Source organism: Acomys minous (genome assembly GCF_964271855.1).
Source record: "Acomys minous genome assembly, chromosome: 4".
NCBI classification, from domain to species: domain Eukaryota; kingdom Metazoa; phylum Chordata; class Mammalia; order Rodentia; family Muridae; genus Acomys; species Acomys minous.
Genome location: NC_140486.1, coordinates 17,617,312 through 17,728,745, shown reverse-complemented (window position 1 = coordinate 17,728,745; position 111,434 = coordinate 17,617,312). Strand labels below are relative to the sequence as shown.

Sequence of the window (111,434 nt, the reverse complement as noted above, 5' to 3'; positions counted from 1 at the left end):
TCTCCTCCTGTTAATCTCCAGAGTTTATCTGTGAGCCCTGAGGTGTCAAAAGAGAATTGGGTAGAACCTGTCTTACAGCATCAAAGAGAAGTTCAGTTCCTGCCCACATTAAGATGCCCAGTGCAAGTTGGCACATGACAAATGAAGATTGCATTTTCAACTCTGCGGGTGTATTTAGTGAACAGTGGAAAAGGCTTGCTATGACAATTAATGTTCTAGCTACAATGCCTTTATTAAAATAGCAAACAAATCTAGTTTTATGTTTTTAAACAAGTAAATAGGCTAATTCCTAGATTTATTCATATGCTGGCTTTCAAAGGAGAGAATTCTACCATGCTGTGTTTCTTCATGCTCCCAGCATCACACGTGGAGACTCAGAATGTATATGCCTTTTATCACAGATGTATTCCTTACAGAAATAGTCTCCAGGGTCTGGGGTAGTAGCTCACTTGGTAAAGTGCTTGCAGTGTGAACGCAGAAATCTGAAGGGGACCTCCAGAACCCATAGTTTAAAAGCTCTATGAGGTGACACCTGCATGTAATCCCAATTTTGGAGAATGCAAACCTGGCAGATCTTTGAGTCATTCTGGCTAGGCAGCATGGTGAGTTTATGGAGCATCAGCCCAATGAAAGAACTCCTCTCAGAAAACCAATGTGAATAGCCTCCGAGGCATACCACCCAATTAGACCCCTATCTATGACCTTGCATAAAGACTAACCCCAAAATGGACCAAAGATCTAAACGTAACACCTGAAACACTGACATTGCTGGAAGAATACATGGCAAAACCTGGCACATCTTGGAGGTCTGAGGTCAGCTTTCAGGAGTCAGCTCTCTCCTTTTACCACATGGGTCTCTGAGATAGAATCCAGGCTGTCAGGATTGCTGGCTCCTTTCCTCACTGAGACATTTTCCCTGGATCCTCTTTTTATATTTGAGACAAAGTCTTGATAAATTTCCCATCCTGATCCCAGGAGTGATGGCACCTGCCTTTATTTTTTTAAATATGTTTTTATTAAAAAATAAAATCATTCATATTACATCTCAACTGCTATCCCATCCCATGCATCTTCCCATTCCTCCCTCCCTCCCGCTTTCACCTCATTCCCCTTCTCTACGACTATGACTGATGGGGACCTTCTCCCCTTGAATATGATGCTAGGGTATCACGTTTCTTCTTGATAATCTGCTATCCTTCCTCTGAGTGCCATTGGGCCTCCCCATCAAGGGGACATGGCCACTTAACTGTGGAAAATATTCTGTCCCCTGGCTAGGTCTGGGTAGGGGTTTGATGATGACTGCACATATTGTCCTTGGTTGATGCCATAGATCGAACAGAACCCCTGGGCCCAGATCTGCCCATCATAGTGTTCTTCTTGTAGGTTTCTAGGACCCTCTGGATCCATCTATTTCCCTATCGCCTATATTTCTCCCACTTTAGGATGTCCTCACCACTATCCCATTTTCCTGGTAAGTGAAGAGGCGCCTGCCTTAAATCCCAGCATTTGGGTGGCAGAGGCAGGTGGATCTCTGTGAGTTCAAAGTCAGCCTGGTCTACCGCGTGGGTACAGGACAGCCAGTGCTACACACAGAGAAATCCTGTCCTGAAAAACTAAACTAACAAACAAACAAGCTTTCCAGGCTGGTTTTGGACTTTCAACTCCACTTCCATGGCCTCTTAATTAGGTTAGTCTGGAGTTTGGGCACATGTCACTTGACTACACTTCAGTAATGTAGATTTATTAGTAGAATAAGACCTGCTTGGGATTAAGAAAATAAACTTTCTTCCCCCCTCTTTCCCTCCCACTCCTATCTGTGTTGAGGATAAAACCCAGTGCCTAACTAAGTACTTTACCACTGAGCTATATATACTCCCAAGAAGTTTCTTTACTAAAATCAGTGGGGATTTTTGTTGTGGTGGTTTTAATTAAGACTTTTTTTAAATGGGCCTTGTACAAAGGCCTAGGTTCTATCCCCAGCACTCCAGGGAAATGGGCCAGGATTTTTAAATTAAATTCTCTATATTATGGGTTTAATTGTTTCTCCATCCAAAATTTCTATGATGACAGAATAGCCTTCAGGAACTCAGAAAGTGTCTGAAGTATGCTATGAAGTTGTCCTTGGCTCTGTTAAAGATCAGTGGCACTGTCTACCTAGTCAATGGCTGTGCTCCCAACCCAACATTCTTTTCAACTTTACAATTAATTTTTAGATAATTCAGAGCTCCAGGCAAGTTGTAAGACTGGCAGAAGAAGCTACCAAATATCCTTTACACACACAGACACACACACACACACACACACACACACACACACACACACACACACACACTCATGCCTCAAAAATTTATTCTAGAGCTGGGCATGGTGGCACATGCCTTTAATTCCAGCACTATCGAGGCAGAGGCAGGCGGATTGCTGTGAGTGAGAGGCCAGCCTGGTCTACAAAGCAAAACCAGGACAGCCAAGGCTAACACAGAGAGACCCTATCTTGAAAAAAATTTTTTTATTCTAGACTACTTAGGAATTGAGTTCATTCATATATTTTACCTGTCAGTCTTTCCTATATTATGTTACTGTTTGGGGCATGCACTTCTTTTTACTGTACTCTAAATATCAAGGGGCTGTCTTTTCCTAGTCTTATGTTTTATAACATAATTTATAGTCAGGGGCTTTCTTTGTGCAGTTATTTCTCAAATGTTTTCAGTCTGTGAATTTTTTCTTTCAATCTTTCCCAAGGCCTCTTTTCCTCCTGGGAAGAGAGAACCTATGATGGTTTAAATGAGACTGGCACCTATTGGTTCATATGTTTCAATGTTTTGTCCCTGGGTGGGATTGTTTGGGAAGGATTAGAGGGTGTGGCCTTGTTTCAAGATGCTTGTCACAGGGGTGGGGGTGGGGAGACTTTGAAGTTCAAAAGCCCATGCCACTTCCAGTTAGAAGCCCAGGACATCCCCTGTTACCACCCACCCCCACCCCAAGCCTTATGCTGTTGTCTCAACATGTAAGTGCTCAGCTACTGTTCCAGGACCACACCTGCCTGCCTGCAGCCATGCTCCCTGCCATGATGGTCACGGACTCACCCTCTGAAACTGCAATCCCAATAAACTCTTTCTTCTATAAGTTGCCTTGGTTGTAGTGTCTCTTCACCGCAATTTTAAAAAAGAAAGTAAATAAAAATAAATAAAGGAGACAGGGCCTATACCTGAATGACAGCTTTTTGGCAGTGTTTCTTCAAACCTACCCACAAAGGCTCAGCTTTTATTTTCAATCCTGCCTAGTTATTCCCTTACTCACAACGGAGTACATAAGCCATTTCCTTACTCTTGTTTCTGCTATTTACTTTTAGTTTTGTGTTCCATGTGCTTTGAGCCACTAAAGGAAATACCCTTGAATATAACCAGCTGTTCCAAACAGTGTGTGCCTCTCTGTAGGGGACCTAGAGTTCAGCAGAAGGCCTGAGGTTACACCCCACTTCTGCTGTAATCTTTCCGAACCCCTGGCCTGCGCTTGGTAACTCCATCTAAAATGCTATACCCCTTTTGTCTCTCAGGCACTAACGCCCTGCCTTGTCTCCATTAGGGATTCTGGTGAGGGGAAAATTATAAGATGCTTATGATAGGGCTTTGGAAGAGATGCCAAAGTATTTTGAAACAGTAGATACCCAGTATCCATGGGGAGGAAAGGATCATGGGGATTATCCAGTGTAACTGGGCGATTTCACTGACAGGGTAACTAAAAACGGGGAACATTAAGTGACCTGTTTATGGTCACTGAAGGGTTTGGCAGAGCAAGGTTTCCTGGTTCTTAGACCAGAGCTTTCTTAACCTCAGCAAACTGCCTTCCTCGCCGGAATGCATAGCTCAGGTTGCTCAAGGTTTCCTTCCCATATCAGAGTTTGATATTATGAAAACACAACCACAAGAGCCAACGGTGAAGACTTTAAGCAAATATGCACCTCTAGGAAGAGTAGGCCTTTTAAAGAAAATGCACATGGATGCTAGACAGCTGAAAACCATACCTGATGTTACTTGAAAGGTTAAAAAAAAAAAAAAAAAAGAAAGAAAGAAAGAAAGAAAAAAAAAAGAAAAAAAGAAAGAAAGAAAGACACCCCCCCAAAAAAACAAAACAAAACCTCACTTATCTACTGAGATGCTAAGTTTTCAAATGTCTCACCATCCAGGGTCTAAGACTCTAAAGGTGAGCTTCTATTTTAAGGTCAATTAATGCCCCCCCCCCAAAAAAACTGCCAATAAGTGTATCATTTTTCAGCTGATGTAATCCTAAGATTTTAGAAGTGTAACAAGCTGCCATCACTGAAGGTGATACTTTTCACATAAAATACCACAAATTAACCGATGTGTGTAGTCAGAAGAGTGTCCTTTTGGACAATGGGGTAAACCGACTGTTCAAACATATCTTAGGAACAGGCTGCAAGAGGCCAAAGGGTTGGTAAGGCTCGCAACTGACAAGTTCAAAAAGGATGTGGAACTCTTCAATATGCAGATCCTCACCGGGCGCCTGTTGCATTAAAAGCTGTTGTCCAAGTGAATTATCCGAGGATGAATCGCTGAGCTTCCAGAAGAAAAAGCCTGGGGTCAACAAAGATACGGGCAGTCATCTTAGACACGGGGACAGAGCAGGCCTTCAGGGTCCCACACCCCCAGAGCTACCCTGCTGTCTTTCATGAACACTGACAGGGAAGTACCTTGATTATTTCACACGGAATGGATTTATAGATAAACTAAAAGTCACTGGGTTCCCAGTTGGTCTCCTCTGAAATGTTCGCCTCTGACTGACTGACTGACTACAGATATTAAACTATGAAGAGAAAGTCCATGCTAGGTTGTAATGGATCTTTTGATAAACATCTGAGGGAAATGTAGAGTAATGAACATAATTTGAAAGCATAGAATTTTGAATGAGAATATCTCAATATTTTCATTTTGGTTAATGACATTTTTTCCAATTATAAAAAATAAGCCTTCTTTGATGATGACTGTTGCATTCCTGGTCAGTACTGTGTGTGGTTAGCAGATTTACACAGCTAATATTATGATCGCAGAAAATATCCAGACTCAGGAAGAAAACTCTACGCCACTGAACTACTCTGTATTTTTAAACATTTCTTGGGGGGAATGTGTGTGTGTGAATACCATGTATGCAGACACCCTTGGAGGCCAGATGAAGGAGTCAGATCCCCTTTGTAACTGCAGTTACAGGTGGTGCTAGCAACTGAACTGGGGTCCTCTGCAAGAGCAATAATCCCTGTTAGCCACCGAGCCATCACTCCGCCTATGCTCTATTTCTTTTTAATTTAATAAATCAAACTAGATGGCATCTGCTCTTGAAGCAAATCAGAGTTGTTGGTTTTAAATCCATGCTGTGGCAAGCCATCCTATTCCTGAGCCACTTTCATGAATTATTCAGAAAATACTTCCGAGGAGGTTCCCACTTGAGTGCCGGTGTTATTGGAGGGTAACTCTACTCAAAGCCTTCGAATTGACCCTTTTTTATCTTGAAATGTACTGTTCCATTTACTTAACGTTCTCCTGCCTCTTACAGGTCTCAGCGAGGGTTTGTATAACTCCCAGCCTTTTACAAGGCAACACAATACTCTAGCACTGAAGGGAAAGGAGAGGGCGGAGTCCAGTCCTGAAGGTGTAGCTGGAACCGGAAACAGAAGGGCAAAGCCCAGCCTCTTTCTGAATTGCGTTTTCTCTGAGCTTCTGCGAAGGGAGCAGAATCCAGCTATGTAGTTTTTTGGCGCTTTTTTTTCCCCCAAAAATATGTATTTATTTATTATTTATACAGTATTCTGCCTGTATGTGAACCAGCAGGCCAGAAGGGGCACCAGATCTCATTATAGATGGTTAATGAGCCACCATGTGGTTGCTGGGAATTGAACTCACGACCTTCGGAAGAGCAAACAATGTCCTTAGACTCAGAGCCATCTCTCCAGCACCCCTCCCTCACAAGCTGTGTAGTTAACGTGAATCGGCCCCATTTCCCCCCTTTCAAAGCTCAAAGATCAAATCCTCCTCGTTCAGAAATAGATCCAAAGAAGTATAAGAGGTTTTATTCTCAACCAAAGCCATTTTGGAGGAAAAGGGGAGCGTTCTAAGAAGCCGTTCCTTACGTCTGCCACAGCCCTAGCCCTAGTCTCTGTAAAGTGAGTATAAATCGACCAGACTCTTCCACCCAGGAGCAAGCAAGACGCTGTTTCAGAGAGAGCACAGGCCTGTTGGGGCCTGCGGGAGACAGCACACTGATGAGAACCTGGAAGCGTAGTTGCCCACACCAACCCCAGAGGCAGCTCAGCAAGCCTCCTAAAGGCTGCGCCCCAGAGCCATTAACCCCACATAGCCTTTGCCAGGTTCTCCTCTTCTCGCTATTTCCCCCCAGAAGGAGATGGAGAGTCACAAAAGGGAAATGCTTTGCCTTTGGAGAGTAAAGCAGAATTCAAGATTCCTTTTAATTATTAAAATGTTAAAGAGCACATCTTAAAAACGCCCCCTTTCGTCTCTCACAATAGCTCGAAACGGAAATACATGGGATGTATTTGTTTATTTTTTCAAAGAACACAGATTTTGATAATCAAGTATCCTTATTCTTCACCTTAGAAATAGCTATTGAAGACTTAGAGTGAGGGGCCATGCATCACAGAGGCCAAAATCACATCCAGGAGATGGCTGAGCCAAGTGTTCAGTTGCTTTTAAACTACTCTTTACTGTTTTTTAAATCGATAATATTCTAGGTAGGTTTCCATTGGATTTCCACTAGATCTATGTGGTGGATGTAAACATGTTTTTGTTTTGATCCTGAGTGTGGGAATTGAAACAGACTTGTGGGCGGGATGATGTTTGTTTGCTGGAAGAGGGACTACCTTGGGGCGGGGGGCAGGGTCTTTTCCAGCTGATAAACATCCTGGTATGGACATATGAGCCCCAAACAAGAGGCTTGGTGTGTTTGGCTTTTGCATCGCTTCACATCACTTGGCTGTTCATTGCTCCCCTTTGAGACCCTTCTAGAAAGAAGTGCTCCAGAGAACATTTCGAGGTTCTGGTTCTGGCTGTTGCTCCGGGTTCCAGCTGCTGTGCTTGAGGTCAGTTTTGCTGAATTTCGGGTTTGCTGTGGTCTTCTGGAATCCTGAACATGAAAAGTAGAATTGGCCCAAGGAACTGAGTCTAAAAAGTGTCTACTTCTCCTGTTTCTATTAACCTTCTTTCTGTCCTGTCTAGAGTAGGTGGTTTGGAAGGGAGAGAGAATAATTAAAGAACCCCAAATAAAGTAGGTTTTTAAAAGATCAGAGGCTGCAGATACACCTTTACTTGTTGATCCATTTAGAGAGAAGTATTCCCTTTATATTGATTCCCTGGCAGACTAAACCATAAAAGTGAAATAAAAAACACAATATTTTATTGTCTGATTGCAACAAGGCTTTCAGTAGCTGCTTGGCCAGGCTGAGGGCTCACAGTATCCTCCTCAGATAGCAAATATAGAACTAGCTAACAGTAAACAGGGCATCAAATTCCAACTGACCCTTTTAACAGCGAACACATGTCCTGGGAGAAAAGGTACAAATGCGGAGGTGAAGGTCGTCTGTCCTTTGGATCTGAAGTGACCCTAAAAGACTCATGTGCTGAGTGAAGGCACTTATGTTTTCAGTAGCCTGTGGCACCACAGGGAGGTAGTGGTATTTTTAGGAGGTGGCGCCCTGCCGGATGAAGTTGGTTCATTAGAAGCATGGCCTTTAAGGGGACAATGATGCTTAGGATGTCTTCTTCATTCTGTCTGTTTCCCAGTGGCTGAAACTAGGTAAATAATCTACTCTGGGGCCCTGCCATCGGGCATTGTATTGTCATCAGTCAGGTGACAACAGATTAAAATCACAAATCACCATAAATATCTCCCCTCTTTTAAATTGTTTGTCTCAAGCACTTTGCCACAGCCACAGAAGGCGACTGGCATAAGAGCATTTATCAAAAGGGGCAATGCTATCAAGCAACAAGGACTGATTCCGGTATGGCCGCCTTGATTTGGTAGAAACCAAAGTGGTGGGCTTGTTCCTTAGCCGAACTTTTAACAGGAGGAAACGGACTTTCTGAAGACCAAGTCTTTCCAGATATTTTATTGACTTGGAGTAAATTCTTCAAATTGGCAGAAAAATGGTTAAATTTTTAACAAATATTTGAAAAATGATCTACAAATTACTAGTAAGCACATGGAAAAGGTGTTTAGCAATATTAGTCACCAGAGAAATATTTGAAACCACAATGAGATACTGCCACATACGTAAGAAAGGCTAAACTTGGAAAATAACTATGTGGAGCAACTGGGATCTTTGCATATTTCTGGTGGAAATGAAAAATGGCTTTGGAATGCCATTCACCATTTTTTAAACAGTTGAACATAGATGCACCTGAAGAGAAGTGAGAGGCTGGGAGGGGGGTATGGTGCAATGGAAGAATGCGTTATAGAGCCATGGGTTCAATTCCCGGAACTACCCAAAGGTATATACCCTAAGATATATGAAAACATTTTGCCTGTATTAAGACTTGCACAGAGGGTAGGTGATGTGTCTCAGTGGCTAATGAAACCTGCTGTCAGTCCTGAAAACCAATCCTGGCAACCAGAGTTTGATTCCTAGAGCCAATGGAATAGAAGGAGAGAATCGTGCCTCCCACGGTCTGTTCTCTGACTTCCACATGCATGCCATGGTACAAGCACACCCAAATGAATGAATGAATGAGCGAATATATAGATGATAGATAGATAGATAGATAGATAGATAGATAGATAACTTTAATACATTATCCACTTCAGGCTTTTAAATTATTATTAGTATTTTTATTATTATTATTATTATTATTATTATTATTATTATTATTATTATTATTATAATAACTGTGTGTGGTTGTTTTACCTGCATGTATGTCTATGCACCACTTGCTTGCCTGGTGCCTGTGGAGGCCAAAAAGGAATGCCGGATCCTTTGGAATTAGAATTACAGAAGGTTGTGAGCCATCGGGTGGGTGCTGGGAGCTGAGTGTTGAGCCTCTGGAGAGGCAACCAGTGTTGTTAACCTCTGAGCCATCCCAAGACTTCAGACTTATTTGCAAGAGCCAATGTTGCACAACTTTTCCTGGACCGATGCAAAGATAAGGCACCAATGATGGAGCACTGACCCCGCCCCCACAAAATGATTCCACCCACACATAGCTTTGTGAAATAGCATGTTGCCTGAGGTTACTTAACGGGGTATGGGTGAGAGACAGGGTTTCTCTGTGTAGCCTTGGCTGTCCTGGACTCACTTTATAGACCAGGCTGGCCCCGAACTGACAGCAATTCACCTGCCTCTGCCTCCCGAGTGCTGGGATTAAAGGTGTGCGCCACCACGCCCAGCTGGTCCATGGGTCTTAGTCAGCCTACAGTTAACTACCTCTGAAACTGATGATTGAAACTGTCAGGAAATAGACAGATAGTCAGGTCCAGCAGGTACACGATTTAACCTGGCAGAAGTCAAGTTTGTTAAGTCCTCTGGGGAGACGTGAATAAATAGCTATAGCTCAGCTAGGGCTCTGACTACAGGCCAAAGAAAGAGTTCCCTTGAAGTGTAGCTTGATGAACCAGTCAGTTTACTGGGGTCACTTACTGGAACATGGATGAGGGGTTACTTATTGGAGCATGGGGGGACTCAAATGCAGCTTTGTCACCTGACTCCCTGCCCAGTTTGCAGGCAGCTCCTGCTAGACTTCTCTCCTCCGTAAATAGCTTACTAATATCATAATTTGGGGAGTTAGGGTTTGTGAACCTTAGAATGTTTCTGAGCCTCCAATTAGAAGTTTCATTCAGCTTCCCAAGTTACAGAGACTCCTCCCTCCAAGGAGTGTTTACACCGAGAGGAAGCAACTGCAGGGCACTGGGTCATCACATGTGACTGGAAGTGAGCATCAGTGTAGCTTTAGGAGGGTGCAATGAATCTTAGCTCGAAGACATGATGTCACCAGTCTTGTCAGATTTGATAGACATGACTAAGTATAAAAGTGGTTTCCAGGCAAAGGGATACCAGGATGAGGGGTGCAGAGCAGACATATTAGCAGAACGAGGGGTGTGTATCCTGGCACTCAGTGGCTCCCCAAGTTCATCCCCAGGGACACAGTTTGTTTGTTGATATTATTTTTTATAAAACGGAGTTTGTTTCTTCTAGCTTTTTTCTTAACCCGGCTATCACACAAATAATTGAGACTCTTTCGTAATACAAGGCTTCACAAGACAATCTTTGCAGCTTAAGTCTGTTTTTAACCGCCTATGCTGTTTTGTCTTACTCCCAGCAAACATCCCAGCAATACTCGAGCTTTGTAGCTTTCCTCAGCTCCAGCTCCTTCCTACGGATCTTCCTTGGAGCTCTGGCTTCTCCCCCTGACCCCTCCTCCCCTGGCTGGCAGGAAGTCCAGCCCTATTCTCTCCCCTGCTCATTGATTGGCTGTAAGCTGCTTTATTGACATAACAGCAGGATAATTGAGGAGCAGAGTTTACACAGCATTTAGGCAGAAAATCAGAATTTAAACTACACAATAACCTTATGCCTACATGTGTTGCTGCAGTTTGCAGACCAAACAGGGTTCAGCTGGTGCATGAGCTCACTCTGGTACAGACTGTGGTGCTCAAGTGATAACAGGCTGGAGCCAGAGAAAACATCAGATATGAGTCACAGCAGACAAGAGTCTTTCCTTTTATCACAAGGTCATTGTGCAGAAGTGCAGGCAAGCTTTGCAAATACTGTGTGATAATTCGGGAGAGAAACACTCAGCCACATAACAACCTGGCTTGAGGAAGGCCACTATTGCCCGGTCCCAACATGCTTCTTATGCTCGTTGGAAATCAAAGGGATTTAGAATCTACAAGAGAAGTAATAAAGACGTTGAAGCTTTTTCAAGAGAAATGAAGTTAGCTTCGCGGAAACTTCCGCCAAGACTGTTTCTAACTTAGGGTGCACAGTAATGCAGCAAAAAAGATTTAGGGGGGAAGAGTAAAAGGATTCTTTGATATTAATAAAGCAAATGCCTTTGAAATTGCCTCACAGCTTGCTGCTATTGTAACCCAACACAGCGGAAATCTCATCTTCGTGAGTGCAAAACCAGAACCAGTACAGCCAAGAAACGAAAGATGGAGAAAGATGTGTTGCCTCCATCAGGTGAAAAGAGCATGGGAGTCATTTCCAAGGTGGTGAGGCACGTCGGGGTCTTCCTTGGACAGCCGATATATGTTCACACAGGAAAGCATTTATCGTTAGGCACACTTCTGAGCATCTGGGCATGATCAAATAGGCAGTGCGTCCTGGGCATATTTAGTTTAAGGTTATAGTTCAAGAAGTTAAGACAGCGAACAGTTTTGGATACGCTCAGCTCGAGGTTAAAGTGGCTTGGTGGGTAAAGCGCTCGCTAACACCAGCATGAGAGCCTGAGTTCAGATGCCTATCACCCATAATGCATCTGTGAAATCAGGTGCTGGGGACAGAGACAAGTGGATCTTAGAAATCCACTGGCTGGCCAGGCTACACAAAATGGAAGGCTCCAGGTTCAATGAGAGACCAAATTTCAAAAATAAGTAAGTAGTAAGTAAGAAAACATAAATACATAAATAAGATAGAGGACTATGGAAGAAGGCAGTGTATGCTGCCGGCTCCCACACGCACAGGCATGGATGATCACACCTGGAAACCACGCCCACATCTCCCGACAGTTCTGGTGGTGGATGGGAACATTTTGGAGCATGCTCAGTGGGTTTCACAAAGATAATGGACAGAAATAACCTCTGGAAATGCTCAGCTTTCCACAAAAAGTTTTGGCTGACAAAAAGGAAAGGACGCTTTAAAGATGTGTTAATGGAAGACTTTGCTTCTCAAGGAGCCCAGCTCACTTAGCTGCTGACACTACAGTGCACCACAGGCAGACAATCAACGCTGCTAATCTGTTTTTCTGCTGAGCTGCTCATATGGAGCTGTTTGTTGCTTCTTGCACCCTCTGGCTACAGGCTCAGCTGAGAAGTGATGAGATGTGAGCTTTATCCTTTGAGTTCTTCTAGAGGTTTGGATACATGGTAACTGCTCCCCCTAACAAGATAGATTTTTGTACTTTGTATTTATGTCTGATTTCTAGGTCAATTCAAAGAATTATTATTACTAAATGTTGTCTTGTTTGGTTAACTACAGATTGAATGGTATCGAACACTCCTTTGTTGTTGTGAGTGTTGAATCAGTTGTATAGCTAGAATTCTGAACAATGATTATCCAGTGTTTAAAATCATGAACATTATGTTTTAAGTTTTAAGTCATTGCTAATATGGATGCTCAATGTTCTTTTTATTATCTTAAGAAAAATGTGCTTAATGTGTTTTATTGATGCCTGTATATATTAATTTGTTTCAAAGCCAACAGTTTGCTATTTGTTCACAATTTCTTTAGACTATTTCAGAAAAGGACTTGTTTGTCTCAATGAGTTATGTTGCATTAAAAATGCAATATAATGGATAGAAATAAGAGAAACAAGACATCTTTAACCTTTCTTTAAATACAGTAATTTTTTTTCCTATTCCCATCCTGTCTAAAGGCATTTCCACATAGGGCAGCATGTCAACTTTGGTGTACAATGACTGGATACAATTTGTCTTTCAGTGACAGCCTGTAATTGTTGTTTTTTGTTTCTTGTTGTTTCCCTTTTTTTGAAAAGGGGTCTAGACCTACAGTTCAGGCTTTCCTTCAACTCATGGAAACACTCACCACACCCAACAACCTATAATCTTCAAGTTCTGGGTAGGCAATTGTCTGTTTTGAAAGTGATATAACCAGATGGGTAAATCCTGTTAAAAGTTAAACAGAAAAATTATAACATGGGTCTGTAAGTCCCAGCAAAGGAAGTTAATTACTAGTTACACTAGAATTTTCTAGACATAGTGGCATGCCACAGAGGTGGATTTCTTAACATTTTTTTTGTGTGCGTGGATGTGTGTGTGTGTGTGTGTGTGTGTGTGTGTGTGTGTGTGTGTTTCAAGCAGCATTTAAAACAATCTATTTCTTTTTTACCGGGCAAAATCTTACTTGAAACACCTATCTGAATCACCACTGTTGCTATAGATTGAAGCAGAATCTTTTGGCCAGTTTGTGAGTTTACTTTTGTTTTTTGTTTTGTTTTGTTGTTCAAGACAGGATCTCTCTGTGTTAGTCTTGGCTGTCCTGGATTCACTTTGTAGATCAGGCTGGCCTCGAACTCATAGCGATCTGCCTCCTGAGTGCTGGGATTAAAGGCATGTGCCACCACCGCCCGGTGTGAGTTTACCTTTTAGTCCTTGCTAACAGGAAGACATAATGTAATTAGAGAGCAGTGGCGATGACAGACTGCAGGGCTTGTCTAATGGGAGCTGCCCATGATGGCCAGTGCTATCTCAGCTTTAACGCCCTTTCCTATTTTCATTATTAGTTGTTGTTGTTATTGTCCTTATGAGACCGGGTCTCACCATGTTGCTCTGGCTGTCTTGGAACTCACTATGCAGACCAAGCTGGCATCAAACTCACAGAAATCTGCCTGCCCCTGCCTCCCGAGTGCTGGGATCAAAGCCATTGCCACTATGCTCCTCTCGTTATTGTTTTACTGAAGTTAAAGCCTAAATTCATACAAAGAGGCTGTTTTAAATGTTTTGTTTATGGTGCTCAGGACATCAGGTATGCTAGGCGAGTGCTCCACCACCAAGCTAAGCCTTCAGACCTCAAGTGGTGTGTGTGTGTGTGTACAAAAATGCTGTGGAGGTCAGAAGAGAGTGTTGGATCCTCTGGAACTAGCTATAGGCGCTTGTCAGGTGCTGGGAACTGGGTCCTATATGAGAGAAGCAGGCACTCTTAACTACTGAGCCATTTCTCCAGCCTCCTCAAATGGTAATTTTTAAAACATGACTAACCATTAAAAAGTGAGTATACTCTTTTATTAAACTAATGCAGAAGCTTGAGAGGATAGAAACACTTATTTGCCTAGAGAGAATCATTAATTTCCAACTAACTTTACTCCACGTTGAAATTCCCATGTGTTAAAGATACAGCTGTTAAGTGTCCCACTCAATATGCTCTTAAGTCTTTGTTCTTGCACAGCTTTTGCTTGAACACACACACACACACACACACACACACACACAGCAGATATGACATTTCACAATTGAGCATACATGTTGTAACAACATTTTATTGCCACCCCATTTTATGTGTTCAGACATGCAAAAAAACAGGCTGGCATTGAGAGGAGAAAAACACTGAGTCAAAAGAATCAATAATCAGCAACACAGTATGAGAAATCCTAACCTATCTGTTGAGATGGTAGAAAAGTCAGAATCTATAAGGTGATCCTATAAAGATCCGTGACCACAAGTAGATAGATCTCTGCGCATTTCATTGGGGACAACATGGTCCACATAACAAGTGGCAGGACGGCCGGGGCTATAAAAGACCATGTCTCAAAAAAGTAATTAATTAATGATGGGCGTGGTGGCACACACCTTTAATCCCAGCACCCGGGAGGCAGAGGCAGGAGGATCGCTGTGAGTTCGAGGCCAGCCTGGTCTACAAAGCAAGTCTAGGATAGCCAAGGCTACACAGAGAAACCTTGTCTCTAAAAAAACCATTAATTAATTAAATTAAACATATGAGCCTGCATACTCCTCTCTTTTCAGTGTGGACAGAGCCTCGGTGCAGGCTAGGCAAATACTGCTCTATATGCCAGACCCCTTTCAGGTTATAGGTATTTATTTATTTGGGTGTTATTTATATTTGTATGTATTATTTATTCATTTTTCAATATTACCTTTAAACAAGGTCTCACCATGCCTAATTGGTAGGGAGCTAGCCTTAACTTGTGATCTTCCTGCCTCCTGAGTGCTGAGAGTATAGGCATGAACGACCAAGTCCAGGTTCCTCTGTGTGTGTGTGTGTGTGTGTGTGTGTGTGTGTGCCAGAAGTGTATTCCTCAAGTACTTTCCATATAAATTTTTGGGGCAGAGCCTTATCTCACTTGGACTTCACAGATTTGCCGCATAGGCTTATGGGTTTGAACACTTGGTAGCTAGGAGTAGTGCAGTTAGGAGGTGTGGCCTTGTAGGAGGAAGTGTATCACTGGGGGTAGGCTTTGAGCTTTCGGATATAGAACCCTCAGCACCCACTCCAGCACCATGTCTGCACACAGTGCTTCCCCACCACAGCAACAGTGGACTGAACCTCCGGGTGTGAGCCAGCCCCAATTATATAAGAGCTGCTGTGGTCATGACGTCTCTTCACTACAAGAGAACTTTGATTAAATGTAGCACTCTTTTTTTTAAACTCTATTTGGGGTGTTTAGGCCTCAACTTCCCTTCCAACCTCCCAACCCTACATAGAAGAGAGCAGGTTAGTGGGGAGATAGGGCCCCTTTGCTTTTCCCAGCTGTTTAGGGTCGGAGGGTCTTTGGGGCTATACCAATCTTCATCATCAGCAGTCTCCTCCAAGCTGCTGCACCCCAAAGCGTATCTCTCCATCTGCTCCCAACTGGCACAGCGTCAATCTCTGGGCTCTTCAAACTGCTACACACCACACGCCAATACCACAAGCCCCTCTCCGTGCCCACAGGAGAAAGGCCTTACCAGTGGGAAAAGCCACACCCTGCATTGAGACAGCTCTCAGCTGTGGACAAACTGAGGCTGAAACTGAAATCCCACACCTGGGATTAAAACAAAAGCGTATTTACATAACACACCTGAGTTTACAAAGAAACCAAAACTTCCTTTATAACTAAGACAGCTGGCCATCCAATGAAGCCCAAGGTTCTCCCGTCTCTGCCTTCTTGGTTACTGGGATTACAGACAATAAGTCATCACACTGGCTTTTTATGTGGGTTCTGGGAATCTGAACTATCTTTAGGTCTTCATATTTGCCTGACATTTTACTGACTGAGTCATCTTTCCAGTCCCCTACTCCCTTTTAAGTTACTTCTAACTAGTGACAAAGTTGATAGGCTGTCACTCCTGTGATTATTCAAAATAAGACAGTTATATATATTTTCACATACATAATTAAAGTCCCTGAATAGTTGGATTTAAGGTAACAAAAGGTAGATTATTCTTAGTGTGCCTGGCTTTATCATAAATAGTTTTAAAAGTGTTTACGTTTATATGCTTTAAAATGTGATTTATTTTCCTTGTAATGGGGATTGAAAGTAGGGTCTTCCCAGGCGTGGTGGTGCATGCCTTTAATCCCAGCACTCGGGAGGCAGAGGCAGGCAGATTGCTGTGAGTTCGAGGCCAGCCTGATCTACAAAGTGAGTCTAGGACATGCTAGGCTACACAGAGAAACTCTGTCTCAAAAAACCAAAAATAAAATAAATAATAAAAATAAAGAAAGAAAAAAGAAAAAAAAAGAAAGAAAGTAGGGTCTTGTGCACTTTAGGGAAGCGTTCTGTCCCTGGTTTATCTTCTAACCTTCTTTCTACTTCTCTGTTTATGAGAAGCTCTCACTACATGGCCCAGGCTGGCCTTGGACTTGCAGTCTCCTTCTTCAGCCTTCCAAGTAGTTAAGTTCACAGACCTGTAATGCCAGTCCATCTTTTTAAAAATATGTTTAACTAGGCAGTGGTTGCGAATGTCTTTAATCCCAGCACTTGGGGGGAGGGGAAGGAGGTAGAGGGAGGCAGATCTCTGAGTTCAAGGCCAGCCTGGTCTACAGGGCAGGTTCTAGGACTATACAGAGAAATTCCGTCTAGAAAAACAAAACAAAACAAAACAAAATGAAAAAACCTAAAACACTTTTTTTTTAAACCATGACTTCTTTTTTTATTGTTATCAGATACACAAAATTATTTCTTCATACATATACTTGCTATAGAAAAATTTCATGCTTAGATATATTTTAGAAACACTTCTGCTGATATCTTTAAAAACATTTCCCCAAAAATGTGTGAACTTTTCGCCCGCTGTTATCCTCCTGACTCTCCTGAGTTGGCATGGCTCCTTCCTGATGGGCTAAGGAAGGATGAGGGTCTGAAAGAGCAAGCTTTGCCCACTCCAGGGGCAGCAGTTTCACTACTGGCTCATCAAACGTTGCTTTTCCTTCCCCCACACTGAGGTATCAAACGTCAACAGACAGGAGCCAGCAGTCAGTGCTAAGCAAACAAATGAAATGGAAACAACCAAAAAGCATCCACAATTCAGAGTTATGGCTAGGCACTGTTTTTGCAACTAGAGTCCTTTGAAATTACCTGCTAGCAACCTAAAGGATGTTGTAAGTGATGAACCGAAAATAAGGCCCTGACAAGTTCCTAGAGCCCACACAGGGAATACTCCGTTAGCATGTGCAAGGCATAAAAAGACTTATAAACACAGAAGGGCTGCTTTTCCCGAGGATGTGTAACCCAAAGGGCTCAGGTTTCAAAACCAGCTGGACTTATATGGCTTCGCTCTAGCTTTCTTATCACCAGTTGTGGAGTCTCTAAGCAGGTGATTTAACATCTGGTTACCTACAGTCTTTACCTGTAACCTGAGGACAACAATGCCTTCTATATGGCTCAGTGAGAATTAAACACAATGCATGAAAAACACCCAGTCCAATGGCTGGCATATAATAAACATTGGGGGAAAAGGGTGATTATCTTTCATTTCATGAAATCGTGAATTAGAATACAAGATAAGTCATATTTTGACCTCTCTACCTCCCTCCTTCTCTCCCTCCCTCTCTCCCTCCCTCCCTTCCTCCCTCACTCCCTCCATTTCTGTTTTATTTTTAGGAAGTCTCATACAACCTAGGCTTAGACTCCTTAGACAACCTTAGACTCACTGTGTATCCGAGGCCGACTGTGACTCCTTGTCCTCTTGATCCTCTCCTGCCGTGCTCTCCCACATTCTGGGATTGTCAGCGTTTTTCTGTACACATACACCAATTATGGTATTTTGAGTAAGCTATTAGAAGCATGTGCTCTTCTTAACAAGTTAAATAAGTAAGTCTAAAGAAAACATACGGTTCCTGGCCCAGCCCTCTGCTCCACTCTCTAGGGGCAGCACTGTCTGCTTCTTTAGCTGTGCTCTTTGCCCTAGGTTCACCTTCCTAATTTTTAGTTAAAACATTCAAATATTACCATGCATTGTAGACTACTCTAAAATTATGACCACGATTATAGTTATTTTCCTTCACCCTGAAGTTAATGAAGGTCTTTATTTTTTTTCCCTAGTGTTCTTTGTAATTATCACTGATGTCCCTTCAAAACCTCTAAGAGCCTTGGGATGTGATTTCCTGTAGCATCATTGAAATAGGCAGCCAACTTCCTTATGTATCAAAGTCTTCCTAAAAGTAAATGGGCCACTTTCCCTCTTTCTTCTTCCTCCAAATGTGGTCCATGACTCTCTAGTTTAGCTTCCCACCTAAAAGCTGGTCAGACTTGAAGGATTTAAAAGCATATAATCTAAAATGCAATGTCTTCTCTTCATTATGTTTTATTTGGTGTGTGTGTATGTGTGTGTGTGTGTGTGTGTGTGTGTGTGTGTGTGTGTGTGTGTGTTTGTCCTGTGTGTGGTAGATCTTTCTACCATGTGGGAGCTGAGGATTGGACTCAGGTCATCAGACTTGTCAGCAAGCTCCTTTACCCAGTGACCTATCTCACCATACCTAAATTTTATTTATTTATTTATTTTGGACCAAGAACAATTTCACATTGTCATGGTAATCTTAAGAGGTTCTTGTTTTCAAATTGTGTTCAGAGATTTTTTTACATCAGCAATGATTTCATGTTAGAGCAAAATTAGGCAAAAACTAGACTCAAATGAAATCATATATTTTTAAAATATTTAAAAATATTTTTTAAAATGCATTAACAACTTTCCCCAAACAGGCTTTACTTTACTGAATTATTGAGTGTGGTGGCACACACCTTTAATCCTAAAACATAGGAGGTAGAGGCAGGTGGATCTCTGTGAGTTCAAGGGCCAGCTTGTTCTATGTAATGTAATGAGTTCCAGGACAGCCAGGGTGATGTAGAGAGACCCCCAACTCAAATGAAAAAGTTATTGAGATATCATGGCAGCATCTTATCTTTATTTTATGAGGTCAAATATTTTATCTGTTTATTATCAGTCTTAATTCATCTGAATACTTCCCAAACTTCTCACCCAAACATTCTTATATAAGATTTTGAGATGTAACATTCAAAGGGGCATTTTCCAGCTCTCACAAGTGACACTACTGTTGGTGGAAATGACTTTCCACTCTTTTCCTGAGCTCTTTCTTGACTACATGGTCCCAGTGACTTGTAGCCATGAAGACACAGGGAATGATGAATTTGGGAAAGAAAAGAAAGTATCTTTTGTAGTTCAGCCCCTTCTTTCTTATCATCCTTTCTGACATTTTGATCCACTCGCCCAGTTCATTTGTTCTTTCATTAGTCTGGACAATATAACAACAGTTAAAAGAGACAAAGAGACTATAGACAGTATAGTCCTAATAAAGTAAATTAATCCACTAAGCTTTGCAATTCAATGACCATCCCATGCAGCTCTCATAGTGTGTTACATCTAACCTTCTGACATAACTTAAAAAAAAAAAAAGAAACATATTTTGGATGTCTTATTTTTAATTTCCTTAATGCTTAATTATATTTATGATTCAGGAGGGATAGATGTATGCCCGCAGTCCTAGCATTTGTTGGAGACTTCAGGCAGCAGTACTCACTGAGTGTGTATGGGACATTGCTATAGGGAACTCCCAGTAGTGTCATCTTTCCACAGCTGTTTAATCCATGAGCTTGTTAGAAGGCAAGAGCCAGCTCCTGCCAGATTTAGTGAGAAGGTGTGCAGTAGTCACTTTTCTATTGTTCTACTAAAACACCACAACCAGAGCAACTTATAAAAGAAAGAGTTTCTTTAGGGCTTATGGTTTTAAGGATTAGAGTCCATGATGGTGTGGACTTAGAAAGCAATTGGTGGCTGGAACAGGAGCTAAGAGCTCACATCTCAAACTGCAAGCGGGAGGCAGAGAGGGCACACTGGGAACAGGACAGTATTTTGAAGTCTCAAAGCCCATCCCCAATGGCATATCTCCAACAAGGCCACACCTCCTAGTCCTTTCCAAGCAGTTCTTCCAACTGGGGACCAAGTATTCCCAGAAATATGGTATCAAAAGACAACTGGAAAGCAATTGTCTGAAAAGCAGTTGAAAAGGGGTGCCAAAATATGTCTTAGAAACCAAATTTTTAAAAAATACTCACATAAATTGGTGAAAAGACAAACATCACATTACGATCTCAATAGGTGATGAAGAACTCTCTGACAAAATTCAATATGACGTCATGGTGAAAGTTCTAGAGAAAGTAGCACAACAGGGAGCCTAACTCAACCTAATATGGTTATATGTAAGAAAGTCACAGTGCACATCATCCTAAATGGAAAAAGAACATGAAACAGTCCCACTGAAATCAAGAATGAGACAGTGCACTGTCCCCATTCCATTTCAACACCCTGCTGATAGCGCTAGCTGGAGAACAAGGAAGAGAAGGATAGTAAAAGACACAAGTAGTAAAAACAGAAGTCAAACTACCCCTGTTTGCAGATGATGTGATATTATGACCAAGAGATCCCAAAAATTGTCAGAAAACTTCCGGAAATGACAAACAAATACAGTAGTGGCAGGATACAGAAGTCACTTTCACAAATCAGTGCTACAGGGAATTTGATCATAGACACACTTTCATTCAGGACAGCTTTGAGGAAATTAAAATATCCAGGAATAAACATAACTATAAAGAAGCATGAAATCGTAAAAATCTCAGGCAAATGAATGGAGCACATTGAGTGAAGTAACCCAGACCCAGAAAGACAACCTTTGTATGTCCTTTTTCTTATTTATGGTTCTTAGCTCCAAATCTTCAGATCTGAGTACATAACCTGGGGCAATTGCAGAGTAACATCATAGTAGGATGTGTGAAAAACTCATAAGAGGCCTTACTACTTAACTAAAGCTAAAAACGACTTACCCTAAAAATACCTATAATACATGTATGTTAGTGTACAAATTCACATGTGTCTTTTGAGGGGAGGGGGGCGGCATCTGGTTTTCAAGACAGAGTTTCTCTGTGTGGTGTTGGCTGACTTAGTCTCACTCTGTAGACCAGGCTGGTCTTGAACTCACAGAGATCTGCTTGCCTCTGCCTCCAGAGTGCTGGGATTAAAGTTGTGTGCTACCACCACCTGGCAGCACATACTTACTTTAAATGAAAATTTCCTGTCTGGGCTGACAATGCTCTCTGCCCAAAGCCATAGACCATGTAACAAAGACGGCAGTACCAGGTATGAGAAGTGTTCTTTTGATTTGTTGTTTGAAATTGCCCAGGAAACTGCCGTCCCCCAAACATTATAGCCTATTGCTCTTGGCATTGGTCACTCTCAAGAGATGGAAAGTAAGTCACTATTGCTGAAGATACCATGTATTTCAGACACAGGGTGCAGATGCTCCTGAGATGGTACTGACCCAAGAGTCTGCTTCCTGAGGACTAGCTTTCATGGTATCAGAAGGAGCCACGCAAGCTTCCAAAGGAGGGAAGGAAGAAATAGTTCTACCCAGCTATGACGTCTAAGAATTATAACAACACTACGACTTTAAGTGTGTAGTAGTGGTATACATACCTTGGCAATAACAAACAGTTCCCTAATTGGACGTAAGACCAGCTCAACAAGAGAGAAAGAATGTCTGGTATTGGAAAACTTGCCAACTACCAGGAATTAGTGAAGTCATGGGTCTTGGAGAAGAACCTACAACTGCCATTTTACTAAACCAGCACAATCCAAAACCACATTCCAGATATGTGTCCTTTCACTCACAGATAAGTGTAGTCCTCACTCCTCATCAAGAAAACCTTTCTGCAGCAGATGCAGACCATTACAGAAAACTACAACCAGTCATAAAGCTAGAACTCCAAAAGTTCTGGGGCCCAGTCCCAGCTATAGCTACAACACTTACACCTAAGATTCAGGAGTCACTGCAGAAGGCAGGGAGTGAGGATTGTAAGAGCCAGAGGAATCAGGGAGTTGGCTGTGAACTTGTGTCTCCTAGAAATGTCAGAACCCAGGAAGTCTCACCAATATGGCAGCCTAAACACAGTCTGAACAAGGACAACACCAACAGGCAGAGTAACTTGGGTGGGGAAAACCTTATGGCGCCTTTGTCCTACACAAAGAGCTATAGGCAACTAAGAAACACTGAGAATGGGAGAGACTGTCTTCCCCACAGAAGAGCACACCAATTGGATACGCATTACCAAATGGTCAGCCCTGAGAAAACGTGCACACAAGTAATGCCGTATAGACTGGGCAGGTTGTATTTATGTGTTTAGGAACATATTTAGGAATATGTGCATGTATATACACACTTATAGATATACATATCGACAATTAAAGACTAAGAAGTCATAAATTTTAAAAAGAGCAAGAGGGCCAAATGGTAGAGTTTGGAGGGAGGAAAGGGAAAGGGGAAATAATTTAATTATATTTTCAAAAGAGAAAAAAATTAAAACATAAGGATCACAAGAGAAAAATATTAACTTCTTTTTTTGTTTTTGTTTTTGTTTTGTTTTGTTTTCTTGAGACAGGGTCTCTGTGTAGCCTTGGCTGTCTTGGACTTGCTTTGTAGACCAGGCTGGCCTTGGACTTAGCAATCTGCCTGCCTCTGCTTTTCAAGTGCTGGGATTAAAGCCATGAGCCACCACACCCAGCTGATATATATTACTTTTATAAGAAAAATGATAAATTATTGAAGACTCCTTTCCTTAATTTTGTTAAATGATTATTCTCATGTTGTTTAAGTATGTGCATTATTTTTATGACTCTTATTACTTATAAAACCTGAATACATTTATATAAAGTTTAAAAAATTATTACATAAATAGTAATCAAGTTAAGCCAGTTTTTGGTTTTAGATTATAGTAGCTTTTCTCTTCCTGGGAACCAAATCACTGGTGTCAGACTTCACATGCCATCAGCAGTCTACCACCAGTGTAGGTTCTGGCCTGCTACCCGTGCCCAGTGGAATAATAGTGAAGTTTATGTTCAGTGTACTCTGGAGTTCCTTGATCTACTCATGGAAAAACTTTAACACTCATGTGTTATGTTGACATATGTCCCTTCTGACATCATGACTTAAAGCATCACAGCTTTTTTTGCTAATTAGATAAAACTTGTGTGGTGAAACAATGTGGTTGTATTCTATTGTAAATGTATGTTATAACTTTAAAAGGGGACAATTTATCATTGGAAAGAAAAAGCCCATTGTGTAACTCACTTGTAAAGGTATCAGTCAGGGGGGTCTTCTGTGAGGTCAATTGCTGTGACAAAATCAAATTCAAAGGTCATTTTTATTACCACAGTCTCTGAAGTTTGAGTTTTCTGTAAGCACTACTTTTTAATCTATTTTATTTTGGTTTCTTATGTCTTTACCTCCCTTCTAACTCCCCCTGCCCCCACCCCCTCACACCTAGGTAGGAAGGAAAGAAGGTTAGAAGGGACAGGGATGTAGACCTCTTTAGACTTAGTTCTCTGGGGGCAATTCCTATCTTAGTCCAGCTAACCAGAAAACCAGCAAACAGCAAACAGCCAACACAGCAGCATAATGAACCAGAAGCCTTCTTTCTCCTCTGACTGTCTCCTTGAAGTGCTCTCTCTTCTCTCTCTTCTCTCTGTCTCTCTGCCTCTGTCTCTGTCTCTGTCTCTGTCTCTCTGTCTCTCTGGGCTCTGATATTTAAGACCACGCCCCTCTCTGTGCTGCAAGAGGCCGTTATCAGTTGTGGACAAACTAAAAGCAGCCCCATATCTCACACTTGGGATTAAACAAACACATAATATCACTGGGTTTTGAAGAAACCAAAACTTTCACTACAGTTTTCAATGTGCCAAACTAAGAGGTAAGAGATGAAACATAGAAGGTTTATTGGGGAGTGGGGTTGGAGAGATGGCTCAGTGGTTAAGTACCAACTGCCCTTCCAGAGGACCCACGTTCAATTCCCAGCACCTACGTGGCAGCTCACAACTGTCTGTAACTCCAAGATCTGACACCCATAGACATACGTGCAGGCAAAACATCATTGCACACAAAATAATAATAAATAAATTATATTTAAAAAAAAAGTTTATTGAAACATTTTTGCTCCTACTAGGGAGGTGAAGGAAAACTTTTCCTGTTCTGCTAACAACTCTTTTTTTGGCTTTTTGAGACTGGGTTTCTCTATGTAGACTTGGCTGTCCTAGACTCACTTTGTAGAGCAGGCTGGCCTCGAACTCACAGCAATTCGCCTGCCTCTGCCTTCCAAGTGCTGAGATTAAAGGCGTGTGCCACTGCACCCAGCCTATCTGCTAACAACTCCTAACCACATTCTTTTTTTTTTTTCTAGCCCCACTTCTCCCTGACTGCTTCCTTTAATCTTGCAGTCTCCCACACAAGGGCTCACACTATAGAACTGCCTGAACCATAGCATGGCTTTCACAGTCAACGAGGGTGCAAATTACATGTTAATCACACATGAAACACATATCAGAAATCATGTCTATGTTACTTCAGCAAGACAAGAAAGAGGCGATGCCATCATGCCATGTCTTATTTTAAGCAAAGAGGTAAACACTTTCCTACAGGTATGTCTACTTCTCTTCTAAGGTGCTGATGTAAGCTATGGAGAGAAATTTTCATATTTTCTATTTCTTGCAATAGAGGTGGGCTAGGGAGATAGAGTTTGGTAGTGACTATTGCCAGCCAACGTGTCTGCATTAGATAGGGACAAATAAAATTGCTGAATCACAGCAGTTCCCATCTCTACATGGAGCACAGACTTTCAGGCTCTGCAGAAGATGAAACAATAGTTAATGCCTAGAGGCAGGCAACTGTTATCACGTCTCCGCTGGAGAGTGCCTGATCTTCCAGTTAAGACAATAACTTCTTCGGTGGCTAGAGAAATAGCCTAAACTTATTAAAAGTAAAGTTGCTCAAGACCTGACTTACATGCTCTTTGTTTTACTTACACATTGGGTGGTAATGCACTTTCCACAATCCTAGGGAGACGCCATTTTTATCACTCATCGAGGAGGCACACAACCACTGTAAAGTTGGGACCAAATTTTGAGATGTAGCTTTTCTTTCAGTGTCAATGATCTCGCTGGTCTATTTTAGGAGGGGAAAAAAATCCAAAGATAAATCTAAGATTGGGTATGAAATCTGGCCCAGTCTTTAAACAATAGAGTTTTAATGACTCTGTGTTCCATTTCCCAGGTGTACAGGCAAGAACTAAAAACACCAGCTGTCGCCCTGAAAAACTATCTGTTCCGTTCAACGTTTCCTTTTTGTTTACCAAGTAAAGAGAAGGTTAAGCTAATAGAAAAAAGGTAATTTAAAACAAAACAAAACAAAACACACTGTTATATTTTGTTTTGGAAAAAAACAAACAAAAAGAACAAATTCAGGGACTGAAACCTAACTTCTGGGTGATGAGACTTGATTGTGAAATCTATGCACTTTGTGGACTAGCATATTCCCTCCAATTGTATCTTCGGATGTAACAAACAACAAAAGAAGAATGATAATATTGAAAACAATGCTACTTTTGCCAAAGAGTGGATCTATGCAAAGTGAGGACAAAAAAATCAACACTTTCCCTCCCTCCTTGAGCTCAGAGGGTAAGAACATTACATAAGAGTGGGAGGGTAACCAAAAAGACAGCCTCCAGCGCTAATTAGCAGGCCTTATGATTCACTGAGCTGGCACAACTACTGTTCACCTAATTTCCAACGAAAACAAAATGCTGTTGGCAAGGCATGTCAAAGGCCTAATGACACTTTCAAGTGCACACGGTATAAATAAAGATTTTTTTTTTAAATAACCATCTACTTGGAATGACTACAGAGCAATCTCGTACTGAACAGTTCCAACTAAGAAGAATTAATTATCTGAAAAGCAAGTGAAAACACGAAAAGGTGAGTTCTGAGTCACAGAAAATCATTTAGGAAATGACTGATATTTCTAAAATTTCTGCTGCTTGTAACATTATCCAAAAGTGAATGCTGAGGGGTAACATCAAAAGTATAAAGAACATGCTGCCAGAAAAAGGAAAGGCATCCTTAGGTTTCAGGAGACAACACTTGATATATCAAACAGTGGTTTTGAACCATAATCCTGCCTGCAAAACACCAGAATGTTCTGACATTCGATCTCCACGCCTGGCAGGGACAAATGCTGAACACCTGTACTCAATCCACAGCGCTCTGAGGGGAGAAAGGCTTGATCCCAGGAGCCCCAGACTAGCCTAGACTTCGGTAAAATTCTAAGGCAGACGTCTCAACAAGGAAATAAGGGCTGGGCAAGGATGCTTGTAAATGCTGGGAAGAGAGGTGACACTTAATCAGAAACTACACCTCAGTAAAACAGAGCTCCTGCCTGTGGCAGAGGGAAAAGTGGAGAACTTGTTCCCTGCCCCCACCCCCCAGCCCAAAGCCTGGTTTGCTGTTTGTGCAAACCCCTCTCTGTGCTCCCTGGTTTCTCCATCTGCTCACTCCTGTTGCACACCCAGAGCTGGAAAGATCGCTCGCGCTTCCTTCACCACCACCTGTTCCGCGGCACCTTTCGTTTTCCTTTTTCTTTTCTCTTTCCATTTAAAGCGTTTTATTTTTCTTTTAAACCAGATTGTGAAATGCCACTGAATAGGCAATGTTGGCAAAACAGTGTTTGTTACAATAAAAATACGTTAGACAATTAAATAAATAACCTTAAAAAACTAAGCAAAGGGTCAGAAACCCGGTGGATTGAATCTGGAACCATGTTTTTCTGCACAAGCGAGAACAGGCAAACCTCTAGTGAAGAGATGTCAACTGAAACATCAGACCTACAGAAGAAGCGGTGGGGATGGGGGTTGGTTGGATTTCACCACGGCACTTTTCATTTAGCAAAACCTGTGCATGACCTCCCCGCACCCCCTCCGCTGTCTCTCTGTAGAGCCCACTTTGTTCACAGAAGCTCTCCTTAGGAGCCCAGGGCTCCACTCCCCACAGACTTCCCAGTGTTTGTACTTGGTGCTCCTCTGCCGGCAGGAATTTCCACCCACCCTCCTGCTGCGCTTTATTGTGATTAAGTAACTTTGTCTCTTTCCAGCTCACAACTTTCCACCCCCCTCCCCCCCATCCCCGGTCTTTAATTTCACTAGTGTATCCCTAGTGCCTGTTGCCGGGCCTGCCTGGCAGCTGAGAAGGGTTCCTCAGATACCTGGCGAGGACGCGGAACCAATACAACACCTTTTAAACTGTGTGCTCTCAAAAACCGAGTAGCACGTGGATTAGGTAGACTAAGAATAGACAATATTTTGGTGCCCTGAGAAACATGTAACTGTTTTTTTTTTATTTCATTAAAAACAGACCTCAAATCTAACTCTGGAACATTTGATTATATGACCCCTATGATGTTTCTGCAACAGCTTTAACCCAGAGTGTCCATTATCCCCTATAAGCTGTATAGGATAAATGGCATAACATAGGCCCACGAAACTACACTCTACTTTTAAACAACTATCCCAAATTTGAATATCTGTACTTGTGTTTCTGCTCACTTGATTTAAACTTATTTGCTTCCTCCTGCTCAAACTATGGCACCAGCCAAGAACAATACGTGCTGTAAACCTCAGACCCCTACCCAGATCTAGCCAATGGACAGGACATTCTTCACAGTTGAGTGAAGAGTGGGGTCTTACTTTCACACGAACTCTGGTGCCCTATTTTTGACCACTTCCCCTGGAGGGGGAGACCTGGTGGCACTCAGAGGAAGGATAGCAGGTTATCAAAAAGAGACTTGATACCCTATGAGCATATACAGGGGGAGGAGGTCCCCCTCAGTCATAGCCATAGGGGAGGGGAGTTGGGGTAAAATGGGAGGGAGGGAGGGAGAAATGGGAGTATACAAGGGATGGGCTAACAATTGAGATGTAATATGAATAAATTAATAAAAAATATGAAAAATTATATGCATACACATTTGTTTTTCTTTCTTTCTTTCTTTCTTTCTTCTTTTTTTTTTTTTTTGATTATTTTTTAAATCAGGCACGAAATCCTTTGTTTTCTGTTTGGCTAGTTTATACTTTACCCTGAACCTGTAGCATTTTTAGCATATCTTTAAAAAGCAATAGCTTCTGGTTTGGACTAAGGAGCCTAATGAAGAGGCTTTCTCTCTGAATCAGGTACCATGTGATAGAAGTAAATGATTAAGTGATAAGGTCCCTTGGGAAAACTGCAAGTTGCTCCCATTTGACATAGTGAGAGCAGAGGCTATGGTTAGCAGGAAGGTTAAAGATTAACATGACAAGGTCCGAAACACCGAGAAAGATTAGTAACAGGTCTCAGAGTTGGATGTGGAATAACCAGACAGAAGATACGAGGGACAAGGGGTTCTGGACCAGTGAAAGTAGACCAGCTGCCCCATCCCCCTTCGCCCTGCCCTGGCTTAGTTTCTTGTCAACTTGATACAAGTTCAAGTCATTTGAGAAGAAGAAACCACAACTGAGAACATGCCTCCATCAGACTGGCCTGTATGCAAGCCTGTGGGTCATTTTATTGATTAATAATTGATTCAGGAGGGCACTGCCCACTGGGGGGGGGGTGTAGTGTCCTCTGGACTGATGGGCCTGTGTAGCTTAAGAAAGCAGGCTTTGAGCAAAACCCTGGGGAGGGAGCCAGACAGCAGCTCATTCCGTGGCTTTTGTTTCACCTACCTCAAGGTTCATACCTTGGGTTCCTGTCTTGGCTTCCCTTAATAGACTGTGACTCATGATATCTAAGCCCAAATAAGCCCTTTCAACCCCAACTTGCTTTTGGGCATGGTCTTTATCACAGCAATAGAAACCAAACTAAGACATTCCCCAAGCCCTTGAGAGACATACATAAGCCACTACTGGTTTCTCTTATACTCTTCCTTGGAATACAGTTATCTGTAAAAGACTAAAAATTTAAAGATTGCTTACAACAACAACAACAACAACAACAACAACAACAACAACAACAAAACCCTCAGCTACGAGACCTCAGACTACACCATGGACGAGGAACTAAACGTCAGGGAACCGAGAAAGACTGCAGCTACCTTGGTGGTGGTGATATAAAGTTACCGCTGCCACAGTAAAACTACAAGCTGCTCATTTCCCTGTGAGCACAAAGGAAGCTTAGTTTAATTAACAGTACTGGAGGTATCTGCAAGGTCAGATGGTATAAACGCTCGCCAAGTGACTAATAGTTACCAGTCAATAACTAACACAGTTGGAGCCAGAGATGAAAAAGAAGGTTTCAACCACCTCTACCTGGGTGAGCACCACTTTGAACTGCTCCTCACGGCCCACCTCTCCCTGGTTGGCTGGGTGGGCAGGGCGTGTGCACGGCATCTAGTTCCTGTATTTGCTCAGCCTATGACAGCACAGAGAATGTACCCATTTCTTTAGTTACTATTTGAGCTTTTCTCCAGATTCTGCTGTGGCCCTAAGAGAATCCTTAGACAAAGAGTTCCCTGCCACCGCCCCCCATCTTTGGAAGCCCCTCCTACTCTCAGAGATTTCTCTCACTTTCCCTTAGTTTATTCCTTTTTTTTTTTTAATCTCTTAGTAAAAGTTGAATCTGCCTTGCACAGTGCCATGAGAGGCCACATTTTTGAGTTTCATTGCCCTGAGATGAAGAACCATAGTCAGTGTCCCAGAGTCATCTACCTTTGGTGACTATGGGGTGCCCATCTCTGCTTCATGATAACCGGATTATGAAAGGTTCTGTGGCTCCCAGACCCCACATCAATGCAATTCTGAAACACTTTTCGAATTCCTTTCACCCAGCTCAACCCCCACCCCCATGTCTTAACCTAAGTGCCTTTAAAAAACCTGATGGGATTATAGTAGAGAAAGTTAAGTATGACAATAAAGGTTTTGAAGTTTCTAAATAAAGGTTTTTTTCTTAATAAAGGAACATTGAACTATATTTACTGGAATTTAGCAAACTGAATCTGGTAGAAGTTAAAATAATGACCTTAAATTCATATGACTTAGTCTACTAAAATGCATTTATGGCTAGGATAAAGACACAAAATGGAAATGTAAAAAATTCCAAAACTATATTCTTGCCCATTTCGACTCTCCCTACTGTTGCCAAAGATTTTGCTCCTGCTTCTTCGTGGTGCTGGGAAGGAAACCCGGGGCCTCGTGTACACTAGTTTAATACAATACTACTGAGCTGGACGCCTAGCTTAGCTGTAGTCTCTTTCAGTTTTCATGTTCACTTACCACTCCTAAAAGCATACAGTTCCAGTTCTGATTTCTCCATGATATTCAAACTCTTTGCTGGCCACATTTCTAGTTAGGTTCTCTGCAGGAAGTTATTATTTACTATATCCCTAATCAAGTACATTAAAAGACGTTTATAAGGCTGGGCGTGGTCCCAGCACTTGGGAGGCAGAGGCAGAGGCGGGTAGCTGTGAGTTCGAGGCCAGCCTAGTCTACAAAGTGAGTCTAGGGTAGCCAAGGCTACACACAGAAATGCTGTCTTAAAAAAAAAGAAAGAAAGAAAGAAAGAAAAAAAGCCATTTATTATGGGCATTAATGGCAACTTTATGTGTATGAGTTAATGTCTTCATACTAGACAAATCACTTTTAATTTTTTATTTCATTACATTAAATACTTTTTCCTGTATGTTATAATTGGCCCCCAAACTTTGGGTCCTCTATGTTTAGAAATCCAACTTTATCACCAATCTGCCGCAGTGTAGTCTCATCTTTCAAACATTTTATAGCTTATCATTGTGGGTTTCAGTACCACGTGTCTGTAAAGGGACTTTATAATAATTTAAAATTCCATTAAGCCAGGTGGAGCGATGTATGACACCGCAGTTCCAACTCCATGAGAGGCTGCGGCTGGACAGCACTTGATTCCGTGAGTTTAAGGCCATGCTGGACAACACAGCAAACTCCACCTCTCAAGTAAGAGTAAAGCCTAACTTGCTAAAATTTAAATCCATTTCTTTAAATAACGTTCCGCTGTCCTTTAAACTTACCCCACAAGAGTGAGTTGGCCGGCTTGGAAGAGTTATACCCAGATTCCCGAAGGAGGAGTTTAGTGGGTAAAACTGGACTTTCTACATAAAGACGTCTTTACCAGGTCAAAGGTCACCACTAATATTTTTTTATACGACCCAAGGAAGTTTAAATCAAGAAAAGACTCCCCGAAATGAGGTCAATTTCAGATGAATTCAGGGGGTTTAGCCATTCTATGGAGAATCTAGAAGCCAAACCCTTTACAACTGAAGAGAGTATTCCAAATTTTTCCTCTTCCTGTACCATTAAAAAGTCCTAGAATTGGTCAACGGCCCTGACTCCCAGGACTCCCAGTGTTCTGGAGAACACTGATAACAATTTTTATAGAGTTTCATTCTCTCTTTCTGAAGTCCCTTGAAAAACCATGGTGGACAGGAGGATACCTGCCATCGCATTCAAAGAACAGCTGAGTTTGAAAAACACAAAATGAGCCATCTGTTTTGTTTGTTTGTTTGTTCCTTAACTGAGAAGCAAACACATGTAACCTCACACCATGGGTACAGTTAACCCTATTTGAAATAAAGTAGCCCTGCCAGTCTCCACACTTGTCAGCCAGATTCTACCCAAGCCTCCTTTCAGCGCTAGGCCTGCCCAGTGGGGGTTGGGCCGGAAGGGCGAGAAGGAGGCGGGGCAGGGCGGGGGAGGGCGGGGGAGGGCGGAGCAGGTGGGCGAGAGGGCGTGGCTCGGAGGAGGCGGAGACAGTATGGCCGTGCCCAGAGCTTGGAGGACCTAAGAGGCGCGGCCGGGGCCACGCCCCAGGCGGGAGGGCCGCTCTGTGCGCGCCCGCTCTATGATGCTTGCGCGCGTCCCCCGCGCGCCGCTCTGCGGGCGGGGCGGGTCTCCGGGATTCCAAGGGCTCGGTTACGGAAGAAGCGCAGAGCCGGCTGGGGAGGGGGCTGGATGCGCGCGCACCCGGGGGGAGGCCGCTGCTGCCCGGAGCAGGAGGAGGGGGAGAGCGCGGCGGGCGGCAGCGGCGCTGGCGGCGACTCCGCCATAGAGCAGGGGGGCCAGGGCAGCGCGCTCGCTCCTTCCCCGGTGAGCGGCGTGCGCAGGGAAGGCGCTCGGGGCGGCGGCCGTGGCCGGGGGCGGTGGAAGCAGGCGGCCCGGGGCGGCGGCGTCTGTGGCCGTGGCCGTGGCCGTGGCCGGGGTCGGGGCCGTGGCCGGGGCCGGGGCCGGGGCCGCGGCCGTCCCCAGAGTGGCGGCAGCGGCCTTGGCGGCGACGGCGGCGCGGGCGGCTGCGGCGTCGGCAGCGGTGGCGGCGTCGCCCCCCGGCGTGATCCTGTCCCTTTCCCGTCGGGGAGCTCGGGGCCGGGGCCCAGGGGACCCCGGGCCACGGAGAGCGGGAAGAGGATGGACTGCCCGGCCCTCCCCCCCGGATGGAAGAAGGAGGAAGTGATCCGAAAATCAGGGCTCAGTGCTGGCAAGAGCGATGTCTACTATTTCAGGTACCTCTCTGAGGGTGCGGGAGGTGAGGCGCAGTGTCAGGTCGGGGTCGGGGTCAAGAGCCGGCCAAGGGCAGGGCTTAGCATGCTGGATGTCAGCAGAGTCCTGGAGGTCTGTGACAAGGACCGGGTGAACTGGTGTAGGGGGTGGGGGTGGTGGGTAATGAAGCCCTTGGCAGAGGTTAGACCTGAGTGGAGTGAGGGGCACAAGTGTCTGCAAGGTGAGGACACATTCAGTAGAAGACTTCCGGGAAAATGGTGTGCCAGGAAAGGGTTAATGGGAAGTTTGGTTAGTCAGTCCGTGAAAGGGTTAAAAGAAGGTGTAATTCATCGAAACTATAAAACCCAGTCACTGTTGGCGCCTGTCCCAGCATGTCCCAGATTCATCATCAGAAGTGCATTTAGGCTTGCACTTGTGGAAGAATTAGCCATCTACAGGAACAGAGTTTCAGTTAACTTTGTAGGATCCAGAGAGGTTTCACACAAGTAGGCATTTGTAACTCCAGAAACTGGAACGCTTTGGCCCAGCAGTACTTTTTTTTTTTTTTTTTTTTTTTTTTGACAACGGAAGTTGTCAGGCTCCTAGGCCAGCATTTATTCCCCAGTGACCATGTGGCAACGTCTGGAGACTTGTGCTTCTCACCTGGGGAAGAGGGTGATGTTGGCTTTCTGGTGAGCAAAGGCCAGAGGTGCTGCTGCTGCTGTAGTTCGTAAGCAGCCCGTGCAGTAGTTAATTATCTTCCCCCAAGTGTCAACCAGGACTCAAGTTAAGAAATAAACGTGAAATGTCTCAAGGCTTTTCGCTTGGATGTAATCTTGCAGTACTGTGTTTATGCTGCTCACGTTCTTCATTCGTGATCGGTGGCGACAAGCTCGGGAAAGGGTCAGTGGCCATTGATAGCAGAGGGAGTATAAACAAACGGGACTAAATGTTCCTCTAGGACATCTCATCCACAGGACAGCACAAATGTGTCATACGCAGTGGTTTGGAGGTCTCTGCTTGTGGACAGATTGAATAATTCTCAGCCTGTGTAATATCTGAGTAAAATTTGGGACCTAGTTGTTAGTCATTCAGAAGTTGGAATAATGTGAAAGATTTCCTATTGGTCCTTGGATGAGGCAGGGGAAATGTGCATACTATTTTCAATTCATATATGAATATATTTAAGTTGAAAAGTTAAAAAGTTGTTACAAGCACATGCACCAAAATGAATGTAGTTACTGCTGGTATAGATGTAAATATGAACACAATGCTTTCCCCTCTTTAGTGCTGTTGGTCACACTCAGGGCCTGGTGCATCTGCAGGCCAGCAGCGTCCCCAGATGCTGAACCTATCCTTGCCGGCTGCTGGAATGATTGGTTGACTCACTTTCAGCTCTTGAAGTTAAAAAAAAAAAAAGTGTGGCGTTCCAACTCATATTTTCACTTTGTTTGAGACAACTTATTTTCAGTGTTGGGGGTTGAATCAACTCCTTGTACTCACTGAGCAAGTGCTACAAACTGTGTCATATCCTGCCCCCACCCCCACCCCCTGTACAATTTTGTGACTAGAGCCCTAAGTTTGCGGGCTTTGAATTTGCCTTGAGCTCATGATGTTCTCGCTCAGTCCCCTGTGTAGGTGGGATTACCGCCAGGCCTGGCTGGGAACGGCTGTGTGAAAACTGCGAAGGTGATGGTGTGTGTTTGTTCAGCTCAGTGCTACAATGGTGCTAAGAATAAAATGCTGCTACTCCCAGGCCCATTGGTCTCATTTAGAGCCACTCACAAGGCTTCCTTGCTTTACATTCCATTTTACCACTATCGCTTCTCCGTAGGCAGTCTGCGTAGGCTTTGCCTGAACTGCTTCTGATGTCCTGGAGGCAGATACATTGATATATTTGACAAGTGTGTGTATGTGTGTGTGTCTGGGGTTGAATCCCTTGCAGACTAGCTCCATTCCCAGTTGAGCACTGTGGGATCTGTATTTCATTGCTTATGGAACTTGGCTTGGGATACGGTTTGTTTGGTTTTGGAGTGCTGTATTTATTCCAACCACCTTTGCATTATAGCAAAGCTTGTGCTCTACTTTTTCTGGATATGTAGCTGGAAAAGCTATTTGAAAACTGGGTGTGGTTGCACATGCCTGTCATCTTAGGGACTCGGGAAACTAAGGGACAAGATCACTTGAGCCCGGGGTTTGAGCCAGCCTGGCTAATGCAATTAGACTCTTGTTTGTAGAGGTACAGCGTTAGAGGCTGGGGAGGTGGTTGGGCGGGTAAAGGTGTTTGCTGTCGAGCTGCATGACTTGAGTTTAATTCCTAGAACCCAGGTGCTGTGAGGAGAGGACTGATAAGGTCCTCTCACCTAGTCCTGCTGTGCATACTGTCCACTGTATATGCACACCAAATAATAAATCATATATGTAAAAAAAACCCAAAACAAGTTAAACTTTTAATTGTTTTTAGGTTGTTTTTTGTTTGTTTGTTTGTTTGTTTTTGAGACAGGGTTTCTCTGTGTGACTTTGGCTCTCCTGGAACTTTCTTTGTGACCAGGCTGGCCTTGAACTCACAGAGATCTGCCTGCCTCTGCCTCCTGGTGCTGGTATTAAAGGCATCAGCCACCATGCTCAGTTTAAAATTTAAAAATAAAATAAGCAGAGCTTTGGACTGGTGTAGAGCTCTTGTCTAGCATTTATCATTATTGTTATTGTTGTTGAAATGGAGTCTCACCATGTACACCAGGCTGGTCTTGTACTCTCAAAGGTCTACTGTTTCTGCCTCCCAAGTACTGGGATTAAAGGCCTAAGCCACCAGTAAAACATCTTTTATGTAATGTATGTCTGTGTGGTGTGTGTGTATGTATGTATGTGTGTATGGAGGCCTGAGACTGTATCAGGTTTCTTCCTTCCATATGTAGTGAGAGTTTCTGCCAGAACCTGGAGCTAGTCCCTTCATCTGGGGTAGCTAGAGCTAGCCTTTGCATCAGGTGTAGCCAGAGCTAGCCCCTTCATCTGGTGTAGCTTGAGCTAGCCCCTTCATCTGGTGTAGCTAGCTTTCCACCATTTGCTGAGACTCAGCCAGGACAGTTGCCTCCTGCATGGACCCTAGGGGTTAGATGATAGTCCTCTCCCTTGTCTTCAGGTTCCCCACGTTCTGAGCTGTGTCCTCAGACTTTGCCTGGCATCTCCAGGCTCTGCGCTGGATCCAGCACTACAAGACAAAAGTAGACAGAAAGAAACTAAGTCACGCTGCACAGAACTCCATTCTGTTCGGGGTCACATTTTCCCGCTTGTTGAGAGTAGAATTTTTTTTTACACATTTAAATATTAAAGGTTCTTAGTAGATAATCCCAGTTCAACCAGTTGAAAACCAACTTTCTGTGCAAATTCATCTTTAGGAAGGTCATTGAGCAATATAGTGCCAATTACATCTTTTTGTAGACACTACAGTATCATTTCTTGTACTCTAAAATGGAAAAGACATATAGAACAGGTGTGCCACACTTGCCTATTTAGGGCTACAAGGAGAGCTTTCTGTGGCTTGTTGGCTTCTCGCAGGGTCATAGTTCCTATGTAGAGCTGCTGGCACCCTGCTGTGACCCTCCTCTGACTGGCACCCTGCTGTGACCCTCCTCTGACTGGCTTTGCTCTGAATCACTGAGGAAGCACAAAGTACTGTGTGAAACTTGCAGTGTATTTTTCTCTTCGATTTGTGATAGTGATTTTCTGTGATGGATTAAGGCGATGGACCAGTGTAACTGCGTTCAGATTCCGTTTCAGACTCAGTTTTAGACGTCGGTGCTCCTTACTGTACTTGCCTTTAAATCAGAAGCCCACAAAGCCGTATCCGTTAGCGGCAGGCTAAGGTGACTGCTCCTGTGGTAATGTGAACACCTGTGCCCAGCCGTTCACACAGACTCTAGTAATGCTAACCCCCGAATTAGCCTGCTCCTGGGGAGGTTAATTTAAACTAAACCATGCCTATTAACAGAGGGTGTGCCTGACACTTATTAATTGGGCTGAAATTAAACGCACAGGGAGAGCCTTAGGTTTGGTAGAATATGTTTTGGCTCTATCCTGAAACTGCCAGAGTTGTAACAGAAGCACTTCTGCTTGCCAGTTAAGCACTATAATTATGCCTTCTGTCAGGATTACTGAGATAGTGCTGTGGCAGTTCATACATTATCATCTGAAGCAGGTTTAAAAGAAGGGTGTGGTCTGTTAAACTATAAGGTCCATTGGTACAGTTTCTGAAAAAAATTCATCGCCACATCTGCATCCATAAAACAGTATTTTTATATTTATTTATTTATTTTTACTGCCCTTGATCTTGTCATTTCCAGTATTTAGCTTTCTGTGTAACACTTGCTGGTTGTACTTTCCTCTTCATAGGATTCTTTAGGAGCTCACTTTCTCTTGGCTTTTCTTTCTTTTTTTTTTTTCTTCCTGTGCAGCCCTTGTTGGGCCTGGTATATGCCTGCCATATAATCCCAGGCTAGCTTTGAACTCATGACAGTCCCTCTGTTTATATTCCAAGTGTAGGAATTGTAGGCTCAAACTACCTACCATGGCTAGCTTCACTTTCTTGACCTAGAAAGAACCGGGCTCAGATGTTAAAGTCCATAAATTCATAAGTGATCTTAGAAGCAGTAGGAATCTCCAGAGGAGGCAGCTAGGTAGAAGGTTCGATCTGGAGATGGTTCTCCAGCTCTTGAGCTTCCCAGTGGGGCACCGTGAGCATGTCCCCCAGGCTTGTTTGCCCACTCATTGGCGGGGTCTGATTGTCACATGTACCTCATAATATATTGTCCTTGCTCAGGTAACCAGATAGGCCCCACATTCGGTAAGGAGTGGCCTATGGATTTAATTTTGCTCACAATTCCAGGGATGTAATCCCACACAGCTGGGAAGGCATTACTGTAGTCCTAGCCCAGGTTATTACCCCGGACCCAGCCTTCACTATTTGGAGCAAATTAATATGTTTATTTAATTCATAAATAACTACTTCATTAGGCTGCTTGTGGAGATAAGGTTTAAACGTGGAAATTCTGTCACCACACAGAGCTCAGTATTGCAGATGTAGAAGAGAAGTCGGTAGTCAGGTCATGATTATTTTCCTGTCACAGCTGTGCTTTTGCCAAGCATTCAGAGAAGGGAAACACTACTTTTCCTGAGCGTTGTAGGGGACTCCATGGTAGACAGAGGATACTAAGGAAAGTAGGAGTCTCCAGAGGAGATTTTGGAGATTGGAGCATTGCGTTATAGTCCAGGTAAAAGATGAGTCATTCAAGACATTCATTATAGAATGAATCAACCAACTTGGTTGGAACAAAGGTCACTAGGTTAGAGAAATAGTTGAAAGGTTAAAGGGAGCCAGGCTAAAATAGGCATTTGACTCTTCTGCTAATGGTGGGGAAGTTCACCAAAAGCTATTATGTTTATTTTTAAATCTATTTTAAACTTACATAAAACATAAAAATTATCTAACATATTATATGTTATCTGATATATATTATAAACATTTTATATACTACATTATATACACATATATGTATATATACATATATACATATCTATATGTTCATATTCTAAGAACTACATTTACATTGAGGACTTTTTTTACCCCCCCCCCTTTTTTTTTTTTTTTGAGACAGGGTTTCTCTGTGTAACTTGGCTGTCCTGGACTTCCTTTGTAGACCAGGCTGGCCTCGAACTCACAGCGATCCGCCTGCCTCTGACATTGAGGGCTTTTAAGGAGGAGCTAGCTGCGTTTGGTGTGCTGTTTCAGGAAGAGCGCTTGGCTCCTTTAGAATGCAGAGCCAGACAGCAGATCAGTCTGTCACATGACCTGACGTGATTAAGACCATTTTGGCTGTGGTCATGTGCACGTTGTGTTCAAAGGTGATTATTTAGTAACTGGTCAGACATGAAGATAGAAATAATATACATGGGTAATAATAACCCACTGGAGCATATTGGACAGAGGCTTTTGAATGTACATCTTAGGAACGCTTACATTACAGGGGAGCGGAGGTGTTGTGAGGAATCGACCTGAATCATTCTCCTGCCAATGCACACTGGGTTTTGAAGAAGGGGTGTGCATTTTTAAAAAGTTGATTTGGTAGTTTCCTGCTGACAGGGCTTGTATTGAAGTACAAAAAGATAATTCTAATTTTACAACTTAGCCTCAGGTAAAATTTAAAAGTTGTATTTAATGTTAAGGAACTCCTTTTAAAAAAAAAAAAATATATATATATATATATATTCAAACTTAATTTAAAGGCGTAAAGAAACAATTTAAAAAGTTTAAGGAGTTAGAGGGATGGCTCAGTGGTTATGAGCACTGGCTGCGCCTCCAGAGGGCTCGAAGTTTCATTCTTAACACCCTCATGGTGACTCGCAGCTGTCTGTAACTCCAGTTCCAGGAGATGCAAGGTCGCTACACACATGTGGTGCTTGGACATCCACTGAGGCAAAATGTCCACACAAGTAAAATGTCCATAAAGTAAAAAATAAAAGTATTTTTAAAAGAAGTTGGGGTTTTGGCTAGTTTGAACCTTTCCAGTGTTAAAGTACATAGATTTTTTTCTTCCCTGCGTGAGGGTTCTTTTTAATTCCTCTTACAGATCTTCCTGATAGTGATGGGCAGCGTTGTACTTCTGAGCATGTTCTTCATCAGTGTTACTAGCCCTCTGCCTTCTGAGGTGCCACTGTCCCTCACAGGTTGCTACATCTCTGTCCACTGAAGTGGCTGCCACACTCAGAGCCCTGTCAGAAACTGGCTTGAGGAAATGTAAAGTGTCATCAGGATGTGCCCTGTGGTAGTGAAGAGCATCACACATACAGCTCAGGGAGGCTGCCAGTGAGCTCACAATGGGGTAACAATGTAAGCAGCCCTAAGTGTTCTGGGGTGGCAGGTGCAGCTTTTAACTTTTCTTTTACATATTGTTTCTTTTGGATAATTATGTTAAGATTCCTTAAGGTGGAGTTAGGTTTAGCCGTCACTTTAATCAGTTTGACAGACATTAAAGGAGACTCAAGAGATGAAATGCCATCATATGAACTGAGAAATTCAACCCATGACTTTGATGTCTATTTAAATAGTGGGTAAGAGAAATTAAAGGCATGATTGCAAGCTAGTTCAGGCATAGGGACAGTTGACAGGGAGTTTTCCTATGTGGTCGAAACTGAAAGAGTATTTCATTACTGGATTAGCTTGGGTTAGAGCAAGCTGAGAATGACTAATAGTATTCACAGTCTGCTAGTGGTAAGAAAGCAACCCGGCAAGCCTACGTTATGAATTGAGACTTGTAAGTTTAATTGGCATTCTAGAGTAAAGCTTAGTTGCTTTGCAGGTCCTGGTTTTTCTGAGATGCGGACCGCTAGCAGCCATCTTCGAGGGCAGATGGGAATGCAGTCAGGTGCGCAGTGCTCAGCCAGACACTGCCAGGGTCAGTTGCTACTGTGCAGATGGTGCCAATCTCAGGAGTCCATTTCCTACTTTACTGTCTCTTGGGCCTTGTCCTCCAATTGCTTGCCTTCCTGTCCTGCAGAGCAAGGCCTTAACATGTCCTCAGCAGGCAGGTGTACTTTCTCGATGCACGTTAAAGAAAGGACCTTGGCTTGCCCTGCTGTTTTCTGCGGGGCACATACGTGCAAGATACCTTGCAGAGTCCCGTCGTGTGACGGGAGTGAAGTGGAACTTATCGGCACCACTTGGTATTTTGAACATTGAAAACGGCTGCATTTCACTCTTCTTGGATTATATAGTTTAGTGGAGTTTTGTGAGACTTTAAAAAATTATAATTAACAGTTGATACTTGTTTTTTTTTTTTAAATTAACATTGGAGGTGTTTTAAACCATGTTACTCTAGCCTGTACACGGATGCAGTCAGAATTGTTACTCCCTGTGCGAGAGGCCGGCTTTGGGCCTTGTGCTTGCTGGCCCCACACTGTACACGGGAACTGTGTCTTGGGGCTGAGTCCTCAGGTATTTACATCTCCTTGGTCTGAGGAGCGAAGTGTTTAGAGTAAAGCCTTCTTAATGAGTTATGCTCTGAAGATGAGTGACACTGAGGTGATGGCATATTTTCAAGGTGACTTAGCACATAAGGAAATAATACCTCTTGCACACTCAATTTTGAAATGTATTGGTTCTTCCCCAAGCGACTTTGTTATTATTTCAGCCACATGCTAAGCACACTGGTGCTTATCTTTTTGGTAAAAGTTACTGCCTGAATATTTTCAAGTTCTGGAAAGTCAGTTGAAACAAAGTCCATACTAGGGCTTAACTTTTTATTCCATTAAAAAGATCTTTAGGAGGAAATCTGATTAAGAATTTTTATTTTATTTTGTGGAAAGAAATTTTCTTGTTCATTATCCTGTACTGGAGTTTTTTTCCCCCAACATAATATTTTTTATTGATTCTTTGGGAATTTCACATCATATACCTCTATAACATTTGCTTCCCAGCCCTTTTCTGTCCATCCCCACTCCTCCCCTCTGCCCTTGTGAAAAACAAAAGTCCAATTTGTGCTGTCTGTATATTCACCGGAGCATGCTTCAACTCTTAGTGGCCTGTCCCTTAAAGAGAGCTGGATCCGTCCCCACCCGCACCCCTGCTGGAAGCCAGGCTTTGTGGAGAGCCTACACTCCAGCATCCTATCCCAGCTTTTAAAAGCTCTCTTCCATGGCTTCCTGTTTAGGCTGTTACTATTTGAGGGTGGGGGATGTTGAGGTGGGGTTATTCCAAGTCTTTCTCAACTGTGTGTCTGAAGTCACCAGTATCATTGCCAAAGTAACACATTTGCTTTCCTCTTGTGGATAGATGCTAGGTTAGCATATGCAACTGAGCTATATCACCTGCACTCTTTACTTCCTCAAAACTACCCAGACTGGGCTTGAACTCTCTCTCTTGCTTCAGCCTCCAAGTAGCTAAGATCACAGCACGTATTTCCAGGCCTAGCATCCTCCCTCCCTCCCTTCCTCTCTCCATTCCCTTATTTACTCCATGTTTTTTATCAGTCACATGAGTATTTGATTGTAAGAGATACATGAGTATTCTAGCTTAATTAAAACTGTGATCATATAAATGACTGAGCAGTATAGTAATTTTTATAACTTTTCAAATTAATTTGAGTGATTTAATAAGACGTAGTAAAACTGACTAAACATGAAAAATTTAAAGTTTAATCCCTGAGTGCTTAGAAAAGAAAATTACATTCTTTTTTAGTTGATAAGACTTGTGTTGCCAGAAAGTTACTTTGTTCAATGCTTGCCTCTATATAATGACCTTTGTGAGTTTTAGAAAAATGAGTTTATAATATTTGGTTGTTGAAAATATATAGGAATTGAGGAAACATACAGGAATTGTAATGAAATAAAATTTTAGAGGATTCTACAATTATTTTTAATTTGGATTGGAGAATAACAAGGCTACCTAAGGGTGTGACAGTCTAGATGGACTTGAAAGATTTAATAGCTCATTGACAGGTTTATCCTACCTGGAAAGACAGACTGGGAGGAATCAAAGGTACATGACATATTTCAGTGACTGAGTTTGGAATTCAGGATATCAAAGTTGACAGGGAAAAGTCTGGAAACAGTATTTTTAGTTGAGAGCTTTTGATGAGTTACTAAGGAGGAGAAGACATTCTGTCAGCATTGGGGACTCTGAGCATATAGAATTTGAACTTAGTGCTGGATGGGTAGCTGGGGAATGTGGGGACAGAGGGACTGTTAGTGTCCTTCTGTCTTGGAGCATTAGGTACTACATAGGCGGGTATGCCACTGGTGAAGATGGAGTAACTGATGGAGTCCAGGCAGGGAGAGAAGCGGGGAGCGTGTGCTTGGAGTTGGTGATCAAATGCGGGCCAGTGTTGAGAGTAACCTGGTGGCTTGATTTCCAATATAAGTTACAATTAGATGTGAGGCATTGTGTGTGCGATCCTATCTTCCTTCCCAGAGTGGATTTTGGTTTTGGCTACATAATTTATTCTCTTATGATCTGGTTAATGGTGGTTGTTATTGTCAACTGTTGGATGAGTATTTTATACTTTGAATTGTGTTCCAAGAATGCTTAAGTCATGGGATTGGAAAAAACAAATGTAGATAGGTCTCCCAGCTGTCTAGATTTTGTGTGATTACAGGATACCATAGAATGTGACAAATGATGTGAGGCTCTTCAGCCTTGAGCCTAAAGTTACTTCCATTCAGAGTAATGTTTTATTATCTTGTTTCCCAGTGTCTTTAAAATTCTTTGTTGAATTATTTTGGACTTCTGTGATCAGTCAGTGCAAGGTCATATCTCTCAGAGATGCTCTCCAGAATTCCCAGGGACTCTTCTGCAGACACAGCCACAGTTTGCTCTAGCATATTTGGCTGAAAAAAAATTGCTAGAAAAGACTTTCAGGAAATTTTCCCTAAAAGCAACTTACAGATTAGTGACACAGAAAGCCTTTTAAGGAAGGTCTCTGCAGTCCTGGCGTATTTATAGTTTTGCATTCTGGCTTTGTTTTCGCATACCCCAGGCTAATCTGTAAGTAGCCTTGTGGTTGAAGCTGACCTTGTGCTGGGATCGCAGGCCTGGCCTGTGTCCTCACAGCTGGCTGAGAAGAAATTATTTTTGATAGACTTACTTTCTCTCTTTAGATCTCTATGATTTCTTTATTTTTATTTTTAATTAATTAATTAATTAATTTTGAGACAGGTAGCTTTGGCTGTCCTGGACTCGCTTTGTAGACCAAGCTGGTTTCGAACTCACAGTGATCCACCTGCCTCTGCCTCCTGAGTGCTGGGATTAAAGGTGTGCACCACTACTGCCCTGCTGATTTTTTTTAATTTTACATTTCCCTCTTTCCTCCTTCCAAACCTCCTATATACTCCTCTCTGTTCTCCTTCAAATCTTTGGCCTCTTTTGTCATTAGTTGTTATTGTATTCATATACGTACATGTATATACATATGTATTTCTAAATATATCCTTGGATGATAGGCCTATCTTAGATAGTTTGTCAAAGCAAAAGTCATGTCAGAATTGAACAAACAGGTTCACAGGTATTAATACTTGTTTTTCATTTCAGTTGTTTTAGTAGGAAATACTTACATGTCAAAGTTGGAGAGTTTCGTTTTCCTGTTATAAGTCTGTTATAAGCCTGTGCTGCCAGCTACTGACTTTAAAAGCTTCTGAGCTGTTGGCATTGTATGCAAACCAGTGGTTTTGAAAGACAGTATGGGAAGAAGTTGGTGAGAATGGAGCCTTGCAGGGAGTGTGCGGTTGTGTGCGTGTGGCGGTGTGCAGTCCTCCAGCAGATACCTCCGTGAGTGTTAGCAGGATGATCTGCAGCAGCATGTGCACCTACGAGAGAGCTGTGTCAAATAGACATTATCTCTTTCTGCAGAAAGCTAAGAAGTTCCTTCAAGAATTGTGATAATTCCGAAATTAAAACCAAACCCATACAATTATAATTTCTAACAATCGAGACCAGACATTACTGTTCAAAAGGTTGTATAGGGATCTATTTAGAAAAGCTATATAGGGGCTATTATTATTTCCTTTTCTACAATCAAACTTGTTTTCTTCTAGTCCAAGTGGTAAGAAGTTCAGAAGTAAACCACAGCTCGCAAGATACCTGGGAAATGCCGTTGACCTCAGCAGTTTTGATTTCAGAACTGGCAAGATGATGCCCAGTAAACTACAGAAGAACAAACAGAGACTGCGGAATGACCCTCTCAATCAGAACAAGGTTGGTAAATGTACTTAGGCATCGACTGGCACTTCGCACGCTCTCCCGCGTGATCTATGTTGTGACTGTGCCATGGAGATCTTGGTTGCCCAAGCGTCTCTCTCCACTAGAGCCTTTTACAATTTATAAGTGGGGTTTTATTTTTCTATATTTGGAAGTACTCGCACAGAGAAAGTTAAGTAACTGTGCATGTCAGTATTTCATTAGAATAGCTTTTTCTTTTGTCTAAAAAGAGGTAACTTTACCTCGTAGTGTATAATTGCATAGTAATTTTTAAGTTTAGAATTTGAGGAGGGGCAGTGTAACTTTGACTTTGATGTTGATGATACAACTTAACAGACAGAATTATTCTCATCCTCACAGTTTTTCACTAGCCCTTAATTTTCTTGAGCCTCTTGCCTGATTAATCTATAGCAATATAAGTAAGTCACATTTCACTATGTTAATTTAACTTGATTAAAGCTTTAGAATCTTTACCAAACCAAACGAAAACAAAACAAAGCTGCATTCTTCCAAGGACACCTGGAATGTGTGAACACAGAAAGCGCATTGAGTTGCCTGCTTCCTCTGAGTAGGTTACCACCATAGTGCTGAGTCAGGAGCTGAGGTAGAAGTCACCACTGCAGATGTCTATGACAATGATTTTAATGCCTTTGTTATCAGTTGTTACAAGTTTTTCATTCCTATAAATTTTAGGAGTCTGTGTTTGTGTGGTACTATCACCACATCAATCTTGTGAAAACAGAGTGAAAAGTAGAGGCATTTCTTAGGTTTTGACTGATGGGACCCTCCAGACCCTCAGGGTCCAGCATTCATTCAGGAGGCAGCTGCGCTTGGTGAATTTGGCTGTGCTGGGTCTTAGCTGATACAGTAATAGACAACTTCCTTAGCTGCTGTAGAACCATGTAATAAAACTTCTCATATAGCATAGCATTGTTATGAAAACGTGGGAATTAACATAAAAACACTTAGCAAAATGTTTGCCCATGCTATTTATTCTGTCTCTCTCCCTCTCCTTGTCCCTGTCCCCTTCCCCCGTCCACCAGTCTACGCTGCTGAGCATTGTGTCCAGTGTAGGATGCCTTCTGGTCAAGTGCTTTTTCTCCTTCTCTTCATCCCTGCCCCAGACCCGCACGCACACACGCCTACATATAAATGTGTATATATGACAATTAAAGTTTTCTAAAACTGCTACTTTAAAACACTAAGCACAGTGCTACTGTTATAATAATGATGGAAGTGTTACGCCAGCATATTTGGTATAAAGCTGGTTTATTATGGGAAAGGGGGAGGCAGGAGAGGAGGGCATCTATGACAGACAGAGACAGAGGTACAGAGAGACGGAGAGAAACTGAGAGACAATAAGAGAGAGCTAGGGAGGTTTGCCAGCTCCTCTTATCAGGCACACACCTGGTGGCTATGGCAGATGATGACGTCAGAATTGCTAGGACCATGAAAGGCAGGTTAGTGGGACTGCCTGTAGGCGCTAACAGCCGCCTGCATACCCTACAGAAGGACTTAAATATTTATGAAATGAAGAGAATGCTTTTACATTACCCTGTTGTTCCCAGAATCACAGTTTAGCCTCATTTAATGTAATTTGAAGCTTTACTTCCTGACAGTTACGGTTCATTAAAAGCCAAACACTAATGCGTCTCTAGTTTGTGTGCATCTTTCTGCTCTAGCTGCTCTGGACCACTCATCACCCTGCAGCATGGCATGCGCTTTCAAGATCTGCTTGCTTCTGTGCTGTTTGCTCTGCTTGGAATGTGCTTCCCCCTCCCCCTCCATCTGGTGACATCCTCTGCTGAGGCTCAGCTCCACTGCCTGCATAGCTGGGAATCCTGTCCCTCCTTCCTTAAGGATCGCTGGGTTTTGCCTGTGTGTTTGTGGCTGTGCTTCAGCTAGACTGTGCGCTCCTTGAGAGCAGGCCTCTCTTCCTTTTGTTTTTTGTTTTGTATAGTTGCCCAAAACCTTGCACATAGGAGCCTATTAAATAAATACTACTTTCCTGTCTACCTGATTCTACAAGTCGATAGTGGTAACGCGTTCGTTTAATAAAGTCATACAACACACGTTTGGAAGTGCCTTTCATTTCTGTTGTTTTCTGACAGTCCGTATGTAGTTTTGCTGCTTGGTCTTACCTTGACCTGATTTTTGTTTTAGGTAAGTAGCTACAATGTGGAGTTGTTGCAATTTTAAAAGTAGGCTCCCTTTAGAAGTAACACTATCGTCACAAACAGAAAAAAATATTTGTCATGTACTTAGCTGATGTTGTTTTTCATGATAGTATTGTATAAAGAAAGCTGGGAAATGCCAAGTGTCTGGCAGAAATTTCTAAATGTAGCAAGCTTGTCCAAAGTTTTAAAAAAAAAAAAAAAAAAGTAAAGTTTTAACAAGTAAGGGTTTAATCAGGAGCGGCCAGCTGTAACTTGATCTTGATATGTGTCTTCTGTATCATTGCTAATGAGTGCTCTTTTCGTGTGTAATGGAAAAGACTCCTTTGGATATGTTTGTAGAGTGGCTTTTGATTACCTTCCAGTAGGTCGTAGGGTGGTGTGGGCATCGGTTTGGATTAACATGCACTGCAGTTTTTCTGCTTGTTTCTGCTTTTTTTCAAATTTAGTCTTAATCTAACCCCCCAAATTGACTGCCCTCTTGATTTCCTTACACTTTATTGATTATTCTTGCCACTGCTATAATTATTTGTAGTCACCCTTATCCATCTCTCAAGGTGATAGAATAGAATTGAAATACCAAGTAGGTTACTGAAGGTCTCACTAGGGTCAGTGGGGACAGGTGGCTCAGAATACCAAGAAAGTAGGTAATAGTATAGCTAGCTAGGCTGTGGTGAAGTCCGAGCAGTTTTATTACAGTGGAACATTATGGGATGGGATTCTGGTAGCTATAGCGACACATATGGCTTATATGTTTGTGTATGCCTGGTGCCTACCCTGATGCTCAACTCTAGAATGAAAAGGCAAAACCTTAACGTCAAATGCAGATATATTTCAAGATTTCAGAGTTAGGGTTTGACGTTTTAAGGGGGCAGTAGAGACAAGGTGGTAGTAATTTTGGGTGGGTGCTGCCAAGTCTGAAGATCTGAGTTCCATTCCCAGGACCCATGTAAAGGTAGAGAAAGAGGGGATATGCATGCACTTGAACCATGCGCACGCAAGCATGAACGCGCGCGCGCACGCACACACACTCACACTCACACTCACACACGCCTGCATGCAGGGTGGGAAGAAAAAGAACAAATACAAAAAATTAAAAGAAAAACCATTTTTAAAATTTAACTGGAGATATTCTAGGATGAGCTACCTTAGGTTGTGAATTCAAAGCATATTTAGGGAATGTAGGAAGCTTGCTTCTATTAAAAATGATACATTAAACTGAATTCCTAATTTAAATGCCCTGTCAGCCTGGAAGTAGGCAGGTTAGTTGGGCTGTTTTAATCCAGAAAAACAATGGGCCTAAATAATGCTGTGAGATGAGGTATGGAAAGAGGCGAATCAAGAGAAATTAGTAGATTTAGGTGCCTGCTGGTCACAGGGAAAGAGAATTGATGCTTTCTAAAGTTGTGGCTTTGGCACTGCTGTAGTTTGGATAGTTTATCCCCTAGAGGTTCTTGTCTGGAGACTCGGCCCACAGTACTGTGGCTTTGGATGGCGTGGCCCAGTGGAAAGTGATTAAGTCACAGGGTCCCACGTTTGTGGAGCCTGTAGTTTTTTTTCATAGGCATTCCTACAGTAGTGGCTTGTTCTAAGATCAAGCTTAGGCCTTCCCTGTTTTCTAGCTTCTCTGAATTGCTAGCTAAGTAAGCCCTTTTAAAGTTGTTCTAGCCCAGGGTATTTTTGCTAAGCAACAAAAATTGAGTAAGTCAGTCACGTGTGTGTGTGTGTGTGTGTGTGTGTGTGTGTGTGTGTGTGTGTGTGTGTGTGGTTGTGCACTGGTGACCAGGGAAGAATCTGTGGGGTTAGGGAGAAGCTGATGGAGTTAAGGCAGTTGTGTCTCTTAAGTTCCCAAAAGAGGATCCTGTGGACTCTCATGGGTTCATCAGTTGGGGATCCCCACCCTAGTGTAGGACACGAAGGAAAGTCACATGTAGGACCCTGTGACTTAATTACTTCCCCCTGGGCCACCACATCCAAAGCCATAGTGCAGTACAGATGAGATGAATAAAAATTCCTGTGGAAAACTGAAAAGAAAGAATCGAGAAAATGCAGTTTTACAGAAGTATAGAAAATGTTTTTCCTAATGCTATGGAGAAATCGGCAGGTATAAGCCTGATGATCTGAGTCTAATTTCTGTAACTTCATAAAGATGAAAGGAGAGAACTGAGTTGTCTTCTGTCTTTCACTCATGTGCCCTGACACAAGCACCCCTCCCCCCAAGAGCTTGGGGTGTAGCTCAGTGATAGAATGAACCTAGCAATCGTTTCTTTTTATTTGTCAACTGGATCAGACACTCTTTTCCATGACAATAGTTTTGGTACAGATCTTACAGATTACATTTAATTATATTATTTTCCTTTAGTACTTTTAAGTTCAAGATTGAAATTAAGACAACTCAGGCTAGAGCTGAACAATGTAGGGCCAAATGTGTAATGACATTTTGCCTGTAATTAGCTTATTGGACTGGATTTTTAAAGTCTGGGCAAGCATGATTCTAAATGTGAGAATACCGAGGAGGAAGTCCCAGGAGATTGCATTTGAAGGGGATGGTAAGGTAATTCATAGATTAAAACACTAAGTGCCATGCAATGAGCTAAGTGATGCACAGGTGAGTGGGTGATATTTTAGGTTGAATGATGCTGAGAGCTGGTTTCTCCGTTGGTAATGTTTAGACTGAGTTCTTAATGACAGGTGGCCCTTCCTCAAAAACTTGAGAGAAAAGCATTCTATGCAGAAGAAAGCCAGTGCAAAGTCTTAAGGAAAGATGTGCTCAGTATGTGAGGCCAAGAAGCCCAGGGGGTTAGAGCTGAGGATAAAGAAGTTGACGAGCCTACTCCTGGCAGATACCAGCACAGGGGATGGATGTGCAGAGTAATGTTTTAAGGTCCTTGCAGGAAGTCCCAGGCTGGGTGTGGTTACACGCGGAGAGCATACTGTAGAGGAGTAAAGAGCAGAAGTAGAGCCAGGGTCTGAGTTGGAAGCTGTTAAGACTGTTGTACAGACAGGTGATGGCGACTTAGGTAGGGTTTATTTAATGAGTAAAAGAAAATAGGAGGTACCAAAGGGAACTGGTCAGTGTGTATTGTCCAAAGAATTTATGGTTTTCTGTTATGAACAGAAATATCCTCAACACATGGATAAAGGTATTTATTCTAATGAATGAAGTTGTTATTAGTAGCATTCCATCTAGAAGGCTAATTCAAGACATGTGCTTAGAAATTTGGGTAGATTAATATTGTTAAAATAATAATTAAAAACCCCCAAATTGTAAGCTTGCTGATGAGAGCAGTTTGTTCACTATAGTGTTAGGTTCATCCAACTTTTGGGGAACCACATGTATCCCCTGTGGCAGAAACCTGAGAGCGCCTGGACTTAGCTCACACTGACAGTGGAGGCAGATTTGAGGACATGGTTATGTGTGTCATCGCACTCACATGATCTTGGAATCTCATTTCTGCTAATTATTTTCTTAAATTTTATAGGTCCTCAAGTGTTAGCCCAATTTTGTACCTAGAATCAGGTCATTGTGTCGTACAGAAAGCATTTGTGTTGTGTGTGTGGCTGCTTCCACAGTTCACCCAAGGATGCACGCACACACCAGACAGCAGCTTACAGTTACTGGAGCTGGAGTTACAGGTGTTGTAAACTATCTGACCTGGGTGCTGGGAACGGAACTTGGGTCTTGCAAGAGCAGTAATCACTCTTAATTGCTGTGCCATCTCTGCATCCCTGTTTTGTGTGGTGCATGTGTGTGTTAGTGTGCATGTGTGCCTGCCTACCTGACTGCATACATGAGTTTATGGGCACCACATGTATGCAAGAGCCCAGAGAGGTCAGAAGAGAGCATTGAATTGCCTCGAACTGGAGTTACAAGTGTTTGTGAGTCATCATATGGATGCTGGGAACTGAGCCTGGGTTTTGTAAAAGTAATGAGTGCTCTTAGCCACAGAGCCATCTTTACAGACCCTGTCAGGAGGCAGAGGCAGGCGGTGATGTTCAAGGTTAGCCTGGTCTATTTCAAAGCGAGTTCAGGACAGCCAAGGCGGCACACAGAAACCCTGTCTTGAAAAACAAACACAAATAAACAGAAACAAACACAAACAAAAACAAAACCTCCATCTATGATGGATTACTAGACAATTTGCATTGTTTGTGTTTGATTTTGTGGCATTTGAAATTGCTACTCCTGATTTCACTCAGGCACAGCCAAGATACAGGTGTTCTCCTGGGAAACCTTAAAAGGTTGCATTTTTACATTTTGATAGCATGCTCAGTATTGTGTTAATGAAAAAAAAAAAGGCTGCTGTTTATTCAGAATTTATTTGCCAAGACAATTATAAGCTATTTTGCTGATTGTTCCTCACCTCCCTGCCTTCCAGAATGTGAGCTCTAAGGCAGGGATTGTCTTAAATGATGTTTTCAGCTCCTGGTTAGTACCTAGTAGATAGTAGACACACAGCCTTTAGTCAGTAACTGGCTAAAAACTGCAGTAGTGTCACTATCACACACCATTTTCTTCCATCTCTGTAAGAGTCTTGTGCAGTAATTGTCCTCATTAACCTATAAGGAAATTTACCTTAGTGATACTGAGTCTGCTTCCCAGTTGGACTATAAATATCTCTGGAGCATATTGTATATTCAAAGCTACAGAATTAAAATGGTACACGAGTGATGCTTTACAGTGTCAGTTGTACATGAACAGTTGGGGTAAGTAGAACAAAAGTCCTTACTCTGTAATGTGAATTTCTAATGTGAAAAGTTACCAATTTGAAAGTAAACCTCTATGCTTTGGTTATGGAACCTGTACACTGTTGAACTGTCTTTCATAGAGCTTTTCTCAAAACTTAACTGACAAGGCTGGAGATAGTTCCAGGCTTAAGAGAAGCTCCTGCTCTTGTAGAGGACAGGGTTTGTTTCCTAACACCTCCAAGGTGCCTCCCAACCACTTGCGACTGCGGGACCAGGAGACATGATACTCTCTTTAGGCCTTCTGCAGGCCTTCTGCTCATGTGATGTGTACATGTACATGCAGGCCAACCCACCCATACACGCACAATGAAAGATAAAAATCTGCTGGGGTTGGAGAATAGCTCCAGGTTTCGAGCACTGACTGCTCTTCCAGAGGTCCTGAGTTCAATTTGCAGCAACCATGTGGTGGCTCATAACCATCTAAATCGAGATCTGGTACATGTAGACAGGATACTTTCTACATAATAAATAAATCTAATTAAAAAGAAAAGATAAAAATCCGTGTAAGGAAGGTGATACTTAGAGTCTAAGTCACTATGCTATAGGATACATAAATTGTACATGCCATCTATCTGTAAGACTTGTGGTGTTTGATGTCAAACCCAGGCCTTTATATATGCGGTGCCAGCACTTGGACAATGAGTCACATCCTGACTCTCCACCGAGCATGGAAAGGACCCATTCCGGCACACTTTACCGTTTCATTAACTGTGTATGCTTTCCTTCGGGAGATTATGGAGATAGCTGTGATTCCTCCCCCCCCCCCCCCATTTCCCTTTATCACTAAAATTTCGTTTTAGAGACAAACCTACATTTCCTCTGCAGTAGTACTAAATACTGGTATTAAATAGTGTGTTTTCAATAAAGGAACAGTTGGAAATACAGGATTGAGAAAATAAAGTTCTGTGCTTTGAACAAAATCTAGGGAACTTTATGTAACTGTCTACTGATTATTAAGGCTTTTTTGGATGGTTTTCTGTGATATTTTAACACAATCTCTTTTAAAAGCAGTTCAGAGTCTGAGTCACATAAATGAACTCATCCTGCCCGTTCATGTGACTACGACATTTCAGTGCCACCTCATCTGTAAAAGAGGGAACAAGAATAAAATTGATGTTAGCAACCAGTAATACTTATTTAAGAACATGAAGCTATTTAAAAATTCTTTCAGCCAGGCATGGTTGTTTATGCCTATAATCCAGTTACTTGGAGGGTGAGATAGGAGGGATCATTTGAGTTTAGGCAGTAATATAGCAGGAACCTATTTCAAAAACAAGATGAAGAAAATACCCCGCCCCTTGCTCTTGAGCTGAAATTAAGTATGTTTAGTAGTAATGTTAACATTTTAGTATACCATTTTGGGCAAATCAGTATTTAAAAAAAAAAAAAACAATTGTGAGCTTTATATGGTCACACAAAGTTGAAAAAAACCCCTAACTATTAATATGGATAAAGTACTGTTTATTAATATTAACAGTGATTAAATATCAGTAAAGTTTTTCAAGTCTGAAATTGGAAATAACTTTGGAAATGAATTTTTTATTCTAAAGGAGCATATGAAATGTAGGCTGCTGACGTGCTTGCTCACAGATGAAGGGTTGGTAGCGCTATAGTAGGCTGTCACAGCGTGACTAAGCATACCTGCTGACCGTTGCTTTGTAATAATCTACAGTAAGTAAAATACAAACTGATGGCAGCGCTGTAGTGTAGAGAGCTGCATGTATTTTCAGAATTCTGACAGTGTAGGGATGTAAACCACTGGCAGATGCCGGCTTGTGAAATGCACTTCCATCACTCTTGTTCTAGAGCCGGTGTGGGTCACTGGAGTGTTCCATGATATTGAGACCCCCTTGTCCTATCCCCTCCCTCGTCACCTTTACTGTGTGGACTTAACTCTTACGTCACAGGCATCTGTGGAAGGTCTTTGAAGAAAGTAAAAGAAAGTGTGCTTATTTAACAGGACATAGTTTTAGAATTTTAAAGTTTATGAGCTTATTCTAGGTCTGGGCTGGTTTACAATATTGCAGTGTATTTGTTGGTTTAGTTTGTAATGTAAAGGAACTTCACTTTTTCATACTTAAAAAGAGGATTTTGATTTTAGGAGCAGCTCTAATTGTGCTTTCTGCCAAGGTGATTGTCTTTAATGCCCTAGCTTGTGGCAGAGTGCCAGTGGCTTAGGAAAACTCAGGTAATGGGTGAATCAAATGACTCTGGCAGTCCCTAGGGGACAGTGGTAACGCTGTTGGCTGTTGTGTGAGCTCTGGGAAGCCAGTCATCCTACTCTGCATATCGCCCATGAAAATGCTGCAGGATGCAGTCAACTGTCAAGTCTGTTAACTAGCTGAACAAAGTGTTAGAAGAGGCTTGAGTGAAATACAGAGAAGAAGGATGAAATACATTTTTTAATATCTCTTACTCTGTGCAGCTGTCCCTTAAGAGATGGCTCAGCGGTTAAGAGCACTGGCTGCTCTTCCAGAGTTCCTGAGTTCAATTCTCAGCAACCACATAGTGGCTCACAACAATCTATACTGGGATCTGATGCTGCATGCAGATACTGTGTGTACATAAATACATCTTAAGAAAAATAAAGAATTAGGCTAGGACTCTCTCAAGATGGAATGGAATGAACTATCTCACTAGACAGTGGAACCTAACAATGTCTTGAATATTTTAGCAAACCTCTAATTTTTCTTTATTGATCCAAGAGCGTAAATTTATACAGAAACACCAACCTTAGCGTTTTTACAATAGTAATTCCTTATGTTCCATACTTCCAGTCCTTGTGGATTTATGATTCATAGTGAAGAATCCACTGGGTCCTTTGTAGTGTGAGTCTCAGGCTTGAATATGCTTGCTTATGTAGACATTTGTAGTCGCTTCTATGCCTACTGATGCCATACTTGTTTCTGTATTAGCAAAGCATATTGTTCTTTTTTTTTTTTTTCAAGTTATTTTGGAGACAGGATTTCTCTATGTAGCCTTGGCTATCCTGGACTGAATTTGTTTGTTTGTTTTGTGAATTTTCAAGACATGGTTTTGCTATATTGCCTTGACTGTCCTGTAATCAGTTTGTAGAGGAGGCTGGCCTTGAAGTCACAGAGATCCTCCTACCTCTGCCTCCTGAGTGCTGGGATTAAAGGCTGTGCCACAGCTCTTTATTAAAGAACATAAATGTTAACCAAGCAAGATATTGTTTAGTGGCACAATAATTCTATGATATACTTAATGGCAGCAGTTGTCCTTCTCAAGAATCGGGTTAGGATTCTTTATGACTGAACCTTGAGCCTGGGTTGGATGACTTCATTTAGGGCCTCAGATGTTTTAAATGTTGGAAGCCAGACATGTTTGATTCCTTGTAGCCATCATAGTGTAACTGGGGGAATTTTAAAGCATGTACTCCCGTAGTACCCGTAGTACCTTTAATTCCAGTGCTAGGGAGCAGCCAGGAGGATCATGGGTTCTTTCTGGCCAGTTGGTGTAGCCAAATTACTAACCTTCAGGTTTGGTGAGACACATTGTCTATAAACGTAGGGTGGAGAGAGGAAGCCGCTTTATATCATCCTATAACCTCTATACATAGGCACACATGTATGCATACATATCCACATCAAATGTGCATGGACAAGCACATGCATAGACACAAAACCACACACTTTTGAGCATCATTAAAAAACATTCTGTGTGCACATTTGTTCATTCGTGTTCATGTGTGTGTGTCTTTTCCTGTTTCATGGCACATGTGGGAATCAGGACAATTTGTGGGATTAAAGTTTCTCCTTCTATCATGGAGCTTTGAGGGATTGCACTCAGGCCATCAGGCTTGGCCACAAGCAGCTTTATCCACTGAACCATGTTGCTGGCTCAAGCTGAATAGTTTTAAAGGTGGCATCCTTAGGTGATTGTTTTACAGCCTGTTCCTTGACTTTATAAAGATAAAGCTAAGTGGTAGAAACTAATATTGTGATAGGTTTTGAGATACATTTATAGAGGATAAGCACATCCATTGGGGAAAATTTCAGAGCAAAGAATGACAGTGCACAGTACACACAGAAGAGACGAGACAGGCTTATTTAAAACAGATCTAAATGTTATTGAAGCTGTCGTAATTGCCAGGTGATGCTGACCTGCTAGGCTTGCTAATATTATTTAAACAGTGACTACAGACTCCATGTTTGTACAACCCACATAGTTAATATAAATGTGCATTGTCCAGGAATGCCAGAGGACACCTTACACTTCTAGTGGGCAGCGGTGACTAAGGAGTCACGCCTGTTACCCAGGTAGGGTCAGTTGACCATTTCTCCACTTTTCAGTTTTTGCGAGAAGCTAGAAGAATGGATTTTATATGCAGACTCCACACTTAATCTACTAAAGGCCCCTGGAAACCGACAGCACACATGCACAGTTAGGCTGGGACTACCTCTGTCCATCAGTAATCTATGGTTAGAGTAACAGTTCTCCAAGAGTGGGCACCAGCATCATTCACCATTGGAGACCTTATACAGTGCAAATTCCCTGGCTCCGCTTAAGGCCTCCCAGATCAGAAGCTCAGGGGATGAGGCTCAGTCATCCTCTGCTAACAAGTTTGGGTGATTTCCATGTGTACTTGGGTTTGAGACCTACTCTCTGATAGTATGGAACGTTGCATTACAATTCTGCATAGAGACAGTAAAGACATAAGCTTGTCTAGTTTAAGTTCTTGAGTTGATCTCTATGTAGAAATGTAGGCATGGCTTATTCTCAGTATATGGCTTGTTGCCAGGATCAAAATAATGATTAAATTTTTATCTTTCATTGGGTATTGCAACTTGAGTCAACGGTAGTTCTGTTTTACAATTTGACCTCACTAAAACACATCTAACATTATATTTACTGGATGATTTAAATTTGATAAATATGTTACATAGCTCTCCAAATTTTTATTTTTAAGTCTTGCTAAAAGCATAAGGTGTGATAGGTAACAGAAATAAAGGCTGTCAGGCTGGGTGCATGCTCATTACAGGCAGCCTGAGCTACAGTTTCTGTTCCAGCCTGGGCCATCTGGGAGACACTCTGTCTCTACAGAGTGATCATCCCTTATACATACATTTGCCATCAGAAGTGTCGTGGCTGTTTTCCCTTAGACATTGGAATATTCCCGCATATGTAATTAGGTGGGCCTTACTTGGTGGTCAGACTCAAGTCAGTACATACAATCTGTAGGATTTCGTAAGTGTACACCTTATACATATACACATGTATGCATGTATATATACATATATGTATACAGTTTTATGCACTACTTTTTAGGGGACTTTGCTTGTTTGCACCCTGTTCTATGAGATCATGTGTGAAACTTGCCATTTTTATCATCAAAGCTCAATTTTTGATGTTTTAATTTAGGCATGTCTCCTATTTTTATCAACACCTTCTAAGTTGAATTTTGTTTGATGGAATCAGTATTTAGTGTGCTTTTATGTTGAGTATGGTCTCACTGCTAATCAAGTTAAGTTTTAATGCTCATATATTTAATGTTAATTTGTCCCTATTCTTAGGGTGCAGAAATAATTGTTATCTCAACTTTTGTCTTCTTTCTCAGATACACTCCCTTAAATGTCCTTAATACTGAATATCATACAAAGAATTAAAAGTATACACTAGTTATGAAAAAATAAAATGCTTAACGTTAGCAATGAAAAAAACTTATACATAATAAGATGCTTAAAATGGAACTTTAGAGAGACTGGGGATGGCTCAGCAGCTAAGAATCCATATTGCAAGTCAGGTGCGGTGGCACATGCCTGTAATCCCAGCCCTCAGGGAGGCAGAGGCAGGCTCCATGAGTTCGAGGCCAGCCTGGTCTACAAAGCTACACAGAGAAACCCTGTCTCAAGAACAACAACAACAACAACAACAACACAACAACAACAACAACAAGAAAAGAATAAGAAAAAAGGAATCCATATTGCTCTTGCAGAGACCCTGAGCTCAGTTCTCAGCATCCACATAGTGACTCACGATGGTCTGTGACTCTAGTTCCGGGGGTCTCAGTGCTGCTTCTGACCTTTTCATGCTCTTACACACATGTGGTGCACATATGTACACTCAGGCACAGACATACACAAAACATTTTATTGTGTTAAAATTGTACGCTTAGAATAATGTGCTGACACAGACTAAGAGCTGAAATAATCTTATTTAAAGTCATGGATTTTGAGTTTAAAAGATATTGGTCCAATTTCATTTAAGTACAATATTAATGAAAACACATTTCTTTTTACAGGGTAAACCAGACTTGAACACAACCTTGCCAATTAGACAAACTGCATCAATTTTCAAGCAACCCGTAACCAAAGTCACAAACCACCCGAACAATAAAGTGAAGTCAGACCCACAGCGGATGAATGAACAGCCACGTCAGGTAAGGAGCTACTTTGTCTTCCACTCGTATTTTCTAGATATTCTGGTATTTTCGCCAGGAGTTATGCAAGTAAATTCTGGTTATATTGGATTACATTTGGAAAAAGTTTTATGTCCAGGCCTATTCTAAAGAATAACAACAATAATACAAGACTTAATAAAAATTTTAAAAGCTAATTTAAATGAATCTAACTAATATTCTTGGTAACAGCCTTATCTTTCTGTATATAATATACTTCAGGCTTGGTTGTACTAATCTTAGTTTTTGAAGATTAGTTTTCTAGTAATAGTATTAACTAGAAGGATGAGTCACGAAGCCTGTGTTGTGTGTGGTTTGAAAATGTTTTCTATTATTGGGAAATTGCTTCTTTCCCCCTTCGGTTCTGACTTTTAATTTCAAGGGATCTATCCCAAACCTTTCCAAAAACAGAACTCGGTGCACTTTGCCAGCATGAGTCTATTACTGTGAGTTCCATTTTTATATAAGGTCAATGTATTTTTCTCTTTCTCATTTCTTCAACTTATATCCAGCAGACACTTTTCTCAGTATTATCTGAAAGGCCTCCCTGCTGCTTAACAAGACCACACAGCCAGGGAGTGAGACCTTACACCCTTCCAGATTGCTCTGCCAGCTCCCTCCCTCATGTGGTCAGAAGTTAGGGCTCCATGAATTTCAGTCACAACTGGAGTGAGGAGGTGGAGAGAGAGACACTGTGTGTTCTCTCTTTTCTCTGTTTCTTCCCACTTTTGGGTTCGCAACCCTGATTGGCCTACAGTGAGTGTCTTTTGCTCGAATGTTCTCCACTCCATCTTTTCATTCGGATTTGATTTTCACTACTCCTTCAAGTGTTTCATCTCCACACTTCACATAGGACTGGGCCAAATCTCTCAGACATTTGCTCTAGAAGAAACTACAGAAAGAAATTCAGTTCCCACATCTTCTGTAGTGTTTTTTCCTCTTCAGGTGAGCCAGGAAAAAGAAGATGTTTGGAGCCACATTGGATCAGCATCTTGCTATAGATGTCTCAAGATTTGAAGTTCTAAACTTGCTTTACTGTTGGTCCCCAAGAGATTCAACAGGGGCCATGTAAGTGTATCACATCAAGTATAAAAGATGCATACCTGCATGTGCCATTAGGTTCTTGTCAACACATAGGTTTTCTTTGGGTCATTCAGCTTTCTGTGTGAGGCTTTCTTCTTGTTTTACCTCCATGTTGAGGATGAGTGCACGACCGCTGGCGATTGTGGTGTGCTCAGTTACCTCAACACGGGAGGGCATTCTGCTGTCCTGACCTCTGCCTGCCTTTATCAAGCTGTTCTCTGGTTACAGTTTTCAAGGATAAGCTGTGTAGTCCTGAATATCTGTCCTCTGGCTTTTTGATGTTTTAAAAATTGTTTCCTTACATAGGTTTTTATTACTTGAAAACTTTGAAAGTTTGTAATTGAGTAAAATGCTCCCCAAATCTTAAAAGACAGGTAGAATATAACCTCTGATGATACCATTTACACTGGAAATTTGAGTTGTCTTGTTGAGAACAGGTATGATTTAATAGATTCTATCCTTATCTTTTTTTTTTTTTGCTAGACATTCTCAATGTTGTATAAACTTACGGGCTTTACTCAAAGATTAATTGATTGATAATTTTTGGTCCTTTTAACAGTAATTTTATTATATCCTGGACCTGACTCCAGTCACAGATTATAAAAGGTGTGGTAACTGTAAGGTACTGGACGTATAGGGGCAGTAACCCACGGGTCCAAACTGGAAGTGGACAGAGTGGCTCCTCTTCATTCTTTGCTTTGTTGAATAGTTTTGATTTTTCTGTCTTTTATTGTGGTTTGTGGACTTATTCTCAAATGAAAAATGTGTGTTACTTCTCTGTCTCTTGTCAAATAATTTTAGCATCATTCTAACACAAGTCTTTTGAAGGCTTACTCTTTGTTTTAGTTGGTGTAGACAGGTGGTATTATAATTAGTTAGCAGGTTATGTCTGTAAACATTGTTTTCTCATTATTCTCCTGTAACCTGGCAGTATCTTTAGGATGTTTTGCTTACACTAAGACAGTTGAATTTCTCTCCTAATTGTCTTCAGTCTAAGAGCTTAAATAACATTGGAGTGGTGTATCATCAATCGGAAGGCAATAAAGAGGACATTCTTATGATTGTGTTTAGTTTAGATGCAGTTTGTTAATAAAATTATGCTGTTTTAATTATGTTTTGGCATCTATATGGCAGATCAACCATTGTTGAATAGATGGTTGATGAAAGTATATGCAGACAAAAATAATTCTAGTTTTGCTATTTATGTTTAGAGTCAGTAATATAGGCCAGCAGTATAAATTGCCCATTATTCAATTTGGCAGAGTTATTTTTATTAGGCAGTGAATGAATTAGACAACGAGGAAGGTTCCCATAGGTAACAGATACTTTTATTCTTTAAATATATCATTCTGTTTTATTAAGGCATTTACGTTATTGGTGTGAGCAGTGAACTTTAGGCCTAGAGTTGAACTTAGGTTTCTGCATGTTAATTTAGGATCCCACCTTTGGTAGGTTTGAAGTGATAAAAGTTAGCAGTCCTGTTTTTACTAACAACTTATGCTCAAGTCATTATAGACTTGTTTAGTATGAATTCTTTAAACTGTAAATTATGACATTATATGGCTTGAGTCTTTACTCTTTAAAATGCTTTATCTTTAAATATGTCAACTAGCATATTTAAAGAGGGAATTAAAGCAGAATTAATATAAAACACAGTTATTTCTGCATAAATTAAGATGGTAAGGTAGAAATAGAGTGTATTGACCTTGGATGTAAGAGAGTAAGTAGCTATCATTTTTATATTTATTTTATCTATTTATTTTATATGCAGTAGCAGCATGTTTGCTGTGGTCATTTCATTAGATTGAAAAGATGGAGGGAACTCTACTGTCAGATAGTAACTCCCAGTGAGAAGGTCATTGCAGTGTCTTACTTAGCTAGATATATAAGACACATTCAAGTTTTAAAAAAACTGACTGAGGCTGGAGACATGGCTCAGAGGTTAAGAGCACTGTTTGCTCTTCCAGAGGACCTGAGTTCAATTCTCAGCAACCACATGGTGGCTCACGACCATCTATAATGTGATATGATGCCCTCTTCTGGCTTACAGGGGTACATGCAGACACATACATAAAATAAACAAATCTTTAAAACCAAACCAAACCAAAACAACAAACTAACTGAATTGTGCTTTTTAACAAGGCTGACTTTGCTAGTCACTAATTTTAATACGTGGATGACTCACTCTTTTGAGTTTTATTTCTTTAATACTTTTATCTTTGATGCATTTTCTTTGTGCATTTCTTTTATCTTCAGATTGAGAAAGTTTCAGTTTGGAGTTTTATTTCTTTTTAGTTATGAAATTAACAGGGCTGATGCTCCTTCAATTTTTTTTTTCTGAGACAAGGTTTCTCTGTGTAGCCTTGGGTGTCCTGGACTCACTCTGTAGACCAGGATGGCCTCGAACTCACAGCGATTCTCCTGCTTCTGCCTCCCGAGTGCTGGGATTAAAGGCATGCGCCACCACTGCCTGGCCTGACTGCTTCTCTTAAAGAATAACCATGTTTTTCTATAGGAGTTCCTGTTTGGAGCCAGTGACTCAAGTGTACACTTACGTCTCCTACTTGATCTCTTTTTGTGTTGATTTGTTTTATTTTTCTAGTCCTTGTTCAAAAGTATATGAAACTTTTTCTTTACTCCCTCCCGGAAGCCAGTCAGCCTTTTTTTTTTTTCCTTAAGAAATATTTGCTTGAATTATATAAGGAAGGCAGAGGCAGGCAGATTGCTGTGAGTCGGAGTCCAGCCTGGTCTACAAAGCAAGTCCAGGACAGCCACGCCTAACACAGAGAGACCCTGTTTTGAAAAAGAAAAACAAAAACAACCTAACCAAAAAAAGGAGAAATTAGAATAAAAGAAAGATACATTTTAAAAAGCAGTGACATTCAGAGTTGTATATGAAAGGTTATGAAGTGTTTCAGAGTTCAGCCGTTGTAACCCAGAGATTGACTCTCCGTTGCAGGCATTCTAACACCCCTCCCTCTGTAGCCTCCCCAGCCACGTCTGCTGTGGTCTCATCACAGTGCTTTTATGACTGAGGAATAGACCATCAGTCATATGAAGTATATTAGATTCCTTATCTTTTCTCCAGACAGAAAAATTGGCTGCCTGGACAGAGAACCCAGATGACATGTTCTGTATGAGTAGGAAGTGTTACTCTAGGGAATTTGGGGAAGATGTCTTACACAAAGTGCTGGATAAGTAGCGTAGGCCGGTGCTGTGAGTGTTCACGAAGAGTGGGGCTGCTCTAGCCAGGGAGTTTGGGGTGAGCTTGAAAAGCTAGAGGACTTTGAAGATTGAGTGGGACAGCCTGCAGCAGCAAAGGGAAGGGGTGCGCTGGTAACAGGCACAGAACAAGTAGGAAAGTTAGTTAGAAATTAGGGGTGTGTGTGTGTGTGTGTGTGTGTGTGTGTGTGTGTGTGTGCGCATACATTTGCAGGACTAGGGTACACATTCAGGGCCATGCATGTGCTAGGCAAGTGCTCAACCACTGGCTATATCACTAACTCAGAAATGAGGTTTTTTTTTAAAACGAGCTGTAAGTAGTTCATGCTATTGGGGATTCCTTAACTGTTGACCTTTAGAAGTTTCAAATATGTTTATAGTTTGTGTTCTCTATAAGAGAAAGACATTTGGAGTAGACAAGAATTATGCATAGTTTCTTTAATGATGTCTCTATTTTTTAATATTTAAAATACTTGCTTTTAATATTTTAGTACATTTTGGAAAGCACAATAGTGACCATATATTTGTGTGCTTTAAAAAGTTTCATGTAATACCACACACATATTTGGGTTTTATTTGATGCCTTCCTGTACTTTTTAAATTAACTATACTGTATGTTGTGCTAACAGTTGTAAGTTATACTTGCTTCTGATTTTCCTAGCTGTTGCCCAGTTAAGATGGTGTCCAGAGTGCTTTTGTACATAGTAAGTCTCTTCCGTTGTGTTACAATGGTTTCCTGGGCTAAATTCTTGGAAATACAATTCGCAGGAATTTGTGATTTCGCTACATGCCATCAAATTGATTTCAACAGAGTTGTACCAGACTAAAAGACTTTCCTTCCGCAAGTTAAGCACCGCAGTTTCATTGTGTCTTCTGTGGTATTGCATGCTACTTATAAAGGTGTTTCCTTTTACATTTGTATTTATTTGAATACTTGTAAAGTTGAATGGATGAGGCATTTGTGTATCCTTTTATAAGAACAAAATATTATAGAATATTTTGACTGTATTGTTGGTTGTTGTTAGCTGGACCTGGACTTGACCTTACCTGCTGTCGTATAAGCTACTCCGGTGACTTTCTTAGAGTCCTCACTCAGTAGACTGCCATCTGCCCCTTGCATCAAACTATATAATCTGGCTTCTTCCACAAAGCATTTAAATATGTTCAAATTATGTACTAAGAACATTCACTTTGCCTTGCATGCCCTTTTCAGCATTTATTCTTTCTTCTCTTTAGCCAAACTTTTGTTTGGTGTCTGTACATTTGCAATTTATCTGTTACTCATTTTTTTTAACTCTATAAAATAGAGCTTTTGCTCTGCTGCTGAAATTGCTCTTACTATGCTTACTGAAGATGTTTGTTAAGTTAAAATGATGAAATAGTCTCTTTAATTTACTTTCTGATCTGCTCTAGTATTAGGCATGGCCACTGTCCCTGTCTCTGAGGGCTCTGTGTGTGTATTGGCGGGGTGTGGGTGGGGGTGGGGGTTGTTCTTTGTTGGTATTTGCCTTTTCCATGCCTCCCTTCTGTTCTGACTGAGCGTCAGACGCTTGGGCTCCCAGGGTATGCCATGCACCCTTCATTGTGAGTAGCCCTCCATGGATGCTTTCTTTTCTTCTCATGGCTCCCACCTCATGTGTATGCGTTATCTTTATTTTTATTTATTTTATATATACTTATGTTACAATCCCAAATCTGTATCTTTTTCCTGAGCTTCACTTGTTTGCCTCAGTCCATGTGGAAGTATCATAAGCTCTTCTGAGTCACCTTGCTCCACTCTGTGCTGTCAGACCTGCCAGTTCCTGTCTGTGCCTCATTGCACTAAAGCACCAGTGTTCACCTGGTTCTGGGAAGGCAGACATCCCAAGTGAGCCCTAAGGCTCCTCACTGCCCAGCGGAGTCTTACTGGCCTCACCCCAGCACTTGCTGGCTAGAAATTATCACTCTTGTCACCACCTACCAGGAAGCGTTCAGCAGTTCATTGCCTGGTGAGTCAGTTTACAACAAAACTGAACGAGTCAAATGTGTTTCCAGAGAAGTTTTGAGTAAAGTAGGCAAGACAGTTGAAGGCTGCCTGGGTACATTCCCAGTGGAAACCAAAGCCCTCTGCCACTCAGTAAGATAATAGAAGCTTGGAAGACAGAGACGGAAATTGGGAATTAAGGGATTTGAAAAAAGAACCTCTTTAAAAAAAAAAAAAAAAAGAAAAAGAAAAAAAATAACCTCTTGGCTAAGTGTGGTGGCACATACCTTTAATCCCCAGCATTCCAGAGGCAGAGGCACATGGATCTTTGTGAGTTCAAAGCCAGCCTCGTCTATATAGTGAGTTCCTGGACAGCCAGGGCTATGTAGCGAGACCTTGTGTCAAAACACAAAAACAAGATCCACAAAGAAAAACAAAGCACTTCTTAGTACTAAAACATCTGTCTACATTATAGCCCCACTTAGTTAAAACAAACACACAGACTCAATCAATAAGACATCGCACAGAGCAGAGAGCAGGAGTTACTGAAACCCAGGTAGGAATGCTACAGACCATTACTCCCTGTGCCCTGAGGATCTGAGCTGAAGGTAAACAGCAGGAAATGCTTCCTTCCTATATTCCTGCTCACATAGTTACCATTTCATCTTGTCTCTCTGCTTTCTGTCTCATTCCCTTCGGTTCATTCTTCATACTCATCTTAGTTAGGGTTTCTGTTGCTGTGATGAAACACCATGACAAAATTAACTTGGGGAGGGAAGGGGTTATTTCATTTTACACTTCCATGTCACTGTTGATCACTGAAGAAAGTCAGGGCAGGAACCTGGAGGCAGGAGCCAATATAGAGGCCATGGAGGATGCTGCTTACTGGCTTGCTCCCCATGGCTTGCTCAGTTGCTTTCTTACAGAACCCAGGACCACCTGTCCAGTGAGCAGCACCCTCCATAGCAATCATTATTCAAGAAGATGCTTGTCAGTCTTGCTCATAGCTCAGTCATACAGAGGCAATTTCTCAGTTGAGAGTCCCTCCAGAACACTTGACCAGGACAAGTTCTTCATGACTTTTGAGACAACATGGCCTGGGACTAATGACAACAGAAGACTTTAAACTTCCGCTCCTCCTGCCTCCACCTCACTGTGGGTGTGCATCATATGCTTGCTGCTGGAATTGAACCCAGGTTTTTGTGCATGCAGGTGAAGCGTTCTATCAACTGATCTAGATCCCTCCTAGCCTCCAAAGCACTTTGCCCCAAATTACATTTAATTAATAGTTAGTCAGCTGGGGACACATGCACCGTGGGGTTTGGGTGGGTATCAGAGGATGTCTTGCAGGAGTAGGTGCTTTCCTTCCACCATGCAGGGTCCATGGGATGAGCTTAGATTGTTGGGTTTGAGGTGGTGCCTTTACCTGCTGCGCTATCTCCCCACAGCTCTTCCTGATTTTCTTTTTGTTTACTGTTCTGGCCTTTCTTCTTTTGTCTTACACTGAGGTAACACTGAAAACTTGGTTTTCAGCTTTCTGAGTGTGCTGCACAGTCGTTTCACTCTTATATACCTTCATTATATTTTACACATTTCTTCCTTACCTTCAGCTGGCTAGTGTAGAATGATCCCAGAAATCTACATTTATAAGCTATTTTATCTGATCTGCAAGCCTGTGATTCATCAAGTGTGGATTTACAGACCTGCCTCAGTGTTTTCTCTTTCCCTCTTTTTTTGATTGTTACCACAGTTTCCATGTCAGTAATCCATGTCGATATTTTGAATTAATTGAATGGGATCCCTTAAATCATTTATTGAGACATTAATATGAGCCACACACTTTCCTAAATAGTGGGTGTATTGCAGTGGACAAGACAATGTGCCTGCTGTCTGGACCTGACCATAGAGTGTGACAGTGAGGTAGAGAACACGTATGTAGTATACAGTGTTGTGAATCAGCGGAGTGAAACACAGGAGCAAGAGAGTCCATGCTCTTTAAGAGTGGGGTTGGAGGGATGGTTCAGTGCCTGAGAGCACTTGCTGCTCTCCCAAGGGACCAGCATTCACTTCTCAGGCCTCACTTGACGGCCATAACCGTCGCAACTCTGGCTCCCGAGGATCCAGCTTCTTCTTCTGGCCTCAGAGGGGGCTAGGCGTAGAAGTGGTGGCCAAATGTACATGCCGGCAACACATCTGTACACATTAAATTAAAAAAAAATGTAGAGGAATATGGGGAGAACATTCTAGACAGAGCTCTTTATCTAGCTGTTGTGCTCAGTATAAAGTTGGCTTATGGCTAGATGATCATTGTGATAGGAAGTCAGGACCTAAATGACAACGCCATGAGATATTAATAAGATTTATTGGCTGAGGTCAGCTGCTTTTGTGGGAAGATTCTTCAACAGAGCTGAGAGACAAATGCTACCAATAGGAGTATAGAATTACTAAAGAATGGCTCAGTATTAATACTAAAATAGGAAGCTGGGTATTAAAATATTTGTAATCTCTATTAGTAATCTTCGTAGTCACTGGAGGTCTGCAGAGTGAAAGGTGGTGTTTGGAGCTCAAGAGAGAAAACCAGTTTTGAAATATTAACTTACTTTTCTTTATGGAGGCAAGGGTTGCACTTGAAACATTTTATGTACATTCAAAATGAAGGTATTTATAAGTTCCTCACTAGCCCCCGACTGTTTATATTCCCAGGGTCTTACAAGACATGATGATTATAGCTGGACTTCTCGCTACTTTATTGGGTTCTTTTTCCTATCTCCCTGCGTCACCCCTGTCCCTTCCAACCCCCAAACACTTAAGTAGCAAAGTGCGTGTGGGAACACAGGGAAGTCAGCGCTGGGGGACAGAGGGTGAGTGGGAGTGGGGGGCAGTGGGCAGGACGGACACACACCTAGCAGCCGCTGCAGCAATAAACCTTTTGCTGAATTCTTAAAACAGAATATTCATCCCTCTGTCTCTTGCTGTTTCCTCTACAATATTTGTAATCAGATTCCCTATTGTGCCTAGCTGCAAGTCTTGAGAGCCACTTGTAACCAAACTTTTTGGATATTTATTGGGTTCCTTTTTCTCCTTCCTACATCACGTCTATCCCTTCCAACCAACCCCCCACTAGGTAGGAGAGAAAGAAGGTTGGAGGGGAGGAGGCATCGGTACTGTTACGTTACCTCCTGCTGATTGGGGCACCAAGTTCTGAGGGGCAAATGCTCTTCGTCTTCAGTAGGTCTCCAACCAGCAACCAGGAACCCAGCAAACCCCAATAGGACCAGGAGCAAACAGCAGCAGCAGAGGGAGCAGCCTCCTCTCTTGGCTCTTACATTGGTATACCCTCTGAAGAGTCCCCAGAATCCCAAATGTAAGATATCTTCAGCTGGCAAAATTATGCCCCTGCTTAGAGCATGAGGCAAATCATAGTCAGCTGCTGTGGACACTCTGAATGGAGCGGCCCTGTATTCCACACTGGGTTGAAAACAAAAACATCTATGTTTTTAAAGCAAGACAAAATTCTCACTACACATGACGACTTAAGTGCGGATGTCCAAGATTTTCCCCCCAGTATTGGAGAGTGAATCTCAGAGCTTTGTACTTGTCTGGTTAGTGGCCCACTATTGAGCAAATCTATGATTACATTAACAGAATTTCTCAAAATAACTGAAACAGAGGTACAAAATAGTAGGAGTGTCATAAACTGTTTCCTGTCAAGAGCTACTCCTGCCTCTCATGTCTCTTCTCAGAAGCCTTTGTATGCAGTTCCTGTCCTTCCCTTTATAGTTGCCTCTGTGTGTAAAACTGAAGCTCTTGGTGGAGCGCCCCCAGTGGTAGAGTGACGCAGGTCTCCTCTGCTGCTGTGCTTCCGTGGCTGCATCACGGTGTTAGGGAAATCGGTGAATTAATAGTCATGGTTTGCTTCTTAGGACCAGGCACTCACGGGCAAGCCGTGTCCTTTTATCACGGCTGCTCTCACCTGTAATTATCGTTGTTTTGTAGCCTTCACAGTAGACCAGAGTTTCTGCATAATTATAAGCTTCAGAGTCGGCCACCTGCCTACTAGTTGTGTTTTTTGTTGGATTCTCTGGAGTTGTCTTTGCTCCTGCTGCAGCTGGGTTCTTCCTGGGATGTGCTGTGGGCTTTCTTCTGGTGAGCTTCTGTGCCCGAGTTTGTGTCTGCATTTCCATCTTTTTCTTAGGATGCTCCTTTATTTAATAATCAAGCCTGCAGGGGCTTTCTAGGAAAATATGGTGGGAGATGAGGTTTTTTGAAAACTTGCATATTAGAAATGACTTTATTTTATTTCGACACACTCATTTTTCTGCTGATGGGAGTCTTGGTTGAAAAAAATGACTTTCCTCGGCATTCTAAAGGCCTTTGCGTTATAGTCCTGCAGCTGCAGGTCTGGTGCAGTGGCCAGCACATACTCTCATAGCTGGCTTGCTCTTCTGACTGTTTTGTATATGATTTTAAGGAATTCATTCAAAAAGTAAGTATACATGTGTAATATATACTTATGCATGTGTTTTATATGTGAGAGATGGAGAGATGGAGACAGGCAAGCGTGCTGGTGCATGCCTGTAATCCAGAGGCATGCAAGAATACAGAGAATCTAACACCAGTTTGGTTGCATGCTAAGACTCTCCCTGCCTCAAAAAGCAAAACCAAAAGGAAGGGCCTGTGTGTTTCTCACATATTTTCATTCATTCTGGGCCTGGGTAGGAGACATAGGGATTCCTGCCTTTTGTTGGGGAACATTTCTTCAATCTTCTCTTTCAGAGTTCTCTTCTCTCTAGGGTTGCCCAAGTTTTTATCTTTCGGTGTATAAGTTGGCTTCTTAGAATTTTCCTCTAATTTGCCTATTTTTTTTCACATTCTTTATTTTGTTGTTCCTTTACTTTTCTCTTACTGGCAACTGTTACAGTGCTTCAAGAGATTATTCTAGCATGTATTTGTAATGATCGGTTTAAACCAGAGCAGAGCTGTTGGGTCCGTAGAGTGTGTGTGCTCAGCTGTATGGAGGCCACTGAACAGTGTTCTCAGTGATGGTACGCACACACGCATCCATAAAAATGTGCAGTTCACATCAAGTCTCTGTTTACACTCAGTGTTGTTAGTCCTCAGAATTATAAAGATTTCAATGTGTACTTGGGTTTTTTTCTTGTTTGTTTGTTTTTTATGGTTCTAGCATGCGCATTTTCTTGGTAAGTAGTGTCACTAATAACCAGTTCTGTGGTTTGGCCATGTGGATAATCCTTTCTGTTGTCATACCTCTTCAAGGCTTTTCACTTCTGTATCACTTTTGTGTGTTGTCATGCTATGGCTAGCCTGTGGGGGTCAAAGGACAACTTGCCAGAGTCAGTTCTCTCCTGTTCCTTCTGTTACGTGTGGGTGTAGGGGTCGGAAGCAGCTCACTATCAGCTTGGCAGCAAGTGCCCTAACCACTGACCGCCCATCTCGTTGACACTGCTGCAAGTTTTTATACATTCTTATAATGGATTGTTTCCCTCCATTGATGAGACGAGTTCTTTACATATATCTGGATATATGTCCTATCATTTCCTTCAAGTTTGTAGATTACCTCTCTATTCTGTTAAGATCATTTTTTGAAAAATATGTGCTCATAATTTCAAGAAAATTGAGGCGTGGGCTAAGACCAGGAGGGTGAGACACCTGTGTGCTGATCGTATCCTATCTTCTGATCTGGTAGCAGGGAACAAGCGCTTATTTGTTACACTTCAGTCACTTGTTTTTGTTTTTGTTTTTTTTTTTCTTCTTGAGAACTTTTGGTTTACTTGAAGGTTATCAGTGTAACCCTTCAGGTTATCTTCCGAAAGCTTGCTTTACATTTAGATCTACGATCTACCAAGAATTGACCTTGTGTTTCATATAAGGTGGATTTACTTCTCAATATAAGGACATCAAACTGAAACAGCACCATTTTTTTAAAAGAAAATATTTTCCCACTGCTCTCCTTTGTCATCTTTGTTGTAGATGAAATACGCGTGTAGGTGAACGGCGGCTTTTGGAGCTCTTTGTTCATTCATCATGCCTGGCAGTTTTTCATGGGGACCTCACTCAGGTCTTTGTGTTTGCCAGGCAAGCAGCTTACTGACTGGGCTATCTCCCCAGCCCCGTGGATTCCTTTGTTCTATTCTTTTGATCTGTTTGTATATATGAATCTATATGGGGCTCTCTGCTATTCTGCTGCTCTGTCAGTTCCTTCCTGATACTGTAGTGCCATGATTACCATCTTCGTAAGAACTCTTGCTCTATGGTAGTGCAAGTCTTGGAACTTTGCTGTTCTACTTGAAGATGATCTTTATGTTTCTTCCTTCCTCCTGTGCTGTGGATTAAACCCGGGGAGAGGTTAGCACTGTGGGTGCTGGTCACATTTCATGCTCATCTCAGGAGGAGTCTTTGAGATGACTGGTGACTATACGGTGCTATGTGTGTGGATGTAAGTCTTCACTGCAGACCTCAGAGGAACCACTGCAGCAGGTGGTTAGTTACTAGTCTTTCATCTTCATTGACTCTGACGTTTCCCTTTATTTTTGTTCCTCAGTCTTTTTTTTAAAGACCAAATTGTTATTGTTTATTCAGCCTTAACATGAGGGCATATTATGGTTTTTTTTTTCAGCTACACGAATCAAGCTTTGCTTTGTTTGCATCACAAGTTTCTCATTATTACCTAGTCCTTTCTTCCTGGGACACCATGAGAAGATATGGGGAGGTTTAAGTTTGTTTTTCAATCTCTACAGGCCATGGCATTCAAGTTGTCTTAGCTGGCTATAACTGGGCAGCGCAGGTGTTAAGCGGAACTGATTTTAAACATAACAGTTTAAGCACTGGAAAGTGAGCTCTTTCTAGACAGAAACCCTAATTTAGTGTCTTATGTGTTTAACTTTTCAAGTGAATGCAAAGTATACATTTTCCTGAGTTTTGCTTTAGTCTATAAGTATGTGACAAGACCTTGTTATTTCCTTTTTCCCTTCTTTTCGAGACAGGGTTTCTCTGTGTACCTTGGCTGTTGTGGACTCACTTTATAGACCTTGAATTCACAGAGATCCACCTGCCTCTGCTCCTGAACATTTAAGGCAATCATTCTACCACTGAGCCACGGAAGCAGTCCTGGAAAGTTTTCTACCACCAAGCTACCCTGGTTTCAGGATCCTTTATTCTCTGATTAGTCTTAGTAAATGCCTTATGAAATGAACACATTATAAAAACATTCTCAGCAAGTTGGTAAAAAAATTGTAATATCAAAGAACTTCCTTATAGTTTTTCAATGTTCTGATAACTTATGATAGAAGTGACAATTATTAGTGTTTGTAGTGTAGTAGTAAAAATATACCTAAGAGAGAATTTCCCTAATACATGTGTTTAATGCTGCACCAGGATTAAAAAATTTAGCTGCCAAATTAGCCCTCTTTCTCAACTTCCTCATCCCATCTTCCTTTGATTAACAGACTTATCTGTGGATATTTGCAGGCCAGCGATGTAAGAACATCTGTGCTGTATTTCATGTTGCTATGTGAGCAGTTATGTGTTAACATGTGCTTGACTCAGTTAAAGATTGCAGGCTAAAACTATTAAAAAGTGAGATTTTAAGGTAACTTGTTTATCGTGTTTGATAAAATATTGCACCTTTCTCCTTGCCTACTTTAAAAGTTATGCCCTATTTTCTATGGATTTAATTGTTTTATTGCAATACTACTTACAATCTTTCTTCTTTGATAATGACTATTAGGTGTTTTAATACACTGCATATCAGAGTAGAGAAAAGTGGAGCATACAGAGAACCATCCTAAAGGCAGACCTTTCTAAGCCCCCTAACAGCAGGTAGCGGTGACAGAGGAGTTGGGCAGAGGGTTGTTGAGACAAGCATTCTGTTTGGAATTAGAAGGTTCTCTGATCTTGAGCAAAGTCAGTGTTAATGTAATAGCAGGGAGGGGCAGAGCCTGGGTTAGAAGGAACAGAAAGGGCGGCAGGTGGCGGGTGAGAAGGCCTGCTCTTCCAGGAATGAAGATGAGAGGAAGACGCCCCAGGAGAGGAAGGGAGATGATAACCCCTAGCTCGTGATGTGGAAAACAAACAGAAAGAAAGAGTCTCGAGATAGTTTTAGAAGATCTTTGCTTAGTTTCATTCCCTAATGTCAGCACATTTCTGAGTGTTGAGCTAATTTTTAGTCTAATGGAGACTGTGTTTTCAAAAGGGAATATATATTCTAAGATGACCAGTGAGTCACTCCTGCATGGCTGAATTTGAGGGGCTGCTTTTCTGTGGTTTTTTAGTTAGAAGAGCCCAGGTTACTGATGGCTGCACCACCAGGCGTGGTGGTGCACGCCTTTAATCCCAGCACTTGGGAGGCAGAGGCAGGCGGAATGCTGCGAGTTCAAGGCCAGCCTGGTCTACAAAGTGAGTCTGGGACAGTCAAGGCTACATAGAGAAACCCTTTCTCGAAACCCCCCCCTCAAAAAAAAAACACCCAAAAACTGATGGCTGTACCTAAGGATTTATGTAAATTAGCATGTTCAAGACTAGCTTGTCTGTTCTGCTCTATTACTGTGTCTGTACTTGGACACCAGAAGTCGCTGTAGATGACTGGAGTGAGCGTGAGAGCACTGCGGTCGGTCGCACGCTCTGTGCTGCTGTGGATAGAACTCCTTCGAAAGTCTGTGCTCGTGGGACACTCTGATGTGTGTGCCATGGCTTTAAATGTTTCAGACATACGCAACTCCACATCTTCAAAAAAAGAACCAATCTTAGAATGGTTCTGAGGTCTCAGAACATTATTTAATCTAGTGTGTTTAACTACTAATAATTAGTATTAATTAACCTTTCTGTTTATAGCCATAATTTTAGTGAGAAATAGACCGAATTTCAACTATTAAAAATATTTTTATTAAAATTTTTATGCAAAATATTTTGATCATGTCTTCCCGTCTGCAAAGTCCTCCAGGGTCCTCACTACCTCTCCACCAACCCAAGTTTATCTTCTTTTTTCTCTCTCTCTTTCAAAAACAAAACAAAACAACAGGAAATAAAAACAAAAAAAAATCTACAAGAAACACAAAAAACAAAATCTAATCAAGTGGGCAAAAGACCAGTAAGACAGAAACTGCCAAAATCAAGCAAAATGAAACAAAAAGTCCACAGAAGTTTCAGTTTTCTGTCACTTCGGGCCTGCGCTATCTTACTCGTGCTGACTGGCCCTATCGTTGCCTAGTTTTCTGGCACTGCACAAAGAGGCAGCCAGCTCAGACACTTAGGTGGGGCGTACAGGCCAGGAAAGGATGAGCTGGGACAGGGGCTCCCTGCAGAGTTGGGGGTTCAGGCTGCCCTTGCTGTCTCTGGTCTGAGCTCTGGCTTCCCTTGAGGTAAATACCTTGCCTTGCTGTTCTCTCTTTGGACCAGAACTTTTCATCCTAAACCAGTTTGTTTTCTCTCTTCCTCTCTGACAGTCAGGGATGTCTGGCTAGGTTCTGACATTTTTTGGTTGTTAGAAATGGCACGGTGCCCTAGGCACCCAACCCAAAGGCTGCTAAAGATACACCATAGCTCTTGCTGTAGACCCTCAGAGTTGAGGAGGGCCTTGCTGGTCAAACCTGTTGACTTCAGCACAAAGCCTCTCTGCTCCCTGCTTCTCTCTTGCCTGTTGTTCCAGACCCAAGCTCAGCCCTCCTGAGGTTTCTCTGAGGGCTTTACCATCACCGCAATGTAGAAATAAACAGACTAAAAATAACAAGAAATTACAGTTTGGGGAGCTCTTAATTAAAAGCTGTCTATACCATCCACTGGACTTGAAATAGATGAGGAGTCAGATCTTTTGTAGGCCTGAGTTCATTTTGGCCATTGATAGGCTGCCAGTGGGTCTTATAAGGCCACAGTAACAAATAGTGTCTATGCTGCAAAGCAAAGACCTCACCAGCCACAAGTGTCCAAAGCAGGGCTTCCCAAGGCTGGCTGCTCGGACAGCTACCATGATCTTTAGCATCATGGTTGGTCTACACCCTTTGGGGCCTATGGTACCATCCCATTTCTAACAACCAAGAGAGGTCTCTTCCTAACGCATGTGCCCTAGGCTTTCCCCTTCCTACTCACATGGCTCAGCTGTGCAGAGCCTAGCAGTGGCCCCTTTTTGCTAACCCCTTGGGTTATTATATCAAGGAGCTGGCATGTGTATGAGAGTTTACTGCGTAGTCATGACAGTGGCTTTCTGTTGTTGTTTCGAAGGATTTGCAGGATGCGTTTATATTACAGCATGTCCCTGAGTACTGCTGCCCAGCATAGAGCATCCTCTCTGTTCCCATCCATCCACCAGTGCCCTAGACCCCTGCCCACCGGCCTTGTGCACAGCTGCAAGGGCCCTGTGCTTGGAGTCCCCCCTTATTAGAAGGAAGAGGCCTGTGTCTGGTTTGAGGTTATTCTCTTGGTCCCTTGGGTTTCGTAGTCCTTTTTAAATAAGGGGCTTCATGGTTTTGTTTCCCTGAGGCCTGGAGATTAGGTCCCTGGTACTACTGAAAGCATTGCCGGTCAGCACTGCGCCCAGGTGGAAGCAAGTCCGCCTGTGTGAGAGAGAAGAGGAAGAAGTTGAGGACACCTGAAGTAGCAAGAGACTTCCCCCCCTTGAGAAAATTCGGGAGACAAGGACAGATTCTTTAGCATGTGCTAAGGCTCAATTGTTAATGCCCTTCACAATTTTCTCTTGTTTCTTTCTCCTTTCTAATTTTTATTGAAATGACAGACTGCTAATTTTTGATCCACTTTTGCTATCAGGCATACTAGTGAAGCGGTAGTTGCTATGTATTGGACTTGTTTAGATATTCAGTAAACCTCATTGAGGTGCTATAGCCGTTTGAGATTGTTTTTATTACTGATTTATTTCATCGGGAATAAAACCGATACTCATAGAGGGAGAGCTGCTAAATTCATAAAGTCGCTGACAAACCAAAGCTTAGGCTATGCATTGGTCTGAGTCTTAAGGCTCACTCCTTCTCACTTGGCCATTCAGAGTTAGATTTTTTTTTTTTCCGAGACAGGGTTTCTCTGTGTAGCCTTGGCTGTCCTAGACTCGCTTTGTAGACAGCCTGACCTCGAGCTCACATTGATCTACCTGCCCCTGCCTCCCAAGTGCTGGGATTAAAGGCGCTCGCCACCACGCCTGGCAAGAGTTAGATATTTTTATCTTAATTGACTTCAAGATGACATGGTCCTGAGTAAAGATGGAAGGTATTTTTATGCCACGTGAAATTTAAAAAAAAAACTATACAGATACCAATATTTTCCAAATAGGATATAATTGTAGATGTAAACAATGGTGGTATATTTGGTACAGATTCTTTCTGCCATAGTTATGAGATATAGGTGTTGGCATAGGTAGTCTAGAACAGTATTGCTACAGAATAAAACTGGAAGCTCTCAGTTACATGTGCCTGGAGAGTCACCCTTTCTCTCCATTGCTGTATGAAATATTTGCTCCTCTACATTATCAGCATAATGTTCCTGGAAATATTTTCTTAGAGGAAGAGTCTCATTTTAAAATTCCCATCCTCTGAAAATTTTGTTGATTTAGATGGTTGCCATTTGCAGCTGGGCCTAAGAAAGCTTATTTGTAGAGACTATAAATAATATTTTTTAAAAATCATGTGAACTCTCGAGAGAACAATTTGCTATCTCCCTAAGACTCCATCAGTTCTAACTAAAGGTATCGCTCACCTGGGCCTCTTTGTTCTGCATAAGGAAAGGCGGGACATGAGACACACTTGCACAGTATCTGTGTGCTGGCTCTGTAAGTGGATCCTGTACTTTAACTTGAAAGCTGACTTGGTAGCTTTCTTAAGAGCGTAACTGTCATCCGCCTCAGCTGTCACATAGCAGAGTCCACGGCTTGTGCTGCTTTGGTCCAGTGGGAGCTGGGCACTAAGGCCTCCTCCTGCTTTCTTGTTTAGTTACCCTAGCCCGATCTTAATTCTAGCTGCATTGCCCACTTCTCATTCAGGCTCTCCAAGCCTCAGTTTCTTTATCTATAAATGTGAATTTATAGCTATTTTCCAAAATTGTGCAGCAAAGAGTGACTAAGTTCGTCACAGGTGGAGGGCTGGGCCTGTGGGTGGCTGAGCGGTAGTTGTCATCTGTTGTTATGTCTCCTGTGCCACTGAGACCCTGTGACTGAGGATAGTTGTGCTGCTAAAGGTGGACTTCGGGAGAGCCTTTCTCTCTTCCTCTACATTTTCTAGAGCCACCATTTAAAGGCCTTCCCCAGTTCTCCAGTATCGAGATTGATTTCCGTCATCATTACAGTCCCTGTTGTCTCCCTTGCTTTGCTTATTCATACCAGGTGGAGCTCTTGTGCCAGTACAAGACACCATAGTACATGACACCTCAGCACATGACACTCCAGCACATGACACCCCAGCACATGACACCTCAGCACATGACACCCCAGCACATGACACCCCAGCACATGACACCCCAGCACATGACACCCCAGCACATACCAAAGTACCGCTACCTTTTCCTTGTCAACCACCCCTCTGTGCTACAGCCTGCACAGCTTTGGGACTTACCTGGCTGAGACAGTCAGGAATGGAGAAACAATAGACACTTAGGGAAAACCTGGCACAGGGTGGGGGGTGTGCTCCGATGGAGACACCAGCAACCCAGAAATTCAGTGTTTATCATACACATCTGAATGAGGAGGTGGGTTAGCTAATCTTGGTAGGGGAGGTCTCTGTAGGGAAGCAGTCTTAGGCTGCAGCCTTCTGAGATGATGAAGCTGTGGTTGGTTCTTTCTGCACACACTGTCAGCATTAGTACTCAGAGCAGTGGAAGGCCTTGCCGTTCCCCTGAGCCTGGCCTGGAGAAAGCCTTGACATTGCCATGGTCTGAGGGGTAGCAGTCCTTGACATGGGCATGATCTTGTCAGCAATCCCCATTCACTCAGGGCTTGTCTACTCGCCACGTTTCCGACTTTCTCCAAGAGTACAAATCTGTTCAGAGTATGAGTTAATGCTCTCAGGGGGAGGGAGGGCATAATGACAACATTTTAGAAACTCAGCTTCTGGAGCTCCAGAGTTGTGTGTGGTTGTGAGTTTTCTTGTGATTCCGGTTTCTTCCTCACCCTCTTGGCGCTCTTCATAAGGCAAGTTAATACATCCTTCAAATCAAGCCAAATTCCAGCAGTTAAAAAGCAAGACGGATGGATTTTGAATTAGTTTTACTTTCAGTAAGCATATGTAGTGGTTCATCTCATAAAAGAAGCCACTTTGTGTGCCCTGCTGGAAGGCCAGGGTAAATAATGTGCAGGCAGCTGTGCTCCACCAATGCCCTAAAGTATATACTAAGCTAAGAGCTGAGAGTAGGGCTGGAGAGATGGCTCAGAGGTTAAGAGCACTGACTGCTCTTCCAGAGGTCCTGAGTTCAGTTCCCAGTAACCACATGGTGGCTCACAACCATCTGTAATGTGATCTGATGCCTTTTTCTGGCCTGCAGGTGTACATGCAGACACAGCACTGAATACAGAATGAATGAATAAATCTTTAAAGAAAAAAAGAGCCGAGAAAAGGCACAGTGAGGTATAGGCCTGGCAGTAACTTTTTTCAAAGACAACACTGTTCCGTTGCTGACATCTTGGGATTTTACATGATGTTTAACTCCTATCGATGTTCCTCTCATGATCAAGTAGTTTACTTGGCCAGCCATTGCTGAGACCATTGGCAGTAGAAGATGACGTTCATCTGATTTTTCTAGAATTCTAGAGGGTGACAAGCAGATCTCAGAGGCACTTAGAGGACTTAGTTGGTAAAGATTAGAAAGGGACTTAATAGCCCAAGGTGATAGTGCATTGATTTTAGGACCCAATCCAGTTATTAAATCAATATTTCTTTTAAGTATTATATTTTTTGATCATTTGGTATTAGAGCAGGCAACAAGGCTGGGTTGAGAAAATAATTGAATTAGGCAGGTAAAATAAGACTGTCATGTTAGAATTGATGACAGTGATAGTGTTTACAAAGTGTTCTGGGGAGGTAGCTGTGGTAAAATGGGGGCTCCTGTGGTAGTTTTGTTACTTTGAAACAGTCTAATACCACCTGGAGGAGAGTCTCTAGGAAGACTTGTCTGCATCTAGTTTTCTACACACGTGTGTACATGTCTGTGGAGGATTGTCTTGACTATATTAGTTGATGTGGGAAGATGTAGTCCACAGTGGGCAACACCATTCCTTTGGCTTGGTTGTCCTGAACTGTATATTAAGAGTGGAGAAGGTAAGCTAAATCAGACGAATGCGTGCATTCACTCCCTCTTTGTTCTTCAGTGTGGGTGTGGTCAACTTCTTCAAGCTCCTGCCTTGACTTTCCCTGAAATAAAGGGCTGTAACCTGGAATTGCAGACTACATTTAGTTGGATTTTATTTCCTTTAATTATTAAAAATAATAGCTATGGTATTTTAAACAGAGTTAACATTTTCCTGCCAAGGAATAAATAGAACTCAGAAAGGATTTCTTGGGACATTTATGGTAATCTACATACTTTTACTGAACTCTCTACACCTCTGTCTTCCTAGTATTTATTGACCTGCTTATATTAGCTACATATTCCACCAAGGATATTACTTTGTATGCAGACATAAGACATGTAACTATAGTAACTATATATCAAAGGTCTTTAGAGTACTCTGGGTGGTTATTCTTGGTGATAGTTTTGAGGTTATTGTAAACACAACAATATATTATTCTGTCATAAGGAGAATTGTACTACCATATCTTTTCATGTATCTGATGGGTAATTATCTGATACTTTACATAGTAAGCTACCCAAAGCCCTAAAATTATCTAAAATTTGCTAAAAGTGAGTACAGCAAGTTTTGGCTACTGTATGGTAGGTGCTTGACATCTATTATCTTTCTTGTTCTTCTCTGCAATCTTGTGTGATGGCATCGCCCCCTTATCTGTACGGGGGAACATCTTGTGTGATGGCATCGCCCCCGTATCTGTACGGGGGAACTGAAGCTTTTGAAGGGTAGAACATGGCCAGGCTGGAATCTCCCAGGTGGGCGGGCTGTGGAATTCCCACATGGGTGCATCATGTGTCTTTCACAGCTTCAGTTCTGTCGCTTCTATTGTTACTCATTACACAAATTGTTTTTCAGGGCCAACTATGTAACATGTCCTGTTGTGTCGGATTAAAGGAAGGAAGGAAGTCCTATAGAATCTTTCCTATTTCCTTGTCTGCAGTAAATAGGGTGTAGATTAAAAAATAAACAAGATAAGAGCCACTATTGATGATGCATCCATAAGACAAGGACAGTGTGTTGTAGAGACTCAGAGAAGATGCTTCATGGATGGGCCCATTCAGTGAACCTTAGCAGCTATTGGGAGAAAGGCCAACAATGTATGAAAGTGCACAGAGCCAAAGTGTGCCGTTGGTGTTGACGGGGAGAACCTTTAGTGCTCACTAACGCCCAGAATGATGATGTGGGACTGCCGAGTGGTTGGGTGACCCAGGGACTCGTGCAGCAGAGAGAAGTGGGTCATGGCTGATATTAAGATGTTTTGTAAAAATTTCTGTCAATAATTTTAGTATACCCCCAAAGTATACTGAAAGGCTAAGTACATAAATGTCTTAGAAAAAGCATGTTTTCATAAAGATATTGAATATTATTTTTTTCTCTCCACTAAATTTTAACACTGGCATTTTATACTAAATGAATTTTTAAAAATTTAAGTTATACCTTATGAACAATTATTTATAGCCCATAAAACACAACAATGTAATGTAACAATTGAGTTTGGAAAATGACAACAGCACTTTTTGTGTAATGTCATCTGTGGAGTTCTGATACGTTGGAAGAGTTCTTGTGTGCAGTTTAGCCTAGCTCCCTGTAAGGAAGCATCAGAAAACTCCAGGAAGCCATTGAAGTGACATTTCAGCACTCAGCACCACCTCCGGATGCGTTGCCTGCTTGTCTCAAGAATGTGTCTATTAACAGTGCTATTTTTGCCTTACAGCTTTTCTGGGAGAAGAGGCTACAAGGACTTAGTGCATCAGATGTAACAGAACAAATCATAAAAACCATGGAGCTACCTAAAGGTCTTCAAGGTATCACGTAAGCTTAGTTGAATAGATATTCGTTAAGTACCTACTGTGTGCCAGGCACTGAACTTGGATACTGTGCATTTGTAATTGATCTGTTCTAGTAGACCTTTGCTTTGTGGGACCATGTGCTTTGCTGGATGGCATGCTTCTTACATTGTAAACCAAGGGAAAACATACATGACAGACATGTGCCAAAGCGATGCTTCTTTGTAGTATGTCAAACTCAGCTTTTCTTTTTCTTCTCTGTGAAATGCTTGGCTCTAGGTTAGCCTTGTCATCTTTTTAAAATTCACTTTAAAGCCCGATTGCAGTCCCCCCTCCTCCTGTCCTCCTGGCCCCGCCCTCACACACCTTCCCCTATGCCCCCATCATCTTATTCTCTGAGAAGGGCAGGCTCCCCATGGGTACCAACCCACCCTGGCACATCAAGTTGCAGCAGGGCTAGTCACATTTTCTCCCACTGACGCCAGACAAGGGAGCCCAACTATGTGAAAGGGATCTGAAGGCAGGCAACAGAGTCAGAGACAGTCTGCTCTGATTTCTAGGGGACCCACATGAAATACAGGTGCTCATCTGCTTCATCTATGTAGGGGGCCTAGGTCCAGCCCATGCGTGCTCTTTGGTTGGTGGTTCAGTCTTTATGAGCCCGCATGGATCCAGGTTAGTTGACTCTGTAGGTCTTCTTGTGGTGTCCTTGACCACTCAGGTGCCTTCAGTCCTTTCTCCCACTCTTCCACAAAACTCCCTGAGCTCCACCTATTGTTTGGCTGTGGGTCTCTGCATCTGTTTCCATTAGCTGCTGGATGAAGCCTCTCAGAGGACAGTTATGCGAGGCTCCTGTATGCAATCATAACAGAGTATCATAGTGTCAGTGGTTGGCTCTCTCCCATGGGGTGGTTCTCAAGTTAGGCCAGTCATTGGGTGGCCATCCTCCAATCTCTGCTCCATCTTTATCCCTGTACCTCTTATATAGACAGGACAGATTTTGGGTGGAAGATTTTGTGGGTGGGTTAGTGTCCCCCTCCTTCTACTGAAAGTCTTTGCTGGCTACAGGAGGTGGCCTCCTTATCCCAGTCTGGTAGAAGCCGCACCTAGGGCCACCCACATAGACGCCCAGAAGCCCAGCCTTGTCATCTTTAAGCCGTATGCTGCTTTAGCACGGACTCCAGATGAACAGAAGGGTTCCCAAATTTCCTATTTACAGCAGCATCTTACCCAGTATTTTCTTGTTCTTACCTCCTTACCCTCCCCACTCTCCTGCCTTTCTGCCACTGCTGCTTTATGTTGCAGCAGGAGTACACACTTTGCTCCATGGTCCTGCCTATTGGGATGTGGGGTAGCGGGCTCAGTGACCAGTCTACCTGTCATTTCATGCTTTATTCAAGAGTTGTACTGTGTTTCAAGTATTAGAATTTCAGTCCTCAATCTTGACTTAGTGTGGATTTCTCAGTAATCTTCCAAATGTACAGTTGGCCTGTTATCTCATTCTTGTATATTCTTAGAAATTATTGCTTTAAGTAAATTCAGAACTTTGATCAGTTCACTTAAAATTTTCTGTGGCTTGAGGCCCTCACAAGCATGAGGTTATAGGAATTGGACTGTTTTTGGTTATTTGATATCTCAGAATAAAGATGAAAATCATAGAGATTGGAAAGGTTTATTAAAGCTATAGGAGGAAATCTATCCAGACCATGTTATCAGAGCATAGTGATCTTATAGGGTCTTAAATTATTTAACTAGTTGACCTTTCTTGAGAAAATGAACATAACTTTTCAGAAGTCTGGACTTAAGAAACGTAATTTACAATTGAAGTTTTGTTTACTGCTTAATGTCAATCTGTTGGTGTACAGTAGCTGTTAATGTGTATGTGCTGCCCTTTGTTGCTTTGGTGGGTATCAGGTCACCTGTGTGATCCTAATTGAACAGAAGAATACTGGTTATTTTAGGCTGTGGCAGGTGCGCTCGCACAGGGGTCTTTTTCTCTTTAACAGCATCCTTTCTCCTTGCAGGAGTTGGTCCAGGAAGTAATGATGAGACCCTTCTGTCTGCCGTGGCCAGTGCTTTGCACACAAGCTCTGCACCAATCACAGGCCAAGTCTCTGCGGCTGTGGAAAAGAACCCTGCTGTTTGGCTTAACACATCTCAACCCCTGTGCAAAGCTTTCATTGTTACAGATGAAGACATTAGGTATGGTATTTTAACATAACTTTGAACATCTCAGTTTTGCCTGTAGATAAATTTTTATGAAAGCCATTAAGTTCAGTGCCACAACTAGTACAGTTGATTATCCTGTATTCAAACTTAACACCAAGTTCAACACCTGAAGCCTTTTGAGGTCTGATAGGATTCTTTTAGTGAACTGCTTGATGCCATAAAAACTTTGCTTCATGTGCTAAGCTATTAAAATGCCATGGAAATTATCTTCATATTAGGTATATAAAGTGTATGTGAAGCATAAGTGAATTTTGTGTTCAGCCTTAAGTCCCATAGCTAAGATATCTTTGTACATATGCAAATCCTCCAAAAGAACAAAGGAAAAAAAAGGGGGGAGGGTAGGGGAAGATTAAAAAAAACAGCTTATCTATAAGGGATGACATCTATCAGAAATCATATTTTGGGTTTTACAAGGTGTATTGGTTAGCTTTATGCTAACTTGACGCAAGGCAGAATCATCTAAGAGGAGGGGATTGCAACTGGTACTGTCTCTGTAAGATCTGATGGAAGCATGTGCAGCTCACTCTGGGCAGTGCCATCCCTGAGCTGGAGGTCCTGGGTGCTATATGAAAACAGAGTGAGCACTCCATGAGGACAGGCCCGTAGGCAGCACCCCTCCATGGCCTCTGCATCAGCTTCCTGCCTCCAGATTCCTGCTCTGCCTGAGGAGTTCCTGCCCCAACTTTTTTTGATGGTGAACTGTGATATGGAATTGTAAGCAAAGTAAACCCTTTTGTTCCCAAGTTGCTTTTGGTCGTGATGTTTCATCACAGCAATAGAAACCCTAAGACACAGAGCTTTTCTGAAATGAATGGAATGTGATAATGATCTTTGTAAGAAAACTGTTCTTGAAAATAAGCCTTGTATCAGAGTGACCACCACAGGCAAGGCCATCCTCCGATTAGTCATATCCTCAATGGAGCAGCTTTACAGCTGTGCCTCTGGAACTGTGCTCTGATGAGCCCTTCATCCTTCAGGCCTTTTATACAGTTTCTTTTTAGCTTTGGTTTGCCTTTTGTAGAGCTTGAATTGAAACCCAGGCCTCTAGCATTCAAAGCACACAACCACAACCCTTTCACCATGCTGTTGTGATTATTCCTGCTTTGGTTTGTCTGCAAACCAACCTTTCTTTAAAGTAGGTAATAGATAGCCTTGCTGGCTTAAGGCTCAGTTGCATTTTAAAGTTCAATTTACTTATCATGACTATGTTTATTTCATTCAGACTCAGTTTAGAGGTTCCCTTATATATGCTTTAAAGATTTAAAGTTGTTCCAGACACACACACACACACACACATACACACACGCATATACACACATACTCATATAGTAGAGCAAGATGGGAAGAGAGTGAGAAAGGCAGAGCAAAGAGGTAGTCAGAGTCAGGACTAAGAAAGGACGTAGTAAATCTGTGAATGTCTTTCATTCATCCTAAGGCTGGGCCACAAAGCAGCTGCCTAGCAACAATAGGAAAAGGAAAACCTGGCTCAGATTGACAACACTCTGAAGCATAAGCAAACTATTACTTCAGAGAAGTAACACATTGAATTGTGAGATCACATGGGAATTGTTTTCTGGGACTTTGGACCTTTGGTACCATTACATTGGAGTAATGATAATGCTGCTCAGTATATTAGATTGCTTTTAAAACAAAACAAAACAAAATGTGTGGTTGATATGTATGTGTACTTCACTCTTTCTGTTTGAATCAGTTTTCCTGGAGTATCATTCCTAGATAGAACCAGCAGATGGCAGTTTGGAATCATCCAATTTAAAGTAGTTTTCTGTTTGTATTTGTTTTCATCTAAATCCATACAAAGTTGTTATGGAAATGTCTCTAAATGTATGAATCTAGCTAGGCTTATTGGAAAACCCTTCTTGGGCTTTAAAATAATCTTTTGAAATCATAGAAAACAGTTCAAGGTTGTATTCATATGCTTTGGCTTCCTAGAACTTGCAATCAACTTTGTTTTTGAAGAATTAAAAAAAAAAATCAAAGCAAGAGATGAGGTTGCTCTCTGAATCATTGTGACCTTGAGGAAGATAATTGCCTGGGAAACAAGCTTTTTTCTTTCTTGGTATGAGCACAGAAATAGCAAATGGGATTTCCACCAAGTTGTTCTGGGTTCGGACTGGAGCCCTGGAAATGCCAATAGTGTCAGTGCTAGACCTTTTGACAGTAGAGGAACTCACCTCAGCACTGGCCTGGATTTGGGTTACCTGTCTAACATTGGGTGGAATTAGTGCAACAGGAATTACAAAGAAGAGTTCCTTGTTGAAATGCACAGACCGCTGAGACGTGGCCATGAGTGGAATTGCTGTCCTTCTCCAGCCGCTGTCTGCTTCTGGAAACTTCCTAAGGCTCTCGTTCTTGCTCAGGGGCCTGCGGGCCTTCTTTATTATTCTAGTGGTGGCGCATGTGCTTCCCAAGTGTGCACTCGGCTCAGAATCTCAGCATTAAGTATATCTCTTTAGCATGCTAGACAATATTTTTATTCATGGGTGCAATTGTTTTCTGATACTTAGTAACATTCTTATAAATGGTAGCTTAAGTCTTTCACGAGCTCACAGACCTGTGGTGTGAGCCCGGACTCACTTATCCTCACTAGTCTGAACTCAGTGGTTTCTGGAGCATCTTACCTTCTGAAGCATGGGATTCTGATTTCAAGTTCAGACACCTGATAGGAAAGGCACAGGGTGCTGCAGCGCTGAGACCCCTGTCCTCCTACTGACTGCTGAACAAGGGCTGATCTATGTGTACAGGTGACACGCAGTTCTCTACTGCCAGGCTTCTGTGTGCCCTCACATTCTGTCTTTCAGGACACTTCTTATTGGGTTAGGCTCACTAGATTCAGCTTCCTTTTGGCTAATTAATGATTCTGTGATTAGTAGCTAATTATAGAGTAATGTCCCATCTGCCATATCTACAAATGTCACATACCCTTACCGGGAGAAATTACACAGGAGAGTGCACTGGATGTGGAGGGCACTTGGAGAACAGAATGGATTCGCTACACCTGTAGCAGGCACATTTGTTGCATAGAGACAAGCGGTCATGTTCACAGGAAAAGAAACTCAGCGACAGACATGAGCGCTCAAGTAGACATCTTCACAAGGTGTGGCGTGCCCCGCCCCGCCCTCCTCAAAGGTCATGCCAGACATTTGTACCTCTTGATTTGTCATTAGGGTGAGACTGCCAATGTGACTAATAGGCCATTTGGCATAAATTTCAAGTCACTGGGCCAGAGAGGAGACAGACTAAGTAAGAAAGTTTTCTTCTATACTCTGGTCCATTACATGAACTTTATTGCACCCCAGTTTCATTTGATATGAAGAAAATTGTAGAGGTCAGATTGACTCTGTACTACTTCCTGCCTGCCTGTTTGACACTTCTTTTAGGAACTGGAAGTTTGTTGCTAGTAATCCTTTGTTCTATTTCTTTTAATAAAGGAAGGTAAAGTGTTTCCATGACTACACAGGGCCTATTACCTTCATTCAGGCCAGGGTTTTAGAACAAAAGGGGCTCCACGGGTGGCTGATTCCCCGGGAATCCGATAGAGTCCTCCAGGAGCATATCCTCTGCCTGTCTGTGTCCGAGGTTTGGGCAGTGCTGCCTCTGTCTTCACTGTTGGGAGGAAAAGGTAATTTTCCTTCTGTACAGCCTCCAAGTCTCCTTCAACAGCAGCTCCTTCACCTACTCGGCATCCATTCTTACAGGCCTTGTCTGCTCACCCACCTGGCCGTGGCCTGCTCTCTGTGTGGAGCTGGCCCACTCACCAATTCCTCTGCCTCTCTTTCTTGCTCTGGCCTCCTCGTTTGCTTCTGGAAGTCTCTTTTTCTCTTGCTTTCTCAGAAAGCTGCTCTCATCTTCCCCTCATGTGCTTTACAGAGGTGCAGAACATTCTCGTAGTCTCTTTATCCTTGGTTTTGTTTTTTATCTAATGGTTTAGGGCTTTCTTTATGATGTGTAACTTTTGTCACTTTTGAGGTCACCTTGCAGTCACCAAGCTAGAGAAGCTCATGGTATGTTCTCGCCTCCTCAGCTCATCTCACTTGGAGAGATGCTCTATGGTCTTTGTCCCCAGTGGCCTCAGTGGTCCTGGCTCCTCTGTGCAGACCTGGTTTCGCAGTGCTGCTCTCTTGACTCAGCCAGAGAGCACACATGCCACATCTCAGCTTCACCTCCAAGTTGTTCTCCCTCGCTTTTCCATGCGATCTCCCTCTCATATCCTCCTTCCCACCTTGTTTCTACTTATTTTTCTTAATAACACTTAATCTTCACATACTTGAAAGTCTTGAAGTTGAGGAAAAGACCACTGACGTTCATTTGTTCTTTCCAGAATCTCTTGAGAAAAGAGATAAGCTCCTTTGCAGAGATGTTCCTTAATTCCTTTTTCTGGTGAGATTTAGCACTGCTTGGTTCATGTGTGTAGAGCAGCATTTGGGAGGTTTAAGGAGAAGGAAGTGATCTTTTCTAAGTGACTCCTGGGTGGGGAGGGCTGTCAGAGTAGTTTCATTTTTGTTACATCCTGGATTTTCAGTTTCATTTCCTTCTGTTTTTGAAAAGGAAACAGGAAGAACGAGTCCAACAAGTACGCAAGAAGCTGGAGGAAGCACTTATGGCAGACATCCTGTCCCGGGCTGCTGACACGGAGGAGATGGACATTGACATGGACAGTGGAGATGACGCTTAAGAATATGATCAGGTAAGCAGCCGCAGCCGCAGCCACAGAGAGGCTGCCTGAAGGAGATTGCTTTCATGTTGTGGCCTGCTCAACACTCGGCAATGCAGGTGTTCCCCCATGGGTCCTACATGTGCCCATCTCTGTCTTTAAGGACCCATAAGCTATCACATCTGTCTTAATTCTGTGAGGACATTCTTGCCACAGTATCCACCTAGAAGGGATCCTTTGGTCTACTTCATATGGCTTTAATCAATGGCAGAAAATGGCTTGGGTGTCGTGAAAGAAATCAGAGGAAAGAGAAAAGGACTCTTGGTTCAGGAGGAATGGCTGGCCAGCTTGCCTTCTGGGGGATGCCGTGCCCTCCTTGGGATTATGGCATAAGATAAGCAAAATCTTCCCCTTTATTCTTCATACCAGACATTAGATATAGACAGAGCAGGAAGAACATTGACATGTAGATCATGAACTTATCTTCAAGATGCAAATGCTGGCCCTGGTGTGTGTGTGTGTGTGTGTGTGTGTGTGTGTGTGTGTGTGTGTGTGTGTGTGTGTGTGTGTGCGCGTGCATGCGCACGCGTGTGTGTTTGTTTTACTGAATGCTCACACTCTGTCACTTTGATGTGGCTTCATCCTTCCGGGCCACTCTCTTGTGTATTGGCAAGATCTGCTTTACTTCCTGCTACACATATGCCAATGACTTGTTCCCTCTGAAACCAAATCTCAGAGGGAGAGACAGCTGAGCAAAACATGACACGAAGGGTCAACAAAGCTGCGCTGTGGAAGTGATGTTCCCCTTGGTCCTGAAGATGAGTAGAATTGAGTCCAGTTGAGCACAGGTAAAGTGGCGTAGTGAGAAGAGTCAACAGAGAGGAGGGTGTCCTTTTTCAGAGAAGTGATGAGAGGTGGGAACGTAGTGTTCATGTTGCCTTGGGAGCAGTGGGCAGCGGAGCTGATGAGGAAGGCCTGTGCGCCATGGTGCAGGACTTGGAGTTTGCTCATAATGCCTTATAGAGGGTAAGTGGCATGATCAGATGTGTTTATCTGGCTTGGTGTAGAGAAAGCGTGGAAGCAGGGTGACTAGTTGGATTGTTGCCTTGGCAGTCTAGTCAGGGACAGTGGTGGCTTTCAGACGGTGATGGGAGATGAGCAGGGAAGGGTAGATCTGAGATGTGTTTTGTGGGAAATGAGCTTGAGATAGTCTGGGAGAGTCAGGTCTCCACTGGCGCTGCTGACTGGAGTCCTGTTCGACAGGAACAGAGCACAGGGAGGGAGTGGAAGGAAGATGGGTTTAATTGTTGACATTACCTTTCCTTTCCTTGAGTGCCTCTATTTACTTAATAGTGCCCCATACCATGATGATGCTGCAACCCAGCATTACATATAATGTCTGCTGGTTATAGGTCCACTGAGAGCAATGCCACCCAGTCATGGAACTTCCAAACCATACAGACTGTGTAGATCCACTTTAGTCTGATTTTAAGTAGTTTATTTCCTCACTGAGGACAGGGAGACACTGTTGACATTGTGGACTTTATCTTCCTAGAGGAAAAGATGGCCTGCAGGAACCTGATGAGTTCATTCAGTATACATTATGTCTGTCAGAGAGAAGCCTGGAGCATGTCCTCTTGGTCTGAGGCCCTAGCCACACTGCCTCTGGAGCCAGTGAGGGAGTCTGCATGGTTGCTGATCATGTCACCCCATCTGTGCCATATGTCAAGATGTATTCTGTGATGGCACCTCTTCTGTCAGTTATTTTTCCCCTCCTCTTTGAGAACTTACTTCTAGCTGGGCGTGATGGTGTGTGCTTTTAATCCCAGCCCTTGGGAGGCAGAGGCAGGCGGATCTCTGTGATTTGGAGACGAGCCTGCTCTACTGAGCAAGTCAGGACAGCCTTGGCTTCCTCGGTGACTACCTTCTAGATTGCTCAGAGGCAGCACACAGACAGCAGTGTTCAACGCCCCTCCATCCATGTGTAGGAGCTGGCACCTGCTCAAAGCCTTAAGCAATGATTAGAATTGTAATTAGTTCTTAAGAATGAGCATTATTTTGACGTGCTCAGTAGGAACGTGTGCACATTATATTGTGACCTCAAGAAGATATTGTTAGACTAATCCAGTAGACTGGTAGCTTATGGGATACTTAGAATACTTCTTAATTATTAAAATTACATTCATATAGCCTGCTCGCTTAGCCTACATGCACCTGAAGTCCTAAAGAACCTGGGGCATGGCCACACTCTGAGTTCATCCTTATGTGTAGAGTAGCTAGCACCCCAGTTTAAAGCTAGGTAAGGGGTGGGGATGGCCAACTTCACATGTTATAACAAATTGCCTCTGAGTCTTCTAAGCTTTGACAGCCTCCTCCTGTTAGTGTTCTTTCTAAAGTTCTATGTATGCAAGAATGGTATGCATTTGTGTGCTTATTTAGTTCATTAAATAACATGCCCAAGTCTTCTATATTACGTACATTTTACAGTTATAGATAAGTGCTGAAGTATCAAGCATTTTGGGGATGATTGTGAAAAGGAGATAACAACAAAAGCAAATGCGTTGACACCTGCGGCTGTGAATGAGCATACAAATTGTGAATAAGATGCAAATTGTTCAGTTTGCAATTGCACAGTATCACCTTACTTTGGTAATCAGGAAGAAGACTCAAGCGCATCTACAAATGCTGTGAAGTCAAATCAATCATTGTGAAGTACAAGATACAATTACTAAGTTGAATTTTCTCAAAATATGTTTGGGTTTGGCTGTGGCCTGTTGGGATGTTTGATTTATATGCCCCATGACTTTCCTTTTCATTTTGTTGGAGTTAATTGTACAGCAGAAACAGTGCATAGGCTATAACATGTATATGAGTCTGTGACAGCAAACGGTATAAAAACGGTATAAAAAGTGACATACAGGTGCTTGAAGGATCTAGTGACTTGACGGTGTTCAGCCATCTCTGTTCGCCTGGAGCTCAGGGCTCTACCCGACTACGTGGATGGGTTTCTCGTGCCTCTCGTGGACCTTTCACCTAAGAAGTCTTTGTTCTTCTTCCTTTTGTCTTCACAGGTAACTTTCGACTGACCTTCCCCAAGAGCAAATTGCTAGAAACGGAATTAGAACATTTCCACCAGGTTCCGCCTGTAAGAAAAAGTGTACCTGAGCACATAGAGCTTTTTAATAGCACTAACCAATGCCTTTCTAGATGTATTTTTGATGTATATATCTATTGTTCCAAATAATGTTTATTTTGAGTCCTAGGACTTAAAATTAGTCTTTTATAATATCAAACAGGACCCTTAAGATGAAGTGGAGCTTTTGATGCCAGGTGCAATCTACTGGAAATGTAGCACTTACGTGAGATATTTGTTCCCCCCACAGTTTTAATATAAGCAGATCAGGAGTACCAAATAAGTTTCCCAACTAAAGATTATTATGACTTCACTGTATATAAACAGATTTTTATACTTTATTGAAAGAAGATACCTGTACATTCTTCCATCATCACTGTAAAGACAAATAAATGATTATATTCACAGACTGATTCAAATTTCTTCTGTTAAAGTTCACATACCACAATAGCCCCTGGACAGCATTCCTGATCCATGTTCTGCTTTGACCCTGGGCCTTAGCTTGGAAGTGGAGGTGGTGGGAAACAGGTGGTGTGCTGCAGTGTGCCGGCAGGCTTCTCTTCATGGGATTATCGTCTCACGGGAAGCTTCACACAGCTCCTAGCATACAGTCTTCTTCTCTGACCTGTGACTAGTGCTTTGGATAGTGTTACACAAGTAAGGCTCTCCTTTCCCTGTCACGTGAGTCAGGCACACACGGCCCCTCATGGGAGTGTCTTCCCTTTCTGAGGTCCACCTGCTGAGCAAGTCAGCAGAGCACACCAGCGGCTTTCCCACTGCGAGGGGCAGCCTCTAAGATGTGGCGGCATGAACGAGAGTGAATATTGGCACTAGCTGGTACCTTTGCTGCTGCTGCTGCAAGCTCTAAGCCTAACTTTATTACCACTGAAACTGCTTGATATTTATTTACTAAACCTGTCATTAAATATTTTGGTGAGTTTTTAAATTAAAACATACTTAAATTGATCAGAGCCAACAACAAGAGGGAGTGGCTATAAGCAAATGAAAAAATGGAGCCGAAAAAGTTGCTTTATAGGTACAGTTTATGTGTTTATGTACTGGACCTGTGCTGCATCTGTGCTCATCTTAAGTGAGTCTCTACATCAGGCCTCAGCATGTAAAAAAGAACACAATAAAATTAGGCCCAAACTAATGTGTTCAAGGCAAGGTTGTGACCATATGCATCCGCGCCACCTGTACCCTTTATTACAAGTATCTCCAGCACCCTGTGCAGGCTTGTCAAAGCCGTGTGTGTGGCTGGCTGTGCTCTGGTTTTGGAACTTTATGGCCAAACCCCAAAAGTACTTCTTGGAGCGTCTGATCTGATTACATTTTTATATCTGAGCCTCCAGTTTTATTGGGCAGATCTGCAGGCTCTGGGAGTAGCTGCTGGAGGCCCTGCGAGGGCCCATCAGAGTGCCTCAGGCCGAGTTTCTTGGCCTTAGCATCTCTTAAAGAGCCAGTACTACTGTTAGAATGGCTTTCCAAAATTTGTTCTTCTTCTGTCCAAAGTCCAAGACTCTTCACTTGTAGCCATGGCTTGGCAATCATACTCTTTTTACGGGACAATCCAAACCATTATACAAACTTTTGTACACAAACTGATGGTGTACATACTGCAAAGCTTTAGTGGTTTTTTTTTCTTGTATATTTTGCTCAGGTAGAAAACCAAGTGTGAAAGCCATTAAAAAGCGATGTCTTAGTGACCATCACCTGAGGCCGTGATGTCCCCAGTGTATCTACAGGACATGCCCAAAATCAAATCCATTTAATTACCACAAAGCCACCATCATCTTGGATTCTTCATCTTGGGTCAAAGTCGAAGTCAGCTGGACAAGGCAGACAGACAGGAATGATGGCAAACGCTGCGCATCCCCTTGCTTGCAGCATCTGTCTGTCAGTCCTGTTAGAGCCTCTGAGTTAACCACACCCCTAACGCCCTTCCTTCAGCACCCCCAACTGCTCACTTCACAGGTCCCGTCCTCCCTCCCTCTGGGCTTCGGAATAGCTTCCTTTTTCTCAGCTGTTCACTGTTCCTCTTGCTATTCCTCCACTCTTTTTTTCTTTCACCCTAGCTATTCTCCAAAGAAACAGCGGCAGTCACATCCCTTCCCTGTTCTGAATTCCCCCCTCGCCTTTAAGTGCAGCTTCTAAAGTCAGAACGGGAATCCTGCAGCTAGCGAGCCCGTGTCTCATCCTAGTCTTTGCGCTGTGTGACCTGTCAGGGCCCTCAGTCTCCTCCTTGAGCTTTTTTTCTTCCTTGGTGAGACAGGAATAACAATACCTACCTCATAGAGTTGTGAGGATTCCGTGACGTGCTGTTTGCAGGGTGTTTAGCACAGTGCCTGGCACTTAGTGGGTGCACTCGGGAGAGTGCCGTCATCGTCATCTGCGTTGCTTTCCAGAGGCATCTGTGGATCTCTCTGACTGTCTTTGTAGCTTTTCTTTCAGTGTCCTGTTTCCTTGTAGAGATCTGTATTTGATTTGTCAATTCTTTGTCTCTTTAGTAAGCTCCAGGAGAGCAAATCTGTTTCCTGGTATAGCCCCAGCACTTAGCCTACTGCTCATAGTCAGACACATAGTGAGCACTCAGTCTCTGTTTCAAAAAAGAAAAATGGAAGAATGGTCAAAACACTCTTTATGATCTCATATCTGTAGCTCCATCCTGCTACTGTCCCCCTTGCCTTTCACTTTAAGAAAAGCCACACCACTTGCTCCTGTTGTTCCCTTTGCCTGCCCATATACATGTCTAGTTCCTGGTCATGGGTAAGTGCCAGCTCAGTAGCTACCTCGTCTGTGCTGTTGCCCCCATGTCCCCAGGCAGATGCCCTTTGCCTTGTCCAGGTTCTCGCTGTACTTTGTAAATACCTCCGTGGAGGTGACTTACGGTAGTGTAAAAGGTGTTTTGCATGTCTGTCTCTGTACTGCACTGTAACCAGCGTAAGAGCTGCGCTGCTGCTGTCTTTCTGTCTTCAAGCCCCCAGGGGCCTGAAACAACGCCTGGAACCTGCTTGTCAATAAGTATCCGTTGAATGAATTTGTGAGTGAATAAAGACTCATGCAGTTGGAAAACGTGTTTTATCAAGACAGAGTGCCCGATGGCTTCCAGGATTTTTGTTTTCTTCCTCAAAGCATTATGTAATCTCTTTGAATGTAATATTGTTTAAATTTTAAAAATAGTACAAGTTTAATATAGATCTTCATAAACGATTGCAAAAGATACCAGAAGCTTTGTGGTCTTTCAAATGCTAGAGTTCAAAATAAATATTTGCACTATTTCCATGGTGAACGCTATGAGGAAATCTACAGCAATAAATTTTGAAGCTTTAAAAAGAGTTTGTGTAAATCATCTTCAATGACGGAATCCGTGAAGGATGACTCTGGCTTCCCAGACACAAAGGACTTTAGACTGGGTTGCAAGGCTCCAGAGGTTTCAGGGCACGGCTCTTACTTCCCTTCGCCTCTAAAGCAGTTGCTTAGTCCTTCTGCTATTGTGCCTGGGGACACAGAGGACTGCCTGGGTCCTCCAGACTCAGAAGAGATTGCTGTGACCTCATGACTCCCCTGCCTCCCGGCTGACAGCAGGACTGTCCTGCTTACTGTCACCACTGGCACGGGTATATATAGGACACCCTTCCCCCACCACAGTACATTTTGGTTGTCTCCAGGACACACAGGAGGGAACATCTGACAGTTATATTGGGGTGTGCCAAGAGGAGCTGCAGGGCTGGCCACAGAAAGTCTGAGACCAATGAAGAAAAATAATTTGTACAGTGTATACACTCTTTTGTAATAATTGTCTTGTAGTATTTAAAGAAGTGATAAGTAAAACTTTTTTAAATTCTTACATTTATATAGTATTTTACAACTTAACATTTCCACTACCATCAGTATCATCTTTGAATATTTAACTATATAGCAGGTGCATATTTTTATTCCCGTTTAAGTGTTACGGAATCTAAGATCCAGACACATAAATGGTTTATGGAAGTTAACATGGTTCAGGGAGTGAATTTGAATACAGCAGTCTGTTTCCGGAAGCAGTTGCCATGCTCAGGCCTCCAGCTCTCTGTGACACAGAGTAACACAGTAGTTGGGAGTAGAGCATGCCTGGTACCTGAAAGCTAACGCCAGGCAGAGGACTCTGTTTTTGCTGCTTTGTGTGACTCCTTTTAACAGAGGAATCTTTTACAAGGATGATTTCTTACCTAAGCACAGTTCTCCCATCACAGCATGTAGGGGATTATTTTTATGCAGGGTTTAGGGAATTATTTCTGATATTTTATTTCCAGGTTTTGCCAGTTCTTTTAGTTGTGTGAGCAAAATGTAACTGAACCATGAACTCCAATAAGAGAATATTTAAGTTGGGGTTCATGTGGCGCATGTGCTAACTCAGTCACTGAGAGTAGAACTGTTTGACTCAACATTTATTTTCATCCTCATCTTTTTGGGATTTTTGATATTAAAGTGTTTTACATGATTACAAATACAAGTTGTATGTAAACCTAAGTTTTTGGGATACATGCTTTTATTTTTGAAAGGATATTGAAGCAATTTAAGTCCACTGTTCTCACAGTTTGCTTTTGTATCTGAAGTTAAGGAACTGCCTACATGTTGCCATAACATGCATACTTCTGTGACTGTGTCTTTCTGAGGCCATTTCTGTCACTTCTGTGGAATTCTCAACAGGGAATAAAACACAATGAGCTGTCAAGGGTTGGTCCAGGAACAATCAAGGTTTGGCTAGTGGTTTTCCTCAGTTCACACAGAGTCATTTGTAGCTTAATTTCTCCCTTAATTCAGTGGATGAATGCTGCAAGCATATCTCTGTGTCCTGCATGGTGAAATATTTTGTGAACGGTAGCAATTTCTTCCTTCTAAAACAAAATGAAACAGCTAAATTAAAAACCAAACCCCAAAAAGCCCCAGGTGATTTCAAGGGGTTAGGGGTTGCTTTTTGGGAGATTAACCTTGATCTTTGTTAACTGAGTGTATGTTCCTTTTACTGAGAGAGACTGGAAGTCAGGGTGGATAATTTAGGCAACTATCAAAGTGATAGTAAGGCATAGTATGACTTAAAAAAAGACTTCAGTCCCAACAACTAGCTGTATGAAAATGGAGACGTTAGGAGCTTGAGCGAAAACCTACACTTAACATGTAATAGAATGTGCAATTGATGATGAGAATTAACTTCATTTTTAAGAATTAAATTATTAGTATATCTGTTCATCTGCCCGTTCTTGTGTTGTGTGTGTTATGCACACATGTGCATGTGTATGCATGCTCGTCCACTCCTAACCAAGAAGCTATGTATAATTGACACCTGCTTGCAAAGTAAACAAATTAGTTTTCTTCAATGGAGTCTCACTGGGTATATTAACCACCCTTTAGGGTGGGCCCCACACCCAGCAATAGATTGTCTCAAATTGCTTTGTTTGGGCATATTTTGTTTTTCAGTTTTTCGCTTGTATATTTTGGTTTCAGTTTTTCAAGGGTGTTTATTTGTGTCTCTCTCTATCTTGGGTTATTTTTGTTAATTTTCTGCATGAGGAGGATCTGGGGAAAGGGAAAGCATGATCAGAATATATTGTATGAAAAACATTTTTTCAATAAAAAAGTCAAGTGTATGTGTGTGTGCGTGTGTGCGCACACTTGTGCGTGCATACATGAGTGCATGTGTGCACACACGAGTGCATGTGTGTGCATGTGTGTACACACTCGTGCGTGTGGGCGTATATATGTGTGTGTGTGCCTGTGTGTGTGTACATGAGTGTGTATGCTCATTCGTTCAGGCACCTATGTTTCTGGGTGATTGTCGTGGTGTATATATGGAGGTCAGAGTAAAACTTTTATGATTTTGTTCTCTGCTTCCATGATGGGCTCTAGGAGTCTTGTTTGGCTAACACTTTTACCTGGTGGCCTCCGTTGCATCTTCTAAAGCTCCCTTCTTTCCCTCCTGGCGCACTAATTACTGGGTCACTTGATATGACAGCAAACGTGAGGAAACCGCAGCATTGCGGCTATGACTATAAGAAAAACCAAAACCATTAATGTGACTAGAATGTTGTCACTGCTGTAAGAAGGGGATGGATTAGTCACCTAGCACTGAGACACAAACTGCAGAAAGAAACACTATTACTCAGTGAGCTAAAAACAAAAAAACCCTCTGCTTCCTGGCACTCCAGAGTCACTCAGTGAACTGCCACTGTGTCAGTTTCCCACCACTGGGGCAAAATATCTGTAATGATCAGTTTACAAGCTGGATGGGCTTACTTTGCCTTGCCTTCCTGCCCCTGGGGGCCTCAGCTCTTGGGCCTCTGTTGTTGGGACGTGTATGTGCGGTGGGGGGCAAGTGGTAAGGAGATTGTCTTTTTTCATAATGGCTGGGAAAGAGAAGGGGGTCAGGATGCAGAGGTCCCCTTCAAGGGTCACAACCCCAGGGACTTGAATTCTACCTGTCACCTTTGAAAGGTGCCACCTCCTCCACAGCACTCTGCGCCGGTGAGCAGGGTTTACCATACAGATTTGCAGAGGACACTTAATCAAACTGCAACAGTAACAATCTTTGTCCTTCTGATAGTTTAGAAACTTAAACTCCTTATAAGCTTTGGCCATATTCTTAAAGTCAGTAGGTAAGAGGAGGATCCAGCCAGTGCTGAAGATGGAAGATAATTCTGGCTACTCAGACATGTCTCCTGATTCAGAATCTCTGACATTCAGAGAAGAAAAATATAAACTTAACAACTACAGTGTTTTAAAACACACGATTACTTAGTACTCTTTAATTCAAATGTGCTAAACTAATCTTAGCTCCTATTGCTAAATGAACACAGAAACAGCTCATCTTTTCTGCGTGACCATAAAGAAGACGAGCACAAATGGTCCGCAGGAGCCCTTGTTCTCAGCGATCTTCAGTCTTCGCACCAATCCTAACATTCTGCATATTGTTTGCTAAGTAACTATTGCCCGGATGCAAGCCTTAAGGTTTTCTTAAGAAAGCAGGAGCTAACTGTCAGGTGAATTTAAGGTTCAGGTTTGCACTCTAATCATCACAGGAAAGCTAGCTGTCATGACGGCACACCGTTCACAGTGGCTGCTCACCAGCAGGACCTTGTTAAGCTTTGCTGGACTGCTGCCATAACATTATCTACACCTCTGCCTCCACTTTGTCTTTCTTCTTTATTCCTTCTTTCTTTCTTTCTATCTATCTATCTATCTATCTATCTATCTATCTATCTATCTATGGTTTTCTTGAGACAGAGCTTTTCTGTGGAACCCTGACTGAACTGGCACTCACTCTATAAACCAAGCTGGTCTCGGACTCACAGAGGTCCACCTGCCTCTGCCTCCCAGATGCTAGGATTAAAGGCGTGCTCCACCACTGCCCTGCGAGCTTCCTGTTTTTCTAGCCTTCGTCCCATTCTGCACTGCCACCACATCTTTCCCGTACAATCTTTCCATTGTCTACTGTCCTGGCTCATGCTTCGGCTTTCATCCCTTTGTGCCAGCACTGAATTCCTTGGACACCTTGCTGTCCCCTCCCTTTTCGTATATTTCATTGTCTGACATTGGGTAACACATCCTCTGCTAAACTAGTCCCCTAGAAAGGGCTTTGGAATTACCCTGATGGCTGAGGTTAATCATGGGTGTGATATGGCGGTTGGAGAGTCGACCACAACACCTGTTTCCATCTTCTCTCTTGAGTAGCTTAACTGTTCTTTTCTGCCACATTTTCGTCACCACTGTGCTTCCATATGTCAGCATTTATTTGTAGAAGTAAAGCTCTTTTTTCGGTCTGTCCAGCCCCTGCATTTTCTTTAATCCCAAGGGCACTGCATTTCTTTTCAAATGGTTTGTCAAATGCCTCCCCCCTCCACCTTTTCAGCAACATGAGTCTGACTGACACATTGTGTGTGACAACATTTTGCCAGCTATCCAAGTGTTTCTCCTGTGAAATACATTGTAAATCCCTATAGGACTTGGCATTTGAACTCTTGAAGGTACAGGCCTGCGTAAGAGCATCTTCATTTTGTCACCAACAACAAGCCCAGGGAATTTTCCAGAGGCAGCGCAAGCTGAGACTTTGCTGTACCGATGGAAAGTTCTCCACTAAGAGAGATCACACTCACAGTGGCAGTGTATTGGTTAGAGTACAGCTTGACACCCACTGAAGCAGCTCACAGGGGAGCATCTGTGAGGGTTGGGGGACCTCCACTATCCTCTGTGAGAATCACTGCTCATTCATTACAGGAGAGATCGATACAGGACAGTGTGAACCAGGAGTAGTTACTTGAGCTGTGGTGATGCAGTGTTTCCTCACTGGGGCTTCACGGTGTAGGCACCGTTAATTGATGGGCTAATTGCTCATGTGGTTGGATTTTGTTTGCAGGTTGACTGTTAATCATGGGCCCCAGAGCCCCATCCACCATAAGGCGAGTAGTTTGTATTTCTCAAGTGGCCAATGATGACACTGTTACTCCGAGGTATAGTTGGCTCATTCTAAAATTCATTGTGATCAGTCTCTACACTCCCCACTTCCCAAACACACACTGCCAAAAAGTCAATAACAAAGCCACAGCCCTCTCTTTGGGCAAGGCACACTTTTAGATAAGGATTTTGGTAGCAGATGCTAACTTGGCTATTTCTTGGGACTTCATCAGGATTTTGTTGATAATAAAATTAAGATTTAGATATTAATCTTCACAGTGATCACATAAAAAGTGCAAGGGTTGTTTGCTTTTTCATCACAAATTAATATGAGATTAATATGGTCATTTTCTCTTTTCTTTCTTTTTTTTTTCATTTTCTCTTTTCTTAATCTGGAACAAATGAATGGTTTGATAATAAGCATCCAGGCCAGAGGATCTCACATACACACACACACGCACACACACACACACACACGCACACACACACACACACACACGCACACACACACACACACACACACGCGCACACACACACACACACACGCACACGCACACACGCGCACACACACACACGCACACGCACACACACGCACGCACGCACACACACACACACACACACACACGCACGCACGCACGCTTTACCCCCTGGTAAAGAGCAGCAATGCTCCTCATTTAACTTCAGCAATAATAATTATCACAGCAATTACTAACACAGGTATTTCCTATATCACAGCTTTTAAATCCAAACATTTTCCATACTGTATTAGCATTTTTTTGATTCTAATCTTAGGACTCCTTAAAGAGATAAGGGCCTTCAGGACAGGAAGACAAATGTTCACATGTGCCATTTCTATAATGTGGGAAGCTAGAAGTTCTGAAGTCAGCAGAGAAGCCAGAATCAATCTCTCTCTCTCCTTCTCCCTACCTATTGCCCTAGAAAATTCTCTAATTTCCTTTAAAACATACAATACAGTTTGGGACCTATAACTATAAAATAATTCTAAATTTTAATCTAAAATAGTGACTCTTTATCTAGGGCACAAGTTCCCTCCCTCTGAGGGGAGGGTGAGCAACATCCAAATATTTTATTGTTATTACACTTGTGGGGGGGGGGGGAAGGAAAGGGTGAGGCTGTTTATTGCCTCATTGAGTGGACAGAGGCCCGACATGCTTCTGGGAATTCCAGAATGAATGGGGAAGGCCTGACAAATGTCCGTTAAGATGAACCCCTGTTCCAAAGACAGTGCTTTATTAAAGGGTACATGGAAATGTCTGAGCCTTTTATTTCGTCTTTATAAACGTTACTTTCTGCAGGTGTACAGGGGTATGTGAGTGCAGGGCTCTACAATCCTCCTGCATACCTAAGGGGCAAAGAACCACTCGACTTTTAAGAATGCATATTTACTTTTAGAATTATAGGCTGGAATTCAGGGGGTTTGGTGCTCAGTTCTGAGTGCCGGTAAGTAGTTATTTTTTCACCACTCTGACTGCACAGAGCTGTCCACCCCTCTCCAGACACTCCTCATACAGTTTTGTCTACCCACTTCTTACTTCTTGGACCAGTCCAACTTCCTGTTTTACACCCCACCTCATGTCACTTAAATGGAATCAGGCTGTGTATACATATGTATGTATGTATGTGGCTTCTTTTACTCAACATGATATATTTGAAAATAACTAATGTGTTAGAAGTTTACTTTGTTCATCTGTTAAAAGTCATTATTATCTTTTGTCTTGCCACAACTAACACATTAGCACATTCTAGAAGATTTGTTTAGTGTTACTTGGATCGAACAAAGGTAAAGCTGATGTCCTGAAATGCTCCCGATTCATTGCAAGTCAACTACACAGTGAGCAAGACAGTTTAACGATTGTACATTTTGCTTTATTGTTGCTTTTGTTCCCCTCAATTTATCCTGACGATTGTGCGAGAGGCAGTCATGAGAACAGGAAATAACTGTAAACAAAATACACATCCCAGCATTGTGGCCAGGGACGGAAACTGTCATTCAGTTACTGAGTGAAAGGACTTGTGACAGGACCATTTGCAGATATGTAGATTGTGTCTGGAAACATCCTGAGGGCAGACACTCTAGGATGTTGGGCAAGCATGACTGATGCATCCCACAGAGGTTGGCGCTTAGAGTGTGGCTGGGGAGGGCAGAGAGAAGACGGGCAGGTTGGGTGATCCACAAGTCTAAAGACCTCTTTCTTTTCCCAAGCCTTTCCATCCTTGTCTCAGATTCTTCCTAGCTCTTTCGTCCTGAAATTCAACAATCTGACCAATGCTTTATAATCTGTTCTGCATTAAAGTCTGATTCCTTCTCACTTTTGCATTTCATGTCATTAATAGTCTGTACCTGATATCTGGGCATTGATTACAATCCCTTGGGGTAGGTGTTTCTCCTGGTTTCTTTTGATTGCTCTGATAAATGCCATGACCAAGTACAAGTCGGGGAGGAAATGGTTCATGTTTTCTTTCAGTGTATTGTTTATAGTTCATCATCAAAGGAAGCCTAGTCAAGAACTCAAGTCAGAAACCTGGAACGAAAACCACAGGGAGCTGGGTGCGGTGGCACTTGGGGAGGCAGAGGCAGGGGGATCTCTATGAGTTCAAGGCCAGCCTGGTCTACAAAGTGAGTCCAGGACAGCCAAGGCTACACAGAGAAACCCTGTCTTGAAAAAAAAAAAAACCAATAAAATAAAATAAATAAAACCAAAGATGAATGCTGCTTATTTGCTTGCTTGTTTACTGGTCAGTTGTCCTTTTGTATGTCCCTGGACTACTTGCTCAGGGATGACACTGCTCAGATGGCATCTATGACAAGTCAAGACAATCCCTTGCAGATGCAGCCATAGGTCAATTCAGTCAGGCCAATCTTCCAACCAAGTCAGCCCCTACCCCCCAATGGCTTTGGGCTGTGGAAAGTTGATGGTTATAACTAGGAAGTACAATGCTTTATGTCCTCTTACTCCTACCCAGGCCCAGCCTGCCTCATTCTCATATGACTATAGTGACAAATTTTTACTCTCCAAAGTTCTTTTTTCTGTATCAGGGTCTGGTTATGTTGTCCAGGATGCCCATGAACTCACGATGAATCCTTCCTTCTGCTTTGTCTCCACAATGGAAAGATTACACAGTTTTAGGCCACCTAATCCCTGAATCACCCCAAGTTCTCAGCCCAGCGGAGACTGAAATGGACAGTAAACAGGTGTTTGAATTTTCAAGTGAGTGGCAAATAGGTATCATCAGAGTCTTTTCTCTGGACTTTAGGTGGTGTTGCATCAAATAAGCAAGTCACAAAAGTACACGCAGCGCATGACTATTTTGACCTGTTAAATGACAGGGATACAATGTCACAGCAAGATTGTTAGAAGCAGCGAGGGAAAGGGCTAATAGGGAGTTAGTATTTAATAAACATAAAGTATTAGCTCAGGAAGATAAAAGATTCTGCATGTAGAGAGGGGTGCAGGTTGCTGCTGCAGGTGGGATATAGTCTGTCCTCCTCAGGACAAATGTTAGAGGCCTAGAACCCCATGAGTGCTATTGAGAAGTGGCAGAAGCATTGATTTGAGGGGCTTAGTAGAAGGTTGTGCCACTGGTGGCGGGGGGTTCTTAAAGGTGATAGTGGGAGGGTACTGGCAGGTTTTGTGTGTCAACTTGACATAAACTAGAGTCATCAGAGAGGAAGGAACCTCAGTTGAGGAAATGCCTCCATGAGATGCAGCTGTCAGGCATTTCCTCAATTAATGATCAATGGAGGCCTATGGTGGGTGGTGCCATCCCTGGCCTGGTGGTCCTGGGTTCTATAAGAAAGGAGGCTGAACAAGCCATGGGAAGCAGGGCAATATGCAATACTCCTCCACAGCTTCTGCGTTGGCTCCTGCCTCCAGGTTCCTGTCCTGATTGAGTTCCTGCCCTGGTCTCCTTCAGTGACAAACAGCAATATGGAAGCATAAGCTAAAAAACAAAACAAAACAAAAAAAACCTCTTTCCTCCCCAACTGGAGTTTTGGTCATGGTGTTTTGTCACAGCAATGAAAAGCCTAACCAAGACCGGAGCCATCTTCTTCCCTGTTTTGCAGTCACCGTAAAGTGCCAGCTTGCTTTGCCAAGTATTCCCTGTCTTGCAATGGAGCCAAATACACTAAGCTCTGAGCCATGAGCCAAAAGAAAACCTTTGTCTTTATAAGTTGGCTTATTTTAGGCGTTTGTTACCAACCAGCTGTACAATGCATGACTGTACCTATGCCTGATGACGTGTATGCACCTAAATGAATAAAACAATGACTTTTATTTATATACACATTCCCATAATCTTAAAAACTAGAAACTTAAAAAAGAGTGTCAGAGACTTATTATTGTCTCTAACCTAATTCACCTTAGCATAAGAATGCTGGGGTCCCAGACCAGGGCCTTGTGCTTGCGAGGCATGTCCTCTGCCACTCAGCTAAATCCCCAACCCTAAGTGACCTTTTTGCTATCTCAGGGCTTCATCAGCTGTGTTTAGAAGTTCTTGTCAGTAAGTAAATGGTGGTAGGTGGCCCCAGTGCTGAGCCATCTGCTGTCCCATAGACACGAAGGCTAGATGCAACTCATCCGGCATCTTCTGAGTTGAGAAAGGGTGTTTGGCTTCTCTTATTTTGTGTTCACTCTCCAGATAGATCCTGCTTATTGTTGCCACCTGTGGAACTTACAAGGCCTGGGGGAACATTCCTCATTGCATGTATTTCAGGGGTAATTTCTTATCCTTCTGCGATGACAAGCCAGCTCCTTGGTCTTCCTAGGTGGTTTAGGATGCAGGTATGGCTAACAAAGAGGGAACAAACAATGCCGAACTCCAGTTGTTTTCTCTAAGATGATCCTAAGTAATGGGAAATTGTCAGGCTGGACTTGAAAATGCAATATAACTGAGGTCGACACAGGAATATTTCTTTTTTTTTTTTTTTATAAAAATACAACTACTTTGAGAACTTTGCATAAAGCTACAAAGGAGAGAAAGGGACATAAATAGTGCAGGGTCACCACTGTAATGTCATTAAAATGCGTATTGAAAAAGCGCAGTGACCTCTGCAGTGAATGGGCCTCCCTGCCTGGGATGAGACGCCGATCAAATGCACCCAGGCTAGACACTTCCCTCTTTCCTGTTTCTGCTCTAGTGCACATCTGTTTCCATAGCCAAGGCTCCTCAGACGTGACGGAGCTGTAGAACTTCCAAAGACTAGCTCACAGTGTTACAATAGTGCCAAAAATCTGTATAAGCGCAGCCGAAACTCACGGTGACCCCAAAGAGTTAATACTCTTCTGTTTTTGCAGTCCTAGTGCCCTGGAACCCACAGGTGGCAGGCAATGTGGCAAGGGCTTCAACCTGGGCAGCCTGGTGCCAGAGTCTGTCTTCATTTTTCTGTTATATCTGGGTGGTTCCGAGTAGCCTTGTCCCAAAAATACTCACTTGGGGAAGTTGCTGTAGTCTTAGAGAAAAGTGGGGAGAGAGGGGAAGAGAAAGAGGGAGAGAGGGAAGAAGAGGGAGGGAGAGGGAGGGAGAGGGAGGCCTTCTTGGCAACACTGTTGTGGAAATTGGTAACAGAGAAAGGATGGGACCTCTAATCAGCGGGAATGGAGACTGAGAGGAGGGGGTCTAGGGATGGGAAAGGATGCTAACAGTGAGAAAATATGACTTGGCATGGAAGGATTCCTTTTTATTTAATCTTTGAGAGATTCACACCCAATGTGTTATGACCGTATCCACTCTGGACTCTCCAACTCCACTTCCTTTAGGGAAACCTAACACATTTTCATTCACTCTTATTCTCGTTTATACAGACACACGGACACAGACACACACACACACACACAGACACAGTCACACACACACACACACAGTCACACACACACACAGACACACACACACATACACACACACACAGTCACACACACACACACAGACACACACACACAGACACACACACACATACACACACACAGTCACACACACACACACAGACACACACACACATACACACACACACACAGTCACACACACACACACAGACACACACACACAGACACACACACACATACACACAGTCACACACACACACACAGACACACACACACAGACACACACACACACACACACACACACACACACACACACACACACACACACACCCTTTCACTGTGTCCTAGGTGCTGCCTGGATGCACTTGAGTGTGGAGCCACCTACTGGAGCATGGGCAAGCTGGCAACACCCCCAGAGGATAATAATTTGCCCTTTCATAGCTGCCATAAGTTAGCAAGCTCTCCTCAGCTTCTAATTATTTAAAAAAATAATGATATTTTTAAACAAAAAAATGTGTCAAAGCTTGAAAGAAAAATAGGAATAACATATCTATGATGCAAGGCGTCCTATTTATGGAATTTGGAAGATATGGTTTTTTTCATCATGCATCTTTACTACAGTGGCTTGCTTTATTTCTTCAGTGCTTCACTTGTTCTTGTCTTTGGTCAGAGAAGTCTCATTACCTTCCCCACCTTTTTTTTTCTCCTAGCTGTCAGATAAGTCTTGTTTTAGATGGGCCAAGCTGAGGTAATGGCCCAGGCAGGACAAATGGGACACTTCCCAGACTCTTGAGAATAAGTCATCAATTTCTTATCTTCCCTGGATGTTGTATTCTTTCCAAGAATAATGTTAAAAAGTAAAAGCAAGCTGGTTTCGGAATTGGTCTTCTATGGAGGAGAATTTAAGGTGAACATTGCAAACACATTCATCCACATCCACTAAATACTTAAAATGAAATATGCTTCATGAGTCAGGGGAAAAGGCTCTGCTCAGGTTTGAACACAACTTTTGTGTGTGGATCTGTTGAGATTTACCTCTCGGTAAGACAGCTGTGTCTTCGGCAGTGTTCACACGCGAATCTTGCTTGTAGTGGAGTACCACAAAGCTGCTCTCTCGCTTCATTCCTCTCCTCTCGTCTTCCTCCCCACCTGCCCATCAGCTCTGCAGCATGAAAAGCTCCATTTCAAGATGTGTTCTCAGAAAGGGAAGGCAACAAGGTTTTCTCTGAGGTCGGGGGCTGTGGTTTCCTGAGGCAAAGTGGTGGTACCATGCATGTTCTGTACAGAGAAACAACTCTGTTTCTGGCCAGACTTCACAAGTGTTTTGACAAAGGCCCACTGCTGTTTCTCCCAAACAGAAATAACTACATTTGTGTTACTTATGCTTGTGAGTTCTTGCCTATGAAAAAATTTTCTCTTACACAGTTGTATAAAGTCTGGCTACAAAAAGGTCTGTATTTATTACTAGTTCACTGGGATACTCATAAGTATCACAGCTATAATATTTTAGGTACTTCAAAGGAAGTAGCATTTTAAAAAGAAAGTTTTAAAGTAGAATTCATGATAGCAATTGATAGAATTCACTGCTTCATCCTGGCTTTTTGATAGCTTGGCCTCAAGTACCAAGGCAAGAGCTTTTTTCTTTTTCCTTCTGCCATTCCAAGACTGTAGTGACCATTTGCACTGTGTCTGCTACTGAGTGTACTAATTGCCTAGAGGTTCTAGAAAAGAGGCTTGCACTATAGGCATTTGTCACTTTGCAGTTATCAGTGCTAGGATTCCAAGCTCACCAGGTCAGCGGGATGGCTCTGAGGCCTTTCCTCGGGTCACAGGAGGTCTTCTTCTCCTCGTGTGTTCGCACATGGACTTTCCTCTAATGCTGGGTCTCAAGTGCTCTTTTGCTAAGGATAAAGGTCAGGTTAATACTCGCCAATGACTTGTTTGATTATTCTAGCTTAATACAGACACTGTTCCTTAGATGATGGTGGCTTGGAACCTCAGGTGTTCAATTTTGGCAAGCCAATCCAGCTTTTAATATTCCACATACTTGATAGCATATCTTGTGATATTGGAATTTGTTCTCAAGTTCATCGTGTTAGCATATTTTCACTGTACATATAATTTCAATGTATGCAAGGGTTTTTAACTAGAGGTTTCAGGTTCCGTAGACAAACTAAAAATGCATGCCAACACTTGCTGTGTTCTACTTTGAGCCTGCATTTCTACACAATCTTCAAGGGTTCAGGCCTTAATGGTCAATTGCCATGGTCTGAACGTGGTTTGACTCCTCAGCAATTCACAGTGGAGGTTAATCTTCATTGTGAGGGATTAACAGGATGGAAACAGAAACTGGTTATGATGGTCAGAGATGAGACCCTTGGTAATAGATTCCCATTGGACAAGGTCATCAGGATAGAGACCCTTTTATGAGAAGAGAGAAATAAGGTGATGCACACACAGTGCATCTGCCATCTCCCCTCACACACAGATCTTTTTCACGATGCAATAACCCCAAAGTGTCTTTATAAGGGTCAGTGCCATACCATTTTAGCTCTCATGTGTGAGCTAAATAAACATTGTTTTCTTTTTCAGTTGTCTGTCTAAGGCATTTGATTACAGTAACAGAATCTAGACCAATGTGCTTTTAAAAGTGGTTTTATTTTTTTGGTGTGTGTGCATGTGCACAAGTGCATGTGTGCATGTCACAATGCCTTCTCTGTAGAAGAATATGCTTTCTGTGCAATCATGAGGTAAACTCAGTCCTCAGGACCATGTAATAATCAGAGGCAGTAGTGCATGCTTATGATCTCTGCCCCAGGCTGTTAAAGAGAGGAAGCTACCCAGGGTGCTGTGGCCATTTAGCAGAGCTACCCTCTACGAGCTCCAGGACAGTGAGGAACACTATTTAAAAAACCACAAGGTGGCTGACTCTTGAGAAGCAATACCTGAAGTTATCCTTTGGCTTCAACATGAATGAACGTACATGTGTGTGTACATGTGTGTGTATGTGCACCTGCAGATACAAGGACATGTACACATGTGTATATACACATACATTAGCACTTCAGTGTCTCTGTATTTAGCACACCTGTATACAGCATTGTACAGATTTTACAGTGTACCAGATGCTATTTTAAATATCTTTCAAATAGGAACTAACTTGCTGTTCTAGGGCAGCTGTGGTAGAGATGATATTTGCAGATGCGAATGGATGCACACAAAGGTTAAAAAACCTAGACAACAAAGTTGGTAAATAGCCCAGAGAGACCACTAGCTCCTAATCTCAACAGACTCTCCTTTCTCATCTCATGTATGAGAACGCACTTGTGTTATTTTCATCCATGAAATCAATGCTCTTCATAGTGGTTTACATAACTTACATTTTTTTACCCACAGCTTCCATTCAAAACCAACACGAAAGCCTTGGCAGAACAGGCATATCACCTTTGCTGTTGGAGTTTGCACTCTCCACCTCCACTCTGTCAATAACTTTGTTTTGTATAATCCCGCTCCTTAAATTAAACCCATCTGTCTGACTAGAAAGTACAGAAAATGGCAATTGCTTCTGAGCTGAATACAAACCATTAATACTTCCACAATACAAATAACAATCTTCAACACTTTTTCAGGTTTTCTCCTATGCCAGGACTATTTTATATTGACCCACTACTTTGAAGGCGATCAAAAGACATTCTTTTATTTATTTATTTATTTTTATTAATTTATTCTTGTCAAAAGACATTCTTGGACAATTTATTTTTCCTTACGCTTTGGAACATCATTGCCTCTCTCTACCTGTAGTGGTCTCTCTCTCTCTCTCTCTCTCTCTCTCTCTCTCTCTCTCTCTCTCCTTTCTTCCCTCCCACCATCCCTTCTCTGTGTCTATAGAAAACAATTGTGTCCAGACATTTTTTTCCTGTCATGATTCTCTACATAAAAGAATAAGACCTTGGGCTGGAGAGGTGGCTTAGAGGTTAAGAACACTGCCTGTTCTTCCAAAGGTCCTGACTTCAAGTCCCAGCAACCACATAGTGACTCACAACTATGCATAATGAGAGCTGGTGCCCTCTTCTGGCATGTAGGCACATATGCATTGTATACATAATAAAAATTAATTTAAAAAGGAGTAAGACCTTTATCTATGTTGCTTTTCCATTGTGCTGGTGTCATACGTAATCTAAAGATGATAGCAGCACACTGAAAATACACGCAGATATATGAAAGGGGCTTGGAAAGGGGCTTGAGCGTCCTTAGAGTCTAGTATCTTTGGGGATTCTAGAACCAGTCTTTCTTGGATGCTGACAGTGTAGTACTGTCATAAAGACTTTTAAAACACACTGTTCTGTCATTGCTAGATTAAAGGCTCACATTAAAGGAGTAATTCCACCTGCAGAGGGCTGGGGTGGCGTCACGAAGCTCATAGGCTGCTCTCCCTGTATTTACTTTTACCTGGTAATGCCAGGCAGAGCAAGAAGCACCTTAATCCCCCAAATTAAAGGGTTCCCACAGGCGGTAAACCTTAAGCCCCTACCCAGATCTAGCCAATGGACAGAACACTCCCCACAGTAGAGTGGAGAGTGGGATATGACTTTCTCACATACTCTGGTGCCTCACCTTTGACCATGTCCCCTGGACGGGGAGACCTGGTGGCAATCAGAGGAAGGACAGCAAGTTACCAAGAAGAGACTTGATACCCTATGATCATATAGAGGGAGAGGTAATCCCCCTCAGGAACAGTCATAGGGGAGGGGAATAAGGGGAAATTGGGAGGGAGGGAAGAATGGGAGGATACAAGGGATGGGATAACCATTGAGATGTAACAAGAATAAATTAATAAAGGAGGAAAAAAAATAAAAAAAAAATAAAGGGTTCCCAACTAATGAAACAACAAAAAGCAAGTCTAAGTTCTTTATGAAATTTGAAGAAATTTGCATTCTACTAGTTTTTTAAAAATCATACATGTAGCCATGAAATCTTACAGTTTTATAATTAGTGTTTATTCAAATACCTTTTTGAAGCTATAGGTGTGGATGAACAGTGTCCTTTAAGGTGTGATGTTAGCTTTCTGTTTCTCTGGAGACTGTAGTAGGGCTCCTGAAGTCAACGGCAGTGGGAGTGCCTTAAAGAGAAGGCTGCCAACAGTGAGACGGATCACTTGATAGGGCTTACATTTATGGGTGTCTTTTTTTTAGGTTCTTGGCACGCTTCCTGAATGACAAGTGAAGGTGGAAATTGAAGTCTTTTGTGAATAATTATGATCCTCTTTGACTCTGCCATCCTAACAGGCACAGGATGGTGTGTGAGCGAACTCCTCATCTACGGAAATTGTCAATCCAGTTATTTCAGCTAACATCCACTAAGTCAGATCACTCCCCAATCAATGCCTAGGTCGTTACTGGTAAGCATGACCTGAAGTTACTGATCAATTGTGCTTGGGCCAATGTCAAAGGCACAACTGTGGTTCCACGAAGTAGGCAACTGGCTAAGCATGGGCGTTATTTAGTTACATCCTATGTTTAAAAAATTTTTTTTGATATGAAATCAAATGGCTGCATTCCATATCACTTTTTCTCCTTTGTGGGTACTTATTTTGAAAATGAAGAATATTTGGCCATGTATATACAGGTTTTAAAGTGTTTCACACAGAGTGCACAGGGAGGGAGCGATTTACCTGGGATTTACTTCTCAGGCTCAACAATTTTCAGTGGCTGTCCTCTGCAGAGTCTAGCTGGGTTTCAGATGTTAGCGATTACCACTGCGGAGGAGGAGCATGTGTTAGAGCAGCTGTCCTCCTGGGGAGACTATTGCTAACTACCCAGAGGGAAATCGATCAGGAGTCTCATTGGCACTTCTTGCATGCTCACACAAAGACAGTCTAGGAAGGAGGAGCCCAGGCACCATCCGGCTTCTCCCACTGACCCCAGGAACTCTCTGTGGCACTTGGCCTCACTTTAAGGAGTATCATCTACCCAATTTTAATCAGGTATCCCTGACCCAAGGGCTAGAGGCACAAGCAAACCCGCTTTAAATCCAGGTATGTTTCAAAAGAACAGGACTTCTTCAGGGAGGTTGGCAAGCTTAAGAATAATAGACTGGGGGTGTGATGGTTAGGGAGTGTGTCTTTGAAATATTTGCTACTGATAAAGATGGTTGGACGTTTAGACCCTAGGCCCCAAACACTTTCAGATCTTTTATTGCTCTGCCATAAGAAGCTTAAATCCTCACAGTGACCTTGAAAATGTACCCCAGTATAGTATTGCTCCCGTGTCTCTCGAGTACAGCAAGAATTCAACGCACCCAGATGATCCATATGTGTTCTTTCCTTCATGTTCTCTTTGCGCGGGGACAGATGCCTCAGTGACCTGCGTGTTCAAAATCAAGAGTTTACTTGTTTCATCACGATCCCTGGGAAGTCTTGATGTGTTATCTCCCACCCCCGGCCCCATCTCAGTAGCAACGATACATCTTCCTTGCCTGCACAGTGTCATGTTTCAATTGCATGTGGTATCTGGGCATTTTGGTGACTCTGTGCCTTCTTGTCCAAACAAAAACAAAACAAAACAAAAACAAAACAAAACAAGAAACAAAAAACAACCAACCAACAAAAAACAAACAAACCACAAAAACAAAAACAAAAACAAAAAAATCAAGCAAGATGGCAGATGACAACTCAGGCTACCTGTGCTTCATGTAGGACCCTGACTTCGAGTCTTGGGAGGGTTCTGAGTGCTTGGCAGCTGGCTAGGGCCCTCAGCTGTTACAGAGGGCCGGAAATCAAAGAAACACATTGGAAATGCAAGTGCTTGTTTTGGTCTGTCCGACTAATACTACAGCAGGCTTAATTGCTGGTGTTCGGGAGATGAGAAAGTCACAAAGTTTACTTCTATTAACTTGATTTTAATGCGAGTACGTTGGTAAGATGGGAGAATGGGGAAATAGAAGGATCCAGAGGGTCCTAGAAACCTACAAGAAGAACATTATGATGGGCAGATCTGGGCCCAGGGGTTCTGCTCAAACTATGGCACCATCCAAGGACAATAACGTGCAGTAAACTTCAAACCCCTATCCAGATCTAGTCAATGGACAGGACGTTTTTCACAGTTGAGTGGAGAGTGGGGTCTGACTTTCACATGAAGTCTGGTGCCC

The 111,434-nt window shown here is 42.5% G+C and overlaps 1 protein-coding gene and 1 long non-coding RNA gene across 2 annotated transcripts; both read left to right on the top strand.

Annotated features, from left to right (window-relative positions):
• Window positions 1–11,796: 11,796 nt before the first annotated feature.
• On the top strand, window positions 11,797–26,807 carry LOC311596053. Its single transcript, XR_014778685.1, has 2 exons — window positions 11,797–12,059; window positions 25,301–26,807. It is a non-coding gene; the product is annotated as an uncharacterized lncRNA (long non-coding RNA).
• A 5,098-nt stretch (window positions 26,808–31,905) lies between these two features.
• MBD2 (methyl-CpG binding domain protein 2) lies at window positions 31,906–90,425 on the top strand. Its single transcript, XM_084780681.1, has 7 exons — window positions 31,906–32,575; window positions 44,133–44,292; window positions 57,481–57,618; window positions 79,912–80,002; window positions 82,009–82,186; window positions 86,780–86,918; window positions 89,957–90,425. Exons 1-6 carry the CDS (start codon window positions 32,031–32,033, stop codon window positions 86,904–86,906), a joined length of 1,239 nt encoding a protein of 412 aa, XP_084636807.1. The 5' UTR covers window positions 31,906–32,030; the 3' UTR covers window positions 86,907–86,918; window positions 89,957–90,425.
• Window positions 90,426–111,434: the final 21,009 nt, after the last annotated feature.

Excerpts from the sequence above, each read along its gene's own strand:
- MBD2 (XM_084780681.1), top strand. The coding sequence starts at position 32,031 with ATGCGCGCGCACCCGGGGGGAGGCCGCTGCTGCCCGGAGCAGGAGGAG. Across the intron at positions 44,293-57,480 it reads ACCCTCTCAATCAGAACAAG|GGTAAACCAGACTTGAACAC; the intron begins GTTGGTAAATGT and ends TTCTTTTTACAG. Across the intron at positions 57,619-79,911 it reads TGAATGAACAGCCACGTCAG|CTTTTCTGGGAGAAGAGGCT; the intron begins GTAAGGAGCTAC and ends TTTGCCTTACAG.